This window comes from Pygocentrus nattereri, chromosome 19 (genome assembly GCF_015220715.1).
Source record: "Pygocentrus nattereri isolate fPygNat1 chromosome 19, fPygNat1.pri, whole genome shotgun sequence".
Taxonomy (NCBI): Eukaryota; Metazoa; Chordata; class Actinopteri; order Characiformes; family Serrasalmidae; genus Pygocentrus; species Pygocentrus nattereri.
Genome location: NC_051229.1, coordinates 32084204 through 32228382, shown reverse-complemented (window position 1 = coordinate 32228382; position 144179 = coordinate 32084204). Strand labels below are relative to the sequence as shown.

Genomic DNA, 144179 nt, shown 5'->3' with positions numbered 1-144179 from the left:
AAATCCAGCAGCACTGCTGTGTCTGATCCATTCAGACCAACGCAGCACACACTAACACACCACCATGACGTCAGTGTTACTGCAGTGCTGAAAATGATCCACTACCCAAATAGTACCTGCTCTGTGAGGGTCCATGGAGGTCCTGACCACTGAAGAACAGGGTAAAAGGGGGCTAACAACGTATGCAGAGAAACAGATGGACTATCTAAACAGAACTTAGTCAAATCCTGATGAAGTGCCTTGCAAGGATGTGAATGAATTATTTTTGAATTGTCATCATATCTTTATCAGGACCTTCTTTTTGAGCCAGGGTGTGTGGCTGTGATATGTAATGATGATGACCTGGTCCAAAGAAGTCCTGTGAATCTGAGCTGACGCCTCTGATTATTAAACTGTTATTTCAGGCTTTACAGGGAAACTCACAGTTGAGAACACACTCAGAGACTCAGAGATGCTAAAAGCTTTTACATAGTGGAGCTTTAAGAATTTGTGAACTTTAGATCTATAAAGCATGAAAACCTTATTCAGTCTTTTTTTATTTATTTACTGTAATTTTACATTTTAAATATTTTTTTCATATTTATATTTTTATTTCTATCTTTTTATTCCTCAGAAATGAAAATACGCTGTTTTTGTTACTTTGTTTACATGTGTCTTAAAGACAATCTTTCAATGTCCTGTATTGTGCCTCATTCAAAGAAGCAGAAATGCTTCTTAAAACATCAGTTGTACCATACCTTTCAGTGTAAGTGCTGAAAAATTGTCACGTAGAGAAAAAATGTTTGTTGTTCTGTGCAGGAGAGAAACGTCCAAAGGTAAAGAAACCCAAGATGGAGTTTCCAGTTTATGAGCCCAGTGAGGCAGCTTATGTACCTGCATATGACCAGGGAACGTCGATCGAGGACATTGAGGATCAAATGGATGATTGGCTGGAGGATAGGAAACAGCAGAAAAAAAAAGTTAGTCCATAGTTTTCAGTAAAAATTCTGACATATAAACAGGGTTTAAACCTTTCTGGGCTGTTTGAAGTTCAAAAAGTAAAATTGTATTTTGAGCAATGTTTTTGTTTTTAGACTCCGGGGTGGACAGAAGAGGACGTCAGCTTACTAACTCGCAACATGGCAAAGTTCCCCGGAGGGACACCAGGCCGGTGGGAGAAGATTGCCCATGAACTGGGCAGATCTGTCACTGAAGTGGGTGTTGAAGCAGTGCATACAGAGTGTTTGAGTGATGTGGCTGTATTAAATTCAGAAGTTAAAGGAATTACACACACACACACACACACACACACACACACACACACACACACAGACCAAGTCCCTGAGTCTGTCCCAGCGATCATTGGACAGAAGGCAAGGAACACCATGGACAGGTCGGCAGTCTATTGTGTGACATTAAAGGAATTTGTTGGTAGTCAATGGTAACGCTGCCCTCTGAAACGTGGCTGAGAGAATGAGATATTGGCCCAAATGATATTAAGAGTAGATAAAATAGACTTTTTTTTTTCTGTAAATGACCCAACCCAGTTTGAACGTTTTTCTTTTGTAGGTTACAGCCAAAGTGAAACAGATCAAAGAAGGCGTCTCCAGCACACCAGGTAAGTCAGTCATTCAATGTACAGGAAATCATGTAAACTTCTGTTTAAAAGACATAAACTACATACTAATTATTCAGTTATTAATGGTAAGGCCTATTATACAGTAACGGCTGTGAAACTGATATAAAATTGTGTAGTCATGAGAGTAAATATGTGAAGTTATCTGTTGGTCACTCTCACTGTTTTTGTCTCCTTTATCTCTCTGTAATGTACTGTCTCTCTTTCTGTCTTCCTTTTTGTTTTTCTGTCTTGGTTTCTTTTTCCATCTCTGTTCTCTTTTTCTGTTTTTGCATGGTCTCAATCTTTTTCTTTTTTTTGTCTATTTTTATCTGTCTATTTCCCTGTTCTTTTCAGTCTTTTTTCTTCCTTTTTCTTACTCTCTTGCACTCATTTTCTCGTTCTTCTCTTTCTTTTGTGCCGTCACTCTTTATTTAATTTTCCATGTCTTTTTTCTGTTTTTCTTTCTTTGCCTTTCATTCTCTAACCTTTTTTTGTTTTCCATTTGTGCCTCCTCTTATGAAAAGAAAGGATCTTTTTTTTTTCCTCACTTTCTACGTTTGTTGCTTTCTCTCTTTCACTTACTCTTTCTCTCATTTTTCCAAATATTGCATCTTATACTCTCTTGCACTCTCTCTGTCTCTCTCTCAGGGCTGGTAAAGTTCTCAGAGCTGAAGAGCTGTGCGACGGTTGGTAAAGGCTCTGTTCCAGACAGTCTGATGACCCAACGGGAGGAGCTCGAGTCACCGGCACCCTCGGAGCCCGATGCTGAGGGAGACTCTGAGAACCGGACCATAAGGAGGAGAGCCAAGAAATCAGCAGCAGGGCCTGCTGGGGCAGGAGAGGAGCGGGTGAAAGGGCGCAGGCAGAAAGACTTTGACCCCACGGCTGTGGACGAGGACAGCGAAGATGAGAAAAAGTCCTCACCCGCAGCACCACCCAAAGAGAAGCCCAGCGCTTCTGATGACGTTTGGACCCAGAACCAGCAGAGGCTCCTGGAACTTGCCCTGCAGCAGTACCCACGAGGCACGGCTGAACGGTGGGACCGGATCGCTAAAGTGGTGCCTGGGAAAAGCAAGGTGAGCTGAAGTACAAGCTGTCTGTTACCATCAATGATCTGGCTTGATATTTGTGTTGAAGTACCTCAGTGTTTTAAAGCCTAATCTCTGTCTGTCGCATCTGTGTAGTACTACTGTTTAACACTGGGCATTTATTTTGATGCCTTTCCCTGTACTTAGTAGGGCAGACAGACAGACGGACGGACAGACATATTGACATATACATTCACATCCACACTCACACCTTGGGGCACTTGAGCACATGTCCTGTATGTCACTGGGGCTTTTGGTCTTTCTCTGCCTGTACAAAGAAGTCAACATCGTTGTCTCTGTTAATGAATTGACCGCTACAAATGTGGCTGATAGAAATAAGGCTGAAAATCAGAGGCGTGTACCTGTGGCTATGGTTATCAAAGCTGATATAACACAGTGACCAAGTTAATTACAGAACAGAATTAATGAACAAATAAAAAAAATTGAATGCACCTTTTTGGAAATGTCATTTTTGTATTCATGTGCATTGCAAAGAGATCAACTATCAATTTTTTAAATCCTTAGAGGAAAAAATAGTTATTAGTTATTGACATAATTATTAGTAAATAACATAAATCTAAGTGTTATGCTTTTTTCATATGGTAATCTCAGAAATAGTAATTTGGCATTAACTTTTATATGAAAATAGAGAATGTATGTAATTGTCACCAAAAAAAAATCAAGAGAACATTTTCTTTTCATTGAGGGTGTTCAAATCTTTGCATGACTGTATATTATTTACCTGTTCTGTAACATTGCTGATCATTTTCTTTGTTTTCTCCTCAGGAGGAGTGTATGATCCGCTACAAGCTGCTCGCAGAGCTGGTGCAGAGACGGAAACAAGCAAAGAGCTGACGCTCCGGTCCTCCCAGCCCTTCCTTCTATACCTTCATCTCTCTGTCATGTGCCTTAGCTTTGCCAAAATCATGCTGTATGTCGGCCCAGTCAGCTGTACTGCTGCCTGGCGTGTTCTGCAGTACCTGGACATATCAGTATTGGAAATATCCATCTATGACCTGTATTATTTGAAACAGCAGATGTGCTGAAAATCAGATAATTTATTTATTTTAAATCGTTCTGTGCTGCAGTCTCCATCGCGAACGTCCCGGAACGCCTTGCAGTCTCTGTTTTCAGAGACCCAGTATGTTGTTCTGTTTATCCGTTTGTCACATTATAATGAACCATAAAGCATCGTCTACAACTGATTTATAGTGGGGTCATAGCGTCTGTTACGTTGCAGAGTGAACAGAACAGTTTAGCACACAAACAATAATAGTACGGTCACTTCCTGAATGAGGAGATCTGTAGAGAAATACTCAGAATTAAGTAACAGAATTAAGGAGAAAATAGGACAAACAAGTTTTCTCAAAAAATTAGCTGTGTACTCCTGCCTTTTGTTAAATCGCCCCAGGTTCTGCTAATATAAAAAAAAGGCATAAAAGTTCCTAAAGCTGGACGTTTCTATATTCAGGAGTGTAAAATACAGTGAACAATTAACGCTTTACCGCCAGTTATATGAATATTCCAGCTGAACAGCTTTCAGAGGAGCAGTCACTGAAATACTGAGGTCTTGCGCATCAGTGTCAGTATTTAGCAACAAGAATTATGCTTCATATCTTGTACCAGATGTCAGGCAGCGTATTAGTGACCATATTGTGTAAAAGTGTTCTATAGAACTGAGCATATCATATCAAGCCTCTTTAATTGATGTCTACGTCTTAAACATTTAATAATACAAAACCTTTATTCCGTTTTTATTCAGTTTTTAATTATACAGAAACCTTAAAGAAGGTGGAACCTTTACCCATAAGTTTATGCACTTTTAAGATTTGAAAATGTTCACAAGATTACGCAACATGGTTCTTCGAGGGTTCTTTAGTAAAGAAAATTGTTTTATATGGACCCACGAACACCCTGAGAACCTTTTACATGATTAAAGGGTTCTTTGCATTGAGAATGTGTTCTTCAGATAGATAGTGTTGTAGATGATACTATATAGACCCTCTTTGAAAAGGATTCTGTCTAGCACCAAAAAGGTTCGTCTGTTGTTAAAAGCTTGGCATCGTAACAAAAGCAGAACTTTTTTTTACTTCTATATAAAACCACTTTTAAAAATGTATATTAAAAAAATATCATAACATGTATTCCATCAATTTGAAGAACGCTTTCACGATGCAAAGAACCCTTTAATTATGTTCATGGTTGTATAGAGGACCATTTTCTTTAATAAAGTACCCTTGAAGAACCATCAAATGTACTGAGACTAGAGGTGGGTGTTACTGGTTTAAATTATATTCTTTGAGAATAAAAAAAAAAATCTTGTGGCTTTTCATGTAGTCTGTAAATTTATAGATTTTGATGTTGGAGGATTATGGACCACCTTATATTCGACACTTGATGCACTATGTCCAAAAGTATCCAGACAGCTCTTCTCATGAGTTCAGCTACTTTAAGGTGCACCATCTGCTGACACACAGTTTGTATAATCTCTATAGAGAAGACTAACCAATGGAATAGCAGCTACATAAGGTCACCAATCTTCTCCTGAAGACATCCGTTATCTGCTTGGCTTTGACATTGTTGGCGAGACTGTTTACTCCCGGCAGAGGGCAGTATATTGTTTCCTATCCTGTTCCTTGGTAGAACATATATTTAGTTGACTAATACACTGCTGGTCAATGAAATAGCATCACTGGACCAAAATTATGTGTGAGTTACACCTTATTGGTATAAATGTTGGCTGCAAAGAGAAGCTTCATGACACCTCATTAAGTGTTTGCCTATAGTCAGTGTTCTCTTAGAACAGTGTGACCTACTGTGAACTACACAACTGAACAATGTTTTACTGTGTAGCTAAACACGTTCAGGATTTCTGTTGTTTTTATTTATAAGCATACAGTTGGGTCCATGAGAATTTGGACTGTGAAACAATTTTTGTAGTTGTACATCTGTACACCATCACAGTGGATTTGAAATGAATCAATCAAGATGTCATTGAAGTGTAGACTTCCAGCTTTAATTCAAGGGGTTTAACAAAAATATTGCATTAACCTTTTAGGAATTACAGCCATTTTTATACAGTCCTTCTGTTTTCGAAGGCTCAAACGTAATTGGGCAGACCAAGATCATAAATACCAAAGGAAATACAAGGATGCAAATCCTTTAAAGTCACTGAACTGTTGAGTTCCCTCTGAAGAGATGCTTTTCAAAGCATTTACGGCAGCCACCTTCAGTTGCTGCTTATTTGTGGGTCTTTCTGCCTTTGGTAAGTGAAAAGCATGCTCAGTGGGGTTGAGGTCGGCTATTTAAGAACATCGCCTTTCTTTGCTTTAAGAAGCTCTTGAGTTGCTTTTGTGGTATGTTTTGGGTCATTGTCCATCTATACTGTGAACTGCCGTCCTGTCAGTTTACAGCATTTGACTGAATCTGAGCTACAGCTCTATGCACTTCAGAATTCATCCTGTCACATCCATCAGCAGTCACGTCGTCAGTAAACACCAGTGACTCATTTCCATTGGAAGCTATATGTGCCCATGCCATAGCACTACCTCCACCATGTTTCACAGATGATGTGGTATGCTTTGGATCATGAGCCATTCCTTTCCTTCTCCACACTCTTGTCCTCCCATCATTCTGGAATAACTCAGTCTTGGTTTCATTTGTTCCAAGAATCTTGTTCCAGGTCTTTTGGTGTTGTTGAGCTCAGCAATGCAATTCTCCTTTTAAAGATTGTGCCAAATCATTGATTTTTTTCAGCCTAATGATGGCTCCCTTCACTTGCACTGACACCTCTTTAGACCAGCCCTTTAAGAGTTCCCAAGAAAAGCTACTTCATGCATATTCACCACTAGAAATCAACTTTTATTTCCTTAATGTCTCATGAAATAACAAGGGAACAGGCTACAACTGCTTATCAATCAACTGTCCAATTACTTTTGAGCCTGTAAAAAAGGAGGGATTATGCAAAAATGGCTGTAATTCCATAACAGTTCATGCAATATTGTTGTTAAACCTCTTGAACGAACGCTGAAGGAACTTTATACATTACTGCTGTATGTATGAGCACTGATGATCTTTAGGCTGTGGCCTGTTATCAGTGTAGACAGCTGAGCCCTTCCGTTTGTCAAATGTGAAATTTTCACACCTCCATAAATAGTCGTACCACTGTTTCAGTATGCCGTATTTTTTTTATTATGATTTTAAGTATATGCTTTTTTTCATAGTGCAATCTATTTGATACATTTATCTCAGATTAAACTTTGACAAATGTCACTGGGTTCTTTTTAAAAAGTTAATGAATATGCAGTCCTTCATCTACTTATTAGGTAATCAGGAAATTTGCATGTCTTCTGAAAATGTTATATGCTTTCATATACCGCATCGCTGTCTTCTTGCAAAGTGCTGGTGGCTGCACTTTGTGTTCTTTGTGCTCTTTCACACCTCTGCTTTATCAGTGTTATCTCCTGGCGCAAGTGAGTCAGGAGAAAGATCATTGCGATGTCACAGACCCAGACTGTGAACAAGAAATATCGTAACCATCCTTCAAAAAACAAAACGAATCAAATCACCACATAGAAATCAAAAGGGAAGAATATATATATAATAACCAAGGGTTGCCCTCGCTACAGGAGTCTAATGGTCAAGCTGCACATGACTTCGAAGCAGGGATGGGGAGTAGCGGTAACTACGGTACTAAAAGTACTGCTACTTTTTTGTAGTTAGCTACAAATTTTAGTAGCTGTAGCCACTACAGTTGTATGAAATGTAGCTTGTAGTGCCTCCAATTTTGTGTGTAGCTATAGTGAAAATTTTCGCTACAGGCTCAGACAATCCGCACAAAATGAACCACAGAGTGTGGTTGTTCACTGGGCCGGTGGCAACCTGTGCAAACCTGACTGAGCCACAGACAGCTTGAGTAGATGGGCACGTGCTCGCCCTACGCACTGATCACCCCTTACTAGCAGGCTTAACTAAGGGGTCTCAACCTAAATGTGAAGAAGAGCCGTTTGGTCCTTTCAACAAAAATCAAACCCACCACAACATTTTCTGTCTGTTTCACCATCGTGGCTCTAAGTATATCTCAGTATGTGCTGTTGTGTACAGAGCCCTGCTGGTGACATCCTGTATAAATAAAATAATATCCTAGTATAAAAAAATATATACTAGTACCGGCTGAAAATATATACGCAAACTCAAACTCACTCTGCTCTGCTGTAGCCGCTTTTCTCGGAGCTGCAGCAGCAGTGGAGCGATTATTCAGGCCTGATTCTCACCCCAGAGTCAGAGTCACTGAATGATGAGGATTTTGAGGCCAAAGTGTTGCTGAAGTTTAATAAAGACTCTGAATGTTAATGTCTGTACATACACCAATCAGACATAACATGACCACCTCTTTGTTTCGACGCTCATTATCCGTTTTATCAGCTCCACTTATTATATAGGTGTACTTTGTAGTTCTACAGTCACAGACTGTAGCCCATCTGTTTCTCTGATACTTTGTTAGCCCCTGTTCGTCTTGCTGAAATGTTCAAATTGGAGCAGTTTTATTTCAACAGTAGACAACACTTGTTTCTCTGATTTGTATTCAGTTAATTTTGTTGATTTGACAGCTTTTGGGTGTGTAAATTTGATTATTGGTTACACTTTTTGGTGATCTTTTTGTACATTTGCAGCTTTTCAATTGTGTGTTTCTCTCTGGCACAGGATTAAATGCAGTGTCTTGTTCAGTTAGGCTTGTTTGGTGTATCAGGTGGAGATTCCGATGAAAATAGCTAAAAAGTAGCCACTACTCTTTCTGGAAAAGTAGCTAAATTGTAGCTAGCCACAAATTTTGGGAAAATAACTACAAAGTAGCTAACTACTAATTTTTCAGAAGCTATTCCAACCCTGCTCCAAAGTCACCATGCACAGCTAGAGAGGGTGAGGGGTGAGCTGGAGTGATCCAGAACTGATCATCCAACATCAGTACCTGACCTCTCTAATGCTCTTGTAGCTGAACACAATTAAATCTTCACAGCAGTGCTCCAACATCTACTGTAATTATTATACAGCATTTTGATCATTATAAAGTAAATATCATGCCATGATTTTATCTGAAATATTGCAGGACTGTATCATTCATAATAGAAAGATGTGGTTTAACTTACCCATATAAAAAGCCATCTGCTCCTAAACCAATCAGATGTTACATGCAATAAATACCAATGAATTTTCTAACTGGCCTTTACTATTATTAATGACTAAGCTTAGCAATGTGTTTTTAGAGTATGCTCAGTTCATTAAAATTATCCGTGTACTCACTTTTTCATCCATTACAGCTGGAACTGGGACTAAGTGGCTCTTGAAAGTCCAGTGCTGGCTGTGCCTCTGCAGTCTGTACCCATGACTTAGTAGAAGAAGGAGCATATATATAGCCATTCTGAAGGACAAAAGACTTCCCCTTTGACCAAATTTAAAATGGCTGTGTAACTCTTCCTGAAAGGGGCTATGTGCTGTTTTTTTAAGACTGAAGATCATATTTCTTCACTGGAGACCACTTGAGCAAACCTCTGCTCTGCTTTAACCTTCAGCTCAGCTGTAGCCACTTTTCTCAGAGCTGCAGCAGCAGTGGAAATATTAGTCACTGAATGATGAGACCACTTACCTCTAAGCATTTTCGCCATTGTTTGTGTTTATAGGTTTACACACCTTGATAGAAAAGCCAGCAGCATATATGTTCTTTTGGGTGCTGGTATGCTGGTCTGCAGCAAAGGAATTGAATATGCTGGCCACCAACAAAACCAGCATACACTGCTCTCCTACCTTGTTGATCCACATTGTAGAGGTAAAGTCAGAGACAGCAGCTCATGTGTAGAACTTCTGTTCATGTCTATTCCTTCATCAGTGGTCATAGGATGCTGCCCACAGGACGCTGTTGGCTGGATATTTTTGTTTGGTGGACTATTCTCAGTCCAGCTATGACACTGAGGTGTTTAAAAACTCCAGCAGCACTGCTGTGTCTGATCTACTCATACCAGCACAACACACACTAACACACCACCATGACGTCAGTGTTACTGCAGTGCTGAGAATGATCCACCACCCAAATAGTACCTGCTCTGTGAGGGTCCGTGGGGTTCTGACCACTGAAGAACAGGGTAAAAGGGGGCTAACAAAGTATCAGAGAAACAGATGGACTACAGTCTGTAACTGTAGAACTATGTGCAGCTGATAAAATGGACAATGAGCATAGAAACAAGGAGTTGTAATGTTATGCCTGATCGGATGCTGATTTGGATGCTGGTATGCTGGTCAATCAGCATGACTGTGCTGGGTGACCAGCTAAACCAAAGACTGAAATAGCAGTACTTCCAAATCTGATGTTTCTTTTTTAAAAGATCAATCCTAACATATTATTCAGATTCAATTTTAGTTGTTTTTTTTTACTGGATATTTGTAGGACAGGTACTGTTTTCCCCTCTGCTTCTCTCACTCACTGGCTCAGATAGTCACAAGAGACACAGTGAAGTCTCTACAATGGCCTTGAACTTTATGTGATGCACAAAGCCTTTCAAATATAATGTTATGTCCACTTTTAACTGCTTTCCACTGTAGATATCATAAAGAATTCCCCAAGGAATTTAATACAGTATTAAAGTATTTTAAATGATTAGCCATAAATTTAAAACCACCTCCTTGTTTCTACGCTCACTGTCCATTTTATCAGCTCCACTGACTATATATGTGCACTTTGTACTTCTACAATTACAGACTGTAGACCATCTGTTTCTCTGCATGGGATATGTTATGGATATGGAGCAAATAAATAGAAACTGAGCATAAATATATATTTGTCCCCTGTAGGGGATATTTTAATGTATTTTCACTTAGATAATTAACAGCATGACCAGGGGTGTTCAAACTTTTGCATACAACTGTATATAGGATATTTTGCTGTTCTGTCTTTTGCAAAGAAATGAGAACAGAGCACACCGGCAAAACAGGAGTGCCACATTTACGAAAAGGTATACAATGAATGTTTTTGTTTCAGCATTTGCAAAAAAAATGCACTTTTTAAAAAAGGAGCAGTTACCAAACTATTGGAAATTATTTAAATATTTAATCCAGTTGCAAGAGTGATTGTTTTTTAAGAAGCTGCTAGTTAATTGTTTCTGCTACACACTGTAATGCTAGCTGGACTCCCTCCCATGGCTCTTCACCTTCCACTCATTTTACTCTACGTTGAGTTCAGCTCGAATGGAACCAAAAATAAATGCATACATACTTTGGAAATTCAGCATGCTTCAGTGTGACTCGCTGCAGTATAATAACCAAGATAAAGTGACACCTAAAGCAACTAGGTTAGCGCCAGCCCTGGAACTTTTCGAAGTAGGGAAAGATCCTCTGATCTCCATCTAGGGCTGGAAAACAGGATCGGAAAAACACAACAAATTATATAAAATAAGTTGTACACGTAATGTTTTATTCACTCTACTATTAAAACACTCAGTTATAATGGGGCCTTTAAAACCCATTTGTGTGGACTGATTTATCAGCTCAGTAACACTGAGATTAATAACTGATCATCACACTGATTTATCAGTCTACTCAGGCTTTAGCAGAGCTCAGTAACACTGAGATTAATAACTGATCATCACATTGATTTATCAGTCTACTCAGGCTTTAGCAGAGCTCAGTAACACTGAGATTAATAACTGATCATCACATTGATTTATCAGTCTAGTCAGGCTTTAGCAGAGCTCAGTAACACTGAAATTAATAACTGATCATCACACTGATTTATCAGTCTACTCAGGCTTTAGCAGAGCTCAGTAAAAGTGAGATTAATAACTGATCATCACATTGATTTATCAGTCTAGTCAGGCTTTAGCAGAGCTCAGTAACACTGAGATTAATAACTGATCATCACACTGATTTATCAGTCTACTCAGGCTTTTAGCAGAGCTCAGTAACACTGATTAATAACTGATCATCACATTGATTTATCAGTCTACTCAGGCTTTAGCAGAGCTCAGTAATACAGATTAATAACTGATCATCACTTTGATTTATCAGTCTACTCAGGCTTTAGCAGAGCTCAGTAATACAGATTAATAACTCATCATCACTTTGATTTATCAGTCTACTCAGGCTTTAGCAGAGCTCAGTAATACAGATTAATAACTGATCATCACTTTGATTTATCAGTCTACTCAGGCTTTAGCAGAGCTCAGTAATACAGATTAATAACTCATCATCACTTTGATTTATCAGTCTACTCAGGCTTTAGCAGAGCTCAGTAATACAGATTAATAACTGATCATCACTTTGATTTATCAGTCTACTCAGGCTTTAGCGAGCTCAGTAACACTGATTAATAACTAATCATCATATTGATCACAATGTAAGAAACTGGAGCTTTTGACTTTAAACTGTCTGGGCTGCCTTAAAAAAATGTTATTTAAACTTCACATAATTAATTAATAGGGTATAAAACACAGATCCTTGTCCTGTTAACTTACTATGCAATGTTATTTCTCTGATATGTTTTCATATATCATATCGCTGTCTTGTTGCTTGGTGCTGGTGGCTGCCCTTTGTGTTCTTTGTGCTCTCTCACACCTCTGCTTTATCAGCATTATCTTCTGTTGTAGATGCATCAGCAGGAAGATCATAGTAATACTGCAGGTCCAGATAGAGAACAAGAAGTATCGAAACCATCCTTCAAAAAAAAAAATCATTTAGTATACATAATCTATCCATAACCTCATAATCATATCCAGTCCTGCTCCTACACCACTCAAGCACCATTCAGAGGTGAACTGGAAGAGGCCTGAGATTTATTTATAAAATATAATATATTACACAATATGCTGTGTAATGTAACGTGTTTATGCCCCAAAAACTTTCCAAGAATTGTTCACAGTGGTGTTGATAGGAACCAGATATCTGAATCATTTAAGGCCTCTAAAACCTCCCTCACAGACAGTTATTACTCAAGTTATTGCATCATTATCAACATGACATATAAAAACTAAGATATCACACTCGTCAGTGGTTGGACAGCAAGTAAAATGGCTTTGTTTGTCTTGTGACCCCTGGTTCCTATAACCACCACCGTAAAGAGTCAATGAGTTTGACATGAATGCACCATTTCACCATTGATCACTTTGAATGACTTTGTTTACATCCCAACAATCAAAATTTTAAAAATGTTTCAAAACTTTTAAAAATGAGCACATTTTACTGAATAACTACTATGTGCTGAATTTAATAGACTGGGCTAAAGAAATAAATCATAAAATGTGACCTCTGCAAAAGGTTTTGAAATTTGAAAAGTGTAAAATTCCTAATTTTGAAATTTGAAAATTTGTGCATTTCAGTGCATAATTACTGCTCAATTGTTTAATTTGATATACTGCAAAAAAATGATAAAATTAGCATGTGGCCTGTGCAAAAGATTGCCAAATTTTTACTTTGCATTTAGTTTTTTAACAAGATGTTAAATACAAAGAAATGATACACTAAATTTGCAGAAAACACTGGATCAGAAATTAGCCTCTACGTTTATCTTTGTGCTTTATTATAGAAAGATCTGTGGTTTAACTTACCCATACACCCATCCATGTGGCCTAAACAATTAAAAAATAAAAACAGCCCATCACGAACAGCCCTTTAATTGATCATTAATATTTGTCCTGATCAGTTCAGTACTGTGTGTGTTTAGAGTAAAACTTACAGCTGTCTTCAGTTTAAAGCTGGAGGTCAGCTGCTCATGCTGGCGTCCTTTGTGAGTTTGTGTGCTGGTTTCTGCAGTTCAGAAGAAAAGAGGCTTGTGAATAACAAGTGGATCAGAGAGACGGTCAGTGAGTGTAAAACCACTTCCTCTTTCAGCCCCTCGAATGTTTCAAATGGTACTAAAGCTCTTCCTCATAGCTTGAAGCTTGGATCGTGCTTACCCTTCATTTTTTACAGACCTCTAAACACACCTTATCACTGCTATATATATACACGGTGAGTACAAAGGATAGTAACTGTACAGTTTCTTCTTACTGTACATGTATTATTCCTTTACTGGGTTTAGGAGGAAGAATAAAATACCAAAAGCATTTATACATCCATGGATCTGTTCTTACAAATAAAACTTAATAAGAAAGAAAGAAAGAAAGAAAGAAAGAAAGAAAGAAAGGAAAAAGCACAGAAGAAAGAAAGAAAGAAAGAAAGAAAGAAAGAAAGAAAGAAAGAAAGAAAGAGAAAAATTTAATGAAATCATGCAAGAAAGAAATATAATGAAAGATATAATGAAAGAAAGAAGAATTTAATGAAAGAAAGAAAGAAAGAAAGAAAGAAAGAAAGAAAGAAAGAAAGAAAGAAAGAAAGAGAAAAATTTAATGAAATCATGCAAGAAAGAAATATAATGAAAGATATAATGAAAGAAAGAAGAATTTAATGAAAGAAAGAAAGAAAGAAAGAAAGAAAGAAAGAAAGAAAGAAAGAAAGAAAGAAAGAAAGAAAGAAAGAAAGAAAGAAAGAAAGAAAGAAAGAAAGAAAGAAAGAAAGAAAGAAAGAAAGAAAGAAAGAAAGAAAGAAAGAAAGAAAGAAAGAAAAGCTTCTCTCCGCCTCAAATGCGGTGTCTGATTTGTTTTCACACATGTTTTCCGACAAACCCCGCCCCCTGTGCTGCAATTGGCTCGTGCAAATCGCTCATGTTCATGCGCAGTACGTCTAGTTAATGTGCTGGTCACCAGCAAAACCAGCGTGTGTTGTGCTTTAGGTGCTGGTTTGCTGGTCGACCAGACTGAGACCGAGGACCGAGACTGAAACATCAACACTTCCTATCCGAACCGAATCTAGTCTAGAACTGAGCTGTGAGTAGAGCAGTAAAAGGAAAAAACCACAACAGCAGAACAGCAATGCCTACAAAGGCTTTAAACACTGCGCCATCTGCTGGCCAGAAGGGGAATCACACATTAGAGCAGTTTTTCCTGAATAGCTGTCATAGTTCTGTATATTTCCTAAATGTTGTGATTTTTTCAATTTTAGTATTTATTAATAGTGGCCACTTCCTATTCCTCCCGTTATATCAAAAGCAGGCCTGCTAAACAGCAGAGGGCGCCCGCGAGTGAGTCCTCAATGAATGGGAGTAAGAGATGCTCAATGATTAAAACGAAAAGTTAAAATAGTTTCTTTCGTTTTAGAAAGTTGAAGGGTTTCACTAAAAAAAGAAAACTCGCCTGTATGTTTCCTGTTTTCTACAGCTAACGGGTTTGATTGGCGAGCGGAGCAGCTCATTGGCTGTTCGCGATCACTGACGTCATGAATGTACATGAGGCGCCATTTTAAACTCCTATAACTCGAGTTTAAAAGCTCTTAAGATTATTATAACAGCGATGTTAAAATGTTTTATGATATTCATTGTTCAGGAAATGAATGTATTCTTTTACATTAAAAAAGCATTTATAAAATATGATTTTGCTCAAATGCTCCAAATGAACCCATTCATTTTCGACTCACTCAGGAGCGCCATCTAGTGTTTGAGAAAACCGGAAAATATTGAGTGGGAATTCTCTACAGGTTCTCTGGCTGCAGTCTTACAGTGTCTCAAATTCACCCACACAAAGTGAATAAAACATGAATGAGAAAAAAAACGAACACAAATCGGTAAAAAAGTAAACGTGACAGAGAAAAGCAGTTAAGCTAGCGCACTGCAGAGAACACGCATTTTTGTCTTTAGCGTTATCTGTCTTAGACTTTGTACGGGAGACTGCTGATGGAGTAGGGCGGAGGAGAAAAACAGCTGAGAGTTTATTCGTGATTTTAATTAATTTATTTTATTTCCAGCTTCCCGCTGTGCTTCCTGCTTTCCTGACTGCGGACCACATTGTTTGAATCTCCATGGTAACAGCGGCGCCTCTGATTGGTGGAGCTTCCTTCAGGACGTATGGGAAATGTATTTCTTTATTAGGAATGAGGCGATAAAACGTGATTTTTCGGAAACAAAGTTTCCCAGACTGTTCAGTTCCATTGATCCATTTTTTAATGATTAATGCAGCTGTTCAGTGTTCTAGAAGTAATGATGATCCTCAGGATTAACTAAGATAAAAGCATATGGATGTAATTTATCTACATAACAATACCATATCATCGTATTGCCAACCCCTCTCTGTGTTTTTATAGCTGTATCAGCACCGATTCCTCTTTCTGGAAGTGCGTTTAGACTTTGTGCTATTTGTACTTACATAAGGGTTAATTTTCCAAGTACATACACACAAAAAAAAAACACTTCTGTAAATTGCTCTAAAAAAGAGAGTCTACCAAGTAGCGTTCGTGTAAATGTGTGAGATGATAACACCTCCAAAGCCAATGACTCTTCCTGTGCAGTACTGCTCATTCAAAACCTATTACAGATTACAACAGTTCATAAATAACAATAAGTAGTCATTTTATTGAGTATTTCTTTCATGATTTCACCATTTTGAGAAATTTAAATGACATTAAACATTAAACAAAACATTTGAATAAATGTATGAGAATTGCAATGCAGGGCAAAGGTCAGAGACCACCTTTCATTTATTTAATTTCCAGTCTAAACAGCCATAATATACATATTACTGCATACTTATCAGTAGATATTTCTGAGTAGATGAGATATAAAATACTCCACTGCATGAGGAACAGGGACACACAGTACTGTGCGAAGGTTTTAGGCATCTAAGCAATTTTTAAAAACAATTGACCTCAGCAGTGAGTTTATCACAATATACATTAGAATAAAGTCGTATTCATAATTCAAATAAACATAAAAACAATAAAAAGTAACAAGAATTTCTTGGGTCCATATTTTTCCTTGACACCTTCACAGCCACCACAGAGACTCGTTAATATCATCAATTACATCATGAGCTCAATTTACTGAAGCACTGATTGGTCAAACCAGGAGATGCTTTTTAACTACATATAATACTGGACTTCCTCGAGGAGAGGCTTGGAAATGGTTAAACAAACACACTAACATCCAGAAAATCTCTATTTATTATTTATATAATTAACAAATAAATATATTTTGAAAATGTGGTTGGGTGCCTAAGACTTTCGCACAGTACTGTAAGTAAGATTAGTTTATGGAACTATACAAGAGAAAATGGCTCTCCTACCACCAGCAAGACCTGGTAGACACCAGAACTGCCCCCATCAGATAAACAGCACTTAAAGCTTTGATCCTTGAGAGAGAGGAGAAAATCAAGCTGCTTCAGATCTGAATACATCCACAGGTGTTTCTGTCCATCCTTCCACTGTGAGCCAACAACTCAGCGCTATGGGTCTGAAAGGATGTGTAGCTGTTAAGAAGCTCTTCCTGAGAAAATGAGAGACTAAAAAGAAGAAAATTTGCACTGACCACTGAAACTAGATGTCTGACGTGTGGTTTTAATGGACCGATGAGTCTAAATGTGGAATTTGGATTTCTTGTGAAAATCATGAGAAGCTGAAAGTGCAACCACCTTCTAAGACTAAACTTTAAACGTTGTTTCTAAAATGTTTCAAAATACAATATTGAAAGAAAATAATGACTTTTACAAGTTATCTGTTCCCCACTGAAAATGTTCTGCTCGTCTGGTGTCGGCGGCTGGTTTTCGTGGTCTTTGTTCTTGTTTTGCTCTTCCGAACCGCTGCTCTATCAGCAGGATCTCCCTGCGCAAGTGTGTGAACAGGAAGATCATCATAATATAGAAGACCAAGACTGAGAACAAGAAGTATCGAAACCATCCTTTAAAAAAATACACAAATCGTAGTAGATAACATACATATAGTAGATAACATACATATAATATACATATAATCTATACAAAACCTCATAAATGTGTCCTGCACCACTCAAGCACTAATCAATCTAGATTATGTTTGTGTTTATGTTTTTTATTTCATGTGAGGTAAATTGGAAAGGCCTGCTATTACTGGCTGAGCTTCTTATTAATGTCCATATTAAGGACAGGAAATTGTGCCAAACTGAAAAGCAATCACTACAGTGGGAAAACATGAAATGCGGTGCACACGTGACATTACTTTTCCATAAACATGTGCACACAATGTCCCAAAATCAAAAGAAAATCTTTTGTGCATTGTTTTCACATTGCTTGATCTCTCTACTGAAAAACAATACATGCAAATTTGCATTTAAAATAAGAAAAGCTGACCTGGTGTCAGAATTGAATACAATTCTGAAATATAAGGAAGGCCCAGATTCTGCTTTCCACCTTGCTGTACTTTAAAGAACATTAAATCAATGTAAAGGATAACATGCACATTTTCTATGTGTTACTGTTTAAATGCTATCTCATGTGCACTGTTCTGGATGAGGCAAATGCATTTGAAGTACAAAAAAGTAAAGAAACATGAAAACAGTGAAGTGGAGGTTTTGCTTTTCATTGTGGCACATATTCTGCATGTCCCTATGGGAAAGTAATGTCATGTGTGCGTTGCACTGTTTTCATAGTTATGATTGCATTTCATTGAGACAAATCTGTTTAAAGTACTGAAGAGTGGAAAGCAATATAGTCGTGCCTTCGTTACATTTCAAGGCAGATTTTATTCAATGCTGACACAAATTTTGCATTTCATTTTTTAAATGCTAATCCTCATGCATTGTTTTTCAGCAAAGTGAAAACATAATACTTGTGGTTTTGTTGTTCATTTTGGCGCATATTCTGTGTGTCACTATGGGAAAGTAATGTATGCATCACGTTTCACATGTTTTCACTGTATTGATTACTTTTCAATCTGGCACAAAGTCCTTTCTATGCATATTATATATTGTTCTTCTCTTTTTTGGTCTTTGAGATTTACTCCAAACAATTAAGTGGGCTTATGTATCAGAAAGAATCAAAATTCATTTTAACATGATGATTTTCTACCTTTCTTTACTTCTAAAAGACGAATCTCAATTTTTGGCATGATTAAATTGTTAAAATGTAAATATCCAGAGGGATTTTATGTGCAATATTCTGGAGAAATAGCTCAGAATTGTTTGCAGTGGGGAACCTCCCAGAAAGCTGTTATACACGGTGATTACGAATATGTTGCCTTATGTTGTGCAGTGGTGGACGAAGTACACAAATCATGTACTTGAGTTAAAGTAGAGCAAGGCAAAATATTACTCCAGAAAGTAGAAGTTCCTCCCTTTAGACCTCCACAAAGTATAAAAGTATTTGCCTTCAAATGTACATAAGTATCGAAAGTAAAAGTACTAAAAGAGTAATTATGATTCTAATGTCCTGTTATCATTTTTATAACAAGACAGGGTTGCTGGAGCCTATCCCAGCTGTCATCGGGCAGAAGGCAGGATACACCCTGGACAGGTCGCCAGTCCATTGCAGGGCAGTTAGACATACACACTCACACCAGGAGCAATTCAGCATGTCCAATTGGCCTGACTGCATGTCTTTGGACTGTGGGAGGAAACCGGTGAACGGAACCAGAGGAAACCCACACAGACACGGGGAGAACATACAAACTCTACACAGAGAGGACCCTGGTCACCTGGCCGGGAAATCGAACCCAGGCCAGAAAAAAAAAGAAAGCAATAAAGCTAAAAGAAAGATATAATGAATGAAAGAAAAATGTTATGAAAGCATGCAAGAAAGAAAGAAAAATTTAATGAAAGCATGCAAGAAAAAGAAAGAAAAAGTTAATGAAAGCATGAAAGAAAGAAAGAAAGAAAGAAAGAAAGAAAGAAAGAAAGAAAAAATGTAATGAAATCATGCAAGAAAGAAATATAATGAAAGAAAGAAAGATAATGAAAGAAAGAAAAATTTAATGAAAGCATGAAAGAAAGAAAGAAATGAAGGGAGAAGGAAAGCAACAAAGAAACCGAGAAAGAAAGAATACAGCGGCCAGCAGGTGGCACCCGCGCGCCTCGTTGCGCAACGTTTGATTTGTTTTCACACTCGTTTTCAGACAAGCCCCGCCTCCCGCACGACAATTGGCTAAGAGATCACGTTCACGCGCAGTCGGCCAATAAGAATGGACACTTAGCGAATCGGAGCTTAGGAGGCGTGGCTTTCCTGAAAACGGGTGTGAAAAAGTGCTTTTGTAACCAAGACATCGGGGAAAGGGCGGACTGACTGTTTATGAAACTTTTTGGGGGTAAAATTGGTTAAAAATAATAATCAATATTGTTCATATGTGTAGTTTTTCAAATTATATTTACCGTTAACGTCTTTATGGCAGCGCGAGACTCACCGCTCATCTAATTTAAGTAGTAATCACGGTCAGCTGCGAGGGTCAGGCTTAGGTCACCGCGCTGTGGTCGACGCGTGTTGAGCAGCACTGGCTCTGAAGTGGTAACAGCAGTTGGACTGTGTGGGAGAGCGAGATATCAGAGACATGGGCGAGAAGAACGTGCTGCGTATTTTATCCATTGTGCTCTTTGTTCTGGCTTACATCGTGACTTTGGCCATCAACGCCATGGCGAGCTCTGGGAAAGGTAAGGCTCGTGGCAGAGTGGTCGACACTGTGGGTGGGCGTGTCTCTATCCTATGCAGTGTGTACTTGCTCACTTGTGCACTGGCTCATCTTCTTTCACCTTCCAGTTTAGCTCCAAGTAGTTCACAGTACCGAGTGCGGTGAAATTACATGGGACCAGATGTGGCTTAAAGGGGAACTCCACCCATGTAACAAAATTCTACGTTATTAAATGGTTACCATATAAAGTCATTCAGAGTGGTTTGGTGTGAAATGCTCTGTTCTAGAGAAACTTCAGTCAGAATTGTTCACAGTGGTGGTGACAGGAACCAGATGTCCACCTCCAAAAGCTCCGTCCCAGAAAGTCATTGCATGGAATAGTTAGATATGTGCTGCCTGGCATCTGACACATTGTTTTATGATAGTTTTTTTTTTTATAAAGTTTTGGTTTAAAATATAGTTTAATCCGTTTTATATTTTGATCCATTTATGGCAGAGGGGTACATGCAGGGCGTTATAAGGCAAAACAGCCCCCAAAGAAACCTTTTTTATAACTTTTTTTATTTTCTCATCATCAGTGTTGCATATAAAAACTCAGAAGACGTGTGTAGGTTCATTGGTGGTTTTGGATAGTACATAAAATGGCTATATTTATGTTGTAGACATAGTGACCCCTGGTTCCTATCACCGCCACTGTAAAGAGTCTGTAAGTTTCTCTACAAATGAATTTCACATCAAACCACTCTGAATGACTTTGTTTACATCTCCAAGACTTAATTATATAGAAATTTTGAAAAAAATGATGGAATTCCCCTTCAGCTACTGAGAACATCAACTCTCTTCATTGAAAATATGGGGTCACATTTTTCTTTGTATATATGTATAATCACATTTGCATTGGAGCTCATAAAAGCCTAGTCATGCCAGTAGAGTAAAACATGGCATCTGAGGCATGTGTGTTTAAAAAGAATATTATTAATAAATACATTATTAATAAATACATGCACAACAAGTGTATTGGAACTTATTAAAGGTGGACGGTATAAGACTTTTATTGTTAGAATCGAAAGAAATGGTGTAAGATGAGGGGGGAGCATAGTAGAACATGGTGTTCGTCACCTGTGACGTATTAATTTGAGGTCAAGTCGAATTTCATGAGAGTTTCTCAGACCACATTGTATGTTCTTACATATTAAAATTGCACACACAGCCTCAGAAAGAAGGTCTGGCTTGGTGATGCAAAAATAACAGTGCCTACTGTGTCCTGTGCTTGCGGTCTTGTTTGTGTTTGCTGAAAACCGTGTGACACGACGGAGCAGCCTCCAGACCTATTATACCTCTGCACAACCAGCAGCAAAACATTTAAACATTTCAAAATAAAAGTAAATATTTTGTGTATGTTTAGGCCAATCAAAATCATGTGAACTTGCGACCAAACAATAAGCGTTGCATCACGTGCTGTCATTCTTGACAGATAAGCAGGCAGCTCCACAGCCAAACAAAAAAAGGCAGTGCAGCAGCTGGGCTCGGCTAATAATGTTATTTTTCCCTACATTATTAGATGATAACTCTCAAAGACATCTACAGATCAGCTGAAATGAATTAAAAGCCAAAACAGAGGCTGAGGCCACAGCACAGGTTAAAAAGCCAAAAAAAACTGGGAGGAAAAAAACAGTTGGATTTTCTGCATAATTATTTGCTTTATTGCTTATTTTTCTTTTTGTGTTTTCCTGCATGTGATTACTTAAGTGTTTTTCTCTGCAGCCTATTTGAAGCCCATTTATCTCTTGCCTGCTTGATTCTACAAGCAGCCAATAATTGTCCCGCCCTGCCAACCACCCCAACACCCGTGAGCCCAGAACATGTTGGCTGTTTGCCTGCAATGACCGCAATGCCTCAAAATGAAACCCGCCCGCAAATTATTTAGCAGATCGCGTGGGACCCACAGGTGAAACGGCCTAGTGCAGACCTCTAGTTGGCAATAGAAGATAATTTACTCTTCAGAAGATACAGATTTCAGCAGGTTTTGACTGAGTTCTCTTTGAATTCTCTTTCAAAGCGCTCTCATTCGTCAGATCCATTCAGGGACGGGGTCCAAAGCACAACTGACATTCTTCTGCAGTTTTCACCAGAGAGGTGTACAAATCCCGAAAACCTGCATAGCATATCTTTAAAATTCATATGCTTCAGATAGGCTAGTGGGAACAGCAAAAGATTTACATTTAAATCCCAATTTGAAGCATTAACACTTTACTAGGCTTTGAGCATAAACCTACATTGTTCTGTGTTCACACAGCCTCTCAGAGTAGAAGGACTCATCTAGGATCTGTTGCTGTCACTAGTAAATATGAGAGGAATCTTGTCATAGGTCAGCAATCCTGCTCTAAGAAGCTCTGTAAATATGGGCCATTATTTCTATTGCAACAGCAACATATACTTCGATCAGGCATAACATTATGACCACCTCCTTGTTTTTTCGCTCCAGTAGCACTGCTTTGTCTGATCCACTCAGACCAGCGCAACACACACCAACACACCACCCCCAGAATGATCCATCATCCAAATAGTACCTGATCCATGGGGGTCCTGACTCCTGAAGAACAGGGTAAAAAGGGGCTAACAAAGTATGCAGAGAAACAGACGGACTACAGGCTGGAACTGTAGAACTACAAAGTGCACCTATAGAGTAAGCGGAGCCGATAAAATGGACAATGAGCGTAGAGGTGGTCATAATGTTATGCCTGGTCAGTGTATATGCCATAATGAAGTCACTCCCAGAACACATAGATTCAGTTTGCAGACAGTCAGTTCCACTGAGCACATCCAAAAAACAAATCTGAATGTGAATATAGGTCTATTAAGTGCTGTTAATTGTTTTGTTGTCCTTTAGGTCCATTTTTGCAAAGGATAGGCAACATTTCAGCGCTGCATGAGACTGAGATCACTCCCGGTGGATGGACATTCTCCATCTGGGGCTTCCTCTACACCTGGCTTCTCCTTATTAACATATATATTCTCACCTGGCTCTGTAGACGGTACTTTGAAATGTTTCTCCTACCGATAAGTGCAATCTAATAAACAGATTTATTGCCAGTGATTAATGTTGCCTGTTGGAATGTTCCTCCTTTATTTTGCTGGCAGTTGAATCATTACATAACACTGCTGACAGAATTGATGCTCTGTTCCAGTAGTTATCTGTCCTGCACCTGGAGGATTACTTGTAACTTGTTTTTAAGCATGCGCTGGCCAATAGGGGACAGGGCTACAGTCAAAATGTTCTTGTGAAAAGCCAAACGTTTTAAATCCAGTGTGATGCTGGAGTACAGAGCCACAATAACAAAACCTGGGTCACTGTCCAGCTACATACAGACTGCACTTTACATTGCATGGGCTTATACCTGAAAGAAGTGAATAACATTGTTATATTTTTATTAAGGACTTCAACGGGATGGATGTACTGTAGTCCTGCAATTCTTCCTTATGGGTTTTTCCTCTCCTGGGTGGTTAACATGGTTCTAAACAGCACCTGGCTCGTCCTGTGGGACCGAGAGTAGGTACCAGTCTGTGTGGAGAACTTGTTATAATGCTAACATATTTAGATTCAGATTGATATGATATTCATTTGAGCTACATACTAGGTTATTCTCTTAACAGGATGCAGGATTTCAATGAATGCTTATGAAAATATGTAGTGACCAGGTAGTTGGCATGAATATGCTAGTGCACCTTACTAGTTAGCCACGGTACTGTTTTAATAAAGTATTCCTATAAAAGCTATAGTCTGGCAAAGACTATTGCCAAAAAAAGTCTACACAGTTTTCCTTTACTCCAAATGTAGGCAGTCAGCTAAGACTTGTTTAGTGTGTGAGGTTAGCTATTTTTAGTTTTGCAGCGGTGCTACAAGGCTAACGTTGCTAACAGGTGATGGAGGTAATGGGGTTAATTAGCTAAATCAGCACTTTCCTCAAACCATGTTGAGTAGTTAAGTTCTCAAATTGCTTAAGTGATTTCATAGTGTATGATATTCATATAAAATATGGACAAAGGTACAGATAAAATGCAGGCCTCGGCACGACTGCTACAGTGTTCAGCTACAACAGGCTGCGCTTGACAAACTCATAACTTGGAATTTTCCACCTCTGACTAAGAAATGATGCCTCACACACAGTAATTGGTTAAATCTGTAACTTTGACCGCAGAGTTTACTGTTTTTAAGAAGGTAAATGTGTCAGGGATGTCAAAGTTAACATTCATGTCGCTAATGGTAGCTGCCTAGCATGTTGCTAACAATACTGACTTTACGGCATTTGGCTGACGCTCTTATCCAGAGCAACTTACAATTTGGTCATTTTTTACACAGGTAGGCCAAAGTGGTGTTAGGAGTCTTGCCCAAGGACTCTTATTGGTATAGTGTAGGATGCTTGCCCTGGTGGGGGATTGAACCCCAGTCTACAGCGTCGAAGACAGAGGCCTTAACCGCTACACTAACCAACCAACCACTTTAATGGAGGCATCCATATTTTATCATATTGAGTGTGCAGAGCTTGAAAAACGATGCAGTTTTAATGAAGCTCCAACCTTCCACTTCTGAGCCGAACACAATAATAGTTCTCATTTGATTATTAGGGTATATTCCTGTATTCAACCAGCTCTTGTAACATGGAATTTTTGACTTATGACTTGTGGCCCTCAAGTGGGAATTGCAGCTCAGAACGTCAGAAAGGTGTCTTCAACCCCAGGTTCAGCATATGACATTACATCAACATGGGTGCTCACACTGTCCACCCTAAAAAGGATTACTTCTCTGCTAAAAGCAGACAAATCTTCTATGAGCTTCTATAACTTCTTAGCTACATTTTCCTTGTATCTCCAGTGCAAAACTAAAGGAGCAAACTTCAGACACCAAATACGTCTTAGCTGAGTTACCATATTCAGGGTGAGGTGTAAATTGTGTATGTTGCCGGCTGTTGCGTTAAGTTATTAAGGTCTGATTTTATATGTTGTATTTTTTCCTACTCTGCAGGTTAATGGTCCCAGCCCTAATAGTGCTGGCTCTGATTGCCTTCACCAACTACCTCATGATCTTCTTCTCCTGTGTTGGCCTAAAAGCTCATGGAGCTTGGCTCAAACAGAACCACCCTGTTGACCTCTGGTGCATCCGTGTGCTGGTGTGTACTTACAGCAGCCTACTTCCTGCTGAATTCAGCTAGTATACAAGCAAATGTGTTGGAAATGACGAATGGCTCTTGTTTGAATTGATTCAAGTCATGCCAAAGAAAATGTTTGACAAGCTTAATTTTTGGCTTTAGAAGGTTGCGCTGTGTGCGAACAGATGATAGTGGTTGTTTTGGCCAGGCAACTTTGTGAGCTTTGCGAACTGATGGTGTCTGTGTGTGTTTCAGGTTCAGAATGCCATTGCTGCCTACGCAACATGGACCACAATAGCCACGCTCCTCAACTTTGCTGTTGTGTTGGGTATTGCGTCAGTGTCCCCAACAAATGCTGGCACTGTTGCTCTGTGTGCTCTGCTATTGGAAGTCATTGTATGGTGGGTAGAGATGGTGCGATACCATTTTTAAAAATATTATTTTTTATTTTCTAATGCTGATACTGAAACCTGAATATCAGCTGATACTGATATTGATCCAACTTTGTTCCCATTAGCTTTAAAATGAGCCATTTCTAACTGAGGCGCTTCACTTAAGTATTTGGACTGGATTTAGTTCAGTTAGTAGACTTTTTACACATCTTCTTAGTGATAAAACTGTTGCAACCAGACAAAGTTTCCAGTGGGTTGAATTTTCTACACACGTGAATGGTTGAGTCAAGTGTATTCACATGATCATTATTACAAAAAAATGAATAAATTGAAGATACTGTGTGTGTGTGTGAATACAAAGTAATGCTTCATACCCGTGGAAGACATTGTGATCAGCCCATTATTGACCCTTATTTCTTCACCTGTTAATGCATTCCTATTTCCCATTTGGAGAGGATGGAGACAAAGCTCTAACAACAAGTAAATGGTGTAGATATCGTTTCATGACTCGGGAAGTGTTCCAAATGGATAATAGGGATGTGCATTCTGATTCATTTCGATATACAAGGATCCAGAAGGGTTAATGATCAGATAATACATCATTGGCATGAAAGAATTAGTTTTTGGAGCTAGTTAACATCAGCTAGAGTAATTAGCATAGATAGTAATGAAGCTATGTCAGAGCTGGCCACACTGTCCTGGCCTTCTTAGTCACAGCCGGTAACAGCGCATGTTTGGCAGCAACCTCACGATCAGGCAAACTCAAAACTCACCACAATTTACTGTACTTTTTGTCAAAAAAAGTGTTTTTTTTTTCTCTCCGGTTTTCATTTTGAGACAGCACGTGAGCACAGCAGCTGACTTTTATGTAATATAAAAAATCTTGATGAATGAACTAATAGAAATACTGCTGTCTGAGTAGCAGCTGTAAAAGAGGAAAGTAGTCCAGGACCCCATGTAAATGTAAACTTGTCCAAATCTGGTTTAGACATGCCATGCTCAAACCACTCAAACACTGTAGTACTCTACAGGAAATACATCCACTTTTTTTTACCCAAAAAAAAAGAAAATATTACTTGATGTGCACAGTATTTTCTTATTCTAAGAATCGAATATGAAACCTGGGTATCAGATTGGTGATATGACATTTGCATACTGTTTTTGTCATGTCTTTTTAAACTATATAAAGATTTACAGTTTAATGAGTCTGATTTTAAAAGAATGGTTCAAAAAACAAAAGTTATTAACCCAAATGCAGTGACATTTGGTATCTGTTTGCATCTTTATTTATACTGGAGCTTTTTAAGTAAACCATTTCTTTAAGGTGCCACCTTGATATGATTACACTGGTTCGATCAAATATTTTGTGTGTACAGGTTTGCTGTTGAGAACTTCGTGGTAGAGAAGCATGTGCGCTACATTCTGACCATCTACCCCGTTGTCATCTACGCTCTCATTGGAAGCTTGAGCAGACACTATGATGCAGCAGCTCCAGGCAGGAATGCTGTCTTTACAGGTGAGATAAGGCTAACTGTAAATAGTTACTTTGCTGTTTGAGGAACAGACCAACAGTCTGGATCTGCCACACACCACCACTAGGTGGAGTAAGAAGGATAAGGCAAGGATCAGTCACGCTGTCGGAAACAGAAGAGTGGCTTTCAAATTCAACCCTTGGCCAGAGACAAAAATGTTGCATTTTATATTATTTATTCCACACTCGTAACTCAATATGTGGAAAGTTTCTGTTTGTGTTCGTTAGCAGAGTCTATATTTTATTTCTATTTGTATCTGGTGTGTGTGTGTGTGTGTGTGTGTGTGTGTGTGTGTGTGTGTGTGTGTGTATACATGTATGTATATATGTATATATGTATGTATGTATGTATGTCATCATAAGAAAATCTCCCAATTTTTACAGGAAAAAGAAAAAAAACTACTTTACCTTAAATGTAAGTCAATGGAACCAGACGTTTTTTTGGATCATTTCTTTTGGTCCATTCATCACAATATTTACACACAATGCAAAAGACTACAGATAAATGATTCAAATTCAAATTATGTCAAAAACGGAAAAACAGAGATGGACAACAATGGAGATGAGATTTGCTTCAGACGACTTTTTTCAGCTCAGCAAATAAATTGTGCACTTAAATATGCAGTAAAAATGCCATATTTTAGTACATTTCCTGTAGATGACGTTTTAACTTATCACTTAGAATATCAACAACATACACTATTGCCAAAAGTATTCGTTCGTCTGCCTTCACACACATATGAAATTGAGATCCCATTCTTAATCCATAGGGTTTAATATGATGTCGGCCCACCCTTTGCAGCTCAGCTCTTCTGGGAAGGCTTTCCACAAGGGAGTTGGACCAGTGCACCGTCCCCAAAGTTTGGAGCATGAAATTGTCCAAAATGTCTTGGTCTCCTGAGGCATTAAGAGTTTCTTTCGCTGGAACTAAGGGGCCGAGCCCAACTCCTGAAAAACAACCCCACACCATAATCTCCCTCCACCAACTTTACACTTGGCACAATGCAGTCAGACAAGTACCGTTCTCCTGGCAACCGCCAAAACCAGAGTCATCCATCAGATTGCCAGACGGAGAAGCGTGATTGATCACTCCAGAGAACACGTCTTCGCTGCTCTAGAGTCCAGTGGCGGAACTTTATACCACAGCATTCCACGCTTTGCATTGCACTTGGTGATGTAAGCCTTGAATGCAGATTGACTCTGCAGAAAGTTGGCAACCTCTGTGCATTATGCATCTCACCATCTGCTGACCCTGCTGTCATTTTACCTGGCCTACCACTTTGTGGCTGATTTCCTGTCATTCCCTATTGCTTCTACTTTGTTATATCACTGCCAGTTGACTGTGGAATATTTACTAGCAAGGAAATTTCACAACTGGACTTGTTACATAGATGGCATCCCATTGCGGTATCATGCTAGAATTCACTGAGCTCCTGAGAGCGACTCATTCTTTCACAAATGTTTGTAAAAGCAGTCTGCAGGCCTAGGTGCTTGTTTTATACACCTGTGGCCATGGAAGTGATTGGAACACCCAAATTCAATGATTTGGATGGGTGACTGAATACTTTTGGAAATAAAGTGTATGTAATTTATACAGTATTCAAAGTTTTGCACACTACCACAGTCATGCTTTGCAGAAATATGGCATATTTTTGCCATTTTTATATCAAAATCATGGAAAAACTGAAGTGCTGATATGAACCTGTTAGTGCCAAATGCAGTTCAATATATAGTCAGTATAATTACTTTCAGTTTATTGTGTAATATAAATTTAATGCATAGCAAAAAATCTGTCACAACTCTAGACTACTATGGGTTAAATATTGAGCACAGATTTTAAGAAACAAACAAATAGAACTATAGAAAGAGCTCTGCTGACACTGCCTTCCAGGCTGTAGCAGGAGCAGGTCAGCTGTGGTCAGGCCAGGGTGACACTAGACAATAACCTCAAGCCAGGTTAATTAGGGGTTGCTCTACCCCACCCCTCGCTTCTACTTTTTCACTTGATCATTGTGCACTACATCAACTCGAGACCTTCTATGCATACTGTCTGTGTGTAATTTGTCCACAGCTGTTCTCCTGATGCTGGCTTGCGTTTTGTTTGTGGTGCGAGTGCTGCTGGTGATCTGGAGGCATCGTACACAGCCTCTGCTCCAGGGAACAACAGCTGAGGGGCTGATGACGCCTGTAAGCACTGCAGATAAGTACAACCCCAATTCCAATGAAGTTGGGACATTGAGTAAAACATAATTAAAAACAGAATACGATGATTTACAAATCCTTTTCAACCTATATTCAATTGAATACACTACAAAGACGAGATATTTAATGTTCAAATGGATAAACTTTGTTTTTTGCAAATATTCACTCATTTAGAATTTGATGCCTGCAACACGTACCAAAGAAGTTGGGACAGGGGCAACAAAAGACTGGGAAAGTTGAGGAATGCTCAAAAAACGCCTGTTTGGAACATTCCACAGGTGAACAGGACTCTGACTTGTGCGCAGTACAGTTTATCGGAATTTTCTACATAGTTACACTATACACTACACACACACACACACATACATATTATTATATATAACACTGTTCTGTGGTCAAGGAGACTTATTCAGTTAATGACATTGGGGAGTCCCTGAAAAGAGTTTTGGCTACACAGGACTGCATGCTTGTATGTGCAGAATAACCATATCAGCCTTACACTATGTTGACCTGTCAAGTTTCATTCATAGAGAAAGTTTCATCTTCTGCACTTTTGCTTCTTTTCCCATACGAAATTTCTTCGCTTTATTTTGTTGCCCACTGTGGTTAGAAGGACAGAGTTTAGAGTTGTTTTGTAGCCGTGCTATTTGTTTGCGGGGAAAGACATTTAAACATCAATTAGGCGAGTGCTCCCTTTGGTGAAATCAACCCAGTTGGTCAAATAATTATGGCCAGCTGTCAGAAAACTTTTCCATTTTCCAACCAGGCACCCTAAATAAACCCTGGGTCAACAGGAACTGTTTTAGGAGTTGCATCCTATTTATTTGTTGATTTTACTTGAGTGTTTTTATTTACAGGAACTGTAGTTGGTTCATGTTGCAAAGACGGTAATAGGTGGGGGAATGAAGACTCAGCTGGTGACTAAATTGATTTTGGAATGTTTGAGTGGATTATAATAAAATATTCACATAAAATGCCCTTGTTTCTTTGGGCCAGAAGTCTTCCAGGCAAATTTGTTTATTCGGTATATAACAAAAGTAATGGTGTTATTTGATATAATATTTTGCTAAACACTCATAATCAAACTGAAGTGAGGTGAGAAATTTGAACCCCTACTAAAAGGCCTTAAAACCAATACACATGCCTAGACTTATGAGAAATCCCTTCTCAAAAGATTGCTTATGTCGCATACTTAGAGCAGTTGTGGAGTTGGTGAGAATTTTTCCACAGCATTGTTTGACAGATGACTGAGCACAGGGAGTGGTTGGCAGCTGCTAATAGTGGGTTTTATTGGTGTTGAGCCCATAAAGCAGTTATGTTTACCCTTGTGCTCATAGGTCAGGCCCCTTTTTTCTTGGTACATTAAAGAATTTGCTGAAATCCATGTAAAAATGCAGAAACTTCGATAATTCAAGCATTTCATAACTTGTAATAGAGCAGCATGACTGACATATTTGCCTTTTCATCATCAAGCTGATGGTTGCATAACAAGATTATCCCAGTTAAACAGTTGTTCATATTGTATGCATATGCTGAGCCAGGTTGGTTTACCTAGTCTAATATTCTAGTTTAGTAGGTTAATTTATACATAAACTAATAACGTCTTATTTATATAAAAAATGGTTCAAAAAATCAAATTTACACAATTTCTCCTATATTGTTAATCAGCCCAGGCATGTTTGGGATCCAAATTGTCCTCCTTTAGTTCTAAACTAGAGCTACGAGGCTAATGAAGCTAACAAACACTAGAAGCCAATAGCCACCCGCATATTTTCCTTAAACACATCCTCAAAAGTTCGCTTAACTGGCTAAAAACACATCCAGCTGTTTATTAAGGTCTCATAGACTTGTAGATGTGGTTTAGGATGCAGTACAACTTACTTCACCATGTAGCTGAATGCAGTTGGTACCCAATCAAATGGGAATTCCACCGTTTTTTTTATTTTTATTTATGAATATTTTAGTCTTTATGGTGTAAGCAGAGTCATTCAGAGTGGTTGATTGTAGAGAAACTTGGACTCATTTTACAGAGTCAATTTATTTAGTATCCAAAACCACCAGTGAACCAACATGTGTCTTCTGAGTTTTCATATGTAATGTTGGTGATGCTAAAATGGTCAGTAATCTGGAAAAAAAATGTTTTCTTTATGGGCTGTTTTGCCTTAGAACACCGTTCATATACTCCTCTGCCACAAATGGTTTCAAATAAATGGATTCAAGTACACTTTCTCAAAAACCTATCATAAAACAATGTGTCAGACATCAGACAGCATATATTTAGCTATTTCATGTAATCATTTTCTGTAACAGTAATAAAGTCTTAAGACGTCTGGTTCCTAATACCACCATTCTCCAGAATGGAGCATTTCACACCAGACCACACCGAATGGCTTTGTTTATGTCAACCATTAAATTATGTAAAATTATTGAAAAATCTGTGGAATTCACTTTTAAGACAAGTGTTAGAATCATACTCCCTTTCACATGCATGCCCACCACACAGACGTATGGACCCTAGATTAGACTTGTGATTTCTATCGTAAAAATTCTAGATTGTTATTTATATAAAGAAACAGAAAATCCATGTTTTATTAATGTATATAATTCAGTTATTCATGCTGTGTCCTACATCACATGAACACGTATTCACAGCCTTAATAACTTGAGACTTAAAGTAGTTTAAGAGAAGTGTTCACAGAAAAGATTTGGGTGACTATGGACTTCTAATGTATTTAGCCTCGTAGCTCCAGCGGTAACCTTGAAAATAAAAAACATTTAGAGAAAAAAATTTGGACATGCATCTGAGGTAAGTGGAATATTGTGTAAATGTGATTTTGTGCCAGTGTACACCTGCATTTATAGTTGTATTTCATACTAAAAACTACAGTATTAGAATGTGTATGTGTTTACAATGAATATTACATGCATTTAGCTTAAATATAGCCAACTACACTATTTTGTATTTGTAATACCTCTGTTCTATGAATGTTAATGATACTAATGACTTTGTAAACTTTTAATAAAATAACTATAATGAATGGCATATATGCTGTGTGCAGTTTTTCTTTTAATAAGATGATTCAACCAGAGGTTTCATATATAAAGGGCATGGAGATACAAAGAGAGAGTGTGATGGAGAGAGCTTCCCACAGAGTTAATTTCAGGTTTTGTTCTTTGCGTGTGAATCACTGCCTTCAGTGGTGCACTCTTGCATATCGTGGGAGATAAGTGAGCTGGTTGCAGAGGCGAACATGTCGAGAATAAGTTTGTCTTGGTTCAGAATGAGGGACAGGAAATTCATCTCCGTCTAATCTCTACACTCATTTACCACAAAATCACCATGTTTTCAAATTAGGCTCTTTGATCAGTGCTCTTTTATTTTTACGTCGAAGTTAAGCAAAGCATTTTGTCATGTACATTGTAAGCCTCAGGAATGTTTTTGTGTGACTGGCTCTGCTCTGTGTATGTTGACTGACTGTCAAGAAGAGACTCCCTGCACCACACAATAGTGAGTGGAAAATAGTGTGGTGGAAAATAACATTTTCATGGGTTTCCCCTTTCCCCAAATATAGCCAAGACATGTTTGATGTCTTAACTTTGCTAGTTTTGCATTGGAGCTACAAAGGTAAGTTAACTAACTTGTAGTGCGCGATATAGCGGTTCACTTGATATTACTGTTATGCTGGTATGCAAACAAATTCAGATAATGGGATGTACGAACACAATAATGTACAAATACTTCAGATTGAGTTAATGAATTAACAAGAGTCGAAGGAGAAGCCAGTCTCTTGGGGTTAGCTGTTAGCCATTAGTCTAGCATTATGACTAGGTAGCTTCCTGTGTGCACCATATATGGTGCCTCACTCTCAACTAGCTGCTTCAGGCAACACCGTGGTCTCGGCCCACAAGTTGAGAGGCTCCGCGGCTTCTCAATTAAAATTGATGGTGTCAACGGCTGTAATATTTGCTAAATTCCAGAAGGGTCTGACAGTCGTAGATTAAAGCTGGAGTGTGAAAGACACAGACAAATTACTTTTGGACATAAAACAACATTCAGCACCATATATGCCAGGCTTGGAGAAGCCACCGTGGGTTTCACATACACTCACTTTTATTGTGTTACGGTTAGATCCCCAGACAGTACATGACTGAGGTGTCCTTGAGCAAGACACCTAACCCCCAGTGGCTCCCATCGTTCCGGGCAAGTGTGCTCACTGCCCCCTAGTGTGTGTGTGGTGTTTCACTTCACAGATGGGTTAAATGCAGAGGTGAAATTTCTCCACTGTGGGACTAATAAGGGTCACTTAATCTAATATAAGCAGTACTGATACTGTCTATGTTGTTCATTTCTCTTTTTAGTATTTAGTCCAGAAAAAAATTATATATCAAAACCATCAATAATCTTTATATATAATTATACCGTGACAAATTCTTGCCCATACTGCCCACTACTATGAGCAACAAACACAGAGAGCTTGTATCAGAAATAAGCATCGTGTAAATAATATGTCTGAGTCATCACAAACCTGCCTGACATAATGTTCACATGTTAATCTAAAAAAGAATTATGTGTTTTCCAATATGGAGTGCGTTCACATTCACTTAATAATCTGATGGCTGCAGAAAATCAGACATTTGTTGAATGTGTTTACATGCACTTGGGTAATCAGGAAAAACCCTGGGCCTTCAGGAATCAGGACAATAATTGTATTTCTTCTTTTGCATCCAGTAAACTCATAAGATGTGACGTAAGTATAACGTATGTTTGTTTTCAAAACTTGGCATGTATATTTTGTCTGTAATAAAGCAAAGACAAAAAAACCCAGCTCTCGTTCAATTCAATAACAGCTGTTTACATGAACAAATGAATAATCAGCTGCTGAAATCAGATAATTATCCTATTATTGGTGTAAACCAGCCATTAGGGGTGTACTTTGTGTACTTCTGGTGCCGGTCCCAAGCCTGGATAAATGGTGAGGGTTGCGTCAGGAAGGGCATCCGGCGTAAAACTTGTGCCAAAAATATCGTGCGGATCACAAATATGATTGCCATACCGGATCGGTCGAGGCCCGGGTTAACAACGACCGCCTCCGGTGCTGTTGACCAGCAGGGTGCCGGTGGAAATTGGACTACTGTAGGTCAAAGAACATGAAAGAGGAGAGGAGGAAGGCAGCGAGAGAGAATGAAAAGCAGGAGTGTGGAGGTTAGAGTAGGGACTCTGAACATAGGGACAATGACTGGTAAAGGCAGAGAGCTTGCAGACATGATGGAGAGAAGGAAGGTAGATATTCTGTGTGTCTAGGAGACCAGATGGAAAGGAAGCAAGGCCAGGAACATTGGAGGTGGATTCAAAATGTTCTATCATGGTGTAGAGAGGAAGAGAAATGGAGTAGGGATAATCCTAAACGAACAGCTTGTGAAAAGTGTTCTGGATGTAAAGAGAGTGTCAGACAGGATCATGAGCCTGAAGTTAGAGGTTGATGGTGTAATTTTGAATGTGATCAGTTCATATGCACTACAGGTTGGTTGTCAGTTAGAGGAGAAAGAAGTATTTTGGAGTAAGATGGATGAAGTGCTAGATGGTGTCCCTAGAGAGGAGAGATTAGTGATTGGTGCAGACTTCAATGGACATGTTGGTGAAGGGAACAGAGGGGATGAAGAGGTGCTGGGTCTGTATGGTGTAAGACAGAAATGCGGAAGGTCAGATGGTTGTAGATTTTGCAAAGAGAATGGAAATGGCTGTGGTGAACACGTATTTTCAGAAGAGGGAAGAACACAGGGTGACATACAAGAGTGAAGGGAGGTGCACACAGGTGGATTATATCCTTAGCAGGAGATGCCACCTAAAGCAGATTGGAGATTGTAAAGTGGTAGCAGGGGAAAGTGTAGCAAGGCAGCATAGGGTGGTTGTCTGTAGAATGAGATTAGAAACAAAGAAGAGGAAGAGAGTGAAGACAGAGCCAAAGATTAGATGGTGGAAGCTGAAGGAGGAGGATGGTAGCTGGCAGTTCAGGGAAAAATTGCAACAGGCCCTTGGGGGCAGTGAGGATCTACCTGAGGACTGGGAAACTACAGCTAAGGTGGTGAGAGAAACTGGCAAGAATGTGTTGGGTGTTTCATCTGGTCAGAGGAAAGAAGACAAGGAAAGTTGGTGGTGGAATGAGGAAGTCCAGGAGAGTATTCAGAAGAAGAAGGCAGCTAAGAAAAAGTGGGATAACCAGAGAGATGAAGGAAGTAGGCAGGCGTACTGTGAGGCTAGTCGCATAGTGAAAAGAATGGTGGCAAAGGCAAAGGCTCAGGCCTATGATGAGCTGTATGAGAGGCTGGACAGTAAAGAAGGAGTAAAGGACTTGTATTGTTTGGTTAAACAGAGAGATAGAGCTGGAAAGGATGTACAGCAGGTTAGGCTGATAAAGGATAGAGAGGGAAATGTACTAGTGAGTGAACAGAGAGTGTTGAGGAGATGGAAGGAGTACTTTGAAGAACTAATGAATGAGGAAAACGAGAGAGAGAGGAGGACAACGGGGGGAGAGATAGTGGATCAGGAAGTGCAGAGAATTAGTAAGGTGGAAGTGAGGGCAGCTTTAAAAAGGATGAAGAATGGAAAGGCAGTTGGTCCAGATGACATACCTGTGGAGGTATGGAGATGTTTAGGAGAGAAGGCAGTGGACTTTTTAACCAGGTTGTTTAACAAAATCCTGGAGAGTGAGAGGATACCTGATAAGTGGAGAAGCAGTGTACTAGTCCCTATTTTTAAGAACAAGGGTGACGTGCAGAGCTGCAGTAACTACAGAGGTATAAAGTTGATGAGCCACACCATGAAGGTATGGGAAAGAGTTGTTGAAGCAAGGCTAAGGCGAGAGGTTCAGATCAGTGAGCAGCAGTTTGGTTTCATGCCCAGAAAGAGTACCACAGATGCAATTTTTGCGTTGAGAGTGTTGGTAGAGAAGTACAGAGAAGGTCAGAAGGAGCTACATTGTGTCTTTGTGGATCTAGAGAAGGCATATGATAGGGTGCCAAGAGAGGAACTGTGGTACTGTATGAGGAAGTCAGGTGTAGCTGAAAAGTATGTTAGGGTGGTGCAGGACATGTATGAGGATAGTGAGACAGTAGTGAGGTGTGCAGTTGGAGTGACAAATGGTTTCAAGGTGAAGGTAGGGTTACATCAGGGATCAGCTTTGAGCCCCTTCTTGTTTGCAATGGTGATGGAAAGGTTGACAGATGAGGTCAGGCAGGAGGCTCCATGGACCATGATGTTTGCAGATGACATTGTAATCTGTGGTGAGATTAGAGAGCAGGTGGAAGAGAATCTGGAGAGGCAGAGGTTTGCACTGGAGAGGAGAGGAATGAAGGTCAGTAGAGACAAGACGGAATACATGTGTGTGAATGAGAGGGAGGCAGGTGGAAAGGTGAAGATGCAAGGAGTAGAGGTCGTAAAGGTGGATGACTTCAAATATCTTGGGTCAACCATCCAGAGCAATGGACAGTGTAGAAAAGAGGTGAATATGAGGGTGCAGGCAGGATGGAGTGGGTGGAGACGGGTGTCAGGGCTGATGTGTGACAGAAGGACAAGACAGTAGTGCGTCCTGCTATGATGTATGGTTTGGAGATTGTGGCTCTGTCTAAAAGACAGGAGGCTGAGCTGGAGGTGGCGGAGATGAAGATGCTGAGATTTTCGTTGGGAGTGACAAGGATGGACAAGATTAGAAATGAGCAGATCAGAGGGACAGTGAAGGTGGAGCAGTTTGGAGATAAAGCCAGAGAGGCCAGGTTGAGATGGTTTGGACATGTGTTGAGGAGGAATAGCTGAAAGAAGAAGAAGAAGAAGATCCTATTATTGGTGTGCTTGTAAACACGCTCACTATGGCACACTGTTATCTATACAAACTGACAAAAGTATGTGAGATAGCCAGTGTTGGGGTAGCTACTCAAAAAAAAGAGTTATATATTACACAAATTACTGAGCTTTTGAACTTTAATGAAATACTATACTGATTACTTCTATTTCTCTGTAAAAACCCACACATCTGTACCAATTGGAAAGTACAAGAGAGGGAAACCCCAGTGGTCCTTTTCAGAAATTTGTTTACAGAGAAAAAGCCAGTCAAAGTCAGCCTCATTAAAATTCCCAAGACACAGACAGATGAAATTGATAAACAGCTAATGCTGTTTAAAAACTGAGAAAGGAGCCAGTAGAAGCAATTTAAAAACAGCTGGCTTGAAATAAAATCATTATGATGAAAATGTAAAGATTACACAGAGTGAAATTCTACTCATTTTCTAAACCGTAGATGTGAAGAGATGTTTAGGATGTAAATAAAACCACATAATCACATTAAAGACATCTGGTGTGTCAGCTAACTAGCCGGTCTGGCTCTCTTTAGGAATAAAAATATACTCATTTCCAGAACTGAAGATATGAAGTGAGGTTTAGGATTTAGACTGGGTGGAACGTTGCATTACCAATTAAATCTGTGAAAACAATCATTCTAAACACATCTGGTTTGTGGCCAAGTTAGCTAACTACCCAGTCTGACTGGCCTGGTGAATTAAAATGTACCCATGTCCTAAACTGAAGATACGAGAGGTTTAGGATGTAGATTAAGCCTAGTTGAACACTGCATTACCAATTAAACCTAAGGAGCAATCACTTTGAACACCTCTCGTGTGGCTAAGTTAGCTAAACCGCAAGTCTGGCTGACTGTTGAAGTCTTTCTTTGTTAATTCACTGGATTTGTCATATGTAGCTATAAGAAATACTAAGATTCAGCTAACAATAAAGAAGCCATACATTACAAAGCAGGCATTTTTGTAAAAGGCAATGCCCACTGCAGTGTTCTGTGAACGAACAGCTAGTCCTGAAAAAAATCCGGTCTCTACAGTTAGCGTCCCTGTCAGGAGCAGGAGAGTAGGATTATGAGTTGTAAGTACTTGTATTTTACTTGACTACAGAGCATTCACCTCTGAGTAACTGTAATGTGATCTAAAGTTTGATTTGAAAATGTAATGCATTACTTAATTACAGGAGAAAATAATCATGTTATTGTAATGCATTACTTTGTACCATGTTGCCCCCAACACTGCATAGCTAACTACCTTAGCAGCTAACTTGAAACATGAGTGTCTGTACTTTCATCAGCTTGTTCATGTTTAAAAACCACATAAGCAGGTCTGTTTGAGATTAACTGAATGTGGTTTGAGGTGAATGTAAAATTATTTACAAGATTAGCTCACTGCTAACCTTGTGGGTGATCTCCCAGTACTTGTTAGCTACGTTGGCTTCATAGCTTCAGGGCAAAACAAAATGTGTTTTTTTGGTGTAAAACAAATATTTATAAATTTAATCTTTAAATGAAAACTAGGTGAGAACTGGATAACTTGATGTCATGTGCCTAACAATGAACACTGCTCTCACACACCTGGACATGAAAAACATAGAATGCTGTTCATAGATTACAGCTGAGCATTCAACACAATCATCCCTGCCAAACTCATTCCTAAGCTCACAGACTTGGGTTTGAACTCTCATCTCTGCAACTGGATATTGGACGTCCTGACGAGCAGACCCCAGGTTGTGAAAGTTGGGAATGGCTTCTCCTCCACACCTACTCTGAGCACAGGGGCTCCCCAGGGATGTGTGCTCAGCCCCGTCCTGTACTCCCTGTAAACATGACTGTGTAGCCGAACACACGTCTAACATCATCTACAAGTTTGCTGATGACACCACCATCCTGGGCCTCATCACTGATGGAGATGAAACAGCCTACAGAGGTAGGCTAGAGATAATCATGGACTAAAGGAAGCGGCAGAGGGGTGGTCACTCAGCCCTGTTCATCAATGGAGCCAAAGTGGAGAGAGTCAGCAGTGTGACCACTGATGGCCTCACCTGGTCCCTCCACACCAACACTATTGTGAGATCTGCTTGTCAGCATCTCTTCTTGCTGCGTAGGCTCAGTAAGTTTTGTCTGCATCCTCAGATTCTTACCAGCTTCTACAGATGCACCATAGAGAACATCCTCATGGGCTGCACCACTGTCTGGTACAGCAGCTGCACTGCCTGTGACCACAAGGCTTTTAAAGGAGTGATGAGGACGGCAAAAGCCAGGCTACAAACTACCAGCCTTACAGGACATCTACCAGTCCCGCTGCCTTAGGAAGATCAAAAAGATCCGGTTAGACAGCGTCACCCAGCACACGGCCTGTTCACCATCCTGCCATCAGGCAGGAGATTTCGCAGCATCCAGGCTAGAACAACCCGGCTAATGAACAGTTTCTACTCACAGGCTGTCAGGCTTCTGAACAAGCTGTGAAGCTGTGGCTCTGTCCCCAACTACCATTTCACTCAGTCACTCTGTCAGTATTATTATTATATTACATAATTTCTGCTATGGACAGTAACACCTTAACACTAAGCCTCTTTAAAGAACAATAACACTTCTCCCAGTCACTTAAGTCACTTAAAAATGTATATTGTCTCTATATTTTGTGTATATTTAATATATTTCAATTTGTTTTTTATATTTTACTTTTACTTATTTACTTTCTGTAGAGTGATTATCTGAGCCTCACCACAAGCATTTCAATGCATAAATGTCCTGACATGTTGTGCAAATGACATATAAACCTGAAACTTGAAACTTAGTGGTCAAAGCAATAGATAAGCTAAAAGGCACATCATTCCAAAAACAGTTTCTAGCTTGGCTCCAAGACTACGAAATATGATGATAAGCAGGTCAGTAAATGTGGTGATAATTAGAAGGTCATTTAATCATACTACAGCTTTTTTCTTTTTTTTTTTAATTTCCATTTCTCAAAACTCTCACTCTCCTGAGACAACAGAAGAGGAAACAGGAAAAACGCTCAATAACACTGTGAGAAAATCCAACTCATTATTTCAATATTAGTCAGCATACCATAAAGTCTATAATAGTGCTTAATGTAACTGTATACAGTTGGGTCACAAATGGAAGGAAAACCCCTGAATACATATGTAGAGAAACATAGCAAATGCAAGTCGATCTTCCAGATGGGTGTATTGCATGGCAAGATTTGAGCAGTTAACATGTTCTGTGGCATGGATAGAAATGCTGATCAGACCCAGCGGGATCAGAATTTGGATCAGAATAGCAAAGGGAGTTGCAAATGGCTTTCAGTTCATTTTAAGTTCAAATAACTCCTCAGTCACAAACACTGTTCAACTTGTCTTTGAATAATGTAATCATTAATTAACAATTATAAATTTGTGCCTAATTAAATGAACAGCTATTATAAAGTTGCTATATGTATTTATATAGATATAACAGTTGAACACGATACATCAGTGATGTTATATACAGAGGCCAGTTAACCGCATTATTTCCCTGTATAGTACTGTGCAAAAGTCTTAGTCACCCAAGACACATTTTCATCTATTTAGATAAATTGGATGATTAGTAGCTTGTGTTTATTTCCTGAGAAAAGTGTTAATATTTGAATAAACAAAATTTTTAGAATATTATTTAATAATGAATTTATATATATATATATATATAAATAGTAATTTTATGGATGTGAGTGTGTTTGTTTAACCATTTCCAAGCATATAAACTATTATATGTAGTTAAAAAGCAGCTCCTGGTTTGACCAATCAGTGCTTCAGTAAATTGAGCTCATGATGTAATTGATGATATTAACGAGTCTCTGTGGCGGCTGTGAAGGTGTCGAGGAAAAATATGGACCCAAGAAATTCTTGTTACTTCTTATTGTTTTTATGTTTATTTGAATTATGGATATGACTTTATTCTAATGTATATTGTGATAAACTCACTGCTGAGGTACATTGTTTAAAAATTTGCTTAGATGCCTAAAACTTTCACACAGTACTGTACATTCAAAAACAAGAACCGACCTGAGCGGAACTAGAACCCGTATGGTTCTAGTTAGTTTATTTCTTGCTTGAGATGCCTAGAATCATAATATTACTGTTACTGAAGAACATTTCATTGTAATTTGGTAATTTTATTCTGCTCTAAAACTTGGCTAATTAGGTACCTTTCTTGCTGTTTAGCTTAACTTACTACCTAAGATGAAAGGATAAATCCTACAATGTGGATACACCTATAAAAAAGGTCTACAATTACATGTGATCATGTTTAGAATTAAGCATTGACTTATTAAATTAAGCTTTGACTTTTCTGTCAAGTGTAAAATTATCAAAAACACCCTTTCTGTGGAGGCTAGCATAAACACCAATACCTTCCAATCTATGTTATACTAGCAGTCTTTTCACAGTAAGTAATAATTCCACAAATAGAAATCAATACATCAACATATTGTTCTAGTTCAAATTCTGAATGCACTTCTTGGTGTTATGATCGTGCTTAGCAACGTTATCTTCACCTGGAAAAGTTAAATAGTTTCAAGAATGCATTAATAGTTATATAATAGTTTTTTTCCTGAAAAATTTAGTTTTTAGTTTTTAGTTTTAAGTGTTATTGAAAATATTTTGCCAGAAATTAGTAGAAAAGAGTGATTCTCAATTATGAGTGACTTGTTATTTCAGCGATGCTAAATTAGCACAACAGCAGGCTATTGTTATTAACACCGCCAATCGATCCATCTTCTAGACTGATTTATGTATTGAAAACACACAAAAACGTAGTTAAAATTATTCTGTAGAATTATAATTACTGAAACACGTTTTTCCTGCAATTAAGTAAACTTTTTGTGTTTTAATGAAAAACACCATGTTTTTTTTGTGCACAACTGTTCAAAGCTGTGTTTGCTAGTTATGAAGTGGCTAGCATTTTTGAGTTCTGCTCAAAACTATCTAAAATCATCACCACCTAAACGGTCACTACTGAAATATTTGGTAAAGGTTTGGCAGTGTTATGATTGTTTTGATAGTGAGAAAATGGAATGTTCAATTATTTATTTTAACCAAATAAACATATTTACAGTATTGGGTTGCTCAAAGCTAAAATTATTTGTGTCTAAAGCCCAAATCAATAAACAAAATCCAAAATGTGTTTTTAGGTCTAACTTTGACTCAATTCAGCAGAACGATCCATTTAAGTTTTTCAGTTTATTAATAGGAAGGTGTGATTTAGTCTTATTAAAGCTGGCCTTTAGTAAGGTTTTCCTAATGAGTTTCATTTTTCACTTTCATCATCAATAATAACCCTGACAGTACCTGTTCGTCCACTTCTCTAAATACGTTCTAATGATAAGGTCATGGTGAGATGGCAGATGACCGTGTGCTCTGGAAGCTTATACTAACAATTAAACTTGTTTTCAGCTCCCAATGTGCTCCTGGGAAACCCTAGTTTGACTAATGAAGCATCTCGTTATGTGCTATGCTGTGATATGTGAACAAGTGGCCTCATAAGCTTTTTTAGTTTTTAATATTATTGCCAGGTTCTGAAATGCACATGCTAATTTCGAGGCAATACTTTTATTAAAGTAAACCAAGTCTTTCCTGCATCGCAGTGCGAAAGTAATGAAGGTATATAGAACCAAGATATAAAGGCAGAGTCTGATTCTTCCAATCCATCCAGTGTTACTCGTGAGTCTGTGTGATTTGAGACATTTTGTTTTTCAACTTCTTAAGTCTTCTAGTCAAATCTATTTCCAAATATGTAATGGTGAATATCAGCCCGATGTCCAAAAGCCAGATGCAGAACAAGAAGAAGCGAAGCCATCCAGTGCGATCTGCACATCAAAAAAAGAAATGAAAAGTGATTGCAGTATGTAGTCAGGGTGGCGAACTCCAGTCATAGGCTGGTGTGTAACACTTTACTAGATCACTGTTATATAACATTGACAAAACCATACCATAAACATGTAATGGAAGATGTCATATGCTTTCACAAGTTGTCCTGAAAGTTAATATAACAGTGCCATGTCACTACTACCGGTAATTTTTATTACAGATGGTGTAATGTATGCTGTAATGGCACCTTATGTCATGTGTTCATTTTGGTGTGTACTCTAATTAGCCTTCTTGACACCACACATAATATATGGCGAAGAATTTGTGCTAGAAAGAAAAGAAGCACTAAAGTGGAAAACGTGAAATCCAGTCCATACATGACATTATTTTTCCATAGTGTCGTGCAGAAAAGGCACTCTCTTTTTAATGCAATGACTCCTGAGGGCCTGAAGATCAAAGCCAGACAATATTGGTTTTCGGCCTTGTCTCTTGCATACAGAGTTTTCTCCAGATTCTCTGAATCTTTTAATGATATCATGTACTGTAGGTTATGAATTATCTTTGAAGTTTTTTTTGCGATTTTACATTAAAAAAACGTTATTCTTGAATTGTTACATTATTTGCCCATGCAGTTTTTCACAGAGTAGTGAACCTCTTCCCATCTCTGCTTCTGAAAGACTCAGCCTCTTTGTGTACCAAAAACATTTCACATGACCATTTTCCAACCTCTCTTTGTCCCTTAAATAAGCAGGCTGTTTTTGTTAATGTCTTAAATATTTATGTACACTATATTTCCAAAGGTATTTCGCTCACCCCTCCAAATCATTTTATTCAGGTGTTCCAAGCACTTCCATGGTCACAGATGTATAAAACCAAGCACCTAGGCATGCAGACTGCTTCTTTTGTGAAAGAATAGGTCGCTCTCAGGAGCTCAGTGAATTCCAGCGTGGCACCGTGATCAGACGCCACCTGTGCAATAAGTCCAGTCGTGAAATTTCCTCACTACTAAATATTCCACAGTCAACTGTCAGTGGTATTATAACAAAAAGTGGAATTGATTCGGAACGACAGCAACTCAGCCACAAAGTGGTCGGCCACGTAAAATGACAGAGCGGGGTCAGCGGATGCTGAGGCGCATAGTGCGCAGAGGTCGCCAACTTTCTGCAGAGTCAATCGCTGTAGACCTCCAAACTTCATGTGGCCTTTAGATCAGTTCAAGAACAGCGTAGAGAGCTTCATGGAATGAGTTTCATCACCAACCGCAATGCAAAGCGTTGAATGCAGTGGTGTAAAGTGCCGCTACTGGACTCTAGAGCAGTGGAGACGTGTTTTGTGGAGTGACAAATCATGTTTCTCCATCTGGAAGAACGGTCAAACATTCCCATAAACACATTCCTAAACCTTGTGGAAAGCCTTCCCAGAAGAGTTGAAGCTGTTCCAGCTGCAAAGGGTGGGCCGACATCGTATTAAACTTATTAATACTTATAAATTAATAATGAGATGTCAATCAAGTTCTTATGCTTGTGAAGGCAGACAAGCGAATACCTTTGGCAAATAGTGTATGTAAATAAGCTCTCTTCTGATTGGCTAGCCTGTATTGTGCCTCTTTCAAAAAGATGTCAAGGCATCAGAAAATCAGTCAACAAAATTATTTTAACTGTGGTGGTGTACTACATCAAACTCTTTTATTTAAAAAGACCAACTATATGGATCAATTTTACATAAAATGATCACAATGTAAAAGGAAGCTTCAATATGTAAGTCAACGTCCTCAGGTCTATAGCGGCTTTTGAATAGCAATGCTCAGATGTGAGAAGCAGAGCAAGACTATTTTAATGCCCTTATTTTAATGTTGCGACTCTATAGCAGAATAAGATTTTTAGGTAAAAATAGTCATCCTTTGCAGTGAAATAAAGCTCTGCTGATCTTTCCAACACAGTTTTAACAGTAAATAGACTTAAACACTCAAGTTTAGCTTATAATTGCAAATTCACAATTTAACCCTGAAGGATGGCATGCAGGCTCCTGGTCACCATAGCAACACAGACAACAGTCTCACCTAGCTAGTAGCTAACAAAAAGACAAAAAGAAAGATGAACATCGATAATTTGTAGACGAATGAACGTATTTGCATTTATAATCACTCCAGCTGGTTTCCTTATATGTTTAATCTGCAACAAGAAACTGTCAAACATTAGAAAATTGTGGATCTGAACTCAGCTTCTCATTTGCCAGCTTCTTATTCAAATTTTCCTGTTCCACCCTAAATGGTGCGACAGATATACATGACTGCTGCACCGTTTAAGGTGGAATGGAAAAATGAAGAAGCTTCTGACCAAGAAGCTGAACTCAGCTTTGTAAAAGTTGAACGTCGAGAGACATTTTACGAGAAAAACGCCTTTGAGAAAGTTTTCTTCTGGAGATCTGGAGAGCTGTTATAGCTAAGCTAAACCTTAAAGCAGGTTTTTTCCACCCTACATGGTGGAACATAGCACATTAGCTAGCACATATTGAGACATATTTTAAGTAGGACATTAGCTAGCACATGTTAAGACATTTTAACTAGGATATTAGCTAGCACACATCAAGACATATTTTAATTAGGACATTAGCTAGCACCTGTTAAGACATTTTAACTAGGATATTAGCTAGCACATATTGAGACATATTCTAACTAGGACATTAGCTAGCACACATCAAGACATATTTTAAGAAGGACATTAGCTAGCACATATTAAGACATACTTTAACTAGGACACTAGCTAGCACATGTTAAGACATTTTAACTAGGACATTAGCTAGCATAGCTAGCACATGTTGACATATTTTAACTAGGACATTAGCTAGCACATATTAACACATACTTTAACTAGGACATTAGCTAGCACATATTAAGACATACTTTAACTAGGACTTTAGCTAGCACATGATAAGATGTGTTTTAACTAGGACATTAGCTAGCACATGATAAGACGTCAAGATGGGAAAACCAACAAAATGGACATTAAATGTTGTGGCTCCCAAGGTGATTTAGTTGAAAGGGCAAAATGGCTCTTTTTAACATTTGGGTTGCCAAATGTTGTAGACAGGGATAGGAGCTACTGCTGGGCCTTGCGTTTTGCCTTTATTGTAATCACAAAAGAAACAGACAGAATTCATCACTTACCATAAGCAGCTGCATGTTCTTCTCCCATTTCATCACACTTCTAGTGAAACAAGAAAAATATAAAGCCTTAGTTTTTCTCATTACTGTATGCATTTTAATTAAAAAATCTTTTAGTGAGAAAGGGCTCTCCATTAAACTATTCTGTGGGACATAAACAGAGAAGCAGCTGTAGTTTTAAAAAGGTGAAATCATATCTGCTGAAAACAGAAAAACATGTGTTAGAATAAGTGCCTGGTGTTGCACAACCTTAAGATTTCACTGATGGTGACCTCCTTCTTTTGGCTAAGCACTTAATTGCTACCACCTGAATATAATGATCAGAAATAAAGCTGCATCTTGTTGTGTTGAAAATGCGGATAAATGATTATAACTCAAATTGTCTGATATGATATATTTTAGCTAAATAAATCAATTCTCTTTTCTGTAATATGAAATTTATGTCTTTACACGTATTACAATTCCAGTGAAACCAGCAATTAAGTACAAGATAAGCATTTTTCAGTGTCAGAAAATGGCCCAGAGGTCTCAACAACTAAATATATCATTTTTTTTTCAGTATTCAGTACGTCCCCCGTTACCTTCATTACAGCTTCCATTCTTTTCAGGAGGTTTTTCAAAGAAATCTGCAGCCACACATCCAAAGTTCAGTCTTAGAAGTTGGTTACATTTTCTGCTTTACACTATCTGAGTAATCCAAATTAGAAATATAGACTCATCTGTCTATAAAATCTTATTCTCAAATGTCCAGTTTTGGTGTTGAAGTGCAAATCTTTCCTTTTCTCAGTGAGGCCTTCTTGACAGCTACACTATCTTTCAGACCCATAGCACAGAGTCATCTTCTCACAGTGGAAGGATGGACAGAAACACCTGTGGGTTTTTCTAGATCTCAAACAGCTTGATTTTCTCCTCTCTCTCACAGATGAAAACTTTAAGCGTTGTTTCAGATGGTTGTTAAGAGTCTCATTTGAGTTTTAGAAACTCTTGTTTACACAGAGGCCTCAACAAATAGCAATCAGAATCCAGTGAGGCACTCAGAGGATGTGTGACAAACACTTTTTAGTTCAGTTTAATTCCAAATACATTCAGTGATGTTGAGGATTGTCCATTGTTCTGAAAACGCAATCACTTTTCTTTTTGCAAATTAGCAAATTTTCTTCTTGGCAGTTTCACATCCTTTCAGACTCTTACGTGAGTACATTATCTTATATCTAATCTCTTGAAAAACCTCTTGAAAACTAGCAACTTGCTCTTAATGACTGTCCTGACTGGAAATTACATACATGAAGGGTAGTCTCTACATTTTTCTCTGTACCTCAGTTAGAAGAAAGCCAACAACTGGTAAAATGTATAACAGAATCCATTGAGCAATTGCTTTGTATTGGTAAATACTTTGAAGTAATTATATGTGGTAATCTACTGTTGTGCTACAGATGCAGCAAAGAGAGATTAGGTTAAAAACGATACAATATTCCTTCAAGGGTGCAAGGCCTAGGTTGCTAGGCCAAGTTCTTTGGCCATGTTTGAAGCTGAGACAGTCAGAAAGTCAGTAAAAGTTGAACCTGCTTTTTTTGAGAGACTGCTTGATTTCCTGTTTGGTCTCATATGATATTTTTAACAGCGTCTTCCGAAAAGCAGTAGATAGGTGGTACAGCACCCTCTACAAATATTGGCACCCCTGGTAATTATGAGATAAATTAACTAAAGGTTAAATATTCTGAAGTTTATTCCCACTTATATTTTATGATTTGAAAGTTCACCTGACTGATTAGGAGCATGTAGGAGCACTGGGGTGTATATATGCAACTAAATACAGGCCAAATTCCATCAGTCATCCATCACTATGACAAAGGCCAGAGAAAACAGCAATGATGTGTAGCAAAGGGTTGTTAAGCAGGACAAACTCAGAAATGGCTGCAAGAAAATAGATAAACAATTGAAATGCCCTGAAAATGTCCACAATCTAGTAAGATTCTAATCTAGAATCTTAAAACTTATTCTGCTGAGAATAGGACATATGGTATGTTTATACTGACCCCGCACCCAGTAAAGAAGAAGGTTCAAGTGGACATAGAATCTCCAAGGAAATTAGGTCTTGGGGTCAGAACGTCTCCCAAACTACAATCAAACATCACCTACAGTTTTAAACAATTGACCTCAGCAGTGAGTTTATCACAATATATATTAGAATAAAGTCATATTCATAATTCAAATAAACATAAAAACAATAAGAAGTAACAAGAATTTCTTGGTTCCATATTTTTCCTTGACACCTTCACAGCTGCTACAGAGACTCATTAATATCATCAATTACATCATGAGCTCAATTTACTGAGCACTGATTGGTCAAACCAGGAGCTGCTTTTTAACTACATATAATACTGGGCTTCCTTGAGGAGAGGCTTGGAAATGGTTAAACAAACACACCAACATCCAGAAAAAAAATTAATTAATATTCTATAAATTTTGTTTATTCAAATATTAACACTTTTCTCAACAAATAAACATATACTACACAAATAAATACATTTTGAAAATGTCTCTTGGGTGCCTAAGACTTTCACACAGTACTGTATATAACCACAAGTGATTTGTGAGTGTTGGCAGGAGGAAGCCTCTGTTGTCAACTACCAGCAAACTCAAGCTCCTACAGTTCACTAAACATTGCTGAAACATCCAGTGGGACTGTGTCCTCTGGTCAGATGAGATCAAAATCTAGCTTTTTAGCAAGAAACAATAACAGCGAGTGTAGACACAAAGATAGCCATGCAGAAGTATAGTGGTGGATCTGTGATATTGTGAGGGTGTTTTTCTTCCAAAGGCCCTGGGCAGATTCATTATTAAGATACATAGTATCACAGACTTCATCAAGTACCAGCAAAGATAAAATGAAAACCTGACTGACTCAGCCCGAAAGCTTAAACTAGGTCATCCTTTGTATCTTCCAGCAGGACGGTGAACTCAAAATCAACACAAAAATGGTTTGTTGACCACAGAATCAAGCTTTTGCCGTGGCCACCCCAGTCCTCTGACCTAAATCCCATAGAAAACATGGGGAATGACCTGAAGAGTCCACAGTGTGAACCACAGTATCTGAAAGATCTGGAGAGGTTCTGTATGGAGGAATGATATCAGATAATTTGCAAAAAGCTTTATAGTGGAAAACTCAGAGCCTTTATCGCTGCAAAGGAAGTCTGCACAAAGTATTAAAATGAAGGTGCCAATATTTGTGGCTAACAGATTTGATAAAACCATGATAAGAAAACAAAAAAGATTTCTTTTTTCCAGTCATTGTACAGTACTTCAAACAAATGTAGATTTTGTTCATATTTAAATGAAAGATCCAAAGGGTGAGCATGAGAATGTTTTTACAGCCATTATCGGGGTGCCAATATTTATGGAGGGCACTGCAAGTGATTGTAAAATAGGTGCACTTACTGTTGCTAGTGGTATCCCTCTCACTGCTGTAAGGTTTGTGTTGGCCAGTTGCTTTCAGCAGATGCTTTTAGACTCATTCTCACCCAGAGAGTTCACACTTAGCTAAGTGTGAATCTGCACGACAGGCAGGTCTTAAAATACTTTAGAGAGCTCGAAAAAACTTCCTGAAATGCCATGATAAGACATTCTGCCATAATGGCAACCAGTATGTTACAAACATTAAAAGTGACGTAGATACAGTATATCTACACGGAACATATGTGAGTTTGGTCTGGGCAAAAAAGATATGGCCAGACATGGTTTTACATGCTCATTTCTGACCCTTATTCTGACCTTTGGTCCTAGAATAAAACCTGTTTTCACGTTTTTGGTGGGCTCATGAATAATTTGATGAGCTCTGCTCTGATTGTAAATAAGCTAGGTCCTCATATTCAGGGGCGCTTTAGCATGCTCGAGGGCCCTGGCGCTACACGTGGTCATGGGCCCTAAGGGTCTAGTTATGCACACTGCATAACTTGCATCTTCCAGTATTGCCACTCAGAATCTTTCCATTACTACACAAACAAAGCTCAGGTTAGCATCTTATCTGCCAGGTTCTTTATCAAATTTTCCATTCCACCTTATATGGCGCAGCAGTCACAGGCGCCAGAATGCAATTGCTGCACCATTTAAGGTGGAATGGAAAATTCGAATAAGAAGCCCATAGAGCCCTGTTGGTGACATTCTGTATAAAAAAAATATTTAGTGGCCAAAACTTAGTAACGCATGGGAATGGGATAATTAAGCCTTAACCACAGCTTAATAAGGCATGATCTCATTCCCATGCCAAGTCATTGCTGTGACTGTTTTATCTCGTTAATCATTATTAAGTTGTGGCCACACATTGGGATCACATTCCCATGCATACAGCATGGCCATGCATTATTTTTGTTTATACAGAATGTCACCAGCAGGGCTCTGTAAAGATGCCAGTTTTAGCCTCAACAGACTTAAATCCAGAATAAAAGAGGACATGATTGAGATAAAACCTTAATCTACACCGTAACCAAACCATACGGCCAAGTGGGCATTTAAAATGTTTGCTATTGTGTTACATTTGATGGATATTTGCTTTGACATTTCCACAAAAGGCTATTTCCCATTTTAGTCAGTATGAAAACTGATGACTACAGTAAAAAAGAAAAAAACATTTTTAAAGACATTTCCAATAGGACTTTTAACCATCCACAGTAACATCTTTGGTCCCACTTTATATTACGTGTCGCTAATAACTGTGTAGTTACACATCAATAACATATGTAATAACACTGTAACTACCAATGGTTTAAGCAGTGTTACAGATGGATTACAGAAGTACAGCCTGTGGAATTATACATGTTTCAGTTTGCCTCATGTAATTATATTCTTTGTGATACACTACAGATCAGAAGTCTTTTTTACATAATATTATTTTATAATATATATAAAATAATATAAATGTATAATATTAAACATTTGTTTTACATATTTACTATGGAATAACTGTGTTGTAACAAGGTAACCTAATCACATCACATTAATTACCATTCTAGAATTACAACTCTGTAATTGCATTGTACCTATATAACAACTGAAGTTGATACACATGTGTAATTACATAAGGTGTACTTCTATAATCCATCTACAACACTCAGAGAAACTTAATATAAAGTGGGACCACATCTTTCAACCAAATGTTAAAAGCTGTATGAGCAGCATGTTAGTGTGATTGGCCATAATACGATGACAGCAATCACAGAAAGCAAATCTCATTATTCTAAAACGTCGGCTTAATACTTATTCTTAGTCTATTTGATTGGGTAGGCCTGTTATCAATCTATCAATCTGGGTTAAGGTAACAAATAAAAAAAAATGTAAGATCATGCATTGAATCACCCATGGTCATACTATTTAGTTAGCTATGGTAATTGTTTGGAGTTTGCTTATAGCTACCTATACTAGCACCTTGCTTTCGATGTGGACAGCAGCACAAAGTAATTTAAAGTTGTTAGCTCACTATGAACCTTTCAGTTTAAGATTATCTGAATTCAATCATCAAAAGTAAAAAAAAAATCACATAGCATGGATAATTACAGGGTGCAGTTGGGTTTGTGATGCTAAAAAAATTGGAACCGTGTCAAACACTAAGCGAAGCCCACTCAGTATTATCCAGAAACTGTCTGGAATGAAATGTGTGGAGCAAACTATCAACTTTGAATTAAAGTTGTCCAGGATCCTGTTGAAGATGGGAGCTGAAGTTGGTTTCCTATTCACCAGCTTGCTTTGCAAACTTTCTGTTCCACCTTAAATAGCGCTGCATTTAAATTCTAGTGCTGTACACTCTGGCACCTGTACAAGCTGTAGCGTTGATGGTGGAACGGCACATAGGAAGCCAACTACACCCTCATTTAAAGAAGAACTTCAACTGCTGACAGGTCACTTCCTTGAGAAAAAGTGCTGACATCCCTTTACACCACGGAACAATGCATTTCTGCACATTTTCTGCTATTTTCATTGCTGTTGCTCTGTTGTTGTTTCACTAGGCTAGAAAGTTGGTTGATGTATGTAAATTTTGTGTGCGTAAATATTAATGAGTCAAGACAATTACTAACAGTTTAGATCTTTGGAATTGGCCTGTTTTACGACTCTTTTGCAAATGCAGAATTTGAAGGAGGAGACAAAAGTGTTTTAAGTTTACAGTGCTTCAGTTCCATGTACAGAACTCTCCTTGTACAATTATTGTAATGTAAATACAGTTTTCCAGTTTTCATTTGTGAGAAAATGGTCTTGTTATGGCCAGAAGTATATTAGCAGTGCAAGAAAGCCGCACACCAACAGCCGTTTCGTAAACGCTGTGATAAGCTCCCTCTTAGCGCTTCAGTCAAAAAGCTAATGCAATCTGTCCTAGATAAACAAAGGAAGGCAAGCTAAGCTTCAGGGTGAAAACAATTGATTCAGCTTGATTTCTGTTTCCTGCTCTTGGTCTTGATACGCTTCATCTGTGGCTTCCTTCCTTCACCAGCAGAAGTCTGCCATTAGAGAATTTCGGGTTTTGTAATCCACTCCTGCAGTTCTGCTACGTTTTTTTCCTGACAAATAGATGAAAAAAAAACAACGCTGTTGTAGTTTTGATGTTTTGATTGTTTTCACTGTACTCATGACATACAGGAGGACAGCATATGAATCCAACTCAGCAAACAAGCAGGCTACAAACATTTAGTAGTAGCACATCTAGGAGAACAGACATACATTAGTTCCACAGTTCATAAATAAAATGAAAATAATAAAATAAAGAAATAAATAAAGAAACCTGTCCACACTGAAGTATTACAAAGCTATAGGTCAATACTTTACACTCTAGCTGACCTTTGTAACTTAGCTGGTAGGCTATTGTTAGCTGTATATGATATTCGTGACCTAATATTCAGCTATGAATATCAACCAATTTCATATACAGGCCTACAGCCGCCACTGACTCTTCAGTAAGACAAGGGAAACACACATTAATAGGGAATTCCACTGATTTTTTAAAAATTGTGCATAAATAAATGGTTAAGATTTAAATAAAGCCATTGAGTCAGACCTGTTCACAATGGTGGTGATAGGAACCAGACGTCTGAAATGCCTCTAGCTGTCTCACAGAAAGTTACTATGTTATATAGTTACAAGTATGCTCCATTACCCAGGAGTCAAGCGGGGATCACGTGACCAGTGACGATCGGCCTCGCACCTATCAGCATTCACAGTCACCAGATTATTGAAGGGTTTCACCTGTGTGTTTTGATCATATGACTAGTCTAGTTCAGTATATAAGCCCGGGCTTTAGAGAGGTTACTTTGTGAAGTATTGCGTCCTCTGTGAAATCAGAATAACTGAGTGTTGCCATACTCTGTTTTCTTGACCCTGATCTTGTTTTTTTTCGACTCTGCTTTTCGCCTTACCCCTTTGTAACTTTACTGGATATAGGATTTGTGTTTTTGAACCTTTCTGCCTGTTTTTTCCACCTTGTCTTTTGGATTGCCCTTTGGATTTAGTTTCCCTTATGAAATGATCACATTTGTGATTGTTTATCATTTTCTGGTTTTGACCCACGCCTGTACTTCGACTACGACTCTGCCTTGTGTTAATAAAGCCACGCACACGTCTGAACCTTGCTGACTGCTTACAAGTAAACAGATTTCTCAGTGCATGTAAGCACTTACTCTGATTTCTTTCAGGTTTCTCAGTCTGTGTGTGCGTGAGAACAGACGCTGGTACCAGCAGCGTCACCGCAAGATGGGAAACAAAACACTTTGAGTGGCACAAAATAAAGGATTTGAATATTCATCTTCTAGATGATGTGTAGTCATATTTTCAAGTAACTGTTTAAAAAAAAGCCATGGCCAAAGTTTGAGTTTTTACGTTGCTTTTACGTCATGTCTTCTTCTGTGAGTTCATTGGCTGGTTGCAGAGCAGAAATCTGATTACTGCCCGACTCATGCAGACCCGGAGTTTCCCCATTGTCTGATTACTCCAGTGCATGTCAACACATTGATCAAATTACTGACAAAATGAGGTTTTAAGCGCTTACTCGTGGCGTACTGATGGAAAAGCCCAGCATTTTCTGGGCAGACCACTGGTGATTAAGCAGAGTGTTAGACAAAATGACACTTTCATCACTCATTTTGCAGTCACAGCCCAATTTACTTATTTGTCCTTCATTTCTGTCTCATGTCTGTCTTTCGCTTTCAGTTGTAAATTAGTTTGTGGTTAAACTTTGTATGCAGGACAATAATATGGGTGGTCCGAAATAGGGCCCACACAGTCAGTGGGTTTCCAACCTATGGCTATCTCTTAGAATTAAACAGGCTGGTTTTGTTAATGTGCATTTAAGACTGATATATCGCTGCTGTTGGAACAAAACCTTGCATCTCCATTTTCAGTTTTTGACATAATTTGAAAGTGCCTGTTGCCTTTTACATTGTAAATTTCATGATGAATGGATCAGAAGAAGTGACTCAAAATGACTTGGAAAAACTGGTTCCATTGACGTACATTAAAAGTACATTTTAAGTTATCATTTTGGAGATACAAGGTTTTGTTCAGACAGCAGCAATATGTAAATTACCTGTGTAAATGCACATGTTTTTGTGACGTTACAAAAACACTGAATTCGGAAAACATAGAGTATGTACTGGGCCGTGAACTTTATGGTTTGGAACTTAAAGTGAGAAATGATAGGAACCTTTAAAGGTCAATGTGTTATATACATACAAAAGACTGGTGACATGAGTTGCCTCTAACTGAATGGCATGTATGGACAAGGCAGTCTTGTCATGATGTTGATCTAAGAGGTTTTAAGTGAGTGAATGCTTCAGAAGAGCTGCTGTTTGTTGAATTAAGCACCTGGGAAAATGTCCTGCTGCAGTGCATCCTTCAGCATTGCTCTTCACTAAATCACCTCTAGCTGCCAGACAGGCAGGTAATACAGATGGCTGCACTGAATGGCTCCCGGCTACAAAGCCATACATATCCTTAAACTGACAGTCTGTCAGAAAATCACATTTTAGACCATTTTCTTCTTACTTATCCAAAAATGTATCTCTGCCTACATCACTGCTGTGCATAAGTGATATCATACACTGTCATAAATCAAATAAACAAGTCTGCTTTTTGCTAAACTGTTTAAAACAAATGCATACAGCCTAAAGTACCCTGCCTCAGATGCAGTGTCTTTAATCCCGATGCTTTATAAGTATCTACAGTGGGGGAAAAAAGTATTTAGTCAGCCACTGATTGTGCAAGTTCTCCTACTTAGAAAGATGAGAGAGGTCTGTAATTTTCATCATAGGTACACTTCAACTATGAGAGACAATATGAGAAAAAAAATGACAGAGGTCAAACGTTTCCTGCAAGTCTTCACCAGGTTTGCACACACTGTAGCTGGTATTTTGGCCCATTCCTCCTACAGATCTCCTCTAGAGCAATGATGTTTTGGGGCTGTCGCTGGGCAACATGGACTTTCAACTCCCTCCACAAATTTTCTATGGGGTTGAGGTCTGGAGACTGGCTAGGCTACTCCAGGACCTTGGAATGTTTTTTACGGAGCCACTCCTTCGTTGCCTGAGTGGTGTGTTTGGGATCATTGTCAAGCTGGAAGACCCAGCCACGTTCCATCTTCAATGCTCTCACTGATGGAAGGAGGTTTTGACTTAAAATCTCACAATACATGGCCCCGTTCATTCTTCCCTTAACATGGATCAGTCGTCCTGTCCCCTTTGCAGAAAAACAGCTCCAAAGCATGATGTTTCCACCCCCATGCTTCACAGTAGGTATGGATGCAACTCAGCATTCTTCTTCCTCCAAACAGGACGAGTTGAGTTTTTACCAAAAAGTTCTATTTTGGTTTCATCTGACCACCTGATATTCTCCCAATCCTCTTCTGGATCATCCATATGCTCTCTGGCAAACTTCAGATGGGCCTGGACATGTACTGGCTTAAGCAGGGGGACACGCCTGGCACTGCAGGATTTGAGTCCCTCTCGGCGTCGTGTGTTACTGAGGATAGCCTTTGTTACTTTTTTCCCAGCTCTCTGCAGGTCATTCATTAGGTCCCTCTGTGTAGTTCTGGGATTTTTGTTCACCGTTCTCATGACCATTTTGACCCCATGGGATGAGATCTTGCGTGGGGCCCCAGATTGAGGGAGATTATCAATGGACTTGTAGGTCTTCCATTTTCTTACAATTGCTCCCACAGTTGATTTATTCACACCAACCTGCTTGCCTATTGTAGAGTCACTCTTCCCAGCCTGGTGCAGGTCTACAATTTTCTTCCTGGTGTCCTTCGACAGCTCTTTGGTCTTGACCATGGTTAAGTTTGGAGTCTGACGGTTTGAGGCTGTGGACAGGTGTCTTTTATACAGATAACGAGGTCAAACAGGTGCCATTAATACAGGTAATGAGTGGAGGACAGAAGAGCTTCTTAAAGAAGAAGTTACAGATCTGTGAGAGCCAGAAATCTTGTTTGTTTGTGGGTGACCAAATAATTATTTTCCACCATAATTTACAAATAAATTCTTTAAAATCCTACAATGTGATTTCCTGGATTTTTTTTTCTCATATTGTCTCTCATAATTGAAGTTTACCTATGATGAAGATTACAGACCTCTCTCATCTTTCTAAGTAGGAGAACTTCCACAATCAGTGGCTGACTAAATACTTTTTTGCCCCACTGTATGTGAACACAAATTAAGTATCGATTATTTAGTGTATTTTGTCTGAAACCATAAACACAAGAGCAAAACAACTGAAATACTTCATCTTTGGGTTACATTTTGATTAATTCCCTCCTAATATTGGATTTGCAGTATTTAGAAATACAGAGAACATTCTTAATTCTGTAAGATTGCTTAAACGGAAAGCGATAGCTGTCAGAAATCTAATTTACAAAATTAACTTACACAAAATTCACCCAACCTGGTTACACATTCACCCTAAGATATATAGTGAATATTCCACAAGTCGCCTTGTATCATCTGAAAATTCTGAACAAAGGAAGAAGAAAAAAGAGCTCTGTAATTCTCTTCTTTCTTTATTTTTGATGGGATTGTGACATTAACAAGGTCACTTTGAAAGTACAACCCTGTTGGCAAAATTGTAGACTGAAAGCAAAATTAATTTTAAGCAAATTGTCAGAATACCCTTAAAGTCCTTGTGTCATTAGCATATATATTAGTTAGCCATATGCTATGCTAAAAAAGAGTCGACCCATCATCAGAAAAGAACCCTTTTTTTTAGTTTTTTTAGCCTCAAAGTTGGAAAATGGTTCAAATTAAAGTTTAACTTTTAAAAGCTGCAAAGGTTTAATGGCACTTCAACTGTGGATTTACCCTTAATCCTCCATTACTTATCTACATTGGCATCGTAACTCCAGAGCACCAAACATGTAGGTCTTGGCTGATTAGTTTTGTAGCAGCAGGAAAACATTTTACACAACAGCCTTGGCGTGACCTAGGAAAACATTGTGTGCAAAGTTTTACATCTTTTTGACCTACATCTTTGTTCTGTTTCATCTGAGGCTTTAAGTTGATTGAACTTATTTATTACAGTATTACAGTGAAACATATGCAGAATTGAGCCTGGTTTCTGTTAGTAGTTCATAATCACTGTCTTCAAGGAGCCTTAGCATTATGCTCAGCAGGATTTGTGCAAAGATTTGCAGCCTAATGGTTATGCATTTTGTTCTCATTCTCTTTTTCACACTGGATATCAAGCTTTTGATTCTAGGGAACTGAGTCATTTCACATTCATTTTTATTCTGGTACTGATGATTTGTGGTTGCTTGTTATTGTTTTATACAAATATGAATCAAATATGACTAGTATCAGTATCAAATATGACTCTTACACAGTTTTACACAGAAACTCTTGCCAGTTTTTAGAGATTTCTGTTTAACTTTTTTCAGCTGCACAGGGTAAGAACTGGTTCACATTGCTTTTCCTGACCCTTGTTCTTATGTCACACGGGCTCCAATTGCAAAGCTCTGAGGGACAGAAATGCTCCCAATTGGCTCACTTATTAGGCCTGGTTATGACGCTATGTAACCTTAAGCTATGAACATTGTGCCTGACCTTCCCTTTAGTAATGTCTGAATAGACACTTAACGAGATCAAATGCTTGCCTGACCGCAGTAAGAAGGGTCACTGTTGTAAACTATTTGGTCATTGTAGACGGATAAGTGAGCCTACAGCATCGACACAGAACTGATTAGACAAGGCCTTCATAAGTCATTGGCCTTCTTAGAATTGATCAGTGCCCTAAGCATGTTGCCTTGCTTTTCAATTATACATATCATTTGTCACAAAAGCTCTTTCACACTGAGACCTTGCATTCTTGCTCTGAGAACATGGTCGGTGGTATTTTGATGCCTGCTTTAGTACATAGTGTTTTCCTGAAGGAGATTTGATATTAGATTTGCCATTAGTGGCTTGTGAGAAAGAAAAGTGGGCTGTTGGAGAAACTGCGATTAGCAAAGTGACTGTCAATGTATTACAATGCAGTTTAGTTTGATAGGCTTTGCATTTGCTGCAATTTGGTTTGATAATATACACAGCAAATGCTTCTCTGTCAGATGCTTCTCTGTTTGGAAATTGTTGATGTTTGATTTTCACTTTGACCTTCGGTTTCTCTACGAAAATAGTAAATACCTGCAAAGGTTTTGTTAGTATAGCATTATTTACTTGCTAATCCTTTGTGTGTACACTGGTCAAGCATAACATTATAACCACCTCCTTGTTTCTATGCTCATTGAGCACTTTGTAGTTCTACAATTACAGACTGTAGTCCATCTGTTTCTCTGATACTTTGTTACCCCATTTTATTTTGTTCTTCAGTGGTCAGGACCCCCATGGACCCTCACAGAGCAGGTACTATTTGGGTGGGGGATCATTCTCAGCACTGCAGTAACACTGATGTGGTTGTGTGTTAGTGTGTCTTGTGCTGGTACAAGTGGATCAGACACAGCAGTGCTGCTGGAGTTTTTAAACACTTCAGTATCCACTCACTGTCCACTCTATTAGACACTCCTAGCTTGTCAGTCCACCTTGTAGATGTAAAATCAGAGGCGATAGCTCATCTGCTGCTGCACAGTTTGTGTTGGTCATCCTCTAGTCCTTCATCAGTGGTCACAGGACGCTGCCCACAGGACGCTGTTGGCTGGATATTTTTGGTTGGTGGACTATTCTCAGTCCAGCAGTGACACTGAGGTGTTTAAAACTCCAGCAGCACTGCTGTGTCTGATCCACTCAGACCAGTGCAACACACATTAACACACCACCACGTCAGTGTTACTGCTGTGCTGAGAATGATCCACCACCCCAGTAGTACCTGTTCTGTGAGGGTCCGTGGGGGTCCTCACCACTGAAGAACAGGGTAAAAGGGGGCTAACAAAGTATCAGAGAAACAGATGGACTACAGTCTGTAACTGTAGAACTACAAAGTGCTCCTATATAGTAAATGGAGCTGATAAAATGGACAATGAGTGTAGAAACAAAGATCATAATGCTATGCCTGATCGCAAAAAGAGCACTTTATTTAATGACTTGACACTTCTCTTCTCTATTCGACTGTTAAAAGCACATATTAAACCTCTTAAAAGTGGTTCAAACACCTGAAAGGTTTAAGGACTGATGAGTGCTAACATCTCAACAAGAGGACAATATGTCTGCCTTTTTCTTAAAGTAGCACTTTTTGACTAGGACCCTTTAATTTTAGACTTTTTACAAAGAAAAAATCTATTTAAACTGGCATTTAGGCCTAAAACTCAACAAACCTATTTGTCAAACTATAAAGAATTCTCTAGAGCAGCAATGCACTGACAGAATTCATGATTTTGTGTATTTTTTGTTTTCTTTCATCAGTGCTCTCTCACTGCAATACCCAGAATGCATTATGCCAATTTGTCCCAGTGGGAATCCCTGTGGTATCAACCAATTCTGACCGCTAGCCACTGATCCACAGGCTAACCAATTTATCTGTGGTGTTAACTAGCATAATGATAAACCACCATCCCCAGGTGGTTGTTACATTTTTTCTTTGTTAATGAAATGAGCCAGCTGTAGCAAAAAAGCCAAGCAGTTACAGTTGATTGACATAGCAAAAATATTTGTCACGATTGGCCCCTCCCAGTCCTGTCCATGTGTTCGTGTTGTGTTTTGGTTTAGCCCACGTGTTTTCTTTGTTTTGGTTTTTAGTCCAGCCCCCTTGTTTAGTGATTCTATGTATTCTCAGGTTGTTTATTCCTTGTTTGTTTATCATGTCTGCCCCCCTGATCAATCCACGTTGGCTCAATGACCCTGGACTGTTTGGACTACGACCCTGGATTTGCCCCAAATAAATCTTGCTTTTCTCAGTACATGCGTCCGCCTCATTGCTCCACGTTACAATATGTTTAGGTTTGCCTGCTGGGTTTAGGACAAGTTTCATTGCTGACAGATTTGTAGGCAGGAATTAGTCTCGCTGTCTGAAACCACATGACAGGCAGATTGAGTTTTCTTTCAAAATAGAGCGTCAGCTTTGATGGACTGAGATTATTCTGAAACAAAATGTTGCACTGCACATAGATATGCACACAATAATGTGTGCTGTAGACTGACGAAGTTATGTGTAGCATGATGGTTCAATAATCCAGAGCTCAGCGTTGTAATGCAATAAACAATCCAATACTCTAACTTTTAATACTTTCAAGTCTTTTTTAAATAGGCTAATGCTAGCATGGTCATGGTTATTAGCATATCTGAATCACACAGATAAAGAGCTAAGGCTAATACTAATGTGATGTCACTTATAGCAAAGACATATAAAGGAGGAGAATGGTCACTGGTTGTTAAATGAATGGGAAAGCTCGTAATGCTCAACATGGCATTTAGTCGGCTTGCTGATTACGTTGTGAACAGGGAAAGCTCTCCCTGTACTTAGGCTCAGCCCTGCATAAATTTCAGAAAGCTAAATGCTTTATAAATAAAAGATTTTTGTCAGTTTTATTGATGATGTCAAATATATTGTGGAAATGATGATAGGACTCAGGTCTTACATGACTCAAAATAATTGCCAGAACAAAATCTTGTATCTCCAAAATGCTAACTTGACGGGAGAAGGAAAAAACCAACTGTACTTCTAATGCAAGTCAATGGAACCAGAGTTTTTTCCAAGTAATTTTGGGCCATTTCTTCTGGTCCATTTGTCAGGAAATTTACATGCAATGTAAAGACAAACAAGCAATTTCAAATTATGTCAAAAACTGAAAAACGGCAAAAATGGAGATATGAGATACGGTTTTGTTACAACAGCAACGATAAGGACGTATAGTACACAGTATGTTGTAGTCTTTCCACAATTCCTCTCTGTATGTAGTTATGTTCACAAGATCCAAGGTGATGTTATGATGGATTGGATGATTGATGTCAAAACAGGAGAGTCTCACTGTGACAACACTGTGTTAGCAAGCCTAGGCTAAGCACAAGCTAGCACTGTATTTTTCTATTTAGCTCATAATTAAGTCCAAATTCTGCTTTCTAGTGAAAGTGGCGCAGTAGTTTTCTAAGAGGAGGAATTTGTTCACTCAACGTTCACGCTCATGTGGTTTAAGCAACAGATAAAAAGAGCACTGAGGATGTGAAATGGGTGTTGTTCTTTAGTAGCTAGCTGGAATCTATACCAGTGATCTCAACTCATACGAAGCAGAAATAAAGCATTGGTTAACTGTACGAGTTATTATACTTGTACCGTCTATTTGGCTTGCGTTGTTTGACTGTTTGCTCCTCTGACATGATGAAAATACCATTGATCTTACAACTCTTCACCAACGAACTTTGAAAGGGGTTCATGTGGTTCCTCCTGGTTGGGAAACTCATTTTGACTGCTTAAAACCAGCATAAAAAAGTTTTTTTTTTCTACCCAAACTGGATTAATTCTGTTGGGCCATTTTGTTGGTTTGTATCTAGGTAGCCTAGCTGCTGTGTTAGAGACGGAAAAGTTGATTTTAATTACTGTCCTACCCTTGCTGAATGTTCTAGGAACAATAGGACACCATTTAAAGCAACTGGTAAATTATGATCACTTTTAATCACGTTTTAAGTTCTGTTGCTTTTGTGAACAGGGGCTCAGCTGGAACAAGAAAACAGGAAACAAACTGGGAGCATATACTTGTCTAAAATCTATGCATACTATAGCATTAATATTACCCTTCACTGGAACTAAGGGGCCCAAACCCTGAAGAACAGCCCCAGCTCATTATCCCTCCTCCACCAAACGTTACTATTGGCACTAAGCATTCCAGTATAGCATTCACCTGGCATTGCCAAACTCAGATTAGTCCATCAAACTGCCAGACAGCGTAGTCTGATTTATCACTCCAGAGAACACGTTTTCATGTCTCCAGAGTCCAGAGATGGCATACTTTACACCACTCCAGTCGACACTTGGCATTGCGCATAGTAATCAGGCTTATGTGCAGCTGCCCCAACATGGACAGGAGATTTTTTGTGAGTTTCTGTGGTCTACAGCTTCATGGCTGAGCAGCTGTTGCTCCTATACTTGTCCATTTGACAATGATAACACTTAAAATTGACTGGGGCAGATCTAGCAGGGCAGAAATTTGGTAGCAGTGACACATTAAAAGTCACTAATCCCATCATATATCTCCTGCCAGTGTTTATCTATGGAGATTGCATGGCTATGTGCTTGAATTTATATACCTGTTAGCCCTGGATGTGGCTGAATCACCTGATCTCAATAACTAGGGCTGTTCACATTTGCCTGTACAGTTTAATTTGGGGCCCAGTTTCTCAAAATCATCTCCGAGTTAAGATCATTTTGACTGGAATAGAAATTTAAGAAATGTGCTTTTTGAAAACACAGTCAGTAATAGTATAAAATAGAAAGAAAATAACATAAAATATTGCTGTTTTAATTCTTATTTTATTATTATATATTATTGTTGGACAAGGTAGACAGATTCAAATCAGCATATGCAGTGAGTGCTCTAATCACCTAGTGGAAAACACAGAGACCTACGTGTCTGACCTAAGTCTGGCTATGGAATGAAAACTATGATATGAATGCTATGAGTGCAAAATTTTGAGCACAGATAACTACTTTTAATATCACATAACATAATTGCTGCAATATATAATTCAAAGACAGGCAGGGGAGCAAAAATAACATTACTAGTCAAAATGAGCTTGTGGGAGTTTTTTCAACACCCTAGAGACAGTGTCAGAGATTAAACCTTAAAAATGTGCAATGGTTTCTGAACTTGCTTTCTTCAACCTAACAACAGTAATCAATAGGTTACAGATGCAGACGCTTATTAGCAGTACACATACGGAGCAGCTCTGAAGTAGAGGATGAAGAATGTTTGCAACATGAGCCACAAAGCTTAAGGAGAGAGTCTTCACTCTGAAGAAAAAAAGGTTGTTAGTGAAAGGTTGGACCCCCTTTTGCCTTCAGAGCTGCCTTAATTCTTCGTGGCATACTTTTAGCAAGGTGTTGGAAACATTCCTCAGAGATTTTGGGTGGTTATTTGAGTTACTGTTGCCTTTCTATCATCTCAGACCAGTCTGTCCATTCTCCTCTGACCTCTCACATCAACAAGGCATTTTCATCCACACAACTGACCGCTCACTGGATATTTCCTCTTGTTCTCTGTAAACCCTAGAGATGGTTGTGTGTGAAGATCCCAGTAGATCAGCAGTTTCTGAAAAACTCAGACCAGCCCGTCTGGCACCAACAACCACGCCATGTTCAAAGTCACTTAAATCCCCTTTCTTCCCCATTCTGATGCTCGGTCTGCACTTCAGCAAGTTGTCTTGACCACCTCTACCTCTAAATGCATTGAGTTGCGCCCATGTGATTGGCTGATTAGCTATTTATGTTAACAAGCAACTGAACAGATGGTGTGTACCTAATAAAGTGGCCAGTGAGTGTATATATATTTATAACATAAATTAGTTTTTGGTCAGACCTACAATGGAACCAACCTCAGCCATCAACAGTCAAAAGAACAAACATGCAAAGACAGAAAGGAGAACAGTTGGCTTATTAGAAAGTTCAAAGGGATTTCCTATTTGAAGATTGCTTATTAATATTATTGATGATTGACTAAAGGCAATGGGCTATTTTACTTATCATAAGTAAACACAGACACACTAGGACGCTTGATAGAAGCAAGCTGCCAAAGGTCAGGTTACAAAGAAATGTACATATGCACTTTGACTTCTCTTTGAGAGAAATTAATGCTAATCTTTACCTATGAAATGCTGATTTTTTGGAGTAAACAATGTTTTTTGTTCAGTGACTGAAAGGAACATGGGCCAATGGGCTTCAAAGAACTGAAAGAAAGATAGACCTATGCGATTCATCATCCAGCACTTGAAAAGAATTGTTCTGTGTTGGAATTTGAACAAATGACAAGCACACTCCATTGATTGTTACATGAAATTGTGATCCTTCTTTCTGAAGTATTGACGGTATTTCTTGTAAATTATTAAGGTATGCATTCAGTATATGGCTTACAATACAAGAAGCACAATGAAGCTTACATGTTGGTGCAATGACAGCAATAGATTAGCTTATATAAACCTTTACCTGTCTCAGTATGAGTTAAAGCAATACAAGAGGCAGTGCGTTATAGTGAAGTTAAGGAGTGGTGTTATGAACAAAGTGATGCACATATTTATCATCAGTAATAATTGCAATAAACAGTTATTAAACAAAGCTGGTTGTCAAGCAGTCATAGATATTCCAAAAATAGCACAATGGTCGTCAATAACTTGGCGCATTGTGTCAAAGTCTGACTTCCTCACAGAGTCTGACTCCGTTTCCCACGGATTCTGGAGAGCAAGAACACCAGAACACCTGAAATCCCTGCTTAAAAAAAAAAAGAATCATTTGGATTAAAACCTGATTGTTTTCCTTTCTAATGCAAATTGCCTTAAAGATTAACATTGGAGACCACCAATTTCCTGTAGAATACCTTTAGATCCCTTTAGAAAACCATCACATACACCTGGAATCAGTCCCAGAACACCTGTTACCCTGTTAGAATCCTTTCATTTAATAAATGTAAGGTAAAACAGAAGAGCAAGAGTCACGTGACTGACAGGACATGACGAGACTGTGTCAGTAATAACCGTTCATCCACTACTATACAGAGAAGGATATTAGGGCTGCAGTACATGAACCCCCTCACTACAAAAGAAACAACGGCACATTTCAATTTTTGTAAAACAACAATACAGAAGTTCTTCCAAAACAGATTAACAAGGTTTTATGTTGAAGTATTTACCAAAGATTCCTGTCTTACAAACTCTAAAAGTCAGTGTTTAAGCTCAAACAGTATAATATTAAACTCAGTGTGGGAAAATGAATGTGTAGCTTGGCACTAACTTAAGATTAGCATTATCAAAGAAAAAAGTAAGAACAAAGGGAAATTTCAACATTCAATTCTGCCATATGATGACATATTTGACATTGAAGCGTAAAGCGTCACACCAATCAGGGCACAGCGTGCACTCGGTTTTGAGCTTGTTTTGACCTGTTGGTCATACTGACCCAGTGCAGCACACGGTTCAACATCAGCCCAGCAGCGTAAAATTTTGGAAGTCTTTTCCAAAATAAAATAAAATAACCTAACTTTGTGTAAATAGGGCACAATATAGAAACGTGACGTGGCTTTTTTCTGAATTTATACAAACACCACTGGTTTATGTTTATGAACAGAGGCCTACAGATCAACATAGTAAAGGAGCTCATTTGTGATCCTGAGTTTAAAGCCAGTTTTTATTCAAATTAAACTTGGAACTAAGTTGTAAATAAATCTGAAACTGAAACTTTGCTTGTGTGTAAAAAGTGATTTCAGAGCCACTCGGTTCTCCCTGATGGAAACTGTTTACCTTCAGTGTTTTGTGCTTATGATCATTTTAATAGACGTCAGCTTCACTAATTAATGACGTTCTATTAAAAGACTGGTTTACCAAGAGAGACGCTGGAGGATTTTCACCTGAAATGAGTTCATGAAGCCAGTCTGGTTATAAAAATGATAACAGGACATCAGAGCCAGAATTACTCTTTAGTGCTTTTACTTTATACTTAAGTACATTTGAAGGTAAATACTTTTGCACTTTTACTCAAGTGGAGGTCTGAAGGGAGGAACTTCTACTTTTACTGGAGTTATATTTTACCTTGGGTATCTACTTTAACTCAAGTACATGGTTTGTGTACTTCGTCCACCTCTGTTAAATAGCTAGCATTTGATCAGCACTGGTCTACAGTGCTACTGTGATCTAATCAGATGATGAGTCATGATTCATCATAATAGCCATGTGTGGGACATGGACAACGTGCACCAAAATAGCAGTACATGCTTATGTTATATGTCACACTGATCACCAGCAAAACCAGCACAAGATTTGCTTTGATTGCTGGTATGCTGGTCACTAGCAATGGAGGCTGTTATGTTGAACACCGCCAAAACAAGCATATGTTATGTTTTGGATGCTGGTATTCTGATCAACCATCCTGACCATGCAGGGTGACCAGCTAAACTGATCCCAAATCAGCACAAATCAGTTTTGTTTGTCAGGAAGGACATTACTATAATCAGTAGTATCCTTTTTTATGATGTTATATGTATGCATAGATATTCTAGGAAATTAGATTTAAAACAGCAGTTTTAAAATTGCAGTTATGTTGTATCTTAAAGGTGTAGTGTGTAAGATTTAGGAGGGACCTCGTACCAGAAATGGAATATAATATAAAAAAACATATTTTCATAGTGTCATGACCTGTAACTATGAATCGTTGTGTTTTCTTTACCATAAAACGAGCTCTTCACATGTACATAAAGAGTAGGTCCACTTCCAACAAAGGCCACCATGTTGCGCCACTATGTTTCTACAGTAGCCCAGAGTGGACAAACCAAACCCTAGTTCTAGAGAATGCCTTTAACATTTTTTGAAGTGGTAGCTTGAATTTGGTGATGCTTAGTTCTGGTTGGAAGATGTAGAAAGAAGAATCAGTGGTTGCTACCGGTGCTGGCTCACCACTTTGTGTTGTAAGAAGTTTGCAGACCCAAATTTTGACTAATGGAAATTCAAACTTATTATTTAGCACAAGAAAAAGCAAGAGAGTGTGAATCCTTGTTGTCAAAGAAGTGAAAACACGAAGAAGCAAAACAAAAACGGCACAGGTAACGGCAAAAACCTGACAGCCGCCGTAGGTTTTACTACTTGCTTGGAAAGGGAGGGGTGATGGAGAGGTATTCAGTTGATTGCAATCTCTAACTTCATCACTAGATGAGCTAAATCTTACAACCCCAATTCCAATGAAGTTGGGACGTTGTGTAAAACATGAATAAAAACAGAATACAATGATTTGCAAATCCTTTTCTACCCATATTCAATTGAATACATTACAAAGACAAGATATTTAATGTTCAAATGGGTAAACTTTATTGTTTTTTGCAAATATTCACTCATTTAGAATTTGATGCCTGCAACACGTTCCAAAGAAGTTGGGACAGGGGCATGTTTACCACTGTGTTACATCACCTTTCCTTTTAACAACACTCAATAAGTGTTTGGGAACTGAGGAGACTAATTGTTGAAGCTTTGTAGGTGGAATTCTTTCCCATTCTTCAGTTGCTCAGCAGTCCGGGGTCTCCGTTGTCGTTTTTGTGCTTCATAATGCGCCACACATTTTCAATGGGAGACAGGTCTGGACTGCAGGCAGGACAGTCTAGTACCCGCACTCTTTTACTACGAAGCCACGCTGTTGTAATACATGCAGAATGTGGCTTGGCATTGTCTTGCTGAAATGAGCAGGATGTCCCTGAAAAAGACGCTGTTTGGATGGCAGCATATGTTGCTCCAAAACCTGTATGTACCTTTCAGCATTAATGGTGCCTTCACAGATGTGCAAGTCACAAAGTGGTGAACCTCGCCCCATCCTTGCTTGTGAACGACTGAGCCTCCCTGGATGCTCCCTTTATACCCAATCATGACACTCACCTGTTTCCAATTAACCTGTTCACTTGTGGAATGTTTGAAACAGGTGTTTTTTCAGCATTCCTCAACTTTCCCAGTCTTTTGTTGCCCCTGTCCCAACTTCTTTGGAATGTGTTGCAGGCACCAAAGTGAAAATGAGTGAATATGAGTGAAACAAAGTTTATCCATTTGAACATTAAATATCTTGTCTTTGTAGTGTATTCAATTGAATATAGGTTGAAAAGGATTTGCAAAGCACCGTATTCTGTTTTTATTCATGTTTTACACAATGTCCCAACTTCATTGGAAGTTGCTAACATAGCATTAGCATTGTCGTAGCAATGGTGTCCGGACACTTACAAAGAAAAAGGAGACTTATAAAGTGATTACAAAGGGAAACTTTCTACGTTAAATTCTGACATGTGATCACATTTTTGACAACAAATGAAAAGTTTATGAAATCACTAATATCCCAAGCTGCATTTTATGTTGGTACATATGTTGTGCTAGGTAAGCCAGTATGCTATTCAATAGCTAGCTTGCATTAGACAGGGTTTGATGTGTAAGAAAACGAATTAAATCATATATTATGGCCTTTACGGCCATCAAATTTAGTCGAGTTGAACATGAGTTTGGACCATTATAGACAGCACTCTTCAGCATCATCATCAAAACACTGAGGGGATGTTTTTTTGAAAGAATTATGTTCCATGTATTCTGTTCAGTTCCACAGATTTGTAGAATATATGCCAAAGTGCATTCAAATGTGTGCAAAGTTCATTGTACACTAGAAAATTGACGTATGAATTGATATGGAGCATATAATTCTCCTGTGATGCATGAAAATGTGTGATGTTTCCTGTTATGGGTTTCAACAACAAAATGAAATGCAGTAAATCTTCCCAAGCAATATGCATAGCAGGAAAGAAATGTAGTGCATGCAATATTGATTTAATTTATTAATACAACTTGAACTCTTGCATAATCTACATAGTGCATTAACAACAGTTGTGAGTTAAATTGATTTTCTTCCATGTTATAGGTTATGGGTTCATTTCAATGCTTTGACATTCTCACAGACAGCGATGAAGCCATGAATAATTGTATATACATGTGACTGCATGTGATCTGGCCAGTTTCTCAGCTTCCCTCCTGCTTTACATTTTATTTGCATTAGATTTATTATAATACATTTGATGTTATTTTGTTGTACCTCAGCAGTGGAGCCGACAGTTAAAGGAATGTTCCAGCATTTTCAGCATATTCTCTCTTTACTTCATCTGTATTGTACCTTCAAATACCACAGAATGATTTTAATGTATTTTCTTGCCATTTGAAAATAACAGAACCTATTGGCCTGGAACTCACTTATAACAGAAGTCAATGGGTAGTTGCAGCCATGAGTAACATGTGAAATGTGTGATTGTATAAAATACATTTAAAACTGCAGCAATCACTCTCTAACAGACAATTAAAGCAACTTTCCAATTTTTGAACACTGGGAAAAAGAAAAAGGTAATATTTACTTTTGCCTTCACTAAATTTTAGGCTTTCTGGCATCCAGAAATATCTAGCATCTGGCACAAGAATGGAGCTTGATTTTCTCCACTCAAGTTGTAAGTGCTGCTTGTCTGATGGTGACAGATTTAGAGGCCTACCATATGGAATATCATATTTCTTGACATCAAATTCAAAATGGGCTTATATTTTCAAAAAAAAAAAAAAAATTTCTCAGTTTCAACATTTGGTATGTTATCTTTATACTATTCTCAATTAAATACAGGGTTTAGATGATTTGCACATCATTGCATTCTGTTTTTAGAAACGGGATTGTACACAATGGGTGCACAGGCCTGTATTTGCAGCACATTCATTAAGCAATCTCATCTTGTATGGTACTCAAATCATATCTGTAACCCACTCTGTCTATCTGTTGAAAAGAACACAACTACATGCAATGAAAGAATCATTAGGTGCCTGCACAGTGTTATCACTTTGTGAATACAACGTACCATGGTGCTTGAAGTTGGACCCAAGATAGCACAAAACATTACGTGTTCAAAAGAGGGAAGTGTTGGAATTTTTTTCACAAGGACCCACCCACAGCCAGTTACTGCAGCGACGAATAACTCTATAGCCTTCAGAATGAAATGTTTGCTTTGGTGTGTTTGGTTTACACACTGCTTTCCCCTTGATATGAAATATGTTAACGTCTCATATCATTAATGAGGCCTGTACTTGCCCAGTATGTCTGTGGACTGAGTTAGGCCAAAAGTTTCATCAAAGGCTAAAATGTGACATTTTCATGCAATGAACTTGGATCAGTATCTCTGTGGAACATCTTTGGCCCACTAAACCTACATCAGTAATAACAGTTGATATAGTCTAATCAAAGTAGATGATAATGCAAGCAGATGAAAGGAAGTCAGAAAAGTCTGAAACATATAGATGGTTGTTCAAAGATGATTTGTGTACACATCACTCTAGCGTGAAAAAAAATGGGTTGACCTATGATTAAATGCTCCATTCTTAAGTTTCTCAAGTTGGACTTGTTACTTCACACAGGACTATTACATTAAATATACGTTATACTAAGACACAATTATGAGATACTAAAATAGGATGTCATTATAATGAAATAGCAAAGCATAAATACAAGATATTAAGTAATAATTATGGAATAGGTTCTCATTAGGATAGCAAGTCATGATTATGAGACTTTTTGTAATTATAATATACTGTATAATATGTCAGAATTGTGAGATAATGGGTTGTAATTAATCAATCAATTAATTTACCTTTATGTTTTATTAAAATACATTTACAGCTCAAAGGAATTGAAAAAGAAATTAAAATTGAATTTAATCAGGCTAAACTAAAATAAACAGAAGTACAAAAATAGTGAAGTCAAACAAGAAAAATGGCAAAAGAATTATGAGTACAATTAATATTTAATTAAGAAAAAGAAAAACTCAAATAAAACCAAGATAACAAACCAGCTAATAAGATCTCAACATAAAAAAGAAATAGACCAACAGTTAAGTAAAATGATTATAAAAAGTATTACAAGAAATGAATAAAAACAATAATAGAATTCGGATAAAATAAATATAGAAATTATATGCAAAGATTATGACACGTAGTATTAGGAGATACTAAATCATATTTATGAGATAGAATCACATTATTAGGAGATAGGACATCATAATCATGAGATAAGCAGTATTTATGAGATACTACATCATAATTACATGATGTTATCTTATTATTAGGAGATAGTAAGTCATAATTATGAGATAGAATTGTATTATTATGATATAGCACATCATAATTATGAGGTAGGATATTATAATTATGAGATAAGTAGTAATTATGAAATACTAAGTCATAATTAAGTGATGTTACCTCATCAATTAATAGATAGCAAGTCATAATTAGATAGAATCTTATTATTATGACATAGCACATCATAACTTTAAGATTGAATGTTATAATTATAGGATAAGTAGTAATTATAAGTTACTAAGTCATAATTAAATAATGTTATCTCATTGCTAAGAGACAGCGAGTCATGATTATGAGATGCTGTGTCTGGTGGCAGAAACAGGCTTCCATAGATTTGCATCAGTCAACACAATGCAAAAACATCCAACATCTCTATGGATACAAAAGGCTTAGTTACAGCGCACAGAGCAGGCTGCTGCTTGCAAAAGACACAGTCACACTGACGTGCAGATAGGTAATCAAAGCAGAGTTGACATAATCACAACAGTTGTGGCCAGCTTAGTGTAGATATCAGATGCTCAGCCTGCTCATGAGTGGAACGGCTGAGACTGTGGCCTCCTGGCATGTAGCAGCTGCACTTCAGGGCATTCACACGCAAGACAGAATGTATAACACAGCATATTACACAGCAATAAATTCCTTAATTTCCCCCCTTAGAACATACTATACAATGTATGTTCTCACAAGCTTAATCAATCTATACTTTCTTCTTTCTTTTTCTTCACGTCCTAAAGACGGGCTTCTTTCCCTTCAGTCCGGACACAGGCAAATTGGGGAAATAAAGTGTTTCCATGGTTATAAGGAATGCCTACACCGGTGGGGTTTAGTCATTAAGCACTAGAGTAATTTGAGGCAAAAGTAACAATAATTACTATTACTGGTGCTACAGAAAACATACGTCCAAAAATGTTGCCAACCCAGTTAAAGATCTTATCAAGAGATCCTTCCGGAGCAGGGTTCGGAATGAGTCTATGAAGATCTGCGACGTATTTATCAAGCGTGACATACCCCTCCTTTTTCTAAGGTCAGCAAGTCTAAAAACTTCCTATTTTCCAGCACTACTTCTTGTTAAGCACACAGTTCATCATTTACTAAGCGAGAGCTTCACTAGTCTCATTCGCTAGTTACTGTGTGGAATAAGCCAAATAATTTATCTTCTGTAAGGCATCTACAACGCCTCCAAATGGAAATATTCCCCAACCTACCGTCTGCGTTGTACTAGACCAGGGGTAATTTATGATGTGGCCATGTTTGTATTCCTGCTAGGCGAACAGCAAATTCTCTTTTCATATGATGGAAAGATCCATGAGATTGTAATATGGACTGTAATAGGAGGCATGGCTACAGCCATGTAACAGGAACCGCATCAGTTCCAGCATTTAGAGTGGCTGCTGATTAAACCTGTGATAACATTCTGTTGTTGTTTGGTCTGATTTGACAAGATCAGTTTGGGCACTTGATCTTCCGATACATTTTCTTACATTTGTGCACTCTAGAAAATATCTGTCTCCTCGGTGGATTCAGCAAGGATTCAATTGGAGCCACATCTGGACAGACTTTAGAATTGTTCTCTACTTGACAATTAGTGCACTAAAACGAGCATAAAACCATCAATTCAAGCTATTCATAAAGGTGCTATAGAGTGAATGATGAGCTGCTATTAGAGTCCAGCCATTCAAGTGGACAACAATATGTCCTACAATGGTACACCTGACAAGACTGATGAAAAGTTATTTCATTTGCTCCCTACTTGAGTATATATATATATATATATATATATATGTATATTCATATACTAATGAAGATATGATGACGATAGGGGATCAATCACTTGATCACTTGGAAGTTTTGACTGCATTCCCTACCTCACTACATATTGTGCACCGAATGTCACATGAAAGTCAGTCTTAAGTATTTCCATAGACACAATACAAGATTAAGGGATCTCATAAACCCCTTCCACTACATTTTTAGGTGAATTATGGTACGTCATTGAGGTGCGACAAAGCAATTCTATTCATATAGCACCCTTTATCACTGTGGTCATTCAAAGTGCTTGACAAATGAGAACACAAAGATCATTCTAATTAAACTTTAAAAAGAATGTAAAAGAATAGAAATTAAAAAAACACAAAGCTGTCGATTTAAAAGAGAAGAAATTAAACATTCAATTGAAAATGAACCATGAATACTAAAAGAACCACTTTCATGCCTTTAATGGTTCTTTACATTGTGGAGCAGTGCTTCACACTGATGGAGTATATGTTGTATATGGATCCATAGAGAACCTTTTTGAAAATGGTTCTATATAGCTTCAAACGGGTTCTGTTGTGTTGTTCTATTCTTCTATCGTTATAAGCTTCACATTATAACAATAGAAGAACCTTTTCGGTGCTGTGTACCATTTGCAAACTTGTAGAACCATGTTCAACACATTCTCCACCAATCTAAAGAGCCCTTTAAGCATGCAAACGGTTCTTTGAGTGTTCATGGTTCTATACAAAGCCACTGTCGTTCCTAAGTGAAAGGAACCATCGCAGAAGCCACGCCCCTCCCCCCTCCTGCCGTTCACCTGTTTACCTCCGCCTGCAGACCGCGAGCGCTCATTGGCTGCCGCCGGAAGCCTGTCTCGAGCCAGTCTCGAGCAGCTTTCGCGTGCATGGCGTGGATCGCGAGGCTGCGGGTGGCACTTCAGGTGGGGGCGGGGGATTTCTCAGAACATCGCTCCTCACAAAACTGGACAGAAGCTGAAAGTGCGGACCAGTAGCCGTCCAGTAGCAGCGTGTCCTATCTCTCCTCCTATTGGTCAGTCTTTACTTCGCGCTTTAATTTTCGGAGAGATCTTGATTTGTGAAAATACCCCCTCGGGGCTCGCGCGGGGCAGAACTTCAGAGTGAGTCCGCTCGTGCGCACGCGCGCTGGTAGTTTGGGGACAGCCGTAAAGTTTGCTCCTGTTAGACCGTCTCCGCAGCAGTCAGGGCGGTTTTTTTTGAGGACACAGGAAAAAGAAGAAGAAGGAGCAGAAAAGCAGCAGCTCTGTCCGTCCGTCGCGCGCTGAAGGAGCAGAGACCGCAATGGACGCAGCCAAACGGATCCTCGTGCTGGTTTTGACCTGTTCGCTCGGACCGGTGAGTCTATACAGACGGTCATCTCACTCAGACCTAATGAGTGATCCAGTGAGCAGCCTTCCAGTTTTACATTAACTGCACGCCTAGTTCACAGTGTTCTAGATACACTTCCATACAGGAATCCGACCCGCACTCTTTAAAAAGGGTTCTTTAGTAAAGGCAGTGGTTCTATATAGAGCCACGAACCCTCAAAGAACCATTTGCATGATTAATAGTTCTTTGCATAGTGGAATGGTTCTTCAGGTTGATGGAGAATGTGTTGTATAAGGTTCTAGATAGAACTTTTTCGAAAATGGTTCCATATAGCACCAAAAAGCTTTCTGCTATTCTTATGATGCCAAGCGTGTATCGGTAGGAGAACCTTTTGGCGGCTATTTAGAACCAATCTCAAAAAGGTTCTATACAGAACCATATACGACACATTCGGTGTCAAACTGAGGAACCATTTCGCCATGCGAAGAAGCATATTTCTTTGAGTATTCATGGTTCCATGTAGAACCACTGTCATTACTAAAGAACCCCTGAACAACCGTCTGTTTCAGTATATGGATTTATGTATTTATTTATATATGATGTTTTAGCAGATTGACATATATGCATAACACATGCATTTAACAATCTACACTCTTACATAATACGGCTCTTTAGGGGTTCTTTTGTGAAGGGAATGATTCTATTTAGAACCATGTGGTCTATATAGAGTTCTATAGCCTATAACATTACAAACTTAGCATCATAAAAATAGAAGAACCCTTTTTGGTGCTGTATAGAACCCTCTTCAAAAAGGTTCTATATAGAAGCAAATACGACACATTCCCCATCAGTCTGAAGAACCATTTTACCACACAGAGAACCATTTAAACATGAAACCTGCTTTTATACACACCTTTAGAAAGGAGGTTCTTAAGGGGTTCTTTAGTAAATTGAGCTTTACTATATAAAACTATGAAGTCTCAACGATTCTTATGTGTGCTTAACTACTTCTTTGCCTGGTGAAATGGTTCTTCAGATTCTAAATGGTTTTATATAAACCAAAAGTGTTCTTCTACTGTTATGATATCAAGCTTGTAACCATAGAAGAACCATTTAGTGCTAAAAAGAACCCTTGACACTGGGCATGGCTACCTAAAGCGGCTTATTCTACTAGCAATACTTTTGTATGAGGATTATACAAGCTGTGTTCAACTGAAGGCATGTGGAAGAAATGGGTCCACCTTAAAGTGACTGAATTTACTTATTAGAGGGGCTGGCTATACATTTGGACATATAATGTGTTTTATAGTACTGCTTTTCAGTGCTTGAGATTGCCTTATTCTCACACTGTATATCGTATGAAATGTTTTGCACTGTAAGTTTAATTAAATAATTATAAAAGTTAGATTTTTTCATATTTGGGCTGTCTGGACTGCTGTAACTGTTCCGATTGAAGAACTCATAGAAAATACAACTTTAAAACTGTTTAGGTGTACTCTTACCACAATTTAGAGAAAGCTCTTAAACCTAAAGGCGATTTCATTCTTATTTAACCTCATGTAGCGATTTGTATTGACTAGTTTTTCAGTGGGCACAATGTGCTAGATGATTGCAAAACACCGAGGAGGCCTGAGGTTTGAGAGAATTTCCTCTGGAGCAAACGTACGATTAGCAGACTGTAACGTAAACAGATGCAAGATGGAAAGTCCTCATTTTTAAATACATTAAAGTCTGCAGTGTTGCATTAACACTCTCAGCATTCTTTTAAAGTCCAGCTGTAGACAAAAGAAATACTGTACATGGGTATACAGTGTTTGAGACTTTCCTGTGTGTTATTAAGAGCGTATTGTGTGACCAACATCCAGACTCTTGATTCAACAAGTCGGTCACTTATATGTTAAATGATGTATTTTATCAATTCTATACCTCATTGACTTAAACAAGTCTCCAGCCTAATTGAAATGCACTCATGGTGTTGATTCAAACCTTTGGCTGTTAATTCAAATCTCTTGAAGGTGGTGAATGATCAGCCCAGTTAGTATTAATTCAACATTGTAGGTGTGGATTCAACCCACTCTGATTGTGTTAATTAAAACCTGTAGGTGTTAAATTAACCTGAATTTTTTTTTCAAAACTGTAGGTTAATTCAGTAAATAGATAATTCAGTCCTGAGAGTCAGTCATATAAGTGTTAATTCAGCATTGTAAATTCAATCCTTAAAGTATTAGTTCTATTTACTTTAATCCTGAAGGTGTTACTTAGTCCTGAGGATGTTAATTAAATTGCAGGTTTTAATTTAACACTGAATAAATTGAAAGCTGAAGGAAGTAATTCAACCCAGAAGATATTGCTTCAAACCCACGTGCTTGTTCAACCTGAAGGTGTTAATTTAATCTTGTAGGTGTTAATTCAACATTGTAGGTTCAATCCTTAAAGTATTAATTCAGCGCTGTAGGTGTTACTTGAATCCTGAAGGTATTACTTAGTTCCAAGGATGTTAATTCAACTGTGGGTGTTAATTTGACACTGAATAAACTGAAAGCTGAAGGAAATCATTGAAACCAGAAAATATAGTTTCCGTCCTACAAGTGTTTGTTCAATCCGAAGGTGCTAATTTAATCTTGTATGTGTTGATATAACATAGAAAGTGTTACTTTAATCCTGAGGGTGTTACTTAATTCCTAGGAAGTTAATTACATTTGAGGGTGTTCATTTAACACTGAATAAATTCAAAGCTTAAGGACAGAATTCACAACCTGAAGAAATGGGTTCAACCCTACAAGTGTTCATTCAATCTGAATGGTGTTAATTCAGTCTTGTAAGTGTTAGTTAAATCCAGTTCATTTGACATAGCAGGTATTGATGAAATGTTTTGGTTGTTAATTCAGTCCTGGAGCTTTTAGTTCAGTTCTGTAGGTGTTAATTTGAGACTGTAAGTGTTCATTCAAAATTGTTTTATCAATTCAGTTCTGAAGGGGTTAAATGGCCCTTACAGTCAAAAGTATTCATTCAGTTCTGAGGCTGATAATTCAACACTGTAGGTCATTGTTCAATCCTGAGGGTGTAAGATTAACTCTGGAGGTGTTTAATTTAACACAGCAAGTGCTAAAACAACACTGTAACTGTCTATATGTGGAAATTATATTGGATTTTATATCATTTTCTCATTTCTTCCATTGCATCTTCCAGTGTATAACCCGTTTGCATCAGAATCTCTTGTCTTTTGTCACTACCATAAATGACAGTTCTGGAGAACATATAGCACCTTTTAATTGAATGTATGAATCTGGCATTGTTGAGCATTGTTGCTGCGGCGTTGCCATGCCCACCTAGAACAGAACACATTGTCGTGAAGCTTGCTTGATTAAAAATAGTGATGCATTGGTTTCCTTTCATGGATGTGACGCCATGGCAACCACCTTCATTGTTGGCTGGTTATGTTCAAAGTCAGGAGTGTCCTTGGTCACAGCTCCATTCAAAAAGCTATGACGCATACAGCATTTTTATATGGCTGCTATAGCTCTTATTAAGGCATCAGTGTATATGTGCTGAAGGACGTTTCAACCATTTCATGCTCATCTATGTCTTTCCTTGAAGTGTTAACACTTGACGTTGGCAATATAGTTTCCTTTTTTCCAAGTTATCATGGGTGACGATACATGGAGGCCAGTTATATCTAATCTAAATGAGACTAAAATAGCTAAGTTAGCACCGTAGTGACTGTACAGTTCTCTTACAGGCTGAACATGGAACTTTTAATTAATTAAATGAACACCTGCACCTCATATAAAAGGTTTAGACCAGTAGTAGCACTGTTCTGCAGCCATATGGCTCTTGTTTGAGGCTAACAATTGCTGTTGGAGAAAAGATTTATACCTTCACTGAGCACCTCCATCTGCCAAAGTAACTGCAATAAATCTCACAGTCCTCTAGAGCTCTGTGGAGGAATCACACTGTCTCATAATGAAGATTATGCCTTAAGGAAAATTGGACCCTGGCTGCAGAGGGAAGGTGGTTGGGGAAGTGAATTATGTTGTCACATGTCATTGGTTCAAGCAATGCAAAGATGTCCAGCATTTTTAATACAAAAATAGCAAAATATGCAAGATATAAAATTAGAATTCCAATTAAATAGGAGATTAATTGAATTGATTTAATGTGTAGCATAGGAAGGCATTGTAAATCCGTGTTTTTGGTTACTGTTTGAAAACATTCCCGTTTATATGACAAACACTCTTAGATTACATTAACATTAAACACACACACACACACACACACACACACACACACACACACACACATTTTCTAAGCCGCTTCTCCCTCAGGGTCGCAGGGGGATGCTGGAGCCTGTCCCAGCGGTCATCGGACGGAAGGCAGAATGAAGATATGATGACGATAGTGGATCAATCACTTGATCACTTGGAAGTTTTGACTGCATTCTCTTTGGATTCTTATTCAAAACGCTTGCAATCATCAGATTCGTCTGCTTGGAGAAGGGCTCCAAAGCACAGTCCGTGTTACAAAATGTTATTCCCATACACTGCATGCAATTACACCTGAGAAATCCCTACAACATACTTAGTTTAGCTTTAATTATATTCTACGTTATTCAACATTGTCTTACATTTTAAGTGGAATAATTACAACTACTAACTTAGAACATATGAACCTTCAGTCTGGCACCTTACATTTAGCATTACGTCCTCTGACAAAGGGATGTGATGATCTTCTTGGTGAAAAAAGGCCTAGAGCATAATTTTCAAACCACAATTTCAAATATTGGGCAGAAAGGAGAAATTCACAATTAGTTGCAATTTGATATTTTTTACTCTACATCAACAGTCAAGACTATTCTTTTCTTCCTTATATTCTTACAGAGATACGCTTTCTTATGGCAATGACAAAATACAATCCTCTTTGCTCCCTATTATAAACCTCCCACCTTTTTGACATCCAACAAAAGTTGCCATCGTTAGGCAGCACATCCGCTCTGTACATTGCAAGTAATAATTGTGACTATTTCTGTGCTTGGTATAAAGCAGCCCATGCTTTTCCATTCAGTGTTCATTAGGGAATTTTTGTTTTCATTCACTCATAAAAGTGCTGTCTGTAACCTTTTGTGTGAATGTCAATGAAAATGCTATGAATAAAGGAAACAGTCCAGTTTGCTGCACTGAATGCAAAAAAAATAATCTAACTTTGGCCCTATCTGTTCAAGCAGATGTTATCGGTCCAGATGTGTGAGATCAAGCTAGACCTGGAGAGGGAACGACACGAGTGTCTGGCCAAGTTGGAAAATGTCACATCAGGTTTGTTTACTTTTCATGCGCATAAATAATAGCCACTGGGAAAACTGAATATGATTGCTGCGTTTGCCTGTGATTGTTAGCCAGTGTAACGTTATTAGTGCAGCTCCCTCTTCATTAATAAGCAAACGTCTCTATTAAAGAATTAAAATCTAATCCATCTAATCAAAGCTACGCTGGCAAAATCACGAACTGAACTGATGGGGTAGGGGGTTTTGAGTTGAGTTTGAGTGAAGAATAAAGAACATGGCACCTTTATTAAGCATTAGGCAGTAAAAAAAGCCTGTAAAAGAGATCATAATGTCCTACATGTTTCTTGTATTTTATTCCCTGAGGTCTAATAATGATACTTGTGTGGGTTTATGTCATAATTCATTTTCACATGACCATTTTCCAACCTCTCTCTTTAGAACAAAAAAGTTTTTTTGTTACCTTTAAGGCTGATATATGTAAATGACGTCTGTTCTGACTGACTGCCCTGTGTTGCACCTTATTCTGAACTGAAACACCCCTAGTTTCATCTTTAATGTGCAGGGCTAAGCTGCTGTAGGGTTAAAAGGTGGTTATATTTGTTTTGAAGCTTAATTTCCACATGTGAACAGCAGAGTTTTGAAGCTTTCACAATGTTCACACACAACTTGAAACTTTTATTTCAAGAAAGCAAGGACAACTTTTAAATGCAGAGTTTTTAAACACTGCGTCAACTCACTGTCCACTCTATTAGACGCTCCTACCTTGTCAGTCCACTATGTAGATGTAAAGTCAGGTCACCTTCATCAGCGGTCACAGGATGCTGCCCACAAGACGCTGTGGGCTGGATATTTTTGGTTGGTGAACTATTCTCAGTCCAGCAGTGACACTGAGGAGTTTAAAAACTCCAGCAGCGCTGCTGCGTTTGATCCACTCAGACCAGCGCAACACACACTAACACACCACCACCACGTCAGTGTTACTGCAGTGCTGAGAATGATCCACAGCCCAAACAGTACCTGCTCTGTGAGGGTCCATGGAGGTCCTGACCACTGAAGAACAGGGTAAAGGGGGGCTAACAAAGCATGCAGAGAAACAGATGGACTACAGTCTGTAATTGTAGAACTACAAAGTGCAGCTATACAGTAAGTGGAGCTGATAAAATGGACAATAAGTGTAGAAAGGAGGTGGTCATAATGTTATGCCTGTCCTGTCTTCATGACCATTTTCCAACCACTTTCTTTAGAACAAAAGAGGTTTTTGTTACTGCGCCTTTAAGGTTGATATATGTAGATGATGTGTATTCAGATTGGCTGCCCCTCATGATGTACCTTATTCAAAAAGCAGTTCATAACTTCAGTCTGAATGTGTGGGGCTAAACTGCTATAGACTCAATAGGCATCATTTTATAAATGTGTTTTTTTTGTGACATCACAAAAGCAAAGCATTTATGTTTTATGTTTTAACAAATGTAATATTTTAATAATTAATTAAATAATGTTTACATAAACATATTTTTTTATTAATAAAAGTGAGGAACATTCATTTTTCCATGAAATGGGCCCTTTAACAGCTCACTTAGCAGGGTTGCTCCAGGCCCAATAGATAGATATGACACCGCGAAAACAACCAATTCAAAATGTTGCTGCTTAATTTCACACATGAATGGGGGAGTTTTGAGATGTTATCAGTGTTTGTGTAATACATCAAAATCTGTTATTTCGAGAAAGTGTTGAAAGTGGGGTTTTCCTTGTTAAATGTATAAAGATCTAATCTGCCTAATCAAATGTTGTGGGCAAAATCGTAGACTTGAACAGTAGAGAATGTTGTTCTGGTATAATAGGAAGAATATAGCATTGTTTTGCTACAGTTTGGGGAATGTGTCTATATTATAGACAAGTTCTGACCACCTTCATTTTTCTTATTTTCTTATTTATTGCTTTTTTTTAACCACCTGTTCTCTTCTGGATGTGGCTGAGCTACAGCCTTTCCAAAGAAAGAAAAATATCAGCACTGAAAGCACTTTGAAGCAACAGCTAGTTCAAAGTAGCGAAATACTTTGAAGCAACTTCATGAGAATCATTATTTTTTTTAATTAGCGAGCATCTAATGTGATGAGTCACTGGAATCCTCATCAACACATGCTGTGCTTCACTCTTCACTCTTCAGAACAGGGGATGGAACCTTGAACAGTAGAAGAACTGAATCTGCCTGCCTTTAAAAAAAGCATGAAAAATACAGCAGTATATCTTAAAATGATGATCTTATCAACAACATTATAATATTAGCTGGAATTTCTGTTACATTTATCAACACTGGAGAAAACGGTGTGTTCAACTAAAGATATTAAAATTGAAGACAGGCGTTTCAGCTCCTCTGGAATGGACCAGAGTAAAGGTCAGAGGTAGCCCCTCGTACCTTCTGATGGTGTAGATTTATAAGACACTTTTATAAACTGATGATTTGTGTTTGCATATATTGGCCTTTAGGATAGGGTAGGAGGCCATGCCACAGGCACAGTCAATCAAGCTCATTCGCTTGACATCATGACATGATATGTTTGTTAAAGATAAAATACATTTAAAATGGCATTTTTGTCTTTTCTGTGTTGGAGTATCTGTGAAGAGTATGACTAATAATTTATGGTTGTGCTTATTCCTCCTGGTGTGTTGTTTATTGTGACTTTTCTACTATTGACAGTAAAATATAAATAATAAAATGCCATTTTTTCCTGCAAACTTCAGTCTTCATGTAAAAAATTATGTTGAATACTATGTAAAATAATGAAATATTCCACAAAAATAATGAAAGCTCAAGACACATTATAATAATAATAATTGTTACTATTATTTATTTTTTATTAAATAAACATCTAGGCAAGAACCCAGACTTTCTGGAACAGTGTGTTTTGGAGAGATGTGTCAAAGATAGAGTTGTTTGGCCAAAAGCCATGTTTGTCAAAAATCGAAGTCAAATCAAAGAAAAAAAAATCATATAACATGTAAAGTGTGCATTTTGGGATACAGTATATCACAAAGACAGTTCTCACTGCATACTGGAATATTTAGCTGGAGTAGTATATCATCAAGGTATCTTTGGCGTGCTGTAGAAACTCATGTTGGTGGTCACACACTGCATACTATTTTTGGGCACAGTCAGTGTGCCAGCAGTGTGGTGTGTAGTAGGGTATTTGAAACACAGCCTATGTTTTAGATGCTAAATAAAGTGATCCTATATTAAGCTATTTAGAAATCTCTTAACACCCCAATTTTAACACCTGGTGCAGTTTCTTCTGCCTGGGACAGATGACACACTAGTCAACATGCTGTCAGAAATAAACATGATTGAAAGCATGCTAGCTAGCAATCGAGAACAGTAGGAAAAGTATAGTCATTTGGACTATAGAGTCAATAAAAACTGATATTTTTAGTGGACTAGAAATGATTAGTTGATTAAATTAGATGATGAATTCAAGTGTTCCAATAATTTCCATGGCCACAGGTGTATAAAACCAAGCACCTAGGCCTGCAGACTGATTCTACAAATATTTGTGAAAGAATGGGTCACTTACAGATGCTCAGTGAATTCAAGCATGGTACCGTGATAGGACGCCACCTGTGCAACAAGTCCAGTCGTGAAATTTCCTCACTACATTCCACAGTCATGTGTCAGTGGTATTATAACAAAGTGGAAGTGATTGGGAATGACAGCAATTCAGCCATGAAGTAGTAGGCCATGTAAAATGACAGAGAGGGGTCAGAAGATGCTGAGGCGCATACTGCACAGAGGTCACCAACTTTCTGCAGATTCAGTCGCTACAGACCTCCAAACTTCATGTGGCCTTCAGATCAGCTCATCCAGGGTTTCCATGGCCAAGCAGCTGCATCCAAGCCTGACATCACCAAGCGTAATGCAAAGCGTCAAATGCAGTGATGCTCTGGAGTGACGAATCACGCTTCTCTGTCTGGAAATCCGATGGATGACTCTGGGTTTGACGGTTGCGAGGAGAACAGTACTTGTCTGACTGCATTGTGCCAAGTATAAAGTTTGGTGGAGTGGGGATTATGGTGGGGGGTGGTTTTTTAGAGGTTGGGCTCGGCCCCTTAGTTCCAGTGAAAGGAACTCTTAATGCTTCTGCTAACCAAGAGATTTTGGACAATTTCAGGCTCCCAACTTTGTGGGAACAGTTTGGGGATGGCCCCTTCCTGTTCCAACATGACTGCACACCAGTACACAAAGCAAGGTACATAAAGACATGGATGAGTGAGTTTGGTGTGGAAGAACTCGACTGGTTTGCACAGAGTCCTGATTTCAACCCGATACAACACATTTCAGATTAATTAGAGAGGAGACTGCAATCTCACTCAAGTTCATATGCGCGTGGAGACAGGCGAGCAACACCCCTGATTCATATAGTGCCCTTGAAGGCCATAATCACCTGGATCAGGTGTGTTAGATTATGATTGGAGTTGTACTGTGCAGGGTGGTACATCTCCAGGACCAGGGCTTGCCACCTCTGCAATAAAAAATTGTCATGGTCGTATGAATACCGTATACCTTGATTACCTGATGAATGGACCAATAGAATAGGATATTACCACATGGGCTCAGGAACACTTCAGAAAACCATCGTCAGTGAACACAGTTCGTTGCTCCATCTACAGGTGCAAGTTAAAACTCTGCCATGCAAAGCGAAAGCCAGATATCAACAACACCCAGAAACGCCGCTGACTTCTCTGGGCCCAAGCTCATCTGAGATGGACTGACGCAAAGTGGAAAAGTGTCCTGTGGTCTGACGAGTCCACATTTCAGATTGTTTTTGGAAATCATGGACGTCGTGTCCTCTGGGCCAAAGGGGAAAAGGACTGTCCAGATTGTTATCAGCGCAAAGTTCAAAAGCCAGCATCTCTGATGGTGTGGAGGTATGTTAGTGCCCATGGCAGGGGTAACTTGCACATCTGTGAAAGCCCCATTAATGCTGAAAGGTACATACAGGTTTTGGAGCAACATCTGCTGCCATCCAAGCAACGTCTTTTTCAGGGACGTCCTATTTCAGCAAGACAATGCCAAGCCACATTCTGCATGTGTTACAACAGCGTGGCTTCGTAGTAAAAGAGTGCGGGTACTAGACTGGCCTGCCTGCAGTCCAGACCTGTCTCCCATTGAAAATGTGTGGCACATTATGAAGTGCAAAATACGACAATGAAGACCCCGGACTGTTGAGCAAATGAAGTTGTACATCAAGCAAGAATGGAAAAGAATTCCACCTACAAAGCTTCAACAATTAGTGTCTTTGTAGTGTATTCAATTGAATATAGGTTGAAAAGGATTTGCAAATCATCGTATTCTGTTTTTATTTATGTTTTACACAACGTCCCAACTTCATTGGAATTGGGGTTGTACAATGCTGAAAAATTTCAAACTGTATCACTGATACAGTGATCACTCTCGTTCCAGCCTCTCATTTACTTCATGTATCCTACCATCAGTGATCAGAGCTTAGCATCTGGGTGCATCCAGTCAGAGTACAGTGGGCAGGGAGAGGGTGGGCCTCATGTTATCCAAGCTTCCACACTCAGATGATGGATTTTTCTGAAGTTTGTACTTGTAGAGGCTTGTTTTGTTAGAAGGCTGATATGCAGGAGTTGGAAAAGTTCCACTGGAGAACGTTTATGTATCGGAGCCTAACTACAATCTGTGTAGTAAATTATTAGACTTCTATAGAAACAAGATATCTTATCAGAAATCGAATTAAATTATAAACACAAAAAGAAATCATAGTCATACCTGGAAATCCATACCACCATTTGATGTGACTCATTCATACAGCCTGTAATCTGAAGTAGACGTAATGTTAAAAAAACGGAGGCGTGTGAATAAAGTGAGCATCTGTTTGTTGACATTAATAAGAGTTGTTCTGCCTTACTCCCATGCATGTGGCTAATCAAAAGAAAGTGCTGTCTATTCCCTCATCCAGACAAAACTAATCTACTATTGATTATGTTTTTAATAGACAAAGTAATGACAGGTGGTGGTGCTTTGAAGTTGAAGCCTGTTCAAAGACAGAAAGGCCTCCCGAGTAATAAGCAATACAGCAATATGCAGATTGTTTTCTTGTACTATTAGGCATGCGATGTCTGCACACTCTCCCAAGCGATAACATTCTTGATTGCTTTGTCTGCTCCAAAGTAACTAAAAGAAAATAACAGTGAATGAACAGCCGCTTATTTGGCTTGTTTTCTTGTTGAATCTGCTACAAGACAGGTGATTAGATGATGACCCTCAGAAATGCCACGGAAGTCTGTGGACGCTGATGTATATCAGACCAAAGCTGTGGTGAATGTCTGTATTGTTGGTTCTCAGAAAGGCAAAAAGTCCACCATCAGCACAGAATAAATCATAAAGTTAAGGAAGTATTTCCTTTTGATCACAAAAACTGCCGTCATCTCTGCAAAATAAGGGTTTTAAAATTTTTGTTCACTGCCACAATATAATAAAAGTCGAATTCCTCTTACTAAAAGAGTAACATGGACATTCATTCTTGTAATTTTTGTGAATATTCTGGTCAAACGTTGTTTTACAAGTTAATTATAGAGACAGAAAGAACATGGGACCCCTAACACCTGTGCGAGACCTGGTAGACAACCGAAACAGTTCCCATCAGATAAATAGCACTTCATCTTTCATCTGTGAGAGAGAGGAGAAAATCAAGCTGCTTCAGATCTGAAAACATCCACAGGTGTTTCTCTCCATCCTTCCACTGTGAGAAGACAACTCAGTGCTATGGGTCTGAAAGGATGTGAAATATCCTTGTGATATGTGAAATAGGCATTGTACTTAAAAAAATCACATACTGATGTTGAACTGTTGAAAAATTAACTGTTGTTCATAGAACTAACCAATGTGGCCCAAAACTGGCCCAAATACATTGTTGAGCCATGCCAATCACTCCAGAATTGGACCACAAATATTGACATGAGGCAAAGATTACACAGCTGACCTGTGTACACTCTGGCCCAGAATAGGGCAACTGTAGGTCCCCAGTAGCCAACAAACTCCAGAATTTGCTTTTGCATATGTTTGACCAAGCATTAGCAACCTAGTAAAGTTTAGTATTACTGTTTTGTTTTGTGATATACTGTATACATGAAGCATCTCTATTTTCTATTTATATTGTCATGGTGGTAAATGTGCATGTCTGCAAAATTTCTGAACAATACTGGAACCTCTGTGTGCAATTTGGTCAAAATTAGCTGTTGTGGTGTGAAACCAACCAAACCAAATGAAAAAGATACAGTCACAAAAACTCATGAATAGGTTTACAGATACATGTTATTAAATAATGGTTTTAGTAGCTCAGTCTGATTGCAGGTTTTTTTTTTGCACCACTCCTGTTCCCACTGTACATTTTATAAGTCAGTGCTGAATGGGGAAAGGTAAATGTATATCTAACAGTGTCTGTGTTTACATGCAAAGGTTTTTGCCAGTCCAGTTGAAAACATCCGATTACAGATTAAGACCGAGGTGTTTATATGTTCACTCTACTCAACAATCTGATGGAAAATCTTTGTTTACCTGTGCACTACAAGTAATTGCATCCAAAATGACGCGTGGAGAACAACTTGGAGTAAAGGTTGCCATGACAGCGACCATCACATGAGGTCCAGTGAGATGAGTTTTCAGTTGGCGCGCTTGTCTTTTTAATTATAAAAATATGTCAGACTCAGAAAAACGTCCTTCATGTGTACTTATTGAAGAAGGCCATGAGGAAGACGTCGAGTTCTGAGACAGATAAGATGGACATCCGTCCCACTACTGTCTTTTCAAGATCAGAGCATAAACTTCGTCTCCTCTGCAGACCAGTTTCTGCTCCGCCGTGTTGAACGTTATAAACTTTTGCTACAATGCAACGAACATGCAGAATGGTCTTAAATGTTCTGATTGGGAATATAATCAGATGCACTTGTTTAAACGGATATTATTCTTCTTAGCAGATTATTTACAGGATTACCCACCTCATTCAATCAGATCGAAATTGTATTCCAAATGGCCTCAATCGGCCAATGTTTACATTGATGTATTCTGTTCCGATTGAGCTATTAGTAGTGATACTTTTTAATCCCACACCCGGGGAAATTCCACCTCCGCATTTAACCCATCCGTGAAGTGAAACACCACATACACACTAGTGAACACACACACTAGGGGGCAGTGAGCACACACTTGGCCGGAGTGGTGGGCAGCCCTATCCACGGTGCCCGGGGAGCAGTTGGGGGTTAGGTGTCTTGCTCAAGGGCACCTCAGTCATGGACTGTCGGCCCGGGGGACCGAACCGGCAACCTTCCAGTCACAGGGCCAGATCCGTAACCTCCAGCCCACGACTGCCCCTATTAGTCGGATTATTAACGGATTATAAGGCTGCATGTAAACGTGGCTACATGAATATCAATAGAAGGAACTAGTAGGAATGCTAATAGGAATGACTGAAACTGCTCGTTAAACATTAATGATTTCCTGTTTTCCCAGGCTGCAGCAGTAAATGGGACTTTGCGTGCTGGCCGTCGGCTAACGTTGGACAGCTGGTCACCATTCCTTGCCCCAGTTACTTCAGCCATGTCAGTGACAAAAGAGGTAATATCAGCATCAGTATAAACCTCTAATCATCTTTTCTCCAAGGAAGATGCTGAAGAATTTTGCTATGTAGAGACTTGCTCTTAAAGGGAAACAAAAACATTCTCTCAGACCACCCACAGTTTTGTGTGCAATACTGTTCAACATTCAGTAAATAACGCAAGCGAGGTTTGAGGCAGTGGCGTAATTAGTGTGTTTGTAACAGGTAGCTAACTCCACTTTCTTTAATAAAAAGAGAGGAAGAGAGAAGAGGAGATGGCCTGAGTCAGAATGTGTGGGACCCTAGGGATCTATATGTTACCGAGCAGAGGCCTAGACCTTCTCTTATTGTGATACATTTGTCTCTGGAGGTCTCTGCTGTGACAAGATTGACTGGAGGGAGTTAAGGGTAGAACCAAGATCATTTTATTTTTCTTTTGCTCAGGACATGTAACAAAAAAATAAACAGCAAAACAGAACAGAACAGTCGTGAGCTTTTCAGTTTTCTTTTGGTCTGTGAAGAAGCATTTTCTCCTTGGTCTGTCCTTAGCAACAGAATTTAATGCTTGAAAGGGAATTCATCTGTTTTGTTTTTAATTCTACATAATTAAATGGTTAATATGTAAACATAGTCATTCAGAGTGGTTTGATGTGCAATTTTCCATTCTAGAGAAACAAAACAAGTCAGACCTGTTCACATTGGTGGTGATAGGAACCAGACGTCCAAAGCATTTAATGCATTTAAAATGGAATCGAATACAGTTTTTACACAAAGTCATCATTATAACTACACTACTCTATAACATTTGGAGGGTTATAAGGCAAAATAGTACCCAGAGAAAACATATTTTTACTTATTTTACATATTTTTAAAACATATTTTACTATGAAGCGTGGCTTCATAGTAAAAGAGTGCAGTACTAGACTGGCCTGCCTACGGTCCAGATCTGTCTCCCATTGAAAATGTGTGGCACATTATGAAGCGCAAAATACGACAACGGAGACCCCGGACTGTTGAGCAACTGAAGTTGTACATCAAGCAAGAACGGGAAAGAATTCCGGCCTAGAAAGCTTCAACAATTAGTCTCCTCAGTTCCCAAACACTTAATGAATGTTGGTAAAAGGAAAGGTGATGTATCACAGTAGTAAACATGCCACTTTGATTTGCAAATCATCGTATTCTGTTTTTATTTATGTTTTGCATAACATCCCAACTTCATTGGAATTAGGGTTGTATATCATTGGAAGGTTCTGGAATGTAGATTAAGGGATGATATGTGTATCTTGACTTTACCTTTTTAGGAGAGGCAAAAGTGTAGCAGCAAAGGTTTAATCATTTGCCTACTGAGCAAGACTGCCCCTTATAAACACTTGAGATGCACTGATCATGAACATCTTTAAAACTACTTTGGCAGATGGTCAATTTTCTGGACTGAAGCCCATGCTTTGTGGTCTAAATTAACATATTGCTGTGGTTGGATCAAAACCTTGTTTTCCTCTGAAATGGGAACTTTACAGGAGAAGGAAAAAACATACTCTAGTTTTAATGTAAGACAATGGAACCATACTTTTTTCCAAGTAATTTAGGGTCATTTCTTTTGGTCCATTCATCATGAAATTTACACACAATGTATAGGACAACGGGTACTTTAAAATTATGTGAAAAACAGAAAAGCAAAATTGGAGATTTTGTTCTGACAGCAATGATATGAAACACACTAGCACATTTTCAGTACTTTCAGTACATTTTCAGCCAAAGTTTCAGCCAAAATGGCCAAAAGTATGTGGACAAACAATCATCACATCTGTATGAGCTTGTTTTATGTGGTCTTCCTAAACCAGCTGCATGCTCCACTCTTCTAGAAAGACTTTGCACTAGATTCTGGAGTGTGCCTGTGGGATTTGGTAAAGCTTGGTATTGTGCATAATGATATTAGGCTTAAGTGCAGCTGCTCAGCCATGCAAATGCATTACTAGAATCACAGAGATGCTGGCTTTTGAACTTTGCACTGATAGCAATCCGGACAGTCCTTTTCCCCTTTGGCCCGGAGGACACGACGTCCATGATTTCCAAAAACAATTTGAAATGTGGACTCATCAGACCACAGGACACTTTTCCACTTTGCATCAGTCCATCTCAGATGAGCTTGGGCCCAGAGAAGCCGGCAGCATTTCTGTGTGTTGTTGATTTCTGGCTTTCGCTTTGCATGGCAGAGTTTTAACTTGCACTTATAGATGGAGCGACGAACTGTGTTCACTGACAGTGGTTTTCTGAAGTGTTCCTGAGCCCATGTGGTAACATCCATTACAGAATGATGTGGGTTTTTAATGCAGTGCCGACTGAGGGATCGAAGGTCACGGGCGTTCAATGTTGGTTTTCTGCCTTGCCGCTTACTTGCAGAGATTTCTCCAGATTCTCTGAATCTTTTGATGATATTATGGACTGTAGATGATGAAATCCCTAAATTCCTTGCATTTGCACGTTGAGAAACGTTGTTCTTAAACTGTTGGACTATTTGCTCATGCAGTTGTTCACAGAGTGTTGAACCTTGCCCCGTCCTTGCTTGTGAATGACTGAGCCTTTCAGGGATGCTCCCTTTATACCCAATCATGACACTCACCTGTTTCCAATTAACCTGTTCACCTGTGGAATGTTCCAAACAGGTGGTCCAAACAGGTGGTCTTTCCCAGTCTTTTGTTACCCCTGTCCCAACTTCTTTGGAACGTGTTGCAGGCATCAAATTCAAAAGGAGTGAATAGTTGCAAAAAACACTAAAGTTTATCTGTTTGAACATTAAATATCTTGTCTTTGTAGTGTATTCAATTGAATATAGGTTGAAAGGATTTGCAAATCATCGTATTCTGTTTTTATTTATGTTTTACATAGCGTCCCAACTTCATTGGAATTGGGGTTGTAATTCCATTTGAATATTACAGCAAAACGAAAGCAAATTCTCGACTTTAAGGGTTAGGTCATATTAACTTATTACATTAAGTTTAATCTAAGATTACTATTTTGATCTTAGATAACAACTTGGAGAGTTAATGTTAAGATGTTAATAAGACATTATTGTGATAAATGGTGAATGGAACAAATTTTTTAACTCTGTTAATGCATTTTCCTAGTTTGATCCATTAGACCATTTGTAGTTCCACCCTGAAGCCCAGCTGCTAATGTGCTTTATGTTGCTATGACTGACTCTGCATCTGTGTTTCATTTAAATTTTCAGTGGCGAGTTCCATTGACAGCTCTCTTAATGAAAATAGTTATTTGCAGTTACTGTAATTTTATGACAGTGCTTATGCTGATAATGTCATTAATATCAGTAACGTCAGCACAGGAGGATGCCTTTATCAGACTGCTCTGCACAATGCTCACAGGAGATGTATATATAAATCAACAAGCAGCAAAATATCAAACACAACAGTAAGTGGAAACTGGTTTTCATAGAAGCAAGATGTAACCTAGCAGTATGTGAGCAAGAGGCTACAAACAGTGATGAAAACTGGAAATGTTCACTCTTTGAAAGGTTTTGCTGGCTCATATAGCTATAAAATTTAATAACATTATAGCTAGAATTTGAAATGAGAAACAAATCTGTTCTTAGGGGTCAAATTGGAGCAAATGTGATTAATCATGATTAACTACCCAAAATAATGTGGTCATTGGTGACAAATTATTTCAACCATGTTTTATAAAAACCCCATCAGCACGGTTATAAATATTAAAAATTTTACAGAAAAATTTTATTTAATTCCTACTATTAAAGTGGGCCACTAGCTATCACACCCTCTTGAGTGAATAGTAGGTTCCTGCAACAAGTGGCTAACGCAAGTAGCAAGCAGCATCTAACTAAACTACAGACAATAATGCACTGTGAAAAGGGCTGCCTTAAACTTTTGACTTACTTGAGGTTCAAATCAGAAGTTGATATAGCATAATTCAGCCTGATTCAAACTATTTTGTACAGTGTGCAATAACTCCCCTTTACAAGCACTCTTAAGGGAACAATATGTAAGATGATGATCTGTCAAATTCGTACCCAGTCCCTCCTCTCTCTTCACTCCTCCCCCTGTTTTCTTACTAGTCTAGAAGAAATGTTGCATTCAACATTCATCTTCATCCCTTTACTCACCTACAGCTACAGTCTATAGCAGTGGAAAGAAGCACCAATGTTAACTCCTGTTTTGCTTCTATTTATGTCACTTCTTCCTTTTTTGTGGTTCCTTGCCAGTGTGAAGCCCAATCTCACATTCCGTCCTGATTTCACTTCCCAAGGACCCTCTGTGAGAGTTAGCAAGTTAGCAACTTTTCATTATTTTCAGGCCAGTACTGTTAAGTATGTCACTGATTTAACTCAGTTGTGTGCCAGCTTTGTTAAATATAGACACATACATATTTACCTATGCCTTTTGAGGTTCCTCCAAAAATTGTTGATTGATGGCTGTGATTTACATGATTCATTCAAGAACACTGTGAATACTATGACTGAAAACAGATCAGGATGGGTATGGGGGATTGGGCAGTACACCGGGAGTGGGCAGCTACTATATTATCCACTTATGTTGGGCGGATGCCTGACTTGACATTACAGTGACTTACTATCGCCTCTTAAGGTACAAAGTAAAGACAGGATGGGTCGCTAGCTGGTTAGCATGTTAACTGAATTAGAAATCTCTGCACCATGGTACATAAACATCTTTGATGTAACATCAGAACTGTTATTCCTTCACATTATGTTGATCATTTTAGTTACTTTTGGAACATTTTAAACTAAAAATGGTCATTTGATTTAGAAAAGATTAGATAACCTACTTGCTGGGAGTTTTGGAAGGAGTCAGAGCAGCAGGAGAGCAGTCACTTTGTATGAGGGAGAGGAATGTGAGTAGCGTATATAAACAGCTTACTCTGATTGATACTTTGGCAAATCAGATATCACATTGTGCCAAATAGTCCAGCATTGCTGATCATCAGCATACCAGCATTTTATCACTGTCCAAAAAAAATCTCTATTTTTGTTCATATTTTATTTTTCTACATGAGTTCTTGTGTGAAACTTTCATGATGAATGGACCCATAAAAATTCTCCAAAATCACTTTAATTAAGACATTTTACATTACATTAAAAGTTAATAAAGTTTTAGCCATCTCCTGTAAAGTTAGTATTTTGCAGATGCATGTTGTGTTTTGACACTGGTATGCTGGTCAACCACAACACACACACACACACACACACACACACACACACACACACACACACACTAACAGCAGGCCGTGTAGGAGGAGAACAGCGTGAAGGACACAGCATCTCCACACTTTCATTCCTGCAGGTTCACCCCAACACCACATGTGTAATATGTGTGGGGGGGGTTATAGTATGAAGTCACTGAAAATTTGCTATTTTTTATGTTCTTCACAGAAAATTAGTGAAGACCAAGGAATCTGGGGTTGAAATATTAATAAATTGCATCATTGTTTACTTTGGTGGACTTTGGGGTCCCACAGACCCCAGCACCACACAAGGGTTAAACCAGAACCAGGCTGTTACTTGACCAGCATAAACCAGCACAGATCAGCTTAGACCAGCGTGAAATGAAAAATCCTGAAAATAAGTTGACAAAATCGTTAAGAATTACACATTGCCATATTGAAATATGCATTTAGTGCCATTAAACTCTGCTGCGATTTAAAGTACATCTACATTTATGGTGCATTTTGGATTTCCTGTTATTCTTCAGGTTGGTAGAACATGAATGCATTACGCTTTGGTCCAGGATGGAGATGGGTTATGTCAACGTCAGTATACAAGTTTTGGTACATACTCCAATACTGTTTGAGCTGGTTAGATAGATCATACAAAAAACATTCAGACTGACTAATCTGTTAGGAGTGATCTGTTTAGAAGGAAATTAATTTCATGATGAGTCATCAGGCTGTAATCATAAGGCATTTCAGAGGAGCAGTTCAGCTATTTTTAAATGGCTTGACTCCCAAAGGGTGTTTAATCTAAGACCTGTCTATTTCATTATCATAGAGATTACATTCAGTGATGACACTTCTGTGTATCTGCATGGAGTGCATGGTTCCTGTTCTCAAAGGTCAAAAGTTCATGGAAAATAACTCTTGTCTATGTGACTGTGAATCTGAATTGACCTGTCACTTTTTGCTTGTGGTGTTATGGTTTAATTATCAGTATGAGCGTTTCAGCTGAGTGGATTTGCTTCCTCTGTCAGAATAACAGCTATGATATACAGCTTTGGTGGCAACCTTCTGAACCCCATTGAGATATATCTAATGGCTTTCAAGTCATTGGTCCATGTTGATGAAAGGCACAGGCTTTGCCTGTAAAACCCCCCAAGCCCTTGAGAGAGTTCTTCTTGGAGCGCATTCAAAACATGGATTGAGGGATTTAGGTGCTTGAGGGTGAAGTAGTAAGGATTTATCATCCTCATGTGGCTGTGGGATTCACAGTTGAGGAAAGACTGTGGAGAATGGTGATACTGGCCAGATGTGACTGGAGGGGAAGTTTAATGGGAACGCTGGTGGAGGGGGTGACCCAAAGGGTGGGCGATATGATAACATATAATTGTAGTTGGGATAAAATCCCAATTTTTTTGGTAAATCCAAATTTAGGAAGATAAAAATTCCATCATCTTATAATATTTGCGGATATAATTTAATGTGGTCAGAAATTGGAGGTTTGCTGACTAATATGATGGTTGTGGTTTTGTTTTCTGATTATTACCTTGTTTTTCTCATTTTTCTTCAATTGTTTTCATTGTTTTTTGTGATATAACATGCTAAAGGTTAGATTTGAATGCATTTTACTATGAAGTGTTGAGGTTAAGGCTGTCAAATGATTAAAACAATCATGAATAATCATGTTAGTTTGTGTAGTTAATCACAACAATTGTTTGCTTTAATTTAAACCTAAAGACTCTTTTTAAAGACATATGACCAGACATATGAGCCATATGAGCAGTCTTTATTACCTTCAATAATTCAATGTAATCTGAACCTAAAAATCACTGGTCCCACTTTATATTAAGTATCTCTAATTACTGTGTAGTTACACATGGATAACACATGCAACAACAGTGTAACTATTGATGATTTAGGCAGTGTTACAGATGGATTACAGAAATATAACATATGTAATTACACATCAACTTTGTTTTTGTTCTTTTTTTCTCATGTAAATAGACAAGTGTATTTTTTTGATATGGGACCATGTGGGCCCACCACCCGCAAGGTCCAGCATGGGGGAGTGGTGCAGTGCTGCACAGGCAGTGGGAGATTGCAGGGGGGCCCTTGATAGGGGTTGGTCCCTCTCCTACTCAGGGGTTGCACAGGGTGAGAGGCGCTCGGCAGGAGTGGGGATACTCACGATTCCCCAGCTTACGGCCATGCAGTTGGAGTTTGTCCCAGTGGATGGGAGGGTCGACTCAATGTGAATTAAAATCGCAGAGAGGAAAAACTGTTGTGTGTGCTTATGCACCAAACAACAGGTCAGAGTATTCGGCTTTCTTGGAGTGAGTGAGCAGGGTTCTGGAAAGGGTCTCGTCTACAGACTCCATAGTTAGTCCCTTACTGGGGGACTTACTGGGGGAGTGGTCAGGATGGCTGCGCCCAAGCTGTATTCGGCAAGGGTAGAGAAACTCTGACTTCAAGTGAGGATATTGTCAGTCGGTGGAAGGAGCACTTTGAAGAACTCCTTAATCCGGGAGACATGCCTCCCTCATGGGAGTCAGGGCCAGAGGCCTCTGGTGTCTCAAGCTCCATTTCCCTGGTGGAGGTCACTGAGGTAGTTGGCAAGCTCCTCAGTAGCATGGCACCGGGGGTGGATGAGATATGCTTAAGGCTCTGGATATTGTGGGGCTGTTGTGGCTGACACGCCTCTGCAATATTGCATGGACCTCAGGAACATTACCCTTGGACTGGCAGACTGGGAGTGCTGGAATGGAGACTCCGACCGATAGTTGAACCTCAGATTGAGGAGGAACAATGTAGATTTCGTCACAGCCGTGGAACAATGGACCAGCTTTTCACCCTCTCACAAATTGTTGAGGGGGCATGGGAGTTTACCAACCCAGTCTACATGTGTTTTGTGGATTTGGAGAGGCTGGCAGGCTTACGACCAGGTTCCTCGAGATATCTTGTGGGAGGTCCTGCGGGAGTATGGGGTACCGGGGCTACTACTCTGGGCCATTTGATCACTGTAATCACAGAGTGAGAGCTGTGTTCGTATACTCAGCATTAAGTCCCATAAATACCCTTTCAGTATTAGCATTGGGCTCTGGCAGGGTTGTGCCTTGTCTCTCCTCCTGTTCATGATATTCATGGACAGGGTGTCAAGGCGTAGCCAAGGTCAGGAGGGCATTATGTGTGGAGGCTGGAGTGTGGTGTCTCTGCTGTTTGCAGACGATGTTGTTCTTTTAGCTGAATCATATGGTTGCCTCCAGCACTCACTGGAGCGGTATGCAGCTGAGTGTGAAGCGGTTGGTATGTGGATCAGCACCTCCAAATGAGTCCGTAGTCTTAGCCCGGAAAAGGATGGCATGCCCACTCCAGGTAAGGGGAAAGGACTTGCCCCAGGTGGAGGAGTTTAAGTATCTCGGGGTCTTGTTCATGAGTGATGGGAAGAGGGATCATGAGATCAGCCTCAGGCTGGGAGAGGCCGCAGCAGTAATGCGGTCACTGTACAGGACTGCAGTGGTGAAGAGGGAGCTGAGCCATAAGGCAAAGCTCTCTGTTTACCGGTCGGTCTACATCCCGACCCTCACCTATGGTCATGAGCTGTGGGTAATGACCAAAAGAATGAGATTGCGAATACAAGTGGCGGAAATTAGCTTTCGTTGTAGGGTGGCAGGCTACACTCTATTTGATAGGGTGAGGAGCTCGGCCATCCGGGAGGAGCTCGGAGTGGAGCCGCTACTCCTCCACATTGAGAGGAGCCAGCTGAGGGGGTTTTGGCATCTGATTCAGATGACCCCTGGATGCCTCCTGGTGGGGGTGTACCATGCATGGCCTACCAGGATAAGGCCCCAGGGTTGTCCTAGGACCCACTAAAGGGATTACATGTCCAAGTTGGCCTGGGAGCGGCTTGGGGTCCTTGGGAATGAGCTGGAGGAAGTTGCGGAGGACAGGGTCATCTGGGATTCTCTGCTCTCCCAACTGCTACTGCGACCCTATTTGGATTAAGTGGTCAACGATGATGATGATGATGATGATGATGATGATGATGATCTTTTTGATACACTACAGATAAAAATCTTTCCAGTACTAAAAGTGGACAATTCCTGTGTAGTTGCTACATAGGCACGGTGTAATAATGGAGTGGTAATCTAGATACATGTGTTACACTTGCATAATTACATGAGGCACAGGATTACTTGAACACAGGATGAACATGAGAATAAGGTGGATGTTTTCAGCACCAACTTCCAGTGAGAGCAACAGAGGCTACACGTTCCAACTTCTCCTGATTACATCCCTCTCACTGTCATAATGCTACAGTACATCTTGTTTTGAAGCGAACTGGACATTTTCACTTTGTTGTTGCTTGTGTAAGTTTTTGGGTTGTTGATTTATCCATAGTTCTCCTGCTTGTACTCTCCAATGTAGTCTACATATGGTGCTAACTTTACTCATATCACAGTTATTACTGATATTGCTGCATCAGAGCTGTGTGAGCTTTTAAACAGTAGTTCAGTTAATGTTCTTCAGTTGTAAATTCTTATCAAATGGAGTCGTATATTACAGACATGCATGACGACCTTTGTGTCATCTGAGGAGAGGAACAAAGGGAATCTGTAGATCCCTGCAGAAATAAAAGTCAGAGACAATTTATGACAAACAGCTTGGGAATTTTTGCTCTAATCATACTGATGGGCTTCCTCCTCCACTCTTCCTCTGCTCTTGCCTTTTGACCAGCCAGGAATGTCTTTACCAGAATCTTGCCAGTGTCGATACTCTGGCACAGCAAATAGCATTATAAGCTCTAAAACGTTTTTCAACATAGAAGCTTTTATGGGTAATTTACAGCATCTGCCGGTAAGTAACCGGGATGAGAAGAAACCAAAGTATGCATGGAAGCTTTTAGACGTCTGGCTTCCTTTATCTGATCCATGAGTAGCTTTACTCTAGAGTCTTGAATTGCAGTCTCACTATTTTGGATAGTAGTGCTTTAAAATCAAAATAAAATTTTTTGTTTTATCTTGTTAGCTTATGTTCCTGGTCATATGAAGTATATGGTCATATATCATGATACTTCAAGACATTTTGACAATACTGAGCTTTAGATTTTGTAATTTAGCTATATTTAAAATATTGTAAAATAATATTACAATATTTACATTTTATGAGATTTAATAGACATAACAGAATGTAGTGGCATATATAAAATACAATAATAATAATAATAATAATGATAGTAATTATAATAATAATAATAAGAAGAAGAAGAATAGTGCATTAAAATGTTCTACAAACTGCACACCTAAATTTAATTAACCATTCTAAAATATGCTTACTTTGACATAAAATGTAGTTAGTCATTGATCTTTAAGTATGGCCGATGTTGACAATATGGTCAGAAAAGGATTTTAAGACATAATTTATCCTGATCACAATAAAATATCACAATTTTTCACTCAAATGGTGAAATGCATTATGATTTCTGATTCACATTGACTTTAACTGTATATTCACAGTAGCAGACATCAGGTCGGTAATGTTGCCCCATTATATATAAAGAATAAAGTGTGCAGAAAAATGTTCTTTATAGTAGATGTCTTAACTTAGTTTCAAAGTCAACAAAATATCAAAATAATCACAGATTTGTGTAAAATTTATACTGTGGTTGTAAGATTAGAAGTTCATATGGTTTACACTGGTTTAATGCACTTCTGCTTTGCAAAATACCACTGTTAAAGCTGCACAATGTAAGATTTAAGGTTTTTTTGTTAAAACTGAAAGAAAGAAAAAAGAAATAACACAGAATATGGTGCATGTGCGCTGCTGCAAGTCGACCTGTAAAGCCTGAAACAGTCATTTAAAAGTCAGAGATGTCAGGTCGGGTTTTATAGTAGTTTTTCAGACCACATCATACATCTTTTACATGTTAACATCACAAACACAGCCTTCAAAAGAAGGTCCAGCTTGCTATTTAGGTCTCAAATGAAAAGCCAGCATTATACTGATGATGATGATGACAGTAGTAGATCATTCACTCACATTCTCAGAAGAATTCTGAGAGAATTGAATTCTCTTTCAACATGCTTGCAATCATTGGATTTCTGCACTCAGGGAAGGGGTCCAAAGCACAAGCTATATTACAACCCATTCTTCAGCACGTAGCTTGCAATTACACATTACACATAGAGGTCTCCAAATCCCAAAAACATGCATAGTGCGGCTTTAATAGTAACTAATAGTTTGTAGGAACAAAACGTTTAGCGAGAACCATGGACAAACTGTCTCAGACTGGTCAATCTCTTCATAGTTCATTCGGAAAAGATTGACAAAAACTTGAGAAAACATATTAGGAAAAGCTTAATTGGTTGCTTTGTTGCCCTGTTTATAAGCCACACGTTGCTTGTTGCTAGATTGAAGTTGTCTACTAAAAAAATGTGTGCAGTAGTGCCAAAGTTACTATCGTGGTACTACTTGTTACTATGCAGTTACTATACACTAGTTGTTGCTTTTACTCGCTGTAATTAAACAACTGTATGGATCATAAAAACACATTTATATCAGTGTTCTAGTGTGTCTGCTATCTACATACTCAGAAGAACATTGCATTTTTCACAATAAAATTTTGTTATATTGCCCCCTTTATGGATTCAACTGTGTACATCATTCCCACATGAATAAAACACATCAGCAAAGTTGTAGCAAAAAGAAAACTTAAAGATAATCATTATAATGTTGTAACATATTTTACTGATGACATTTGAGTCAAGCATATTCCATGGCTAAGAATTTTTTTCCATGTCAGATTGAGTGACGCTGAGCCTGCTGATCCCTGCAATACGTTCAAGTTTAGAGCTCATTAGTTTTATAGAAGAGCAGAGAGGAAAACAAGCGTTACGAAACATGAGGCTACGCGGATCCAGGAACATGTCATAAATCCAGCATGGGTGGAGCCTTGCACAGCCCAACACATCTGAACTTTTTACCCAGGAGCTTTACAGCGGACATGAAGCCGTTCATCTCACTGGTCATTATGAGTCTCATAACTCAGGTGATGAAAACATAGCGCAGTTCTCATACTACATTTTAGTTACTCTACCGAGAAGGTCTATTAGTGAATGATTGAATCACAAGTAAAGGTGTACTGTTTTTATATTTCATGCCAGGAAATAAATCAAACTGAAGCTTTAAGAAGCCAATTATGCTAACCAGGCTTGAATTAAAGGGAAGGTTATCTTTTTATCGAATTTATTTAAAGTTGTAATTCCATCTATATTTCATCAAATTCACTACTACTGAGATGTAAACAAAGTCATTTAGAGTGGTCTGATGTGAAATGATTCATTGTAATGAAACCTGTTGAGTGGACTCCTTTACAGTGGTGATGATTGGGAACAGCAGTCACCATGTCTACAACACAAATATAGCCATTTTATTTCTGATAAAGAACAATGAACCTACACGTGTCTTAAGGTTTTATATGTAATGCTCTGATGAAATACATTTTCATTAGGATTTGTTTTGCCTTACAACACTGCATATACAGTACCTCTCCACCATAAATGGTCTTAAAAATAAGCTGCAATGTGCCTAAGTTTGGGGTTGTTTTTCAGGAGTTGGGCTCAGCCTCTTAATGCTTCAGTAGACCTTCAGTAGAAGAGATTTTGGACAATTTCATGCTCCCAACTTTGTGGGAACAGTTTGGGGGTGGCCCCTTCCTGTTCCAGCATAGATAGATGGATATATGGATGGATGGATGGATGGATGGATGGATGGATGGATGGATGGATGGATGGGATGAAATCGAGCGGAGACTGTGACCCAGGCCTTCTTGTCCAACATCAGTGTCCGACCTCACAAATGCGCTTCTAGAAAAACGGTCAGTAATTCCCATAAACACTCTACTAAACCTTGTGGAAAGCCTTCCCAGAAGAGTTGAAGCTGTTATAGCTGCAAAGGGTGGGCCGACATCATATTAAACCCTATGGATTGAGAATGGGATGTCACTCAAGTTCAAAATGTATGTGAAGGCAGATGACCAAATACTTTTGGAAATATAGTTTACATATTTATAATGTATTTATAAACTATAGCATGAAACAATATGTAGACGAAAATATTACGTTTTATTCCATCATTGTCAAGCTTTGCATTGTACATTTAAATAATAGTATGATGATAATAATAACAACAGTAATAATACTCATGATAATAATAAGAATAATCATAATGACATCTTCATTTATACTTTATTACACATTCAATATAATTTATTATATGTGATTTATACTATTTTAATAAATAATGTATTTTGTAATATTGTTTGTAAAATAGAGTATCAAACAACATGTAGACCAAAATAATATTTTTATTACATTATAGTCCAGCTTTGCATTGTACCTTTAAATAATAATAATAATTATTATTATTACTATTAGTAGTAGGAGTAGTAGTAGTATCATGTTATTATTACTATCAGTAGTAGTAGTAGTAGTAAAAAAGTAGTAGTAGTAGTAGTTGTATAGATACATAGAGCACTTGATAAACATTTTAATGATCACTTAAACTGAATAAACTTACATTTAACAGCAGAACTGCGTGGGACTCCTACTTCTGCCAGTTTTTGCAAGTGAAGTGCTGGTAATGAAAGTTAAATGCATTAACATTTATGTATTTATAAGACTATGTAAACTAAAAAGTCTATTTTTCATATGTAACTCTACACTGACTTACTGGCTAATGAGTTGCATTCATTTTACTTGTTGTTCTATTACAAAACTAAAGAAGGAAACTCCAGCCCTGAGCCCCGAGCCTGCGGCGCTGTGATTAAGCAGAGGAGGGGCCTTCAAAGCTGCGCAGTGCTGAAACAACACTGCGCTGGGCTGATTAGCTCCCGTGAGTGTCTTACTGCACAACATTGAAAATCCTCGGCCCCCCTTGTTGCTCAGCCAGATGAAAGCATTCCTCCGTTGGAGCCGCGATTCAAAACAAACCCTGTCGGACCCCAGCAGCAGTAGCTTATCTTCTCCTGTCTCATCCCTGCTGTCGCAGATTAAGGAGACAATGTCTTGCACATCCGTAATGCACACATATCTGGATGAGTACATTGGCTGTTCCAGTCTACCCCCCCCCCCCCACACCCCCCAAATTGAGATGTAATGTTTTTGTGGAACGATTTGTCTTAAATGAGACTTGAGCTCCCAAGGATTTAGCAGAATTTATAGTTGTTATGATCTCATAGACGTTTTGCACTTTTGACTGTATAAGTGGTTATTTAACTACTCTTATAAGTGTTTATTATCTACTATCCAAATCCCTATTCACTTTGATTTAACAAAAGATTGCAGAAGTAGACTGTTAATAGTTCTAGGTTTGTTGGCAGGGATTGAGAGCTTTTAGTCAGAACTTTCTCTGAATGTTTATTTGTAATTGTTAAATTGTAATTTAAAAATTTTATTTTAAGATGAAGTGCAAAGAATAAAACATAGAAAGACTACTGCAGCCAACTAAAGGCATGCTGACCAAGAAGCATTGCATGTAGGTAGCATTAAAGAATAGCATAGATATTCGGTGTTAATTTCAAGCTATACACCAGCCTGCCACGACATTAAAACCATTTTGTTTTTACACTTACTGTCCATTTTATCAGCTGCACTTACCATATAGGAGCACTTTGTAGTCTGATTCTCTGCATACTTATTTACCCTGTTCTTCAATAATCAGGACCCCACAGGACCACCACAGAGCAGGTGTGTCTGATCCAGTCACGATAGCTCATCTGCTGCTGCACAGCTTGTGTTGGTCATCCTCTAGTCCTTCATCAGTGGTCACAGGACACTGTTGGCTGGATATTTTTGGTAGGGGGACTATTGTAATGCCCAGCAGTGACACTGAGGAGTTTAAAACCTCCAGCAGCACTGATATGTCTGACCTACTCACACCAGCGCAACACACAAGGGGGCTAACAAAGAATGTAGAGAAACAGATGGATTACAGTCTGTATTTGTAGAACTACAAAGTAGTGTTGGCTAACAGAAAACGAGGTAAATCAGACACAGGAACAACCTAAGAGCTGTGGCAAAGAACTACACATGTCAGAACAGCACATACTCTGCAAACACTAAACAGCATGTTCACTTTCAGCTGTCACCCCAAAAACAGTCACTTTATACTATCCTCTATATGGTACGCTTTCCTCTGCACAGGTGTTTAGCAGCTAAGCTAGCTGGAACCAAGCCTGTGTTGTGGTGTGGCATGGTTGACGTGCTAACTACTTCCTCACAAGCACCACAGAACATGATAGATTTTGGTTTACTGTCTCTCTACTGTGGTCTCTCAAGCATTTTTATCGTGTAAATTTGTGTCAACAGACCACCAATTTTGAGAACTAGCCCTGTACCATGATGGTGGCACTGTTTGTGTCTGCAACCTGCTCGCTAAGCTAATCTTACTGTAGCCTACCAGGAAGAAACCCAGTGTCATTTTCAGGCATTTACACACATCCTTTGGATTTTCTCTATAAAGCTCTTCATGAGCTTCACTATTCATAAGGAAATGAGCTGCTTCTAACAGATGACAAGGAAATGTGCAAAGAGGTGATGATTAACATTTTCAATGCCCTCAATCCCTGTGTGTCAGTAGCATGCTGTTCTCTTAAATATTCATTCACCATTCTTTGACAGATAATGGTCTGCTTTGCATGTCTGAGAGCTTGTTCATCTCAAGTGACATTAACCTGTATTTGTAATCGGCTGGAATCCACAACAGGGATTTTATCCCATGGCTTAGAAATGTGATCCACAGTTACATCTCATGTTTTCAGAAAAACTGAGATTACACTAAGATAAGATTTGATCACCACATTTCAGATAAGAGGCATTCTGGATGTTAAGTTAACCACACCTTAATTGTAGACGCTGTTCAGAGTAGTTGTATAGTGGGATGATGATCAAGTTCTTCCACACCAACTCACCCAGCCTTGTCTTTATGGGGCTTGCTTTGTGCACTGGGGCTCAGTCATGCTGGAACAGAAAATGCCCTTCCCCAAACTTTTCCCACAAAGTTGGAAGCATACCGTTGTCCTATGTGTCTTGGTCTGCTGAAGCATTTAGAGTTCCCTTCACTGGAACTAAGGGGCTAGAACAATTAATATGTAACACCCCATGTCATTATCCCTCCTCCAATAAACTTTACAGTTGGCACAGTGCAGTTAGACGGGTAACGTTCTCCTGGCATTCGCCAAACCCAGACTCTTCATTACTCCACAGAATACGTGCTCCAGAATCCAGTAGCAGTGTGCTTTACACCACTCCCCTTTGGCCTTGTTCATTTTGTGTGTAGCTGCTCGGCAATGGAAACCCATTTTGTGAAGCTCTTACCATGCAGTTGTTTTGCTGATGTTGCTTTGAGAGGCAATTTGGAACTCATTAGTGACTAATTCAAAAGAGGATAGGCACTGTGTACCTCAGCACTCTGCAGCTCCACACTGTGATATTGTATGATCTTGGGCTTTGTGGCTGACCTGTTGTTGCTCTTAGACACTTCTCTTTCACAATAACAGCATGTACAGTTGTCTAGGGCAGATCTAGCAGGACAGATATTTCATGTCACTAAAGTATATATATATATATATATATATATATATATATATATATATATATATATATATATATATATATATATATATATTGTACGTATGTATTTGCACACTTACATAAACCCATTATACAATGATGTTTACATACTGTGATACTGCTTTTTAGTTCTAGCAATATTTAGTCATATTAATAGATTATTTTTAGATTTTAGATTTAGATCGTGTTGTGTGCACTCTATTAAAGCCGCATGTGGTACATTTATTTTCAAATTTGTTTTTCCATTTACTGGCTGCTTTGTTTTTAAAGACCAGATCAAAATACATAAAAATTTAAAAAAAGCATTGTTTTCTTTCAGGAAATGTGTTTGTGTCTTGTTAGTGTTTACACCACTGTGTAAGGTTCCCTTTTAGTGTAAAAAGAGAAGAATAAGAGAAGAGAACAGAGCAAAACAGTCTAATCAAAACAAGTTACATCAGGCTTGTAAGACGCTATCAGCATTCAGTAAGAATGAGTTCATTAACTTTATAAATGCAAATTTAAATATCATTTGACAGCATGATACGCTTGAAAAATTTAGAGATATTAAATTTTATCAATACCACCTGCCTTATTAATGTGTGTTGATTGTGGCAGCAGTCTTTTTGAATCTTGACCTGTGTGCAGTCTAGCTGTGTTTTCTGGTTTTCTGTAAACAGTATGTTGTGTAATTTGACTGCTCAGTACTTTGCTTTCAGGGTTTTCTTTTTTGATTAAATACAGAGCATTATTTGCACTCATAGTTGTTCAAAATACTGAAGAATAAGCGTAGTTTGTAGCGTTACTGGTATGGGCCCTTTACTCTTTTGATGAAGAGAACAATTTTGTGTTATATATCCTGATATACACTCACATGCCAAAAAATGGGCCGAGCTAAAAATGGCAAAATGTTAAGCTTTTAATGGTCTTAACAACAAATCATTAAACAAACAGATAAAGTAACTTAATGTAGAGTAATTTGTCCCTGATTTCTTCATATGTTAAAGTTTGTAGTAAACGTACATGCATAAAATTTTCCACTCTGCATTGATGGCTTCAAACAGTTAAAAACATTGCCAACCTAGTTTGTGTTTAAGGTGAGATCAAATTTTATCTAAAGGCTTTAAATCTGTACTCTGCTCAGCCCTAAATCATCAGTAAAAACCACTATCTTTTGTGTTTAGCACAGGAGTGTGCATTGGTGGTGTCAGATCAAAACCACCATGCCTTTTGGTATTTTTAACACCATTTGACTTTTACATTGGCTGAAAATGTTACTTCAAATGACTTACAATATAATTTAATTACATTAACTTACATTAAACGTTAAGGACATTTTTCCAGTTCTGAAAAAGTTGCCATTTTGAAGATAAAAATTTGTTCCAACTTTGATGATATATATGTACATCACAGTTTCCATGTCGTGGCTCCGCCCTCTCCACTGTCCTTCCTAGTCCTGCCTGCTTATTAGTGTTTCCTCTAGGGGTTGCACAGACCAGTCAACTTCACTGCCCAGCAATGAGGCTCTTTGGACCTTCACTAAGGGCAAGGTCACCTAGGGTGCACCTAAAAAAAAAAGCTGTGAGATTTTGGGTTCCATATCTCTGGTTCCCTAAAGGCTAGCAATGCTGTCAAGGACTCATTGGAAAGGACATGTAATGCTCTACTGACCTGGCGAGAATTTTAAAGTTGGATTTTTAAAGCCACTTGTTGCAAAGCATTCCCTTCTGTGGTTTTTTAAATTACATTATCAGTGATTAGTTGATGTCACCCTGACTTTCATTATATTACTGTTGACAGTTTCCATCTGTATTTTTTTTGTTACCCCTCGCTTCCCAGGCGTTTTTTGTATGGCCTTTGGCGTAAGTAGCCCTGACGTTTCTCTCGCTCGTAATTTGGTCTTGAGTCAGTTTCTATGTCTGTTACTTTGTGTGTTGAATTTTCTCATGTTGGGTTTGTTGTGTGTTTAAATAAATCTTAAACGTGTGCCTATATGCTGCCTCAATACCTGACTAAACAAACTTATGTTCTTATCATAGCTGTAATTTTACTGAAAACACAGCTTTCCTGCTACTTTTCTAGTTATTATTGTGTATTTTTTCTTGCTAGTCTTTACAGTGGTCACTAACCCCCCATCTGATCTACTTTCCAGCAGAGTTTAGTTGCAACCTGCATCTAACATGCTGCCTCCCCTGCTTCCCTATCACTAGCATATCTGATCCAGCCAATCAATGAATTATCTGGACAAGGTTGGGATTGGAAGGTAGATCTCCCACAGGAAGGTAGATCTCCAGGACCAGGCTTGGTGACCACTGCTTTAAACAGTTCTCCTGGTTTGGCTAAGACCTTTGCACAGCACAGTGTAGTTTTGTTGAATGTATGTACAATTAAAATGACACCCCTGAAACTAGAGATTTTTCTCTCTTCGGATTTCTCTTCTCTCATCTCCTTCATTAACCCCAGCATGTTCCGCAGGGCTAACGAGTGCTCTTCAAATTAGAGGAGTATTTTCTGAGGTGAAGACAGTGATGTTTTATTCATGCCTCCTCTCTATAATTGTCACACCTAATGACTAACATGACTAGCTGAGAACAGCGAGACCAAGCAGCACTTTCTTTTCTAAAGGCTCTAAATCTGGACTCTGACCAGCCCTAAATCATCAGTAAAAGCCATTATCTGTTGTGCTTAGCCCTTTTTTTGCACAAGAGTGTACATCAGTGCTGTCAGATCAAAACCAACACCCCTTTTGGTATTTTTAACACCATTTGAATTTTACATTGGTTGAAAATGTTAGTTGATATGATCTCAAATTAAAATATAATTTCATTACATTAACTTACAATAAAAGTTAAGGGCATTTTTCCAGTTCTTAAAGAGTTGCCATTTTTAAGATACAACTTTGTTCCAACTTTGAGAATATATATGTACATCATGGTTTCCATGTCGTGGCTCTGCCCTCTGCACTGTCCCTGCACAGTCGACTTTACAATCACTCTAGACCTTCTTGAAGTTGTAAATATGTCACAGCAGCTCTGTGTCAGTACTCACTGTAAAACTGAAACAATGTAAACGCTAACATGTCTGTTACAAACTTTAAATGAAACATGAAATGATTTTTTCAAGCCCGTATTTGGCTCCAATAATGCAACAAATGTTTTTCAGGTTGTTTTGGGTTGGGTCTTGACAATGACAAAGGGCTTTTTCCACTTATGGCTTTACCAGCAAGCTGACTGGCTTTGCTTATTGAAGGGCAGCAGGGTTTGGGAGGGTTATTTTAAAAATGTATTCCATTATATATTACTGATTACCTGATAATTGTAACGTAATCCAAAGGATTACTGTATTAAAGTAATCCAATTACTTCCGGGTTACTTTTGGGTTACTTGTCTTTCATTAAAGGCATATAATTGAATTTTAAAAAGTAACCTTTAACCTGTAACTTTTAACTTTTTAACTAGAATAATAGACAATAGTTGACTTAAAAATTGTGCCTCACAGAAAAAGTCATTGTATCTCATATTTAACCAAATGGCCAAACCTAAGTAAAGCAATATATGGAAAATTTAAAACATAAAGATTTTGTGTAACATATTTGTGTAACAGTATAACTATTTTTTTTTAGTTTGGACATGTATACTCAAACTATGAACTTCAGAAACCAAGCTTTGCTCCCTAGGGAAAAAATAGTGATTTTAACAGGAAACAAAATCAGTAAACTGAGACTAAAGCTTTTAGGCTAAAACGCAAGCCATTCATACACTGCTGTCAGTCAAAGTGAAAATACTGAGTCATGTAAAAGGTCAATTAAATTCAATTAAAAATCAAATTAGAAATTAAATTAGGATAATTAGAAATCAAATTAAAATAAAAAATTTAATTGGATAATAAAGTGCTGTTACAGAGGAGGGGACTATTATTCAATGTAGTACATTGGATTAAATGTAAAATGGATAAAAAGTCTACTGCCCTCCTGGACTTCACCTTATTTACCTTATTTATTAAAAATCGTGTTTCCATACCAAAGTCAATAAATAAGTGTTGTATAAATCTGATTTTGAAACAACAATCAACAACAATGTAACGGGGAGCGAGGTAGCGGACGCATGTGCGGAGGTAAGCGACTTTTATTGAGGGCAAATCCAGGGTCGTGGTCAAAACAGTCCAAGGTCATTGAGCCAATATGGAGAGACTGTGGGGCAAACATTACAAAACCAGAATACAATCAATGACATGGAGAAACAAAGCAAACATCAAACACAGACCAGCCAAGACAAAGTGCAAACACAGGGCTTAAGTAATAAAGGGAAAACGAGGGACAGGTGAAAACAATCAGGGGCGGAGTCACGAAACGAGGGGCAGGACTACAGATACCAAAACAAACGCACATGGACAGGACTGGGAGGGGCCAATCATGACAAACAATCATCAATCAAAGGCCATCATTTGTGTTCTATCTGCTAAAAGGCTGTATTGGTTAATAAGATTTCATGTTGGACCATCGTGCTCAGACTTTGATGACCATAATATACAGACACTCCCTAATCAGAAATCAACATGTACTACACATTAAAAAGCTGTGAGTTACAAATAATGACAGTGTGCACATATTAACATTTTGCATTCATCGTTCAAAAACTGTTGAAGAAAGGAATCATACATGTGAAAATGAAACTAACTCACTGCCACTCATGAAATTTTCAGTTAGGCCTTTCAAAAGTTAGATTGACATCCAGTCAAACTGTAGAATGTTATTTAGCAACAAACGAGAAGAGAATAAGAAGTTTACTGCCTGATCAATTGTGGTAGAATCTGGTAGTGTGGAAATCCAAATTTTGGTTCTACCAATAAAAATAAAATTCAGAAATTTCTATAGATTCGCTGAATAAAAAACATGAACTGCTGCTAGATGGGTTTTTTTTCAGAATTCTCTCCGGGCAGCCAGACCACCTCCCTCTCCCCCCAAATTAAAGATTTTAAATCTATGTGACTCATTTATCATTAAAATGATTCATTTCGGTGAAAGACAACAAGTTTGCATTTGAATGTAATCTGGCTGGTGATCGACCTCTTTTTATAATGTAACTGTCATTTGATTACTGCTTCTGTTTTTTTAGTAACTGAAATGGAGTATACACTCACCAGCCACTGTATTAGGTACAGCCAATTTATTATTTGCTAGTAAAAGGTTGGACCCCCTTTTGCCTTCAGAACTGCCTTAATTCTTCATGGCATACTTTCAACAAGGCGTTGCAAACATTCCTCAGAGATTTTGGTTGCTTATTTGAGTTCCTGTTGCCTTTCTATCATCTCAAAAAAGTCTGCCCATTCTCCTCTGACCTCTCACATCAACAAGGCACTTTCATCCACACAACTGCCACTCACTGGATATTTCCTCTTTTTCAGACCATTTTCTGTGAACCCTAGAGGTGGTTGCACGTGAAAATCCCAGTTTCTATATACTCAGACCAGCCCGTCTGGCACCAACTACCACGCCACGTTCAAAGTTACTTAAATCCCCTTTCTTCCCCGTTCTGATGCTCGGTCTGCACTTCAGCAAGTTGTCTTGACCACCTCTACACGCCTAAATGCATTGAGTTGTGGCCGTGTGATTGGCTGATTAGCTATTTGTGTTAACAAGCAATTGAGCCTAATAAAGTGGCTGGTGAGTGTATGTAATGTCATTACATGTATTTCATTACTACACAATCCTGAAGGGCAGAACTTTCCCCACAAACAGATGCCAGCTTTCCCTTTAATTTTTCAAGCAGTCTACTGTCCTCCTTTATAATGTCCCTGACAGAAACATCTGCCCATGGCTTCTGTTATAAGTGAATTTCACATCAGCAAATTTTCCATTTCTAAGTGTGGAAAATGTGTTTAAATCATTGTCTGTTATGAAATACAAGTATACAAATATATCAAATAGAGATAAGATAAAAAAATGTGTGTGTGGGGGGGGGAGGTGGGGGGAGCTGTGGGGGGGGGTTGGGTTGGGGATCTTTGCAAACCAAGATAACTCCAGAGATGATGAGCTCCTCTTCTCATCATCTTCATAGACGGTTATGGTAAATCAGTCCCAATTCAATCAGCCCCTCTTTTTCTCTGTCTTTCTGTTTTTCTGGCTCTGATTGCTCTTGGGATCTATCATGAAATACAGGAACATTTAGCAGAATCTGAACCCTGAGCCGCCTGCGAAACCTCATCGTAGCAGGCGTAACTCACTCTGATTTGGAAAGCCAAAGGTGACTGCCGATGTTTTGTTTCACAACTTTGGGAAGAAAAAAGTGTGGAAGGACGAGACCGAGACGTTCCAAATCTCTCTCCAACTGTTACTGATGGATACATCTGTGGCTGCGGCGTTTAGATAGACCCACGTGGTACTTTATTTTAAAACGTGGTAGATTGTTTCACTTTTATTAAAGGCCTTATCCTTGGCTGTGGCCAGGGTTGGTGTCTGTGTTGCAGTGGTTGCTGGAGAAATGACTCATCAGTGGCTGAAAGTCGTTCTGTATGGCTTTTTATCCATTGCTCAGTCAAGGGACGTGAGTTTTTGAATTCCTGATGCTTTTGCATGGCAGTGTAAAGTGAAGCTATAGTTAGAGACCACTGTCCTTTGTCGAATTTGTCCTTTGTCTGACCAAACCAGCAGTTGAGTACAAGTTTAATTAATTTCTGAGGCAGTAAAAGTAAAAAAAACAAAAAAAACTATTTGACAAATGAGACAATACAGAGAAAATGGGACTCCAAATATGAGGTAGACCACCAAATCTGTCCCCTTTAGATAAACAGTACTATAATTTTTTGAGAGAGAGGAGAAAATCAAGGTCTGCTCTTGCAAAACTCCGCAGGTGTTTCTGTCCACCCTTTGTTTCGAGCGCTATGGGTCTGAAAGGATGTGTAGCTTTAGAGAAGACCTCTCAATCTACCCTACCTTCTCTCTGTAGGTAATATAACAAGGACATGCACCGTGGGCGGCTGGACAGATACAGACTCTGCTGTCATTGCACGGAATTGCGGCTATAGCCTGAATTTAACAGATGAAAATGTGGTATGTAAACCATCACTTAAACACTTTAACTGTACCTAATTAAGGTTCTAATGTTGCTGTGTGTTACTTATGCATGCATCACAATGCAATGGAATTCAGCTATTAGCAGTCTATTCAGACACTATATGAGCAGAAATATCATTAGTAGAAGATGATTAAGATGTAAACAAGTCATATGTGGAATGCTGAATTCTAGAAAGTCAGAATTGTTGACAGAGGTGGTGATGAGAACTGCAAGTCTGAGGAGTTTAGTACCTCTACAAACAGGTCTCAAATCATCGGCCTAGCTTCATACCACTTCATATAGCCCGACAGATATTTATAATTTGTGCTTAAATTTTTTGTTGTCTGCAGCTAAATTTTAACATTGATCTGTTTCATCCAGCAGACGCTGGTTCCCCATCATAATCTATTTAAAATCAGCTGTTCAAGGCAAAAAATAGAGGACTGCGTTCAAGAATCTTTCAAATGAACATTTGATGCAGCATGAACGCTGCAGACTGAATTCCCAACTTAGCTATTACTCTAATTTAGAGTGCTAGTTAAATCTGCCTCTGTGGATTAATTTCCTGACACAGTGGTAGATACAGCATGTAAGAATTAAGAAATAAATGGAATTGTAAAATGCAGATTGATATCCTTCCTTTGCCAACACTTTATTCACAATAACATTAGCACTTGAATATTTTTTAAACATGGTGATGATATAATTATAATAAGAGAGATAATAGCAGCAATAGTAATAATTAAGTTTTTATTTTGTGGCGACAAAATAATTGATTATGAACAATGACAAACACTTAAATGAGTGTGTATGTTAGCCATGATTATACGCAGAAGTTTGAAGACCCTTTGGTCAAATTGTATGTTTTCTATGTTCTTATATACTTCCTTCAAACAACTTTAACAATGGGTGGAGGAGGGCAGGTGTGAAGACGGAGACCTTTAAATTATTTATACACAATGCAAAAACCACTCTGCTTTTCAGCCACAGACAAATTAAGACACGACACTCGCATTTCAGTTCAGTTCAGCGTAGCTTGGCTCTCACGCCTTCACAGGTCTCTTTCTCTCTCTGGGCTCTACCACCTACTGAGGGAAGAGATGACTATAAGTAGGATGGCAGAAACAAGGCAGCTACTTAGCCCGCTGGTTCAGCCCAGCTTCACCGTCCTGCATTTGATGCTCAGCCATGCCCCCTTCTCCACAATCCTCTATGGGGAATTTTAGCACCCATTGTCGAAACTCTTTGGAAAAAGTCAATTATAAATTGTAACATAACTTTTACACAAGTGTAATGTCCCCCCCAGCATGTTAATTACATTTACAATGAACTTTAACAAATTTTGGGTTCACACTTTTGCATAAGACAATGACAAATTTGTGGTTTAAATCATGATTTTTCAAAACAGTTAACGGTGAGGGGGTACATGCATTGCATTCTAAGACAAAATATTCCCTAAAAAAAGTTGGGTCCCACTTTATATTAAGCGTCTCTAATAACTGTGTAGTTACACATGAATAACATTTTTAACAACACTGTAACTACTGAAGATTTAGTCACTGTTACAGATGGATTACAGCAGTACAGCCTGTGTAACTACACATTTAGGTTATCTTCTATTTTGCCTCTTGTAATTACGCAAACATATCTTTTTGATGCACTACAGAGCAGACTTTTTCACATATTACATTTGGTTTACATAATTACTGTGGAATAACTGTGTTGTAACAAAGTATACTAATCACATCACATTAATTGTCATTCTATAATTACCACTCTGTAATCGCACTGTACCTATATGACAACTGAAGTTGCTACACATGTGTAATTACATAAGGTGTACTGCTGTAATCCATCTCACAGGGAGTAAAACATTTGTAGTTATGCTGTTGTTGCATATGCTGTTCACATGTAACTACACAGGTGTTAGTGACACAATATAAAATGGGACCAAAAGTTGTTTTTTTCCCAGATTTACTACTATATTACCATTATTACCATACCACTGTGAAGGGCTTTCTAGATCCGTATGAGTAATAATATGGTAATACTAATGGCAATAAGTTGTACTAGCATAAAATATGATATACTTTTTGATAGAGTAACAGTATTTTGTTAATAGGCAATACAATAATACAAAATGAACATGTGTTTTCCAGCCCTGAGTCTGTGTCTTTTATTTCATCTGTTCCTGAGAGCTTCACTGGTCTGTAGGTGGGCCTACATGTAAAAGTAATAGAACAACCACAGGTGATTATAATACATTTATTTGGTCAATGTGTCTGTGCAGTTGACCACATTACTGTGAAGAACTGATGTTATCATCTGAGGTGAGATGTGGTAACTGAGTAAACAAGATGGAAAGAAGGAAGTTTGCATTTCCAGCTCAGACACCATTTAGTTTTGCTGTAATTGCAGCTGGTAACTGTGTCTGTACATTGTAGTGAGGCAGGCCATTTAAATATATAATAGGTCATAAACAAAGCAGAACAATTAGTATTACGGCTTCAGTACCACATCATTTCAGTGGAACCATTTCGAAAAGGGTTCTACATAGCACAAAAATGTTTCTTCTATTGTTACAAGCATAACATTGTAAAGAAAAACCCTTTCTGGTGCTCACCATGCAAACAACCATTTAAGCATGAAATGGCTCTGGGAGAAACTAATATATAGAAGCATTTTCTTTACTATAGAACCCTTGAAAAACCGTCTTTGTGTACATGTATTTGTTATATAGTCTTCTTCTTCTTCTTCCGACTGCTCCCTTTAGGGGTCGCCACAGAGGATCATCTGCCTCCATCTTGCCCTATCCACTGCCTCCTCTACTTTCACACCAACAATCTCCATGTCCACCTTCACTAGATCCATAAACCTTCTCTGAGGTCTACCTCTTCTCCTTCTACCCGGCAGCTCCATCTCCAACATTCTTTGCCCAATATATCCACTATTCCTCCTCAACACATGTCCAAACCATCTCAACCTGGCCTCTCTGGCTTTATCTCCAAACTGCTCCACCTTCACTGTCCCTCTGATCTGCTCATTTCTAATCTTGTCCATCCTTGTCACTCCCAACGAAAATCTCAGCATCTTCATCTCCGCCACCTCCAGCTCAGCCTCCTGTCTTTTAGACTCCAAACCATACATCATAGCAGGACGCACTACTGTCTTGTAAACCTTCCCTTTCACTCTTGGTGTTATCCTTCTGTCACACATCATGCAATTTTTAAGCTGGTACAACTTGTTACTGTAATATTACCATGTTATTACCCACTCATTACTGCTCTATAAAGAGTTATTTTTCTCTTCCACTCTGAATGGCATGTCTGCATCCATCTGTTCATCTGTGTGTTAACTGTCTTTGTGCTGCTCTTTCAGGGGGAATTTCTGGGCTCGGTGAGGACTGGCTACACCATTGGTCACATCGTGTCTCTGATCTTCCTCATTATTGCCATCTTTATTTTGTGCTTTTTCAGGTAAGACAGAACATTTTGTTTTATGGATAGAAACTGGATTTAATTGTGGCTTTAAGGAAGCGGCGCAGAGAGCACCATTTCCATTTTATTGTTCTCAGCATCGTTGCTGCATGTTTTATCTGTCCATTTTACTGTTACTGTCTTTTAAAGAGGGCATGTTGTACATCAGTGTTCCACAAATACACGCTCATGGGCATTTTGGTGTCCATGTCATGCTGGGAAAATATAATCAGATCTTATACTCTTATAAAATAAACAAATGTACAGTCAGAATTTAAAATAAAAACAAACTGCGGAATCCGAAACCTGACGCAGTTGGGCATGACAAGACAACACACCCATTTACATGTCCCGAGAGCCTCAACTTTGAAACATTTGCATTAGCTAGAAAATATCAGTAGTTAGTCTGATTAATAGTAAGCTAAAGCAACAGGTAATATGTGTACATTTCCGAGATCAGGAAAAGTAGGGAATAAAGGCTAAAACAGCTTGTCATAGTAATTAAATTTCAGCACATGAAGTCAGTTTTTAATTGTAATAATCTTACATGTTAAAAATGTATTTACATTACATACATATATATATATATATTTGCTTCTAATTCTTTGTTTCTAAGAATGTTGTTTTTTTGTTTGTTTGTTTTGCATTTTTTTTTCTTTTGGCATGCAAACTGAGCTTCATTTAGTGTTAGTCTTTAATATTTATTCAAGAGTATTCTGTTAAGGACTCTTATTGTGGAGGTTGGGACTAGGTCCCCCCGGGGGGATATGCATTTGTGAACAGAACAGCTAAGTGAGCAAGAGACGTGAGCTGAGTCAGCAGAGAGCTAGCTGTTAGAGAAAAGGAAACTCTGCTTCTGTGTGACATGGCTGTGGCAAATAACAGCTGGAAAATAAAGCATCATGACTTGAACAAAAGCTGTGTCTCTTTTGATAATGAATGGAACAATACATATACTTTAAATACATATCATTTATATGCTGGCTCTTGCTTAGGACATAGATAAAAAATATTGCAGCATTAAAAATGCATCAGCACGCTAATCACCACCATGGTGACTTAGAGAATGGCTCTTCTTTACCCTGAAATATATTTTACGTGGCATAGAGCTGTTACCAGCCAGTTTTCTGAATCTGGCTCTTTATCTATTAATGGTAGAAAGAATAGAAAGGTCTTTGCTGGCTAAAAAGATGAGGCTGAGCTTATGTCTGTTGTAAAACTATCTTGCAGACCACCAACTTACATCAGCATGAACAAAATAGTGGAAGAAGGGGCCTCAGTGAGCCACGCTGCACCTCGTTTTAACTCACCACAGCTTACGTAGCTTCCTTTTGTGCCTTCTAATGTGTCATAAACTCGAATGAACAGGAAAACCAGCCTTGTGCATTCATACTGTTATCTGTTGCAATACTAGACGAAATGTCCCAGACGTTGCCTGTTAAAATGCACTCTTAACATCTTAAACTCTAAGAGCCCTAATGTGAGACAAAATTTCAGTTCCTCCTTCTCTTTACTACTTCTTCTTTGTAGTTACTGAATAAATAATAGTAGCCACTGAAAAACAAGTCTTAAGATTAATAAGTGAATACATCTTTGGTTCAGGAACTTAAATGATTGCCTAATTAACTAAATATGTAGCAGAAACATATGAAATATATAATAATTATATATGCATGTATGGTAAAGTGAGTAAATATATATTTATGAATTTTGTTCCATGCGCAGAAAACTCCACTGCACGAGAAACTACATCCACATTCACCTGTTCCTGTCCTTCATCCTGAAGGCCATTGCGGTTATTATGAAGGACGTTATTCTGTATGGAGTGGAGGAGCAGGACGACTGCAGTCCTGGATCTGTAAGTGCCTCATCCTCATGTTGGCCAAAAACAGGGACATTGGATCTGCTCAAAAAAAATTCCACATGTAAAAGGCCCCTTTTATACATTTTTGCATTTTGTTTTTGATTCTTGAACTCAATTTATAATATTTGTGTAGTTTTACACTAGAATAATTAGTTCATTTACACATGGTCATATTCCAACCTCTCTTTATCTCTCTCTTTAGTCCAGTGTCATGTAGGCCAATATCTAAAAATGGTTAAAGTTTCAAAAAGTTTGTAAACTCAGTTACTTTAAGGTGCACACTTTGCTGACCTAACTGTTTAATTGTGAACACATGGCTTGTGTAATCTCCACAGAAAAGCACAGACCAATTGAAGTGGAGCCCAGTGCTGCATTCATGTTTGCATTTAAAAACAGGTCATTCCCATAGCGATGTTTGTTGATCACAGTGTGAAGCCATGCAAATGTTGGCACAGTGACAGCAATACCAGTGAAAATTGATGATTATCAGAGGAGAGCTTTTGAAGTGTAAATTGTTTAAGAATTAAAAAACAGAACACTTTGTTCCCTTTTATGTTTTGTTAATATTGGTTTGTGTGGAATTCAACAGTGAGATGTGTGGCATCCAGGACTCCCAAAAAAATCAACATGCATTTTTTACCGCTGTAGTTGACAGCAAAAACTGAACTCTTGACGGAACGTTCTGCTGCAGTCTGCAAAATGTTGTCACTGGTGGTGGCAGAATTTTTCCATTGGAAACATTGGAATATCTGATTTGCTGTTGTCCATCTGCCGCAAATGGGAATGCAGCTTTAGGTCCATTTTAGAGAATTTTTACTGAGTCAGAATTGTTCATAGTGGTGGTGAGAGAGAGCCTCTAAAAGCTCCCCTCACAGAAAGTTATTACATTAAATAGTTATGAATACACTGCCTGATGATGAGAAGGTAAAATGTATTTTTAAAATACATGCCTGGCATTTATGGCATAATAGTCCGCATAGTTGCACTATTTTGCCATCAAATTTACATATAAAACTTATGTAGGTTCACTGGTAGTTTTGGATAGTAAATAAAATGGCTATTTTTGTTCTGACACCAGCCTGGGGAGGGGCCAGCTCACACTGGATGGGAAGCCCAACAAGAGCTTAAAGATACACACAACACCAGCTTTAATTTACACGTGACATAAACCCTACCTGACTTAAACATAGCCTTAATACAAAAGGTCCTCTTACGAGTCCCTCTTTTTAGTCCTCTCGCTGTCCTGTGTGTGGCTGGGAGGCCAGCATCATCTCTGCTCGCACTGGAGAGAGTGCCAGTTTTAAAGAGTCTGTGCTCCTCCTCTGATTTCGCACAGCTGTCCCTGATCAGAGGAGCACACGTCGTGGGATAATCAGGAAAAACCCCAACCCCCACCCCTCCATCACCAAATTGTGTTGTAGATATCATGACTCCTGGTTCTTATCACCACTTCTGTAAAGAAATCAGCCTATTCACATGACTTTGCTTACATACAGTGGGGAAAAAAAGTATTTAGTCACCAACTGTGAAAGTTCTCCCACTTAAAAAGATGAGAAAGGCCTGTAATTGACATCATAGGTAGACCTCAACTATGAGAGACAAAATGAGGAAAAAAATTCAGAAAATCACGTTGTCTGATTTTTAAAGAATTTATTTGCAAATAATGGTGGAAAATAAGTATTTGGTCACCTACAAACAACAAGGTTTTTGGCTGTCACAGACCTCTTCTTTAAGAGGCTCCTCTGTCCTCCACTCATTACCTGTATTAATGGCACCTGTTTGACCTTGTTATATGTATAAAAGACACCTGCCCACAATCTCAAACAGTCACACTCCAAACTCCATTATGGTGAAGACCAAAGAGCTGTTGAAGGACACCAGAAACAAGATTGTAGACCTACACCAGGCTGGGAAGACTGAATCTGCAATAGGCAAGCAGCTTGGTGTGAAGAAATCTACTGTGGGAGCAATAATCAGAAAATGGAAGACGTACAAGACCACTGCTAATCTCCCTCGATCAGGGGCTCCACGCAAGATCTCAGCCCATGGGGTCAAAATGATCACAAGAACGGTGAGCAGAAATCCCAGAACCACACGGGGGCACCTAGTGAATGACCTGCAGAAAGCTGGGACCAACGTTACAAAGGCTACTGTCAGTAACACACTACGCCGCCAGGGACTCAGATCTTGCAGTGGCAGACGGGCACTTCAAACTTCAGACGAGCGCGTCTCAAGTTTGCAAGAGAGCATTTGGATGTTCCGGAAGAGTATTGGGAGAATGTCATATGGTCAGATGAAACCAAAGTAGGACTGTTAGGTACAAACACAACTCATCGTGTTTGGCGGAGAGTGAATGCTGAGTTGCATCCTTTTTCTGTGAAAGGGACCAGGACGACTGGTCCGTGTACATGAAAGAATGAATGGGGCCATGAATTGTGAGATTTTGAGTGCAAACCTCCTTCCATCAGCAAGGGCATTGAAGATGAAACGTGGCTGGGTCTTTCAGCATGACAACGATCCCAAGCACACTGCCAGGGCAACAAAGGAGTGGCTTTGTAAGAAGCATTTCAAGGTCCTGGAGTGGCCTAGCCAGTCTCCAGATCTCAACCCCATAGAAAACCTTTGGAGGTAGTTGAAAGGGTGTTGCCCGCCGACAGCCCCAAAACATCACTGCTCTAGAGGAGATCTGCATGGAGGAATGGGCCACCATACCAGCAGCGGTGTGTGCCAACCTTGTAAAGACTTACAGAAAACATTTGACCTCTGTCATTGCCAGCAAAGAATATATAACAAAGTATTGAGATGAACTTTTGTTATTGACCAAATACTTATTTTCCACCATTATTTGCAAATAAATTCTTTAAAAATCAGACAATGTGATTTTCAATTTTTTTTTTCTCATTTTGTCTCTCATAGTTGAGGTCTACCTATGATGTCAATTACAGGCCTCTCTCATCTTTTTAAGTGGGAGAACTTGCACAATTGGTGACTGACTAAATACTTTTCCCCACTATATCTGTGGATGAATTATGCATATTCTTTCACATAAGCTGCATGAGCAAAAAAACAATGCGTAAAAGAAAGAAGTGGAAATCATTGAAAATGGAAGAGAAAACCAATTAAAATGTTAAAAAAAACCTTCAACTCTTCAATAATTGGCCATTATTAAACAAAATACTAGTTAAACACTTCATTCTGCTCACACATTTGGTAGACAGTTGATCTACCAAGCTTGGAGCAATTTCATTATCACAAGTCGGAATGCTGCAGAGGGTAAACAAATGTACCGTGCTCTTTCACGAATTATATTTTTATTGAGCCATTCATTAAAAGGATGTCTGTAGAACTTGCTTGCTGTAGCACTCATAGCAGAAATGCTGTATTGATGAACAAACACAGCATGCAAGCTGTAGAGGTAGTATATGTGTAAGGTCATCGTGTCAGCTAGAGGGGTATAAAGCCCCCCAGCACTGGGCTGTGGAGCAGTTGAACTGTGTTCTCTGGAGTGATTGAGCTCCATCCAGTATATTTGGGATGAAATGCTGTATTGATGAACAAACAGCATGCAAGCTGTAGAGGTAGTATATGTGTAAGGTCATCGTGTCAGCTAGAGGGGTATAAAGCCCCCCAGCACTGGGCTGTGGAGCAGTTGAACTGTGTTCTCTGGAGTGATTGAGCTCCATCCAGTATATTTGGGATGAAATGGAGTGACTGATCATCCATCATCAGTATCTGACCTCACTAATGCTCTAGTGGCTGAATGCAATAAAATCCTAACAGCATGTTCCAACATCAAGTGTAAGGCCTTCTTTATATGTTCCATAGCCCATGGGTCTAGCCTTTAGAGCTCTCTTTCAAATTTTCAGTCTACACACTCACCAGTTAAGAGACTCATCTTGCTCTAATCACCATGATATTTACTTTAAGTATTAGCCTTGCCCCATATTAGTCAGTGATTTCCCAGGACTGGTGCTTGCTACGCTCATGTTTTATCTAAAGGGTATGCAGTCAACCTGCCAGTAAGCGCTTGATCATCTGTTGTACGTCATATCTGGCCTACTGACTGCAAGATAAACGATGTGGACGGTGATGCGCTGGAGCTTTAAGAAAGGCCTGTCAGTGTGTTTGAGCTGAAACTACATGCTGGGTGATTGTAAATCATTGATTGGTTAGTCTAATACTGTAATCCTTTCTTCTGGAAATCTTATGCAGGTCTACTGCCTGCTATTATTAGCTGTCTGCTGCTGCTACCTGCTGCTTTAACCAGTAAACAGTAAGCTGAGCAACTACTGGCTGATGTTCCACTGTTACATGTTGGGTTATTAAGACCTCCTGCATTCAAATTGTGTGTTAAACCTTTCTGGATGGCTTTTTATGATTAAGATTAAGTGTCCCACAACGGGGATATTTCACCTCCACAATCTAACCCATTCGTGCAGTGAAACACCACATATGCATCAGCGAACACACACACTAGGGGGCAGTGAGCACACTTGCCCTATCCACAGTGGTTAGGTGCCTTGCTCAAGGGCACCTCAGTCATGTACTGTCGGCTCAGGAGATCGAACCGGTCACCTTCCAGTCACAAGGCTGGTTCCCTAACTTCCAGCCCACAACTGGCTCATGATCAGTCATAGCTGGAAGTTTGAACACATTGGTTCAATCCCATTTCTTATTTTCACCCCTATCCCTTGATTTCAGGTGTCACCTTGCCTTTGGAACTGAGCTACTAGGGATGGATAGTGGTTGACATCTTCCCTTACGAAATGGGACCCTCAAATAAAAAGAACATTACTTCATTAACAGGCTACTAACGCTGCTCTGTAGGTGATACTGCCAGTCTGCAGTGATAACAGAGGATGGTATGCTGGGCTTTTGTCACATTTAGGGAATCATATGCCCTCAAATGGGCAATTATTTCAATTATTTATTATCGCCCACCCTTAATTTTTTTGTGATATGAAGCTGAAGTCAGCTGTTCGCCAGCTTCTTGTGTGAATTTTGTTGTTCCACCTTAAACGGTGCAGTAGTTCTGATGCCTGAGGTGCCAGAATGTAACTGCTGCACCATTTAAGGTGGAACTGGAAATTAACCTAGCTAGCTACTAGGACATCAGCATACTATTAGCAATTTTTTATTCTTGTTATGAAGTAAATGATCATAATACACTAAAACAACATTAGACTAAGAGAATACAATAGTTATACATATTTTTTTAACAGAATAAATACTCACATTTGAAGGTTTCTTTGGTTGCTTGCGCAGCCATCTTGCCTTTTTTTTATATCTCCATTTGGAGTGAGCCTCTGAAAAATCTCAGTATCCCTAACACTTCACCCTGCCCCACTATCTTAACAAAATTGGGACACCCTACACCCTAAACATGAATGCACAAAACAGAGGGGTAAGGTCTAACTGGTAGGGGCGTGGGGTGAAATGGGATTGGGCCTTTGAGTCAAATTACATGTTTTTCTGAAGTGAAAGTAAGCTGTGGCATCATGAATATGGCCTTAAAAGACATGTATATATTGTGTGTTATATATTTGTTTAGTTAGAAATCGCATAAATTTGAGTGTTTATTAAGTTTAACATATTGGAAAAAAATTAAACATGACTATGCAGTGTTGGGACTGTGCTCTGAGACTAGATACTGAAATCCCAATAATGTTTTGTTCAATAACGCTTACTTCCAGGCAACTAATTAGCTGGCTAGCCTTTTGTGAAACACTAATTACAGAACAACAGTGTGAATGTACAGCTGACAGTTGACTTTCTTTACAATAACTTAACTTACTATGGTTCTGAAACAACTACAAACCATTTTTGGTAAACAAATCTCTCCATTTCAACCACTAAGATTGTAATGTTGCCCTTAACAATTTTGTAATAAGGTAGTACAACATTGACTGAAAGAGGTCTTTTTTTTTTTTGCTTTGGAAATTCCATCATACAGTGCTATGTGTTATATCTCCAACCATATCTCATAGTCCATTCATATTTATTACTATATTTACCTCTGCAGAGCTGACTTGATGCATCTCACTCTGGGACAAGATATACAGCAATGTGATATTAATAACACATTTGTGTCATCAGATCATTTTGTCTCATATTCACTTAGTTTTTCCTCTACGTTTTAGTGATAAGAAAAATCTGAAATAAATCCCTGCTGCTCTAAAGATATGGAAAATGTATTACTAGTTTTTGGAAGCTGTGCTGGCTGTCAAGGAGGAGAACAGAGACTGGCGTTATACCAGTAAGGTGTTTAAATTTTTCAGAGCGAGAGGGTCTTATTTCATTCAAAACCTGTAGTGGAGTCTCTATGGTTTGCACTCACAGTTAGATTTTTCTGGAATCAGTGAGAGAAGTTCATTCTCTGTGAAGACCTGGAATACGAGAGGCAAACGTGCCAGCATATAAAAGGAAAATCCATCTGCAGAGTGACTGAATCCAGCTGTGGAGGCCTAGAGCACAGTGCAGTTTAGTGCTACCCTTCTGAGGACCCCCTCTGGCTATTAAAGCCATTTTATTTACAGCGATTTTATTGCATTATGCAAAAACGTTGGTTTTTATTCTTGAGAGATAGCGTATGTTCTCAGAGTCATCTCAATAGCTCAGATGAACTCTCTTACTCTGTAATAAGTCACTGACTGTACACAGAGGAATTAGGGCTTAAGAATATTTTTGGTCTTTCTTCTGTAGCTCTGTTTATGAATTTGACAGAAGCAAATAATCAATATTTATATAGATAAATATGTATATAGTACACCTCCTTGTATCTACACACATTTCCAGTTTATCAGCTCCACTTCTGTTGGTGCAATTTGTAATAACAGTTACAGACTGTAGTCCATCTGTTTCTCTGCATACTTTGTTAGCCCCCTTTTATCCTGTTCAGTGGTGAGGACCCCCACAGAGCAAGTTCTGTTTGGGTGGTGGATCATTCTCAGCACTGCAGTAACACTGACGTGGTGGTGTTAGTGTGTGTTGTGCTGGTCTGAGTATATCAGACATATGAGTATATCAGAGAATAGTCCACCAACCAAAAATATCCAGTCAACAGCATCCTGTGACCACTGATGAAGGACTAGAGGATGACCAACACTAACTGTGCAGCAGATGTGCTATCGTCTCTGACTTTACATCTGCAAGGTGGACTGACAAGGTAGGAGTGTCTAATAGAGTGGACACAGTTTTTAAAAACTCCAGTGTGCGCTGTGTCTGATCCACTCAGACCAGCGTAACACAGACTGACACACCACCATCATATTAGTCTCACTGCAGTGCTGAGAATATAATACCTGCTCTGTGGTGGTCCTGTGGGGCTCCTGACTACTGAAGAACAGGGTAAAAGTATACAGAGAAACAGATGGACTACAGTCTACAATTGTAGAACTACAAAGTGCACCTGAGTGGAGCAGATAAAACGGACAAAGAGTGTAGAAACAAGTGGCCTGTTGGTGTATATTATAGTTTAAAATCTGTATGTTGCACATGAGAAAATTAGAATTAAACAACTGTAAGAGTTTATTTGTTCAGAAAAACACCAATATTACATTCAATACATGCAAATTACATTAAAACAATTATTAAGGATTTTATATGTCATTGTGTTTGTTTATCCATTTCCAAATCTCTCCTCAAGGAAGCTCAGTATTACTTATTTCTGTCTAATCAGTACTTTATTATTTTAAATCCGATGTGCTGGTAATGGACTTTAATAAATCTGTGTGATGGTGATGTGAGGACAAATGTTCATTTTTCTATCAGTATTTATAACTTTAACCTGTCCAATCTTAAAACCAACCAGTTTCAGCTGTGTCCTCCTGACAGACACTACTCCCAAATAGTCATTTACAATATGTTCCTCATTAAAGAGATGCTAATATTCACACAAGCAATTTGCAGAAACTCACCTTACTTACTAAGATGCAGAAGAAATGGGACTCCTAACAACCTTTACCTATAGACCTGGTAGACCACTGAAACTGTCTCCATTAGATAAGCAGAACTTGAAGCTTTTACCTTTGACAGAGTAAAAAATCAAGCTCCACTCTTATGTCAAGAAGCTGTTACTGCGGAAACTCATAATAAAAAAGAAGAAAAGACTAGAATATCAAAACCAGACATCTGAGATGTGGAGGTTTTATGGACTTATGGAGCCTAAATTTATAATTTGAATTACGTTGATTGGCAGAAAATTGCTGGAACCAACTTCCAAGACTGAACTTTGGAGGTGGAGAAAAACGTCCCTGCGGATTTCTTTAAAACTGAAAGTGAATCTCTCAAACGGAATGGAAAAAACTACAAAACATGCTGTATACTTTATAATTTTGATTCTGTGTGAAATGTTTTGGATGGGAATTTTATTTGTAAAAAAGTAATGAGCAGACTCAACATCGAAATGTTTCAATCAAGCACCATTTTAGCTTCAACTCACCTGTTACTCGTCTAACTCCAAATCACCTGTAGCTCTACTGTCTGAGGTCAAAACTGATGACTGTGCAGCTTTAGTTTGCTTTCCCCTCCCCTGAAACAAACATTATTAAGTCACTTGCTGGGACGATGTTGTTTTAATGGTTTATTGCTAGCCTTGCTCTTTGAATGCTGCTTAATCAAATGTTCCTACATCCAGAGGCAATGGCTGTGCAAACCTGTGTTTGTGAAACCCTTCAGAAGCTTTGGAGAGGTTGCTAATTGTTTCCCTTGCTAGGATCTGTTTGCCCTACACCAGACAGCGGCGAAGCCTGCCGTGTCTGGTTTGGTTTGGTCCTCATGTGTTGTCTTGAATTAAGGCCACAGGGATCGAGTGAAGTGTTTAAATAGCTGCCTGCAGTTCATCCACAACAGCAACTTTCTTTTGCTGCAAATAGGTTAATGTTTTAAAGGCCTCTATGTGCGTGGAGTTGTTTTAGTTAGTCTACTGTATAAACACACTTTGCTTGACCATAGAGCAGTATGTCGCAGTATGTCGCCTGGACACAGCTTCTAGCCAGAACAATACGTCATGTCGGTCACAAAGATGATGTGCAAACACTCCATCTGCCCTGGTTTCCCCCATTTAACCACTCACTTAGGCACCGTTCAGCACGTCAGGCCTGATTAAAGAGCACTACAAAATGTTCCATGTAATACTTGGACCTTATGGAGGTCCTTATCAAATGCAAATCTAAGTGATAAAGGCTAAATTTAGAGAGGAGTGGTCCTAGAAATGACCTTTATACTAAGAAATTGTAAGTAGGAATTGGCATTTTTACAATTTTTGCTCTTATGTGTGCTGTTTTGCTATATTTTTAAACCAACAATGTCCAAATAGGTCCTAAAACTAGAGATAAATGCATTTGTCATGTTATTTTCTATTGTTTTCATGTTTACATTTGTCAGTGTGCTTTCACTACAATACCCAGCATGCATTATATGTTGTATAACCACTGGGAATCCCTGTGGTGTCAACCAATCCGGACTGCTAGCCTAGTCACTGATCTATAGGCTAATAAATATAACTAGCATTCCTCAGTCATTGAATAAAAACTTGAAGAAAACAGTGATTCCATATTTACTCAGCACAAAATAGACAAAAGAGAAGTTTTTTTTACTTTTTAGCCAGAGAGAGGTGAAGTGTCTCGCTAGCTATCTACCATGTTAACTTTAGCTTTGGTACATAAACCCATAAATGCCATAAGTGGACCTTAGGGAAAATGAAATACAAGACAACTTTAAACATCCATCCATCCATCCATCCATTATCTAAGCCGCTTCTCAACATGAGCTCTTAAAATATTTTGCCTTTCGAATTTTATTTTTACTAGTATTGCCTTAAATTTTTACTTCTGACTTTTGGACTAAAAGCTAAAACAAACATGCTAATCCATTCCAATCTTCAGTCAACATCAGCCTTTATCGGAATCACCAGAGCATTCATTAAATCTGCCTTCTTCTGCCTTCAAAGCTTTTATCTGTCATGTCTGTACCTCATAAATATGAGTAGCATATCTGTCAGTCATTTCATTAATTATGCAGAAAGAGTTGACAATAAACAGGAGTTTGTGTGTTGTCTTTGTGTAAATTCACTTTAATTGAACTTGTACTTATCTACCACTTTTTCTGCCAGAAGAAAAACACCAAAAAATAAAAATGTCCTTATTTTCTTTGTTATTTTTCTACATCAGAGCACATCAGATTCACTTTGCATTAACTTTCTGAATATAACGTTTCTGCCCTCTCCTGTAAAGTTACCATTTAGTAAATACTTTAGTTTATATATATACATATATATATACATACATACACATACATAATTAGATGTAGTTCTAAATGTAAACCAAGCCCAAATCCTGAAAGACATTTTTCACTGTTTTCACTGTTCCAATCTCCAGTAGTGGCCTGCTTTACATCACTCCCACTGACACTTTGCATTGCGCATAGTGATATTAAACTGGCATGCACTGCAAAGTTGTTGTGCAGATGTTGCTAGTACCTACACTCTCAGAAATAAAGGTACGAAACTCACTGGGGAAATATCACTCTTTTCACTGGGGTTGTACATCCAGGAGTGCGTCTCAGTACCTTTTGTCAGGGAACATAACTGTACCATAATCCATTAAAATGATATGTTCTAAGTTGTATTAACTCCACACACCCCGTCTCAGTGCCCATATGGTGATTTTGTGTGGTCTTCCACTTCAGGCCTGTGCTGTTGATGCTCCTAGACCAGACGTCACTAATAGGCAGACTGCGGTCCGAGTCTGGACCCAGATGCTGTCCTGTGCAGATCTGGACCTATAACCGATAAAGAGAATTATTTTTAAAATTAATTGCATTAATTATTTTATTTAGGGTGGTCCTATTTTAATCGCCATAACTTTACTAGCACTTACAGTACAGCTTTAGTGGCCCAGGAAACTCACACACAAATCACGTGTTGTGAAAATCACACGTGATGCTACTCAGCCAATCAGATCTCTGCATTATGATGAGCACTGAGACTCGATTGAGGGAGGGAGGGGAGGGAATGAGGCGAGAAACAGCAGTCAGAGAAGAAAGTGAGCCAGGTTATTTCGCATGTTGTGCTCTAAAAAGACAAAACTGACAGTAAATATTGTTGAAATATGATTGAATTGTACTTTATTTGATTCAACGTTCAGTTGTTGATTGTATAAGATGTTTATATAACTACTACTACAGTTTACAGTATATGGCACTGAAACACAATGCAAGTTAGACACTATGATGTTCTGGACCTTTGCTTGAGGAAATTTTCTTTGACTGGACCTTACTGAATTTGAATTAAAGACCCCTGTCCTCTTTTTCACAATGATAGATCTTACAAATGACTGTGGTAGATCTATAAGGTCAGAAATTTTACAAACTACCTTGTTGGCAAAGGTGGCATCCTATGACAGTGCCACATTTGAAGTCACTGAGCTCTCCTGTATGACATATTCTACCTCCAGTGTTTTGTCTATGGAGATTGTGTGGATGTGCTTGACTTTATACCTCTATTAGTTATGTGTGTGACTAAAACACATAAACTCAGTGATTAGGAAGGAGGGGTGTCCACATACTTTTGAGCATATAGTATATTTGGTTGACTCCTGAATGAACAAGCAAGACATCTTAGGAAGAAAACAACGAATACATACAAGCCTGCCGTTAATAACTCAAGTTTCATTTCCCCCAAGAACCCCCCCTCTGCAATGCTTTCCATTGGACTTGCACAAGGTTTCCTTCCTTCTGTCCTGGACATGCAGTAAAAGCTAATGACTTTCTCTCCGTATAAACATGCAGAAAACATGCATCTGCTGTGTACACAAGTTCAGAAGGTCAGTAAACATCGCTTACCCAGATGCTTTGTTTATTGCAGGTGGGATGTAAGGCGGCAATGGTGTTCTTCCAGTATGGAATCATGGCCAGTTTCTTTTGGCTGCTGGTGGAAGGCCTCTACCTGCATGCGATCCTCGCTGTCTCCTTTTTCTCCCACAGGAAGTACTTCAGGTGGTACATTCTGATTGGCTGGGGTAAGTACGAGCACACAAATCATCAATAAAATGCCTGATTTATAGTTGTTGTGGCTTCTCAGCTTCACTGTGTTTAAGTGTTGGAATGTCCAAGTTCAGGGAAGTTTGGGCAACTTCAAAAACATTTTAAGTTGAGGAAATATGAACTTTCTGCTAAAAGTCATTTATTGATCATCATGTACTGAAGGCTACTCAAAAAAGCACTGAAAATTCCACAGGACTCCATAACAATCATAAACAAAGTTTAGGAATGTGATAAATGGAATTATAGCAGCATTTTAAAAATGCACCATATTTACACTAAATCTCAAGCCGACTGATTATTATTTAGGGCTGTACAAAAAAATTGATAAATGCTGAGGAATCTGAGTTTTTGGGACATGACTTGTTGATTTTCCAAGTAAAAAAGTTGAACACATCCTCCCACCCCCAGCCAACCAGCCACATATACTATTGTTGGATAAATTCAACAAAGAAACAGTATCTGTGTATTAAAATGTGCAATCATCTGTACAAAAAAACACAACATGTAGTTTGAGCAGGGGTGCCCAAACATTTGCATATGAATGTATTCACTCAAAACCAGTGGCGTGTTTGGGGAGGGAGGCTGGAGAAGCACCAGCCCTCTCAGAAAAATTACTGACCACCGTGTGGCCCCCATTGAAGCCGCAGTTGATTGGTTTTGGTTTGGTCATTTTTCAAAAACATACTGTACTGCTTGAGAGCCCTCATTTCAGTTCTCTCAATGCGTTCAATGAAAAAGTGTTATTTTCACATATTCAAACTCTCATTGTCATTTTGAAGTAAAGGTCAAGTTTTCTTCATACTGCTGCCAGAAAAAGAGAAGGGAAAAAAACAGCTGACATGTTTCTCCTCTAGCTGGCAGGAATAGCCTTCCAAATAAATGTAGCCTCCTGCATTGTGGCATGACTTGTTCTTGCTTAAATATCGCATCAAAACGTTAGGCATTTTCACTGATCTCCTTCTCATCTGACAGTTCTGTTATATGGGAGGTTGATAAATGACATGAAAATATAACTTATAGTTATTAAACTTATAGTTATTTCCACTGGAAATGGTTGAAGTTAAAGCAGGAGAGGTAACAGTTTTGTTTGCTCTTCGTCTAATAAATGTAGGGTACAAGTACTCCACTCGTTCTATCGCTCAGGTGCCTGAAGCAGTTAAAATAGAGGTGGAACAACATGTCAGAAATACATCATGATACTTCAAGACATTTCTGCAATGTTTATATATTATGATACTGAACCACATTTGAAAAAAGCTATGAATTCATTGATTTGTATTCACCATTACACACACTGTGCCGCACTAAACTCAGTTAAGCAAGACTCCTTATTCTCTTTTTGTAATCAAACTTGCAGTTGGGTAGTGTTTTGATCATATATTGGGAAAAATAAATGTATAACATGTCTTAGCTTGTGCACAGGCCACATTTTAAGTTTTAAATTAAGTTTTAAAATAAAAGGCTCCCGAGTGGCACAACCATCTAAGCGTTGGCCCTATCATCAGAAGATCGTGAGTTCGATCCCTGGTGATGCTACAGCCGTCCGTAGCCGGGAGTCCAAGAGAGCACAATTGGCCTCGCTCTCTCTGGGTGGGTAGGATGGCCCCCTTCTCCCCTCATCACTCAATGAGATACTAGTCAGTGCAGGTGTCTATTAGCTGATGTAACAGATCTGGCGGTTGGCACTTTCCTCCAAGCGCGTTCGGCCGTCCCTTGACGTTGCGTGAGCGGCAGTTCGAAAAGAAGCGGTGGCTGGTTTCACAGGTCTCGAAGGAAGCCTGTGCTGCCTTCACACTCCTGCGTTGATAGAATCATGTGATTGGGGGAGTCCTAACTAGTGGGTGGAACTGGAGACAATTTAATTGGGGATAAAAATTGGGTAAAAATGAAAGAAATAAATAAAATAAAATTCAGTGAATAAACAATAACTGTGCTTCAAAATATGCATACTTGTATTCAACATGATGATCATAAGAGTAAACCCAGATTTTACAACTCTGTAAAGCTTCTTACTCCTATCCATTAGCAGCAATTCCAGTAACATTGTGTGCATGTGTTTGTGTCTGAAATGTTAATAGGAGTCCCTGCGGTCTTCATCATCACATGGAGCATTACGAAAGCTTACTTGCATGATGTTGGGTGAGTCACTACATTTTCCTTCTTTTAAAGTCAGTATGTTTACATGTGCTCTACTGTATGCAAACATTTCATTCTCAAAGGCAGTTCCTTACACATGTCCAAAGACAGTTTACCCAATCTTACCCAGGCTCGATTATGGGTTTTTCTTTCGTTTAGCATAAACAAAACAAATGTAGTGTTAAAACATGTTTCTTTAAATTACTTCACTTTAAATTCCTTGTTGCATGTGTTTATGATTTAGAGGGGTGTCACCTGCAAGCCTTTCCTTCAGCCTTGCTGCACATTAGCCAGCTGAGTCAACACTGAAATCCATTGAAGAATCCACACAAGCTCAAATCAGTTTCCCATTGATTTTTTTCCTTTCGGCACTAAACTCATGAGGCCCCCAGATACGATTCAGCAGAAATACTATTAGGTTGAATCTCAAGGCTCTGGTCTTGCAGTGGAAATAAATTAGGTGTCATCTTGGAGGTCAGGAATAGTCTATTTTTAGAGTGCACAAGCAGTGGGAAGACATGAGAAAGATCTGAATGAATTTTGTAGTTCAAAAGTCATCAAAAATCAGATTTTTTTCAATTAAAAGTATTGTTGGCTCAGCAGAGCTATACACTGCAAAGGTTATTCAATAATATTAAAAATTACAGTGCTGTTTTAAATTAGACATTATACAACAGTTAGTTCCAGCCATGCAAGCTGATTGGTTGAGAGGTGCTCTAACCGCGCTGATATTTCACCATAACATCACAGGTTTTTCACAAACACTGCATCACTCCGCTGAGACGCCATTGTTAAACATCGAGTTTGACAGCTGTCAATCCATTTGAAAGTTTTTACTTCTTACTTTGTGCACAAACAGAAAACGGACACTTTAAGATCACATTTGACCGACAACCGATTTGGTCAGACTCTAAAGACGAGACGACACTAAATTCCCAAACTGTCGTCACCACTGAGCAGCTTTTCAGTCGGCAGCTGTGACAGAAGAACAGCTGAACAACCTGGAATCAGCCAGAAATGAACCCAACACCATTCGCCAGACGTGTCTGATCTTCAGAGTCTGACCAGATCAGACTGAGCCATAAAACTGACCCAATAAAAAAGAGCAAAGCCGCTCAGTGGAGATGACAGTTTGGGAATTTAGTGTAAGGACCTGGAGAACGAACTGCCGGCTGTGCAGCGAGTGGGCGGAGCTCGTTACTCTGACGTAGCAACAAGCTGCTCGTTAAGAAGCTATAATTAGGAGGAAGGAACTGAACATTAAAACATATTAAACGCCGTGTTCACGGCCAGTTTATTCATTTCTTACTGTATTTATTTAAATGTTGTATAAAAGCAGTAGAGACACTGGAGGTTGTGTGTTATCGCTATAACATCAAATCACAGCCGTGATGTTATTTCACGATAACACACTCTCTCTCGTGTTCTTTTGCTTAAATGACAATCTAAGTAAACACAAAATATTGTTTTTAAATGATCATTTAATTTATTGAAGGAAAATAATTATCACCACCATACCAGCTGGCCCTGTGTGAAAAAGTAAATTACACAATCAACCAGTGAACCAAATTTAGTTTCGGTAAATTAAACTAGACACACCCAGTCTTCACTACTGACACAAATAACACACAGATACATATATATGCAAATAGAACTCTGCAAATAGGGAAAACCTGTTGCAGAGAGTTTATCCCAAAAAGACTGATTTTTCAATTCAAAGAATTTGAGAGATGCTCCCATTTCTCACACTGATCAAGTTTTCCTGCATGGCAAGCCAATACTGCTCTGTGACACTCACTGTTTTACACCAGATACAACAAAAAGCATTTTTGCCAATATTTACATTTTTTTTCCAGCAATGATTTAGTTAAAAATAACCTGCAGTTTTGCTTGGCTGATTTCTCAATGATCCAACTGTCACGGTTGGCTCCTCCCACTACTCCATGTGCCCCTTTGTTTTGATCTTCCATGTGCATTTGTTTTAGTTTTCTAGTCCTGCCTCCTCGTTTCATGACTCCACCCCTGATTGTCTCCACCTGTGTTTGCACCTGTCCCTTGATACCCTTATGTATTTAAGCCCTGTGTTTTCCCCTGTCTGGTTGCTGGTCTTTGTTTGATTTGTATTGTTTGATGCTTGTGTTGGACATACTGTGTAAGCCTGTTTGGTCTGTTGGAAGTGTTTGGTCTTTGTACTGTGTTTTGATGTACTGTTCGTCATGTCTGTCCCGCAATCTCTCTGTGTTGGCCATCTGACTTTGGACCATTATGACCCTGACTTTGGATTTGCCCTTAATAAATCTCGCTTGTCTCCGCGCATGCGTCCACCTCCTCGCTCCCCATTACACCATCATCTGTAGAACAGACCCCCCGGCCTTTCTGGTTATAACAGCCTCCACAAGATTTTGGAATGTGTCTGTGGGAATTTGTGCCCATCATTCAAAAGAGCATTTGTGAGGTCAGGCACTAATATTGGACAAGAGGGTCTGGCTCACATTCGATGTTCCAGTTCTTCTCAAAAGTGTACAGTAGGGTTGAGGTCAGTGCTTTGTGCAGGCTACTGGAGTTCCTCCACACCAAACTTATCAAGCCATGTCTTTATGGACCTTGCTTTGAGCACAGTTGTGCCATAACAGGAAGTGGCCTTGCACAAACTGTTTCCACAAAGTTGGAAATGATTGTCTGAAATGCGTTTGAGTGCTGAAGAACTAACATCACCCTTTACTGGAACTAAGGAGCCTAAACCCTGAAGAGCAGCCCCAGCCTATTATCCCTCCTCTACCAAACTTTACAGCTGGCATTGTGCTTTCCAGTAGGTCACGTTCTCCTGATATCCACCAAACCCAGATCGGTTCATCAGACTGCCAGAAAGTAAAGCGTGATTTATCTCTCCAGAGAACACATTTCCACTGCTCCAGAGTCCAGTGGCTGTGTGCTTTATATCATTCCAGCTGAGGCTTGGCATTTTCCTTAGTGATCATGGGCTTGTTTTTAGCTGTTCAGCCATGTTAACCCATTTCAAGTTCCTGATGCATGGTTCTTGTGCTGATGTAGCCTCTATAGACATTTTGGAACTCCTAAGAAAGGACAATAATTAAGAGGGGTGCCTGCAAACCTTTGGCCCTATAGTGTAGTAAGAATAATGCATTTTGTAGTTTCTAGACAGAAACTACTGACACTGTATCAAAATATACACAGAGTGTGTTTTTGTGCTTTCCACACTGCCATGGCACTGTGTGCTGTGCATAGCTATATTGAAAGGCTACATTGATTAGCATAGGAGCATATAGTGCATGCTGTGCATGCAAAGTGGAAAACAAAATACAATATAAAAACAAAGAAAGTGGCTTACATTCATAATTTAGCTAAATTTTTGTGTAACTCTGAATCTGACCAAACTGATATTGACCCTGCCATTTGGGACGAGAGCATTTTGCAATGTCTTTTAATCACAAGTCTGTCATATTCTTGTAAATCACTTGCAGAGATAATGGAGGCAGGATTTATTGCTTCTGTGCAGTGAAACTGTATCAGATCCAGGTTTCAGTCCATGAGTCAGGCTGTCTGGAACTGAAGTGAGCATTTTAGTGTGTCTTAACTAAAGCGATCACACCAAAGAAACACAGCTTTACTCCATTCAGCTTTACTCAAAATAGGGTAAACTTTGATGGTCATGCTTTGATCTCTGTAAATGGAAAATATAGCCTCAGTGAACTGTACAAATTGCATTGTTCTTATTCTTTCCTCTACAGATGCTGGGATATTATTGATGATAATCTCTGGTGGATCATAAAAACTCCTATTTTGATAATAATCCTGGTGAGTCTGACTGTGTTATTACAGCAGAGTGGGGAAAAATCATCTGAATAAAATGTATTATGTCAACATACCTATTGCCAAAAACAAGTAAACAAAGTCAAAATTGTGGTGATGTATATTGTATTTATGCAAATTCAGTGCATCTCTTTCTATGCTGTGTTTGGAATCCTCTTTTACTATAAAGTACTGGTGCTGTAAGTTTGCATTGTAATTAAACCTGGATTTGTCTTTTTTCAGATGAATTTCATTCTCTTCGTTTGCATCATCCGGATTCTTCAGCAGAAAATAAACTGCAGGGACATTGGCAGGAATGAATCAAACCAATACTCGTGAGTTTATGTTCAAATGTGAAGTATACATACTTATAGGCAAAAATTTGAGATTTTTCATGAACATCAGAAAAAATTGATTTATGTTTAGTTATTTTTATTTTGCATTTTTTTTATTTTTCATGTATTTTGCAATGTATAGAATTAATTACATAGTTACATTTTGTATCGACAGATTTGAGTCTTTAATTTGTTTAATGTCAACAAAAACATGGCAAAAATGTTCTAAACAACACTACCACTTTTTTAAAAATTAAACACGGGGGAACCTTTAGAACCTTTTAGATCTGCTGCTCTATGTCAGGGCTCTATGTCCTAACTGTGCCACTGTATAACTACATGCAAGTTTTATATATATATATATATATATATATATATGTGTGTGTGTGTGTGTTAACATCTTTATTTTATAAGTTTCAGGGAATGTCATTTACAAGCTTCAACACTCTTAAACCTGGAATGACCAAAAAATGTTCACCACTGTTAGCTTTGTGCTAATATACTACCAGAAATCCCATAGAGGCGATAGGCAGGAAAATTAGTTTACTTTCAGAAATACTAGGTTAGACTCCTAAAAGGCTCTAAAGGTTAGAGCTCTGTTTGATGTCTGGCTGGTTGCCCTGCTTTTTCTCTAAATCGACTCCAACTAGTTCAGAATGTAACAGGAAAATTAGGTTCGCCTTGACTATCAGGTCTTGTTTATGACAAGTTCCTAATGGTCAAGCTCCAGCATATCTTTCTGATATATTTGGGGTGATATAGCCCATCCAGATCACTTCACTCAGCTGAAGGAGGTTTACAGCAAATGCCTATGATCTCACACAGCTCAGTTGGTGGAATGTCATTTTTATATACGCTGTATGGCCAAAATTATGTGGACAGCCTTCCTAATTATTGAATTCAGATGTTTCAGCCAAAACCATCACTAACAGGTAAAATAAAGCTCATAGCCAAGCAAAGACAGACTCTGGCAGTAGAATGAGTCATACTGAAGAGCTCAGTGACATTAAATGTGGCTCTTAGGTTGCCACCTCTGCCACCAGTCAGTTTATGACACTTCTGCCTTGCTAGATCTTCCCCAGCCAACTGTAAGTGCTATTATTGTGAAATGGAAGTAAAACACCATACAACAGTAAAGTTTGGTGGAGGAGGGATGCTGTTGGGGCTGTTTTTTAGGGTGCCTCAGTCCCTTAGTTCCAGCGAAGGGTGATGTCAATGCTACAACATAATAAGATATTTGAAACAGTTAAATGCTTTAAGCTGCGTGACAAGTTTGGGTAAAGCCTTTTCTGATTCAGCATGACTGTGCTTCACTGCACAAAGCAGGTTCATAAAGATATGGTTTCATGAGTTTAGTATAGAGGATGTCCACTGGCCTGCACAGAAACTTGAGCTCAACCCCACTGAACACCTTTGGAATTAAATGGAATCTCATTTGAGAGCCAGGTCTTCTTGTCCAACATCAGTGATTGCCCTTCAAATGCACGTTAGACTGAATGGACTTATTGAAAGCCTTCCCAGGAGAGCAGAGGCTGATATAGCCACAAAGGAGAGCAACTCCATAGTAATGCCCATGGTTTTGGAATGGGATGCCCAACAAGTACCTATAGGTGTGATGGTCAGTTGTCCACAAAATTTTGGCCATATAGTGGAGCTTTGACTCTAACTCTGGAATACCATTTCAGAAATATGAGGAATCAAAGTGTGATAGCAGTTTTTAAATTCACATGAAAAAATGTTTTATGTAGGTAAAGCACAAATGAAATGTTAACTTTATAATGCATGGAGCTAATTTAGGCTATATTTACTGCACTCATCAGCATTTTTAAATTTAATATGTTAATTAATGTTGCAGGAGATTGGCAAAGTCAACTCTTCTACTGATTCCCCTGTTTGGAATAAACTACATCGTCTTTGCCTTCATGCCTCATCACATACAGTCTTATGTGCAGCTGGTGTTTGACCTTATCTTGGGTTCTTTTCAGGTATGCATCGGTAAACTTGAACTCTCTCACACTCACACCCACAAACTCGATCTTTATTTTTCTCTCATCGTTGTTTATCTGTCCTGGATTCTCTAAATGCCAGGAGAATACAGAAAATGTCAGCATCAGTGACAAATATGCCTTGAGATTCGGCTCCCCACCCCGGCCCAGACTTCTGTCCATGTTTGTTTTTAAGCCAGGAAGGTTACATGAGGATAGAAACATGGCCAACCAATCATTTCCTTCTGCAGTCCAATAAAATATATATATAGAAAGTGAAATATGGCCATGTCATTGGGAGTAAATATACTTGTATAAAACCTCTTAGGTTGGTAAAAGTCAGTAAAATCCCCAAAAGCATCATAACTTAAAGGTCATCGTGCAGTGATACAGAGCATCCTTCAGCCGTTTGATGATTCTTACTGTGATACTTTGAAGGAACTGGACGCTTGAGAGCACAACCGTGCACAAGGACACCAGGATTACAAATCTCTGACCCCACAAGATTTCAATTACGATTCTTTACGAAACAGTTGAATGCATCATAAATTCTCAGATGTATCCAGACAGTCCTTCTAATGTGTGAATTCAGCTACTTTTAGGTTTACCTATTGCTGACATAGGTGTTTTTGCAAAGCTTGTATAATCTCTATAGAAAATCATTACGAATGGATTGAGATGCTCTGGAGCAGCCAAACATGAGATGATGTGAATGGTATCCTGCTAGTGAGTTTGGTTTGAGAGTTCATGGAATGACTGTACATCCAGTCCAGACCTGTAATCAACTGTTGTTGTTGTTGTTTTTTTTTTTCTTTTCTCAGGGCTTTTGTGTGGCTGTCCTGTACTGCTTCCTAAATGGAGAGGTAATACAAACATTCTACACTATAATAAAATAAAAGAAATACATTTAAAAAAGAAACAAACCGTATTAGAGCTCTAGTTGCTGTTTTTTTTAAAAGTCTATTATTTCAATTTAACAACATAGATTAGATATTCAATATTGTGTATTTACATAGTTAATTACATTTACATTCAGTTTACATTACAAGATGAAGTACAGTTTGCATGATTTCATTTAATTACATTTACATTCGATTTATGTTCTGTATGGACAGCGTCCTCCTTCAGTTTATTTCAATGAAAAAACGAGAAATCTGCTCTTCTACTTACAAACAGAAAGTGGTTTTTCAAAAGATCCTCCTTCAAGATACTTCGTCAGAAGGGGGTTTTACTAGTCTTTTAACAGGAAAATCTCTCTCTTAGGACTATTCTAGCTCCACTGTGTTACACAATTTGCATGTTTACAACATGTGTACTAACGCTTTGCTCTTGGATTTTTACCACAAGTGCTGGTATTTTATAGACATTTTGATGCTTTTTGAAGCTGTTTGGTTCCTTATTCCTGATTTCAGCACTTTTTGATAAGGCTAACTTTAAAGAAATTGTCTGAAACTGATAAAACATGAAAGAGAGTGAAAAACCTTTTCTGTACAAAGTAAATTATAATTCCTGTGAGAGTGATTTTTCACTCACCACCTTCATCTAGTGTTCTCCTCTCTCTCTCTCTCTTTATCTTTCTTTCCTCTGCCTTTTTTATTTTTAATCTCTCTTTCTCATTTTCTTTAATACTTTTTACTCTTTGTGTCTTTCTCTTCTTTTAACCTTTCTTCTAATCTATTGCTTAATCTATTTTTCTATCTTTTCTTACTTTCTCTCTTTTTCTAACTCACTCTTTCCCTCTCACTCTCTCTCTCTCTCTCTCTCTCTCTCTCTCTCTCTCTCTCTCACATCCAGGTGCAGTCTGAGATTAGGCGTAAATGGCGGCGGTGGCACATGCAGAGGTTTCTGGGAACTGGCACTAAGTACCAGCAGCCGTGTCTGGCCAGCAACGGCAACCACTCCAGCACTCAGATCACCATGCTGACCAAATGCAGCCCCAGCACCCGCCGGGCATCAGCCTGCCAGGACGACTTCGCCACCATCTGAGCTGAGCAAGAGCAGAGAACAAGATCCAGGAATTGGACCCAAAACACACTTCTTCAGCCGGAACCAGGGTTCCATTGTCATCACCGTGGAAAACAGTGTCTCGCGACTGAGTAGATGGTCGGTGTTAGATAGGAATGTGGTCTACAGTGCATCCGTGACGTGAACGTTGATGTTCGTTTTCATTCTTGTGCATTGGTCAGCAGAAGAAACTAGCAAATATGGATAGGACAGTTTGCGGTATTATAGTTTGGAATTTTATGACTGCGGTATTATCATGTTTCACCTCCCTCTTTCACCACACCCTAACCTATCAATGGGTGAAAACGCTCAGCTAACTCAGAGATCCTGAAAACACAATGTGATTTATAGTTCACATTGATTTTAATGCCAGCGATAACAAAAGCATGTCATAAGTAAATATAAATAATTTCTTACATGTAGATCTTTGAAACAAGCAGTTGAATTCCACCAAGAATGTGTGTTGTAGGGGCTGTTGGGTGGTGTAGCTTTCTGGTCTTATTGGCCCATGTGCGAGTCCAAGAGAAGAGTCCAGGTCAAAGAGGGAGTCTAATCACCCGTTTCAATGCTGGTTTTAACATGCCCTTGTCCACTTCATCATCATCATCATCAAAACTAACTGCTTAGTCCAGATAGGGTCAAGGTAGCAGTTAGGAGAGCAGAGAATGCCAGACAATCCTGTTCTCCAAAACTTCCTCCAGCTCATTAATGGGGACCCCAAGCCACACCCATGCCAACTTGGAGATATAATTCCTCCAATGGGACCCAGTAGGCTGTGCCTGGTACACCCCCACTGGGAGGCGTCCAGGGAGCATCCGGATCAGATGTGCAAACCACCACAACTGGCGCCTCTCAATGCGGAGGAGTAGAGGCTCTACTTTGAGCTCCTCACCCTATCAAGTAGAGTGTAGCCCACCACCCTGCAAAGAAGCTAATTTCTGCTGCTTGTATTCGCGATCTCGTTCTTTTGGTCATTACCCACAGCTCATGACCATAGGTGATGTAGGATGTAGACCGACCCTCTTCACCACTACAGTCCGGTACAGTGACTGCATTACTTCTGCCGCCTGTCCCAGCCCGCGGCCGATCTCACAATCCCTCTTCCCATCACTCATGAAGAAGACCCCGAGATGCTTAAACTTCTCCACCTGGGGCAAGTCCTTTCCTCTTGTCTACTTGGTCTCATCTAAAGGATCGTCCATTACTTTATTAACTCACGTGAAGTTTATTAGATGGACCCTTGGAGGTGTCAAGGACTGAGTGAATATGAATTCTGACTTCAGCAGAATTCCTCCAGAATTCATTGCAACCTGATGCATTGCCCTTTTCAAGCCTGGAGAAAATGGTGGATAAAACTTTATAAGCCACAACAATGCTAAACATTTCAAAGCCCTAACAATCAATTTTATGTGCTTTAGGTTACAAACTGCACCATCTGTTATACACAATTGCTAATACAACGTCATCACTTTACTCTGCGAGCTGGCTAGTTAAAATGCTAAAGGTCATATTAATAGCAAACAACAGAAAATGCTCTCCAACACGATTGTACACAAGTTTATAGCCACACAAAGAATTTACTCACAAATTTGAATCAATGTTTAGACTTCTCAAAGAAAATTTTCATTGAAAAGTTTGCATGTCTAGCCAGTTAGCTCACTGAGGCTAACCTAGCCGAGGGCAAATGCATGCCGTTTCTACAATGTATTCCTTGCTATCTCTTAGGTGTGACAAACATCTTGCATGATGAGTCGAGGCAAGTTAAAAAAGTTGTTGAGTTGAAACTGGGCCCAAGGGCATATAACTGGCATCTGCTGACGAGTTATTGTTCTCCTGCAAGCGTGTTGAGCTCTCCAATGGCTTTGCATTAGCGGCAGTTTGAAAAGATGTGGTGACATTCATGCCTTACCCTTTACCCTCCCAGCTTGGTAGCATGTGTGAAAGTGTTAGACCTAGTTAACAAGAGTAAAAACTAAATTAGGGCGAAAGTGCAGCCCTTTGTTTTTATAAGCAGAAGAGGGGATGTATTTTCTTATGATTTCAGTTTAAATGTTTTGTTTCATATACAGAAAGAAAAACAGGATTTTGATTAAATTTACACGTTTGCAGTGTTTTGGTGAATCTAACAACAAAAAAAATCTGAAGTGCAGACTCAAAGTTGTCGGTAAGGAAATAAGGAATAATGTAATTGCATTTAAAAAACAATAACTCAATGTCTGAGTGTTAAACATGAAATTATCAATGGCGCTTTTTTTTTCTAATACTAATATTTTATTATACTGAGTAAAACTGAGTTATCCCGGTGCACATTTGGCAGGGAGACTGTATCAAGTATGTTTATTTCCACCATAACGTTCTTAAAAAGATGCTAATCATACATCCGAATTATTACTGGTTAAAACTGTATGATTATAATTGGGATTTATACCGCAGTATCCACCGATAACTGTCCCATCCCTACTAGCAAGGAAGGCATTTTCCCTTTTATGGTTCACAGAAAGAAGCCCATTATCAGAGGTCTTCTTGACATGTGAATGTTTTTAATCAATCAACTTCCATCGTGGTCAAGGTCAGCGTCTGGAGTACAAGGACGAAACCAGATGACGCACTGTATATTACAACGGTCAATGTTTCTCTCATGAATCTCCAGCGGACTCCAGTGAGTCCTGTCAAATTCTGAATCACGAGGAATGCTTCCACATGCACACTTAAAGTGTGGTTTGTGAAGTTGGCTTGTAGGCTGACATTTAGCGATGTCTTCCTGCAGCTTTGTGGCTTCATTACGCTGCTCTAGTTGGCATAAGGTTTCACTCGTCAAACCCTTAATTAACTATTATCATCGTAACAGTGTGACCTCAGAGATGTATGCAGTACTGTGCAAAGGTCATAGACCCCCCCGGTGTCATCATTTAATTGCCAGTGACGATGGCCGAGTTTTTCATTTTTCAGCTTCAGTTTCATTATTTATTTATTTCATGTCATGTAATGTAATCTTGTTTAGTATTCAGTGTATCCACTCTGTGCCTTTATTCCAGCTTCCATTCTTTTCAGGAGACTCACCTTCAGTTTTTCAAAGAAATCAGCAGGGATAATTTCCACACTTCCAAAGTTCAGTCGAAGTAGTTGGTTTGTCTGGCAGTAATGTTTATCTGGAATGTTCTGGGTCTTGCAGGTGGTTGTTAGGATTCCCATTTTCTCTGTTTTAATCGTTTTTTTCACTCCAGTTTTGGAAACTCTTTTTGTTTTTTTGGGGTTTTTTTTTCACATTCCTTTGATTTTCAACCCAATTGGATTATTGTATATCTAATCTCCTCAGAAATATCTCCTGACAAATGAAAGACTTGTACTCAGTGGCCATGTTAACTAGAAATGGAATAAATAAAGCATCGCTTTCCAAAGAAAAAGAAGTATCTCCAAAAAACTAACTTTACAGGAGGAGGCAAAAACACTCTTACCTCTCACTGCAAGTCAATGTAAAGAGATTTAATTCCAAGTTATTTTCAAGCATTTCTATTGGTCCCTTCATCATAAAATCTTCACACAACATAAAAGACAGCCAGTGTGTTGAAATGATGTAGAAAAATAAAAATCAATACACGGTTTTCTTTGGACAGCGACAATAGGGTGGTCTGTGACTTTTGCCCAGTGTGGAATGTGGTCCAGTTGTATTTTTGCTTTCATTATTACTTAGACTATTGAATGTGGTCAACATGAATCTCCGTTTCGTATTCATGTTTATGCTACTGTTGCTTTTTTGGTTTATTTATAAATATAGGCAGCAGTCTCTTCCACTGAGGACCTTAAAGGTTGTTTCATGTTAATGCCAGTGTATATATCATTCTGCACATTTTCTTGCCATGTTTTTATGCCTGTGATTTATAGTCCGACATCATTTTAAGTTCCCTGTAACTGTTTACATTGTTTTTTGTAGACTTTGCAAAGTCCTGTTTTGTGTTACATTAGTCCAGACAGTACAGAATTTATAGAAAGAGGTAATTTGGACCAGAGGGTCTGTGAATGATCAAAGGAATACATGTTGTAGCACTTGCGCTGGTACAATTCTCCTGTACGTTTACATGCACACTCCTGTAATATGTATCCAAGGGTGAGCACAACCACACAAGACCTATTTATGTATATGTAAGTGCTGTGTTATATGAAGAAAATATTATGT

General features: G+C 38.7%; 3 protein-coding genes and 2 long non-coding RNA genes across 7 annotated transcripts in view; 3 read left to right on the top strand and 2 right to left on the bottom strand.

Moving 5' to 3' along the window:
• dnajc1 (DnaJ (Hsp40) homolog, subfamily C, member 1) overlaps positions 1-6851 on the top strand; it is a 10667-nt gene extending 3816 nt beyond the window's left edge. The window contains exons 8-12 of the mRNA XM_017725250.2: positions 799-959; positions 1074-1193; positions 1549-1597; positions 2246-2673; positions 3472-6851. Of these exons, the coding sequence (XP_017580739.1) occupies positions 799-959; positions 1074-1193; positions 1549-1597; positions 2246-2673; positions 3472-3540 (827 nt within the window). The 3' untranslated portion in view covers positions 3541-6851. The remainder of the gene's footprint in view (positions 1-798; positions 960-1073; positions 1194-1548; positions 1598-2245; positions 2674-3471) is intronic.
• Positions 6852-10522: 3671 nt separating this feature from the next.
• LOC108435483 lies at positions 10523-13542 on the bottom strand. Its single transcript, XR_005129129.1, has 4 exons — positions 13403-13542; positions 13275-13295; positions 12186-12385; positions 10523-11084 (listed from the first exon to the last, which is right to left on the bottom strand). It is a non-coding gene; the product is annotated as an uncharacterized LOC108435483 (long non-coding RNA).
• Positions 13543-19713: 6171 nt separating this feature from the next.
• Positions 19714-32436, top strand: si:dkey-29d8.3 (uncharacterized protein LOC556220 homolog). 2 transcript variants are annotated; one of them, XM_017711369.2, is made up of 9 exons: positions 19714-19803; positions 19888-20143; positions 23012-23156; positions 23558-23671; positions 25145-25289; positions 25524-25669; positions 27037-27176; positions 29263-29378; positions 29568-32436. In XM_017711369.2, exons 2-9 carry the CDS (start codon positions 20044-20046, stop codon positions 29631-29633), a joined length of 972 nt encoding a protein of 323 aa, XP_017566858.2. In that variant the 5' UTR covers positions 19714-19803; positions 19888-20043; the 3' UTR covers positions 29634-32436. The 2 variants fall into 2 exon arrangements, with proteins under 2 accessions (XP_017566858.2, XP_017566857.2); XM_017711368.2 differs by having other exon boundaries at positions 19737-20143.
• A 10448-nt stretch (positions 32437-42884) lies between these two features.
• Positions 42885-49710, bottom strand: LOC119266098. Its single transcript, XR_005131856.1, has 3 exons — positions 49685-49710; positions 46250-46289; positions 42885-43082 (listed from the first exon to the last, which is right to left on the bottom strand). It is a non-coding gene; the product is annotated as an uncharacterized LOC119266098 (long non-coding RNA).
• Positions 49711-74203: 24493 nt separating this feature from the next.
• Positions 74204-140957, top strand: vipr1a (vasoactive intestinal peptide receptor 1a). Of its 2 annotated transcripts, none has more exons than XM_017711356.2 (13): positions 74204-74636; positions 79831-79918; positions 88412-88516; positions 112246-112349; positions 115732-115829; positions 117555-117687; positions 129557-129710; positions 131814-131874; positions 135621-135687; positions 135925-136016; positions 137872-138001; positions 138823-138864; positions 139796-140957. In XM_017711356.2, exons 1-13 carry the CDS (start codon positions 74583-74585, stop codon positions 139985-139987), a joined length of 1320 nt encoding a protein of 439 aa, XP_017566845.1. In that variant the 5' UTR covers positions 74204-74582; the 3' UTR covers positions 139988-140957. The 2 variants fall into 2 exon arrangements, with proteins under 2 accessions (XP_017566845.1, XP_037386762.1); XM_037530865.1 differs by having other exon boundaries at positions 79828-79918.
• Positions 140958-144179: the final 3222 nt, after the last annotated feature.

Excerpts from the sequence above, each read along its gene's own strand:
- vipr1a (XM_037530865.1), top strand. The coding sequence starts at position 74,583 with ATGGACGCAGCCAAACGGATCCTCGTGCTGGTTTTGACCTGTTCGCTC. Across the intron at positions 131,875-135,620 it reads GCTTACTTGCATGATGTTGG|ATGCTGGGATATTATTGATG; the intron begins GTGAGTCACTAC and ends TTTCCTCTACAG. Across the intron at positions 135,688-135,924 it reads CTATTTTGATAATAATCCTG|ATGAATTTCATTCTCTTCGT; the intron begins GTGAGTCTGACT and ends GTCTTTTTTCAG.
- si:dkey-29d8.3 (XM_017711369.2), top strand. The coding sequence starts at position 20,044 with ATGGGCGAGAAGAACGTGCTGCGTATTTTATCCATTGTGCTCTTTGTT. Across the intron at positions 23,157-23,557 it reads CTCACCTGGCTCTGTAGACG|GACTTCAACGGGATGGATGT; the intron begins GTACTTTGAAAT and ends ATTTTTATTAAG. Across the intron at positions 27,177-29,262 it reads CAGGAATGCTGTCTTTACAG|CTGTTCTCCTGATGCTGGCT; the intron begins GTGAGATAAGGC and ends ATTTGTCCACAG.